The sequence below is a fragment of the Zingiber officinale genome, chromosome 3A (assembly GCF_018446385.1).
Source record: "Zingiber officinale cultivar Zhangliang chromosome 3A, Zo_v1.1, whole genome shotgun sequence".
Taxonomy (NCBI): domain Eukaryota; kingdom Viridiplantae; phylum Streptophyta; class Magnoliopsida; order Zingiberales; family Zingiberaceae; genus Zingiber; species Zingiber officinale.
The window spans coordinates 152,304,201-152,437,691 of record NC_055990.1 but is presented as its reverse complement, the minus strand read 5'-3'; the positions used below and the strand labels follow the sequence as shown (position 1 = coordinate 152,437,691).

The window sequence follows — 133,491 nt, the reverse complement described above, 5'->3', positions numbered from 1 at the left end:
CAAACACACTTAGTGCATGTTAAGCACAAGTGTCATGCATGCAACAAATACACTTACTGCATGTTAAGCATAAGCAGCGCGAATCCTCTGGACCCATCTTCCCTACCCCCCCCCCCCCCCCCCCCCCGACCACAAAATCTGTATAAAAGGTGGATCATGTGCAAAATGCGTGCACACAGAAACGCAGAGAAGGTGCGGAGCCCTAACCTCTCATGATCCAACACCTTCTCCGGACTCCCAGACCAAAACCCACCGCGATCCACCGATGATGAAAAACCACTTCTCTACGAACTCGTCTTCCCTCTTGCACTCCTCTTGTGACCTCCTTGAGCAAAACCCACCGTGATCCGTCGTCGATAACCTAGTTCTCTAACTCCTTCAAGGCCCCACCCTGCCCTTGACCCTCGACGACCCAAGCTCTGTTGGCGTTAGGGCTAATTTTTAGGTACTATTTCACCCTAATCTCATCCTTTGCCCTAATTTCATCGAGCCCAAGAAAGTCATGGTGTATTGCCCCTTTCATATATTAGTCTGATGCTGGAAAAGCATTGATGCACTGTGCTCTAATCCACTATGGCAAGCATTTGGCTCACTTTCCATCCTATGTTTTCAATATGCTATGTATGTCCCGGATTGTAGGATCTTGCATGCTTATTGTATGGCAGTGTTCTCACATGCCCTATGTTGTCGCTCAGGCGATCTTCAAACTTGGTTATATCAGTGTGGTTTGAGCCATGTGTGCTCAATTTTAGATTGTCATCATTAAATTTGATTGATCAATTTGTATGAACCCAAATGCAAGCAAACAAGGACGAACATTGTCCATGCTCACATTCTTAAACAAGATAATTTTCTTTTGCCTGGGGTTACTTCTAGCTAATAGATAATCATATTACTTCTGGAAGAGTGTAATGGTGTGGCACATGATGGTCAAAGATCTAGATGATAATCTAATTGTAATTACTTCTCACATTACGTATATTGTACATTCAAGATATATTATGCACTTTTTACCAGGTTAGTGATTGATGACTGGTGTCGGTCATTTTGTATATCACGTGGCACATCAAATTAATAAAAATTAGGAACTCAACTAAACTAAATAAAACACGTGTAGTAAGGAGTCCCAAGTCGTATTTTTCCAAGGTTAACTAGTGAGTATGTGAATGTTCTAGAATTGATTCAAATTTAATTCTTACCTTAACAAGATCAATGAAACTTCTCCATTTGATTCACATTACAAATTAAATTCATCCATTAGAACAAATTGAAAATGGCACAAAGAAATGTGACTCTCATCCAAGCATTTTCCACTTCATTTTATCAAACTAGCTTCAATCAGGTTCGGATTTTAAAGCATCCATTAAATCAAATAATTCAATTTCATCACCTTCAATTCTCAAACTCAATAACAAGTAACATCCAAAATCTTAAACACACTTATAGAAATCAAACTAGCTTCCCATTCATGATCTAATCTGTTTCAGCAATCAAATTTAAACACCTAACAAATTAATGTTGAACAAAGGGTAACAATCAAATCCCCAAATTATTGCAAACCAATAGGTGGCTGTAACAAAGATTGGATTGCAGAAATTCATCCGAATCAGAACTGCAAGTGAGGAAATAGAAACGGGATTATAGAATTCAAACAAAAAACAAAAGTGCAGAGGAAATTCAAAAATCGAGTTGCATAAGAAAAATGAAACAAAAGGAAAATTGTATGGTAAGGAATCAGATATGATGATCTGAGCATAGACATAGTAAAGTCAGTAACACACAAAAAAAAAAACAAACAAAACCCTAGTATTCCACAATCCAGATCCCGAACTCAAACTCCTCCAATCTGCTGTAAAACAGTGTGCCATCGGAAACCTCCCCTCAAACACCCAACTACAAACAACCAAGCTTCCAACTATCACCAGAGAATGTTCACAGCTCTTGGAAACCTCCCCTCAAGCTCACACCTGTCTGATAATCTCACCAGCCGAAAAACAGAGCTCAGGTTCTGTGAATTGCATACCAAATCGAACAGCCAATTTGACACAGCCTTGCTGCGGAATGAAGAGCGGAAAAGGTTCAGAAGCTCCAAGAAACCTCCCTCGAAGCTCTGGTGGATGTGGAGATCGTTGATCGGAAACCTCCCCGATCAGGAATATGGCGGTGGAACAGAATCCAAGTCGTGTACAAGAAACCTTCCTTGATCGCTCTCTGATCACCGGAAGATGAACGCCGGAGGCTTGAGATTGTTGTCGTTGAAGAAGAAGAAGAATCGGATCTGGAATCAGGAATGGGACCTCGGCGTCGCGGAGAAGAAGAGAAGAAGACATTGTAGTCGCGAAAACGCTGAGCCCAGCTTCACTGTAGCTTCACGCGGCTATTTAAATCCTCCCAAATCTGATCGGACGACTGAGATTTCTCGGAGCTTGATCAACGGTGGAAAATAGCCTAAAATCCGATCCAACAGTACTGATCTTCATCTACAGTCTAGATCTACTCCCCATTAGGTCGGATGGACCAAATGCTTGACGGATGGCTCAGATCTCTCCAATCTTCAATGGACGATCCAAATCGATCTAAAGCTTAATCGCCTCGTTTAGCCCTAGATTTGAGCCCAAATGTGGCCTGATCTGATCAGGTCCATGACCCTTTTGATGCCTATAAAATAATAATAAAATATTAGCATCAAATACCATGATAATTGGCTAACTTACAATTTGGTCCAAAATCAAATGTAATTTGTAAAATGTAAAGTAATCATGAGTTTAAGCTATGAATAGACCAATAAAAACATGCATTATAAGTTAAAATAATATAGCAAAATCATGGTTATCAATGACCCATTAGCAAAAAAATAGCAGCAATAAATTTGTGTGGTATTAAATTTATGTTTCAAGTTTCGTTATAAGATGTTGAGTGTGGCATTCTTTGACGGAATTAAGGCATTTTATACATGTTGGGGGTCAATGTTAGCTTTTTTTTGTTGAAATTTACATGCTTTAATCAAATTTATGTCTTTTTCACAAATTGGTGTTGTTCAGGTAAAAGGAAAGAAAAAACATAGCAGTCAGCTCTTCATCAGCATCATCTTTCACTCGACGAAGCATGAATGACGAGCAATGTGAAGCTCCACACATATTATGTTATCGTGGGTTACAAGCTATTCTCTAGACATTGTGGACAGAATCCAATCTAAGAAGGTGATTTTTTTCATGTCCAAATTTTAGAGTAAGTTTTCATTATACCAATACGGTGCTATGAGTTTCTTAATTATTGAGTTTTGATTAAGTTGATTTGAAATTCAGGAAAAGGGATGTGACTTCTTCTTATGATATGATCCAGAATCATCAGATAGAAGTAAGACAATTATTAATGAGTTAAAGAGAAATAATAAAAAATTAAAGTTGCATATTAGTGAATTGAAGAAATGTACTAGGTACGAGGGTGCAGTTGAATATAGTGATATTTTGGATGATGGGAACAATAATCATGTAACTATGCAGTTTAGTGATCAAATATGTTTATGTTAGAGTGTATACTAAAAGCCTAGCTTTTGTAAACATTTATTTTTGAAATAATAGAATCACATTGGTCAAAAGTCTATATTTATTTGTTGAATATAGTTGTTCAATTAATTTATAAAGTAGATAACATGGTGTGTGGTGTCACACACAGAAGATCATGTTATCAGCTCTTTATAAATTATAAACAGTTGCTCACGACTAAGATGGAAAGGAGCAAACCATTAGTATAGTCGTAGTGTAATTAGGTATTAGTTTATCTTGACTAATAAATTATACTAGTACACTCTAAGTGTATTGAGTAGGACCATTTTAGGTAAGTTCTTTTTATACTGACTTAATAAAAAATCTAAACCTTAGTTATTATGGAAGTGTATACTCTTAATCCTAATATAATAACAAGCATATATATTTAGTATCTATTTCTTTAACTTATCAAATGGTGAGATTTAGCTTGATAAATCAATAGGCTTGATAAGTTGGGAAATGATATTACTTATAATGTGTTGTTGATTATAGAAAGAAACTGTGTCCTAGTTGTCTAGGTTGAGAATGCCCCCAAGAGGAGCTCATAAGGATTGCCATGTTAAACCCTGCAGGTGGACTTAGTCCGACATGACAATAAGGTTGAGTGGTACTACTCTTGGACTTAGATATTAATTAAGTGAGTTGTCAGTAACTTACTTAATTAGTGGACATTCGTTATCTTAAACACAAGGAGATTAACACACTCACGATAAGAAGGAGTCCATAAATATAATTTGGGATTGGTGCGGTAGTGCAACAATAACTCTCTAGTGGAATGAGTTATTGTTGATGAACTTGAGTTGTGTGTTCGGGGCGAACACGGAATACACAAGCTCATCAGAAGGCTAAAACCAATTTCTCCTATAGGTCCCTATCGTAGCCTCATTAGTGTCTTATAAACCACTCATTAAAAGCCTTCTTGGTGTCCAAGAAAGGAGGTTGGCCCATTGCTTGGTGACCAAGCAATGTGTTGGTTGCTACTCGGAAAACATAATGGTTCCACTGTACAAAAATTTTGTCCAAAAGTCTGAACCTTTTCCTAGCTACCATGTGTTCTTTTAAATTAAACTTGGATCGCTTGTGGAATTTAACACGTTTGATCCTAAGTTTAATTTATTTGTTCTTTTAGGTTTAGACTTGGATCTCCTGCGGAACTTAACACGTTCGATCCAAATCACCTAGGTTATTAATTCCATTAAATATTAATTTCTAAAATTGGCTTCCAGGACTGCATGGCGAGGCACATGGCCTTCTTGGATATGGGAACAACCACCACCGCCTAGACAAAGCCTTTTAAGGAAAGCTAATATTTAATTTCCTTAAATAACTTTAGGTCAACCAAAAGGAACAATCAAATCACAAGGAAAAGAAAAATAAAAGAACACAACATCGAAAACTAATTCGAAATACTAGAATCGCATGCCTCTTGTATTTGGTATTTTTACATGGAGATAAAACTAACATGATGCGGAAAACTATATTAGTTATACCTTACTCAGTAGATAATGACCTCTTGATCTTCTACCGTATTCCTTTTCTAATCCCGGACGTTGTGTAGGCAACGATCTTCCGAGACGAGAACCACCAAGGCACCTTCTTCTTCTTTGCAAGGTTCGTGTTGGTTGCTACTCGGAAAACCTAGAGGTTCCACTGTACAAAAATTTTGTACAAAGGTCTGAACCTTTTCCTAGCTACCATGTGTTCTTTTAAATTAAATTTTGGATCGCCTGCGGAACTTAACACGTTTGATCCAAAACTTAATCTATTTGTTCTTTTAGGTTTTGACTTGGATCTCCTGCGGAACTTAACACGTTCGACCCAAATCACCTTAAGTTATTAATTCCATTAAATATTAATTTCCATAATTGGTTCCCAGTACTGACGTGGCGAGGCACATGACCTTCTTGGATATGGGAGCAACCACCACTGACTAGACAAAACCTTTTATGGAAAGCTAATATTTAATTTCCTAAAATAACTTTAGGTTAACCGAAAAGAACAATCAAATCACAAGGGAAAAAAAAACAAAAGAACACTATATCGAAAACAAATTCGAAACTCTAGAATCGTATGCCTCTTGTATTTAGTATTATTTCCAAAAATAACTAGTATGATGCGGAAACAAAAATTACTAGTTATACCTTTTAGAAAGACCTCTTGATCTTCTACCGTATTCCTCTTCTAACCTCGGACGTTGTGTGGGCAACGATCTTCCGAGATGAGAACCACCAAGCACCTTCTTCTTCCTTACAAGTTTCGGCCATCAAAACTTCTCCTAGGATGAAGAGGTTCGGCCACCACCACCATGCTCCAAGGGATGCTAGAAAAGAGGCTTATTTTCTCTCCTTCTTAGATCCGGCCACCAAAGCTATCTCCACCATGAGAAGGTTTCGGCCACACAAAGGAGAGGAGAGGAAAGAAAGGGCCGGCCACACCCAAGGAGAAAAGAGAGGAAAAATAGAATAGAGTCGTTAGCATTGAAGCCTCCTCTACCCCCTCTTTTATAATCCTTGATATTGGCAAATAAGGAAAATTTAATAAAAACTTCCTTAATTCTTTTGCCATTGAAAAGGAAAATTTACTTAATTAAAATAATTTTCTCTTTTTAAATTATAATGGCCGGCCACTCTTCTCCCCAAAACAAGGAGAGTTTTAATTAAAACAAAAATTAAAACTTCCTAATTTGTTTCTAGAAATTTATAAAAATTTCTCCAATAATTTTAATCCTTCATGATTGGTTAATAAAAAGAAATTTTATAAATTAAAATCTTTCTTTTAAACATGTGGATAATTTCCAAAAAGGAAAGTTATCTCTAAAAATTAAAATCCCCTTTCAATCTACAAATAAGGAAAGATATTAAATCTTTTCTTAATCTTTTGTAGAAACTAATAAAAGAGAATTTTTAATTTTTAAACTTTCTTTTAAATCATGAATATAATTAAAAGGAAAGTTTTTACCAAAATTAAAATCAACCTTTTAATCTACAAATAAGGAAAGAGATTTTAACTCTTCTCTTAATCTTTTGTAGAATCTTATAAAAGGAAGGATTTAAATTTTTAAACTCTCTTTTAAATTATATTATCCACATAAGAAAAATTTTAAAATTAAAATTCCTTTTTATTTTAATAGGGGCGGCCACATGAATTCACCCATGAACATACCCATGGCCGGCCCTAGCTTGGTCTCCAAGCTAGCTTGGCCGGCCCCTATAGGATGGGTAAGAAGGTGGGTATAGGTGGGTATAGTACTCTATAATTAATAGGCTACGATAGGGACCGAGAGGAGGAATTGGTTTTGGTCTCCCGATGAAATTAAGCATCCCGTGTTCGCCCCGAACACACAACTTAATTTCATCAATAATAATTCATTCCACTAAAGAACTATTATTGAACTACCGCACCAATCCCAAATTACATTTTGGGCTCCTTCTTATTATGAATGTGTTAGTCTCCCTGTGTTTAAGATAACAAATGTCCACTAATTAAGTAAGTTACTGACAACTCACTTAATTAATATCTAGCTCCAAGAGTAGTACCACTCAACTTTATCGTCATGTCGGACTAAGTCCACCTGCAGGGTTTAACATGACAATCCTTATGAGCTCCTCTTGGGGACATTCTCAACCTAGATCACTAGGACACAGTTTCCTTCTATAATCAACAACACACACTATAAGTGATATCATTTCCCAACTTATCGGGCTTATTGATTCATTGAACTAAATCTCACCCATTGATAAATTAAAGAAATAAATATCAAATATATGTGCTTGTTATTATATTAGGATTAAGAGCACACACTTCCATAATAACTGAGGTCTTTGTTCCTTCATAAAGTCAGTATAAAAGGAACGACCTCAAATGGTCCTACTCAATACACTCTAAGTGTACTAGTGTAATTATATAGTTAAGATAAACTAATACCTAATTACACTACGACCTTCCAATGGTTTGTTTCTTTCCATCTTGGTCGTGAGCTACTGTTTATAATTTATAAGGAACCGATAACATGATCTTCTGTGTGTGACACCACACACCATGTTATCTACAATATAAATTAATTGAACAACTACATTTATCATAAATGTAGACATTTGACCAATGTGGTTCTTATTTCTAGATAAATGTTTATACCAAAAGCTAGGCTTTTAGTATACATCCTAATAGTTCGGCCACCACATGACTCCAAGAAAGGATGAGGTTCGACCACCACCACCAAGCTCCAAGGGATGCAAGAGCGAAGCCTCCTTTCTCTCCTTTTCTCCAAGCTAGATCCGGCCACCACAAGGACTCCAAGAGAACAAGATGGTTCAGCCACAAGAAGGAGAAGAGAGAAGAGGAAGAGGCCGACCACCAAGGAAGAGAGGGGAGGAAAAGAATAATAGAGTCGTTCACAATAAAGCCTCCTCTACCCCCTCTTTTATAATCCTTGATCTTGGCAAATAAGGAAATTTAAATAAAAAACTTCCTTAATTCTTTTGCCATGAAAAGGAAAAATTTATTTAATTAAAAATAATTTTTCTTTTCATTACAACATGGCCGACCACTAATTTCCCCAAATCAAGGAGAGTTTTAATTAAACAAGAATTAAAACTTCCTAATTTGTTTCCAGAAATTTATAAAAATTTCTCCAATAATTTTTATCCCTTCATGATTGGTTTATAAAAAGGAAATTTAATAAATTAAAATCTTTCTTTTAAACATGTGGATAAAAAGAAAGTTATCTCTAAAAATTAAAATCTCTTTTAATCTACAAATAAGGAAAGATATCAAATCTTTTCTTAATCTTTTGTAGAAACTTATAAAAGAGAATATTTAATTTTTAAACTCTCTTTTAAATCATGAACATGGTTAAAAAGGAAAGTTTTCTTAAAATTTAAAATCCACCTTTTAATCAACAAATAAGGAAAGATTTCAAATTTTAAACTCTCTTTTAAACATGTAGATGATTTACAAATAAGGAAAGTTTTTACCAAAAATTAAAACCATCCTTTTAATCTACAAATAAGGAAAGAGATTAATCTCTTCTCTTAATCTTTTATAGAAATCTATAAAAGGAAATTTTTAATTTTTAAACTCTCTTTTTAAAACTTTGATATCCACATAAGAAATAATTTTAATAAAAATCCTTTTTAATATTCTAGTGGCCGGCCACCTAAGCTTGGGACCCAAGCTTTGGCCGGCCACTAACTTGGCTCATCCACTTGGCCTTGGCCGGCCCTAGCTTGGGTTCCAAGCTAGCTTGGCCGGCCCCATTGGATAGGTAAGAAGGTGGGTATGTGGTGGGTATAAATCTCTATATACAAGAGGCTACGATAGGGACGGAGAGGAGGAATTGGTTTTGGTCTCCCGATAAAATTAAGCATCCCGTGTTCGCCCCGAACACACAACTTAATTTTATCAATAATAATTCATTCCACTAGAGAACTATTATTGAACTACTGCACCAATCCCAAATTACATTTTGGGCTCCTTCTTATTATGAGTGTGTTAGTCTCCCTGTGTTTAAGATAACAAATGTCCATTAATTAAGTAAGTTACTGACAACTCATAATTAATATCTAGCTCCAAGAGTAGTACCACTCAACTTCATCGTCATGTCGGACTAAGTCCACCTGCAGGGTTTAACATGACAATCCTTATGAGCTCCTCTTGGGGACATTCTCAACCTAGATTACTAGGACACAGTTTCCTTCTATAATCAACAACACACACTGTAAGGGATATCATTTCCTAACTTATCGGGCTTATTGATTTATCGAACTAAATCTCACCCATTGATAAATTAAAGAAATAAATATCAAATATATGTGCTTGTTATTATATTAGGAAAGAGTACACACTTCCATAATAACTGAGGTCTTTGTTAAAGTCAGTATAAAAGAAACGACCTCTAATGGTCCTACTCAATACACTCTAAGTGTACTAATGTAATTATATAGTTAAGATAAACTAATACTTAATTACACTACGACCTTCCAATGGTTTGTTCCTTTCCATCTTGGTTGTGAGCTACTGTTTATAATTTATAAGGTACTGATAACATGATCCTCTGTGTGTGACACCACACACCATGTTATCTACAATATAAATTAATTAAACAACTACATTTATCATAAATGTAGATATTTGACCAATGTGATTCTTATTTCTAGATAAATGTTTATACTAAAAGCTAGGCTTTTAGTATACATCCTAACACAATGGTCGACCACCATCTCCTTAAGAGGGCCGACCCTCTTGCTTGGTGACCAAGCAAGTAGGGGCTGACCATAATAAATTCAAATAGGAGGGGTGTTTTGAATTTTTAAAATTTCCTCTTTGTAGAAAACTATAAGTTTTAAAAGAGAGATTTTAATTTTAAAAGCTTTCCTTATTTGAATTAGGTCACATGGTTTAATAGAGAGTTTTAAAAGTTTTAAAACTTTCCTTTTTTAACCATCCTCATGGTTTTAGAAAAAGGAAGAGAAGTTTTAAATATTAAAATTTTCTATTCATGTTAAAAAATAAAATTTTTGAAGAGAAGTTTTAAATTTTAAAACATGGTTTTAATTTTTAAAACTTTCCTTTTTAACATCCACTTTAGGAAAGAGAGCTTGTAAAATTTTATAAGAGAATTTCTTCTTGTAAAATTTTATAAATTTTTTTTTTATTCCTTTCTATAAGTGGTCGGCCACCCTTGCTTGGTGCCCAAGCAAGGGGCCTGTCAAGATTAAATCAAGCCAATCATTGATTTGGTGATTGATTCAATCAAGAGGAAAGAAAAGGAAAAATAAAAGGGAAAAGGAAAAACTAGAGGAAGATTTTAATTTTTGTAAAAATTCTTCCCTTATTTGCCTTGGGCAAGTAATATAAAAGAAGGGGTGAGGAGGCCTTATGAGAAACAATTCTTATTGTCTTGCTTGGTGATCCTCTTGGTGTGGCTGACCCTCTCCCTTCTCTTTTTCCCTTTGCTCTCTTTTGCTATTTGTTGGTGGTGGCCGAATATTAGAAGAAGGAGAAGAAAGCTTTGGGTGGTGTTCATCTTGGAGGATCGTCACCCACACGACGTCCAAGGCGAGGTGAGGAATACGGCAGAAGATCTTGAGGTCATTAGCTTGCAAAGAAAATGTATTATTAGCAATTGTTTTCCACATCATGCTAGTTATTTTTCTTTGTATGAATTCCAAACACAAGAGACATTTGATCTAGTTTTTCGAATTAGTAATTCGTGTTTTTCTTTGTTTTTTGAATTTGTGAATCGATTGTTCTTTTTGGTTAAACCTAGAGTTATATAAGGAAATTAAATATTAGCTTTCCTTAAAAGGTTTTGTCTAGGCAGTGGTGGATGTTCCCATACCCAAGAAGGCCATGTGCCTCGCCATGCAGTCCTGGAAGTCAATTTTGAAAATTAATATTTAATTAAATTTATAACATAGGTGGATTTGGATCAATTGTGTTAAGTTCCGCTTGCGATCCAAGTCTAAACCATTAAGAACAGATAAGTTAAATTTGGAATCAATGATGTTAAGTTCCGTCTGCGATTCCTAATTTAACTTCTAAAGAACACAATAGGTTATTTAAGGAAAGGTTCGACAATTGTACAAAATTTTTGTACAATGGAACCGATACGATTTTTCTAGGACTAACCAATAATTGGTATCAGAGCTAGGGTTTGCCTCTGTGTATTTTGGTTTTCAAATTAATTATGCACTTGTCATACATAATTTAGGCAGGATAATAGTAGGATGTGCTAACTTTGTGGTTGCAGGCTCCAACTATTATAGCATTTAGATATTGTGTGTGATTGGACCATTGGACATGTCAAGGGCATTATTTTGTGTGCATAATTGTATGTATCAAATACAGCAAGAGCTGTATTATTTTTAGAATTTTATTTTTGTTCGATCTAGAATACATGTACATTCCTTTATGGAATATAGGATCGATATATGTAAAATTCTATATTTGTCGTGAATCGTATCTTTGCGAGGCATGGTGCTTTTGGAGGACCAGAGACGCAGCAGAATAAGAAGCAAGATAGATGCGACAACTCGACCCGATGGCGGTGGCTAAAGATGGCAGCAGCTAGGGTTGGAGCATACTGAAGACAGTGATGGAAAAGGACATAATAGTTGGAAAATTAATTTCCAATTTTATTGCTTTTATTTATTGTGATGTTTATGTGCATGTGATGTATGCTATCATTGGTTAAAATCCTCATTTTTAAATAACTAAGTGGGAGAGGGATTTTAATAAATTTCACGGTCTCTATTGCTGGTTTATAAGTGATGTAACAAGCTTGTGTGTTGGCTCTGAGTGCCTCCCTCCACAACGGATGGGTTTGTTGCGGATCACTAGATCAAACTTCCTTTATGAATGGTTATAGGAAATTATTTAGGAGCGTGTGGTCTTCTCCAACTGAAGGAGCACAATCCTATTTAATGGACTAAGTATCAAGTAATGGTATACACTTAGACGCATTCAATAGTATCCTCCCCAACGGAGTCACTGCTATTGTTTTGTGTGACCAAAGGAAAACCAACTATTAATTTTATTTGTCATAAAGTTAGGATGACAAGATAATAAAATTAATGAGTTACACCCTTCTCTTACAAATGTTGAATTTGTATACGTCCACACTAATGTGGCATGCAATATTCATGGTGCTTTGAGGTGTTGCTAAATTTAAATAGTATTGTTTGAGAAATCAATATTATTCTAAATTTAGAGTCCTGACCAAAATTTATTTTGTGATTCTTAGGATAACTTTCAACCCACTGGCCATTATTCTAAAAGAGAATAGACTTACTGGTCCAAACTATATAGATTAGAAAAGAAACCTGGATATTGTCTTAACTTCTGAAAGCTATAAGTTTGTACTGTCAGAGGTATGCCCAGATACACCTAATGGTGACTCTACCCCAGAGGAGATTGAGTATCATAAGAAATGGGTAAAAGCAGATGAGATGGCGCGGTGTTACATTTTGGCTTCAATGTCAAATGTATTGTAACATCAGCATCAAGATTTACCAATTGCTTATGATATAATGAACAATCTCAAAGAACTCTTTGGGCACCAGAGTCGGACTGCTAGGCAAGAGGCAATGAGAAAGTTAATGACAACCACCATGTTTGAGGGGACACCCGTAAGGGATCATATCCTCAAAATGATGGCTTATTTGAATGAAATACAAGTCCTTGGAGGAGAAATCGATGGGGAAACCCAAGTCGATATAATTCTCCAAACGCTACCCAGAAGTTTTGAGCAGTTCTGCCTGAACTATAATATGAACAAAAGAGAGTATATGTTGGCGGAACTTCTGACAGAAATACAGGCAGCAGAAGGAATATTTCTTCACAGTTCTCAGATTTACTATGTTGAAAATGGTTCTACTTCTAAGTCGAAAGGCAAGAAGAAAAAGAAACAGGTCTTTTCAGCAAAGAAGGTGAATAAACCTCAAGGTACAGGACAAAAAGCTAGAATGAAGAAGCCGAAGGGCAAGTGCTTCAAGGCTTGGTCATATTAACTTAAGTAGGATTCAAAGGCTTGTAGCTGATGGACTCTTGGGTTCATTAGAGTTAGAAAACTTTCCAACATGTGAATCATACTTGGAAAGTAAAATGACCAAGAGACCTTTTAAGGCCAAGGGGTATAGAGTCAAAGATACGTTAGAACTGGTTCATTCTGATTTGTGTGGTCCTATGTCTATCCAGGCAAGAGGTGGTTATGAATACTTCATCTCCTTTATAGACGATTATTCAAGATATGAATACATTTACTTGATGCGACGCAAGTCTGAATGCTTTGATAAGTTCAAAGAATATAAGGTTGATGTAGAGAAACGTCTTGGTAAAAGTATCAAGACACTACGGTCTGACCGTGGTGGCGAATACCTCTTTGGAGAGTTTAGGAACTACTTATCAGAAGTCGGGATTCAATCCCAATTGTCTGCACCTGGTACACCCCAACAGAATGGTATGACAGAACAAAGAAATAGGACTCTTATGAAAATGATTAGATCGATGATGAGTTATTCAGAATTACCAAATTTGTTTTGGGGATATGCTCTGGAAACAGCAGTGTATATTCTAAATATAGTACCTTCTAAAACAGTTCCTTTTACTCCCATGGAATTATGGAATGGGTGTAAGCCTAGTTTAAATCATATCCGGATATGGGGTAGTCCAGCGCATGTGCCGAAGGGAGATATTGACAAGTTGGAATCACGTACAGATGTTTGTCTGTTTGTGGGATATCCTAAGAGAACGAAAGGTGGTTTGTTTTATAATCCTAAAAATCAGAAGATCATTGTTAGCACCAATGGTCGATTTTTAGAAGAAGATTATGTAATGAACCATAAGCTCATGAGTGAAATAGTTCTAGAAGAAATAAGAGAGGACACATATACTTTAGTACTAACAGTACAAGATGAAGTACCACAAGAAACTACAACACGTGTCACATATGATACACAACCAGAGACAGTGCCTCGTTGTAGTGGGAGGGTTGTAAGGTAACCTGAGAGATTCATGTTTTTGGGAGAGTCTTCGGACTTGATCCCGGGTAAACATGAACCAGATCCCCGAACATATGACGAAGTACTCCAAGATATAGATGCAGTATTTTGGCAAATGACAATAAATTCTGAAATAGAGTCTATGTATTCTAATAAGGTCTGGGAGCTTGTAGAACCACCAGATGGTGTAAAAGCCGTTGGATGCAAATGGATCTACAAAAGGAAAAGAGGGACAGACGGGAAGGTAGAAACCTTCAAAGCAAGGCTTGTTGCGAAAGGGTATACTCAGAAAGAGAGAATCGATTATGAGGAGACTTTTTTGCCGGTAGCTATGCTTAAGTCTATCCGGATACTCTTATCCATTGCCGCTCATATGGAGTATGAGATTTGGCAAATGGATGTCAAGATAGCTTTCCTTAACGGAAGTCTTGAAGAAAACATCCATATGAAGCAACCAGAGGGATTTATTAAAAAAGGTAAAGAGCATCTAGTATGCAAGCTGAATCGGTCCATTTATGGACTGAAGCAAGCTTCAAGATCTTAGAACATCTGGTTTAATGAAGTAATCCAGTCATATGGATTTATTCTGTGTCCAGATGAGTCTTGTGTATACAAGAAGTGTAACAAAAACGTGGTGGTATTTCTTGTACTATACGTAGATGATATTTTTAATTGGCAACAATGTCAAAGTATTATCGGACGTAAGGGTATGGTTGTCCAAACAATTTGATATGAAGGACGTAGGAGATTGTGCACACATTCTTGGGATCAAAGTTATAAGGGATCGCAAGAAAAGAATGTTGTACCTATCTCAAGCTTTATATATAGATACAATCCTTGCTCGTTTTAGCATGCAGAACTCCAAGAAAGGTTTCTTACCTTTTAGGCATGGAGTAGCCTTATCTAAAGAGATGTCTCCGAAGACATCAAATGAGATAGAGGATATGAAGACAGTTCTTTATGCTTCGGCTGTAGGAAGCCTTATGTATGCAATGCTGTGTACGAGACCTGATATCTGTTTTACCGTGGGCATGGTTAGCAGATATCAGAGTAACCCTGGACAAGGATATTGGACTACTATAAAGCATATATTGAAGTACCTGAGAAGGACTAGAGATTATATGCTAGTTTACCATGCAGACGATTTGCTCCCTGTGGGTTACACGGATTCGAATTTCCAATCAGATAGGGACAATAGTAAGTCTACATCAGGCTATGTGTTTACTTTAGGAGGTGGAGCCATTGCATGGAGGAGTGTTAAGCAGAAATGCGTTTCAGACTCAACCATGGAAGCTGAGTATGTAGCAGCCTCTGAGGCAGCCAAAGAAGCTGTATAGCTCAGGAACTTCCTATTGGACTTAGATGTGATTCCTGGTTTGCCCAAAATCATCACAATTTATTGTGATAATAGCGGTGTAGTTGCAAACTCAAAGGAACCACGAGCCCATAAGGCGAGTAAACATATAGAGCGCAAGTACCACCTGATACGAGACATCGTCAAGCGAGGAGAAGTTGTCGTCGCCAAGATTGCATCAGCAGATAACCTGGCAGATCCTTTCACTAAGGCCCTTCCGGTGAAAGCTTTTAGATCAGCATGTGGAGGGGATGAGAATCAGATGTATGGCAGTAGATATGACAGCTTAGTCTTTTAGTATAAGTGGGAGATTGTTAGAGTGTATACTAAAAGCCTAGCTTTTGTAAACATTTATTTTTAAAATAATAGAATCACATTGGTCAAAAATCTATATTTATTTGTTGAATATAGTTGTTCAATTAATTTATAAAATAGATAACATGATGTGTGATGTCACACACAGAAGATCATGTTATCAGCTCTTTATAAATTATAAACAGTTGCTCACGACTAAGATGGAAAAGAACAAACCATTGGTATAGTCGTAATGTAATTAGGTATTAGTTTATCTTGACTAATAAATTACACTAGTGCACTCTAAGTGTATTGAGTAGGACCATTTTAGGTAAGTTTTTTTATACTGACTTAATAAAAAAACTAGACCTTAGTTATTATGGAAGTGTGTACTCTTAATCCTAATATAATAATAAGCATATATATTTAGTATCTATTTCTTTAACTTATCAAAGGGTGAAATTTAGCTTGATAAATCAATAGGCCCTATAAGTTGGGAAATGATATTACTTATAGTGTGTGTTGTTGAATATAAAAGGAAACTGTGTCCTAGTTGTCTAGGTTGAGAATGCCCCCAAGAGGAGCTCATAAGGATTGCTATGTTAAACCCTGCAGGTGGACTTAGTCTGACATGATAATGAGGTTGAGTGGTACTACTCTTGGACTTAGATATTAATTAAGTGAGTTGTCAGTAACTTACTTAATTAGTGGACATTCGTTATCTTAAACACAGAGAGATTAACACACTCATGATAAGAAAGAGCTCATAAATGTAATTTGGAATTGGTGCGATAGTGCAACAATAACTCTCTAGTGGAATGAGTTATTGTCGATGAACTTGAGTTGTGTGTTCGAGGCGAACACTGGATACTCAAGCTCATCGGAAGGCCAAAACCAATTTCTCCTCTAGATCCCTATCGTAGCCTCATTAGTGCCTTATAAACCACTCATTAAAAGCCCTTCTTGGTGTCCAAGAAAGGAGGTTGGCCATTGCTTGGTGACCAAGCAATGGCCGGCCACCATCTCCTTAAGAGGGCTGGCCCTCTTGCTTGGTGACCAAGCAAGTAGGGGTCGGCCATAATAAATTCAAATAGGAGGGGTGTTTTGAATTTTTAAAATTTTGTCTTTGTAGAAAACTGTAAGTTTTAAAAGAGAGATTTTAATTTTAAAAACTTTCCTTATTTGAATTAGGCCACATGGTTTAATAGAGAGTTTTAAAAGTTTTAAAACTTTCCTTTTTTTAACCATCCTCATGGTTTTACAAAAAAGGAAGAGAAGTTTTAAAAATTAAAATTTTCTATTCATGTTAAAAAAGAAAATTTTTGAAGAGAAGTTTTAAATTTTAAAACATGGTTTTAATTTTTAAAACTTTCCTTTTTAACATCCACTTTAGGAAAGAGAGCTTGTAAAATTTTATAAGAGGATTTCTTCTTGTAAAATTTTATAAATTTTTTTTTATTCCTTTCTATAAGTGGCCAGCCACCCTTGCTTAGTGCCCAAGCAAGGGGCCGGTCAAGATTAAATCAAGCCAATCATTGATTTGGTGATTGATTCAATCAAGAGGAAAGAAAAGGAAAAATAAAAGGGAAAAGGAAAAACTAGAGGAAGATTTTAATTTTTATAAAAATTCTTCCCTTATTTGCCTTGGGCAAGTAATATAAAAGAAGGGGTGAGGAGGCCTTATGAGAAACAATTCTTATTGTCTTGCTTGGTGATCCTCTTGGTGTGGCCATCCCTCTCCCTTCTCCTTTTCCCTTTGCTCTCTTTTACTATTTGTTGGTGGTTGCCGAATATTAGAAGAAGGAGAAGAAAGCTTTGGGTGGTGTTCAGCTTGGAGGATCGTCACCCACACGACGTCCAAGGCGAGGCGAGGAATATGGCAGAAGATCTTGAGGTCATTAGCTTGCAAAGAAAAGGTATAATTAGCAATTATTTTCCACATCATGCTAGTTATTTTTCTTTGTATGAATTCCAAACACAAGAGGCATTAGATCTAGTTTTTCGAATTAGTAATTCGTGTTTGTGTTTTTCTTTGTTTTTTAAATTTGTGATTCGATTGTTCTTTTTGGTTAAACCTAGAGTTATATAAGGAAATTAAATATTAGCTTTCCTTAAAAGACTTTGTCTAGGCGGTGGTGGATGCTCCCATACCCAAGAAGGTCATGTGCCTTGCCATGCAGTCCTGAAAGCTGATTTTGGAAATTAATATTTAATTAAATTTATAACGTAGGTGGATTTGGATCAATAGTGTTAAGTTCCGCTTGTGATCCAAGTCTAAACCATTAAGAACAGATAAGTTAAATTTGGAATCAATGATGTTAAGTTCCGTCTGCGATTCCTAATTTAACTTCTAAAGAACACAATAGATTATTTAAGGAAAGGTTCGACACTTGTACAAAATTTTTGTACAGTGGAACCGGTACGATTTTCCTAGGACTAACCAACAGTTCATTGAATAGAAAATTTAGAGTTGTTATAGTTGTAGTTGTATGTACTTGGATTGTGATGATGGAGATGTGGTTGATGTAACTTGTTTTGTGATGTAACTTGACATTTTGATGAAGCCCTAAGTGATGTAACTTGTTTTGTTATGCAAGGTGAACTGGTTTTATTCTTCTGAAACATTTTCATTCGTTGAGATGTTTGGAATTTACATAAAATTGTTATCTGGGAATCTTGTGAAACCTTCATGAATTCATATTCGATATGTGTCTGCTTGTGTTTGCAATTCGAAACTATGAGCTTCTAATTTATGCTCGCTTGTGAAATATTTTGGATTTGAGATGATAATCTTTATTATAATTTAATTACCAGTCAAGGATAAATTTATGAAATTAATAATCATTCCATTAGAAATATGAAAAAGTAAACTAATATTGCATTTCAATTGTCCTCTAAATTAAGAAGAGATGTAGCAACATTATGCTCGGAGTGAGTTCAGAGACTAACAACATTTTTCTCTTTTCCAATTTGATGGTCTTTTTCTTACAGTTCTATGGGGACGAGAAAATTTCGAGGATTATAGTTGGAAATGATGATCTCATTTGGAGGGGAATGTTTGAGATCTCATTTGAAGCAAGCAACTTATGTGGATTACTTTATTCGCAACTTCTGCGGATGGTAATCAACTAAATAAAATATTTCTGACATTAATAATAATATGATATTTTCTTTCACTTCATTTGCTAAAAAATCACACAGCATAGTAAAACATAATAAACAATCAAAGACATGTTCCTTTTATTTTGTTCCATGTTCCATTCAACTCTCATGGATTCTTGTTAATTCCTAAAAACCAAATGCAACCTCAAGGTTTTCATATTGTAGTTAAACAAAAGATTGAGGTACACATATGAAGCCATAATATTGAAAAATAATGAATGAAAAAAAAACAAACAAAAGGTTAACCAAACTCTAAGAAAAAGGTTATTATTATCTACACTACAATATATTCATTGTTGATACAAAACACTGAAAAATATTATTCATTGGTAGTAATTCCCCAGTAGCCCATTGTATCGCTCCAACAAACTCAAAATATTCACAATAAAACCACATCAGGACTCCACAACAACATGCAAATGAAATTCAACTTAGAAGCACTTCCTATGGACAATGGAGGGGTCGGATTCTTCATGTTCAGCTTTAGAAATCCACATATATAATTATCAAAGAAAACCATTATAATTACAGATAAAAATATCTTGGATAGACTAGTAAAGATTAATCTTAAATCTTCTAGATATGCATGAGAGTTAAAGCCATGAAACATAGCAGCTTCATTACTTATTTTGGGGTCCTTTGTAGCATTACTCCAGGTAATATGTCAGAAAATAACCAAGATAAGATGGTCGATGCACCTATAACATAACAGTAAAGTATTATCAAATATATACTCAATTGTAAACTATTAAAAAATAAAGCATTATGACTAATTGGGAATTGCACAATGTTTTAATTAGAAAACTTTACAGGTACCGCCTATATTGTTCTCTTTTAATTAGTTATCTTTTTAACTGATTCTAACTAAGTTTATTTAGGTACTGCCTAACAGGTACTGCCTAACATGTACTTCCATATTGTTGTTAGATTCCCACCTAATTCTGACCAAGTGCTAATGAGATTGATTTGCATATGTTTAAATGATTAGGTTTTGGAAGAGCTCCCATTTGAAGTTGAAACTGCCAAGAGCATTACAGATCGTAATCAAACTGACCTTCCTAAGGCACATGGAATTCCTTCACCTTTTTATGCAACTAATATGGATCTAGGTTCATAGCATACAACTCCCCCAAATACAAGATTTTGAAAACTCAACTTCTCTAGTGTTAAGTATTACCTGCCCATTCATAGCAAGTACAGTGCTTCGGTGGACTGCCGCAGAAAGAAAGTGTTTTTCAGCCCAGAAGGTGAACTATCCTTTGAGTTCACGGGAGTGTCAAAGAGGAAGACCCAGAAATTCCTCTCTTCCCTCACAGCTCAGCAAATGTTAGCTAAAGGGTGTGCTGGTTTTCTTGCACACATTGTGAATACAGAAGAACAAAAAGGACCCAAGCAGGAAGATGTTCGGGTAGTCTGTGAGTATCCAGAGGTATTTCCAGAAGAGCTACCTGGACTACCTCCCAACAGAGAAGTGGAGTTTGAAATTGAGTTGGTTCCTGGTACCGATCCAATTTCAAAAGCTCTGTATCGGATGTCTCCAGCAGAGCTGAAAGAGCTACAAGAACAACTTCAGGAGCTGCTCGACAAATATTTCATTCGCCCTAGTCATTCACCATGGGGAGCTCTAGTGTTGTTCGTCAAGAAGAAAGATAGATCTATGCGGATGTGCATAGATTATAGAACGCTGAACAAAGTGACAATCAAGAACAAGTACCCTCTTCCCAGAATAGATGATCTATTTGATCAGTTAAAGGGGGCAACAGTGTTCTCTAAGATAGACCTACGCTCGGGGTACCATCAGTTGAAAGTGAAAGAAAGTGATATACCCAGAACAGGTTTCAGGACCAGATACGGACACTACGAGTTTGTAGTCATGCCTTTTGGAGTGACTAATGCACCTGCGGTCTTCATGGACTTAATGAACAGAGTGTTCAGAGAATACCTTGACAAGTTCGTCATTGTGTTCATCGATGACATTCTGATCTATTCAAGAACCCCAGAGGAGCATGACACGCACTTGAGAATAGTACTGCAGACCCTTTAGCAAAAGCAGCTTTATGGTAAATTCTCGAAGTGCGAGTTCTGGTTAGAGCAGGTGGCATTTCTAGGTCACATCATTTCTAAAGAAGGTATCCAAGTGGATCCTGCCAAAATAGAAGCGGTCAACAACTGGTGTAGACCCAAGATGTAACACCTCAAATTTCCTCAATTAGAGTCCTAAAAGTAATTTAAAAATATTTAAAAATGCTATAGAAATATTCTAGGGATTTTTAGAAATTTTTAGAGTATTTTTATGTAATTTTTGGAGGTCGTTTGGTATTTTTACTAAACGAAGGAAGTTTTGACAAAAAAAATATCCAAGCCGAGGTTCGAACCAGCGACCTTTGGCTCGGTCAAAACCCAACTAACCAGGTGTGCTGGTGGTCGGTACTAGTAAAATAAGAAGTGAAATTTATTTAAGCAATGATTAAAATAGAAAATAAATGGGAAAAAGGGTTCGGCTGAGGATTCGAACCAGCGGCTTTGACCCGGTCAAAACACAGCTAACCAACTGTTCCGCAAGTGTTTTGTGAACAAGTATGGAACGATTTATATATAAGTTATAATTGAAACCCTAGTTATAAGAAAAGAGAACTTAAGTTTTCTTTTTCCCCGAACCTTTCTCTCATTTTCTCCTCTTCCCTTCTGCGACGGCGCCGATTCTTCCGAGCGAAGAAAACGAAGCCCTAACTTCGTTTCCGGCGGCCGGCGAGGGCGTTCTCCAAAGGTTCCTTCACCGTCGTGATTCTTGCGTCGAGGAGAAGCCGGGAGCACGAAGAGGAGGCCAAGATCTCAGCCAACCGAAACTTTAGAGCTCTTCTCCTTCGGTTTGAATCCAAGAATCATAGTAAGTCGCTTCCTCACCTGCAGTAGGGTAGCTCCGAATTCTTGTAAAGTTCCAGGTTCGATATGATGGATTGTTGCTGGATTCGATGATGTTTGATCCCTCTCATTGCTCTTGAAGTTTTGGGCAGATTGTTGGTGGATTTAGCCTTGATTGATGATGCTTTGGCTTTCTATTGTTTCTGAAATTTCTGGACAAATAATTGTTTGGCAGTTTAAACTTTGGACGGTGAAATTTTGCTTCTTCTTGTTGCTTCTGAAAGTCTGAGCAGAGTTTTGTAGATTAGGCTACGATTGATGATGCTATTACTTTCTTTATTGTGTCCAGAGATCTCTGGCCATGCTGTTGATGTTTAAGTTCAGATCAGAGATGTTTTTCTTCCTTTTTCCTACTGTTTTCCGACAAAGTTTGATTGATTTGGTGAATGGGGGATTCGATTCAAGTCGTTTGGTGTTTTCTTGTGCTGGAATTTCAGAGTACAGATTCGAAGTCTAGTCATGGTGGCTTTGAGGTTGTGTGATCGATTTTAAAGACAGTAGTTGCTTTCGGATTATGTATTTGTCTTCGTGTGATGACTGCAGAGGAATTTATACATGGAGTTGAAGGGGAAATGAGTTCGTCTAATTTGCTTGTGATTCTAGTGTTGGTTGAGATATTTTAGGACAGAATTGAAGCATTTTAAAATGGTTTCTCATTGTTCTTTCTTTTCCGGTGTTGGTTGTGAAATTCTAGATAGATTTGTAGTGGAGTTTGATTTCATTCCATGAACATGATTAGCTTTAAGTTTAGTATTTTAACCTTGGATTTCCATGAGTTTCGAACAGGAACAGCTTAACACTTTGGTTTGAATAGCTTTATGTAGCATGAAGTATAATTATATTTTGGTTTTTCTCCTTACCGTAGCATTGAGTATGAAGAATAGATGCCTTGGTTTTGGTTTCCAGTAGCATGCTGTGGTTTGTCTTTTGGCTTCCGGATTTTGTGGTAAAGAATTGTGATTTGTTAGGGATCTCTTTTAGAATAGCCCCAAGATTTTGTTGTTACCTTTGCAATTCTTTGAAGCATGGTTAAAAGATTATGATTACCTTATAAAAGCTTAGCTGTGAATAAGTTTTGTATAGGTATTGTTTTAGTTTTCCAGTAAGCTTAAATTGGTTGTATAGCCTTGCAAATCTTGGTTCGTGGTTTGAGATAGCATGGAAATCTAGAAGTGTTCGGATTGTAGTTTGAGCCATTGTTTGAGTAGTGTAGTTTCAATTCCAGAATTTGCTTATGTTAAATCTGAGCATGAGGTTTAGATAATTTGCTTATGTTAAATCAGAGCATGAGGTTTAGATAATTTGCTTACGTTAAATCTGAGTATGAGGTTTAGATAATTTGCTTATGTTGAATATGAGCTTGAGGTTTAGATATGCTACTTCCATTCAAGTATATGGATTTGAGGTTCTTTATTCTAGCATGAGGTTTAGATATGTTTTCTTGTTACACTCATTCTAGGATACAGATTTGAATTTCTCTATTCTAACATGAGGTTTAGATATGTTTCCTTGCTACCATTTATTCCAGCAAGCTTCACATAAGTTTAGAGTCAGTTAGTTTGGTTCTCTTAATTCGAAGCATGCAGTATAGGTTTTAATTCCAACAAGTTTTAGATTTAGTTTAAGCTTGTATGGTATGCAGATTTATATAAGTATTGCTTGTAGATTTTGATAAGTATTGCATGCAGAACTCCAAACTTAGAACAGATTTTTATTAAGCTTAATATGCAGAATTTTATTAGCATAGTAGGCAGATTCTTGGTTTAAGCATTTCAAAGTTAGAATTTGTTTAAACATTTCAGTTTTTAAAGAAGCATTCTTTTATTAGAAGTATTAACAAGTATAAGAAGGATAAAGAGAAGAAAGAAAAATGCCAAGGCTTTAAGTAGATCCCAAAGTCAAGACTTTAGGGATTTTGGCACACAAGGTGCTAAAGAAAATGTCGAGGTGTTATATATTAGAAGTATTAAAAGATAACAAGTATTTTACTTTTATCAGTGGCACTGTGATGGACTCTCAGTTATCCTTGGGTTGGGCTCCCATAGTTGTCCCTAGGTTTAGATAACCTAGTAGTAACGACACGGCCGACGGTTGACGACCCGAGGGTCGCTAAATGGGCCGCCAAATGGGTCGGGTCGTTACAATAGTAAACCCTACTAGATTCGGGACCAGCTATCTCGGGTCTAGTTAGGGATGCGCGCATAGCAAGTACAGTTGCCGGGCCTAAGAAGAAAGTTGATTATTATTTTGAAGTATTATAAGTATAAGTTTTTGAACAAGTAAAATAAGTTTTCACATAAGTATAAAAGTATTAAACGATAAGTTTTAAACAAGTGAGATAAAAGAATAAGTTTAGAACAAATGAATTAAGTTTCACTTTGTTTTAAAATCAGCAAGTTGAGTTTTCTTTTAGGCTAGCATATTATTTAGATTAGCTTACTGTTCCTTGCTATTAGAAGAGCATGAGTAGCTTTACATGTTTAGCATTTCAGTATGTTTGTTTCTTTTACTAGTAGATGAGCATGAGTAGTTTTCCTTTTGAGCATTCAGTTTTAGTTTTCAGTATATTCACAAGCATATCGAGTTTTTGTGAGTTAGATAGCGCTTACTAAGCATTTTGCTTATAGATTGCATTTCCTCTTACTGCAGATAAAGGAAGGCGACAAGGTGGCGCAGATGGTGTGTGATGCCAGGACTATGGAAGAGACTTGGGATATTATTTAGTTTCCGCATTTTAGTTATTGTAAACATTTGAGACTGTACTTTACACTCCGTGTCATTCGAGTTTATTCTTGTTCTAGGTTGCATGTAGGATGAGTTCAGGTTAGTGAGTAGATATTTGTGTGTTTGATACTTATTTAACTGCGTGGGTGTTTGATAAATATTCCAGCCGCCTGTGGCTGATGTATACTATGTTTGTATCTCGGTTTATGGTCACCGGTATAGGGGAGATTTTGTCGAAATTTTTCGGTAGAAACTTTTCGTAGTTTCGATCATACCGGTTAAGTAGAGTTAGTAGTTAAATAACGGTCACCTTAGAGAGTAGTATAGTATAGTAAGAAAGGTGGTCGTTACACAAGAGCACCAGGGAAATCAGAAGCTTCCTTGGTTTAGCTGGTTATTACAGGAAAATCGTGAAGGACTTTTCCAGGATAGCCTCTCCACTAACAACCCTCACTAGGAAGAATAAGAACTTTGAATGGTCAGACAAATGTGAGCAAAGTTTCCAAGCATTGAAGAAAAGACTGACTAGTGCTCCCATTCTGACTGTTCCAGAGAGTGACAAAAGTTTTGACATATACAATGATGCTCCAAGATGGGCCTCGGAGTTGTTCTCATGCAAGAAGGGAAGGTTATAGCTTATGCTTCCAGACAACTCAAAGATTATGAGAAGAACTACCCACTCATGATCTTGAGCTGGCAGCTGTGGTTTTTGCACTAAAACTCTGGCGACATTATTTGTATGGAGTTCAGTGCAGAATCTTCACCGACCATCAGAGCTTGAAGTATTTCTTTACCCAGAAGGATTTAAATATGAGACAGCGCATGTGGCTAGAGTTGGTTAAAGATTATGACTGTGAAATCCTCTACCACCCAGGTAAAGCTAACAAAGTGGCGGATGCACTAAGTCGAAAGTCTAGTGCAACTCTGATGTCCTTGTCATCATTAGCACTGCCACTGCAGAAGGAATTGTCAGATTTTGGAGTCGAAATTGTTTATGGGCAACTCTCTGCATTGACCTTAGAGTCAACCTTGCTTGAGGATATACAGAGAAGCAAAATGAAGATCCAGATATCCAGAAGATCAAGCAAGGGATACAAAAAGAAGAAAATTCAGAATTTCAAGTATCAGTCAGTGAAATCCTCTATCAGGGGAGTCGCCTTTGTGTCCCCAATGATGAGGAATTGAGAAAGAAGATTCTGGAAGAAGCTCATAGCACACCATACTCCATGCATCCTGGTTTCACCAAGATGTATCAAGATTTGAAGTAGAGATTCTGGTAGTCTGGACTCAAGAGAGATGTTGCAAAATATGTCAGTACCTGCCTGACATGCCAGAGAGTCAAAGCAGAACACCAGAGACCAGGAGGAGTTCTACAGCCTCTTCCAATACCAGAGTGGAAGTGGGAAGAAATATCCATGGACTTTATAATAGGCCTTCCAAGAACCACTAATGGATATGATGCGATATGGGTGATAGTGGGCAGATTGACCAAGTCTGTCCACTTTCTAGCCATCAAGGTGTTGCACTCTATAGAGCAGTTGGCATAGCTATATGTTAAGGAATTGATCAGACTTCATGGAGTTCTGAAGTCGATTGTTTCTGATAGGGATGGGCGCTTCACCTCTCATTTTTTGGAGTGTGTTAAGAATGCATTAAGCACCAAACTTAAGTTCAGTACAGCCTTCCATCCCCAGACTAATGGACAGACAGGACGAGTAAATCAGATTTTAGAAGACATGCTCAGGGCTTGTGTATTAGATTTTAAGGGCAGTCGGTGCAAGTATCTGTATTTAGTTGAATTCGCCTACAACAACAGCTACCAGGCCACTATCAAGATGGCACCTTATGAGGCATTGTATGGCCGGAAGTGCAGATCACCCATATGTTGGCTGGAGACTGGAGAAAGAAAAGAGATGGAATCAGAACTAGGCAGGCAGACTAAAATGATAGATGAAACCACTCAGGTTATCCAGAAGATCAGACAGAGAATTGAGACTGCCCAGAGCAGACAGAAAAGTTATGCTGACACATGTCGTAGGCCACTTGAATTCCAAGTGGGGGATTCAGTCTTTCTCAAAGTTGCACCTATGAAGGGGGTGATGAAATTTGGCAAAAAGGGCAAGTTAAGTCCCCGCTACATAGGACCCTATCCGATCACAGAGAGGATTGGGAAAGTAGCTTACAAGCTGGACTTACCACAGGATATGTCAGCAATACACAATGTATTTCATGTCTCCATGCTAAAGAAGTATCTCCATGACTCTAATCAGGTGATTCAGCCTCAGTCAGTGCAGATCCAGGAGGGTCTTAGCTATGAGAGTAGATGTACACAGATAGTGGACAGAGAAGTTAAGAAACTAAGGAATAAAGAAGTACCACTAGTGAAGGTCATCTGGCAGAACTAGAAGCACGAGGAAATTACTTGGGAGCGTGAGGACAGCATGAGATAGAAATATCCAGAATTATTTTAAGTTCGAGGACGAACTTTTTATAAGGTATGGAGAATTGTAACAACCCAAATTTCCTCATTACAAGTTTTAATAGTGCTTAAAAATATTTAGAAATGCTCTAGAAATATTCTAGAGATTTTTAGGAATTTTTAGAGTATTTTTATGTAATTTTCGGAGTTCGTTTGGTATTTTTACCAAAAGAAAGAAGTTTTAAAAAATAAAGAGGTTCGGCCGAGGTTCGAACCCATGACCTCCGACCCGATCCGAGACTTAAGCGTAGCGTGATGACCAAGAACCTAGCAAGGTCGTGCTGATTAAGGAAAGAGCGGAAATAATTTAAGTAGTAGTTGATACCGGAAATATTTAGGTATTAAAGGGAGATAAGAGAGGAACCTAGGTATTTTTCCCGTGCCCTAAATCTTTGCCTCTCTTCTCTCTCGCGTGCGATGGCAGCTCGGGCGAAAACGCAAGGAGGGAACTAGGGTTCGTCTCCGGCGGCCGGCGAGGGGCTAATTCCGGGAGTTCTTCACAAATACGAGCCCCTCTCGTCAAGGAGAAGCCGTAGGCACCAGGTAGAGGCCGAGATTTCAAGTTTTCTGAAACCCTAGCAGCCCTTTCGTTCGGTTGTAAGTCCAAGAACACTGTAAGTGCTTCTCACCTGCAGTAGGAGTAGTTTCGGACCTTTGTTCTTCTTGAATTCGAAGCATGTTGTAAGATTGTTGATTTTGATGTTGTTACCGTGAGTTTCATAAAAGAAACGAAAGGGGAATTGTGTTAGGTTTGACATGTGGTTATCTATTGTTATTAGTTTCCTTAAATATGCGGTTTTGGATTCACGGTATGTGGTTTTCGGTCCCTTTTGGTTTTCTTGCCGTGGTACTGAACAGGAAGAATAGATGAGATTTCGGTTTGTTTTAGAAGCCTGCTGTCATGAAACTGATTTCAGATTATTTAGATTTGGAATTGAACAAATTGTTTAGTTGGGAATAACTATGTGTAGCATTTTGATTTTCCTTTGCTTCCTTGCCATGACACTGCAGGTAGCTTCAACAAGTTCACATAGGTTTTAAGCTTCAGCAGGTTTTAGTTTGGTTGTGCTATGTTTTTGACATGAACAACCTTAGGTTTGGGAGTAACCAGTAGACCTTTTTGGTTAGCATAGTGTGCAGAATTTTGATTAGCATAGTATGCAGAATTTTGTTAGTATAGTATGCAGAATTTTGATTAGCATAGTATGCAGAATTTTGATTAGCATAGTATGCAGATTTTTGTTAAGTTAGTATGCAGATTTTTGTTGAGCTTGTATGCAAATTTTTATTAAGCTTTGTATGCATATTTTTTTGTTAAAGCTCTGTATGCAAATTTTTGTTTAAGCATTTCAATGTTAGAATTTGTTTAAACGTTTCAGTTTTTAAAGAAGCATTCTTTTATTAGAAGTATTAACAAGTATAAGTATTTTACTTGAGAAGGCTAGTACCCGACTTCCGAGGTTGTCGTTAAACAAATCCAGGTGACCGTTTCCGTGGTCTCGGCCCTGGTAAGACCAAGGTCTTTACCCTCGTATGACCGGTGGTTCGCTACCTCAGTTTCTATTAGGGAGCGCGCAATGGTACTAAGCCTGGGCCAAAGAGATTAGTATTTTGAAGTATAAAAGTATAAATTTTAAACAAGTGAAATAAGTTTCACATAAGTTTAAAATTCAACAAGTTTAGTTTCTTTTATGCTAGCATGTTGTTTAGAACCTTCTTACTGTTATTTGCTATTAGATGAGCAGCTGTACATGTTTAGCATTTCAGTATATTCACATGCATATTCGAGTTTTGTGAGTTAGATAGCACTTACTAAGCAATTTTGCTTATAGTTGCATTTCCTCTTAGTGCAGATAAAGGAAAGGAAAAGCTATAGCGAAGGAAGGCGACAAGGAGGTGCGGATGGATGTGTGATATTTGGACTATGGAAGCCTTGGGACTTAGTTTAAAAATTTATTAAGATTTTGTATTCAGAATGTTGAAACTATTCTTTCATGTTGTTAGATTTGCTCATTGGATATTTTATGTTTAGAACTCTTTCTTTTAATTGCTATGCACATTGGTTTATTACCTGAGTTGTATCATTGTTGCATGCTTGTGTGGATTTATATAAATAGTTTCTAGCACGTTCGGATTTATGTATAGTTTTAGTTGTGAACGTATGCTTGAGTAGTATGTTTTCCGCTGTTACATATTGTGTGCTTTGAGTTCTGAGAGTTTCAAGTAATTTTAATTTCATGTGAGCAACTCTAGTTAAGTATAGTTAGTAGTCCAGTAGCGTCCCACCCTTACAGACTAGTAGGGAGGAGGGTGGGGTCGTTACAAGTTGGTATCAGAACAGTTCCCATTCTCCAGCATCACACACACATCAGCATCAACCTTGCCGTCTTCAAGTAAGAATGTATTTATACTTTCTGTAAATGTTTTCCTTTATTATTTATGTGCAGTATAGAGAAATGTTTAGAAGTACTGCTCACTTGTAGTAAGAGGTGTTTTCCGTTGATTTCTCGTCGTAGAAATATTGTAAGTGCAGATTTCTTTTGTCTTCTATGCATGATTGTGTGTTACCTAGTTAGTTTCACTTATAGATGCATATGGAAAAAAAAAAATACCCTATCAGTATTTTGAGTTTAAGAAAAGTATAAGAAAGATAAAGAAAAGAAAGAAAAATGCCAAGGCCTTAAGTAGATCCCAAAGTCAAGACTTTAGGGATTTTGGCACACAAGACATTTTTTAAAATGACAAGGCATTTAAAGAAGAAGTAATTAAGATATTTTACTTTGAAAGGCCAGAAATAGCATTTAATGTGAGTAGTGAAACTCACCGGCCACAGACTGGTGAAGAGCTGGTCAGCAGAGCATTAGTCGCTGAACATTATCTGAACAGCATCAAGGCACAACAAATGCAATTCAAGCCAGTCAAGATAGAGGACAAGACAGCAGGGAGTCAGAAGCCCCAGGCAAGCAAGCAGCACTGGAAGGGGCCGAAGGGCAAAGATAACAAAAGGAAACGATGGAATACAGGAGGCAGCCAAAAGGGAGGTCTAGTAGACAAGCAGGCCAAGTTCCCTCCCTGCCCTAAATGTGGGAGACTACATCCAGGAGCCTGTATTGTGGGTATGATTGGATGTTATTCGTGTGGTCAAGAAGGACACCTGGCTAAGGCATGTCCTAACAAGCTCAAAGCGCCTCAGCAACAGGCAGCGCAATACGGGAACAAGCCTCAGTTACATTACATGCCTGCAACTCTGGATGGACCTCAGCTCAGTCAAGGAAGGATGGAAGCCCCACCAGTTCCAGCCAGTGCCAGAGTATTCTCCCTCACTAAAGAGGAAGCTGCTAGTGCTTCCACGGTCGTAACAGAGAGCATGAACTCCAAGTTCTTGACAACCCTACCTTCTGGGGAAGTCATGGAGTCCAACCAGTGGCTTCGGGCTGTACCAGTTAGAATTTTAGACCGAGAGCTATATGTTGATCTAGTAGTCCTTGCGATGCAAGATTTCGATGTCATTCTGGGTATGAATTTCCTCAGCAAGTACAGTGCTTCGGTGGACTGCCGCAGAAGGAAAGTGATTTTCAGCCCAGAAGGTGAACTATCCTTTGAGTTCACGGGAGTGCCAAAGAGGAAGACCCATAAATTCCTCTCTTCCCTCACAGCTCAACAAATGTTAGCTAAAGGGTGTGCTGGTTTTCTTGCACACATTGTGAATACAGAATAACAAAAAGGACCCAAGCAGGAAGATGTTCGGGTAGTCTGTGAGTATCCAGAGGTATTTCCAGAAGAGCTACCTGGACTACCTCCCAATAGAGAAGTGGAGTTTGAAATTGAGTTGGTTCCTGATATCGGTCCAATTTCAAAAGCTCCGTATCGGATTGTTAGAATATATACTAAAAGCCTAGCTTTTGGTATAAACATTTATCTAGAAATAAGAATCACATTGGTCAAATGTCTACATTTATGATAAATGTAGTTGTTCAATTAATTTATATTATAAATAACATAGTATGTGGTGTCGCATGCAGAAGATGATGTTATCAATACCTTATAAATTATAAACAGTAGCTCACGACCAAAATGGAAAGGAACAAACCATTGGAAGGTCGTAGTGTAATTAGGAATTAGTTTATCTTAACTATATAATTACACTAGTACACTTAGAGTGTATTGAGTAGGACCATTAGAGGTAGTTTCTTTTATACTGACTTTATAAAGAAACAAATACCTCAGTTATTATGGAAGTGTGTGCTCTTAATCCTAATATAATAACAAGCACATGTATTTGATATTTATTTCTTTAATTTATCAAAGGGTGAGATTTAGTTCGATGAATCAATAAGCCCGATAAGTTGGGAAATAATATCACTTATAGTGTGTGTTGTTGATTATAGAAGGAAGCTGTGTCCTAGAGATACTTGGTTGATAATGTCCCCAAGAGGAGCTCATAAGGATTGTCATATTAAACCCTGCAGGTGGACTTAGTCTGACATGATGATAAGGTTGAGTGGTACTACTCTTGGACTAAGACATTAATTAAATGAGTTGTCAGTAACTCACTTAATTAGTGGACATTCGATATCTTAAACACAGGGAGACTAACACACTCATAATAAGAAGGAGCCTAAAAAATGTAATTTGGGATTGGTGCGGTAGTTCAATAATAGTTCTCTAGTGGAATGAATTATTATTGATAAAATTAAGTTGTGTGTTCGGGGCGAACACGAGATGCTTAATTTTATCGGGAGACCAAAACCAATTCCTCCTCTCGGTCCCTATCGTAACCTCTTATTTATAGAGTACTATACCCATCTATACCCACCTTCATACCCATGATAAGGGGGTCGACCAAGCTAGCTTGTGGTTCAAGCTAGGGTCGTCCAAGCCTTGATTCATGGGTGGCCGGCCCTAGCTTGAACCCAAGCTTAGGTGGCCGACCCCCATTAAATTAAAAAGAATTTTAATTTTTAATTTTTATTATGTAGAAGATATAATTTATTAAAGAGAATTAAAATTAAAATATCTCTCTTAAAAGGATCTACAAAAGATTAAAGAAAGAGATTAGATCTCTTTCCTTATTTGTAGATTGGAAAGATATTTTATTTTTTCTCTTTGAAAATTATTCACATGTTGAAAAATTAAAATTATAGAAATTTCTTTTTATCAACCATGAAGGGATTTTAAAGGGAAATTTTATTTTTAAAATTTCCAAAGACAAATAAGGAAGTTTTAATTGTTGATTAAAAATTATCTTATTTGCTCTACATGAGGTGGCCGGCCACATACAATTAATTAGGAAATTTTATTTAATTTTTCTTAATTAATTGTTGTCAAGAAAAGTTAAGGAAATTTTATTATAAATAAATTTCCTTATTTGCCAAAGGCAAGGAATATAAAAGAAGGGGTTGGGGTGCCTTCATGGGTTACAACTTCTATTATTTTCTCCCTCTTTTCCTTGGTGTTGTGGCCGGCCATCCTCCCTCCCTCTGTTCCTCTTTGTGGTGGCCGAAACCTATCTCTTGCTTGGAGCTCTTGTGGTGGCCGGATACTACTTGGAGAAGAAGAAGAAGAAGAAGGAGAGAAAGCTTGCATCCCTTGGAACTTGGTTGGTGTTATTCTTCATCCTTGGTGAAGCTTTTGTTTTGGTCGAACCTAGCAAGGAGGAGAAGAAGGTGCTTAGGTGGTTTCTCATCTTGGAAGATCGTTGCCCACACAACGTCCGAGGTTAGAAGAGGAATACGGTAGAAGATCAAGAGGTCTTTCTAAAAGGTATAACTAGTAATTTTTCTTTCCGCATCATACTAGTTATTTTTGGAAATAATACCAAATACAAGAGGCTTACGATTCTAGTATTTTGAATTTATTTTCGATGTAGTGTTCTTATGTTTTCTTCTTTTCCTTGTGATTTGATTGTTCCTTTCGGTTAACCTAAAGTTATTTTAGGAAATTAAATATTAGCTTTCCTTAAAAGCTTTTGTCTAGTCGGTGGTGGTTGTTCCCATATCCAAGAAGGCCATGTGCCTTGCCACGTCAGTACTGGGAACCAATTATGGAAATTAATATTTAATGGAATTAATAATTTAGGTGATTTGGATCGAACGTGTTAAGTTCCGCAGGAGATCCAAGTCTAAACCTAAAAGAACAAATAGATTAAGTTTTGGATCAAACGTATTAAGTTCCGCAGGCGATCCAAAATTTAATTTAAAAGAATACATGATAGCTAGGAAAAGGTTCAGACCTTTGTACAAAATTTTTGTACAGTGGAACCTCTAGGTTTTCCGAGTAGCAACCAACAATTAGTATCAGAGCTAGGGTTTTGCCTCTGTGTATTTGGTATTAGTTTAATTATGCACATGACATACATAATTTAGGCAGGTTAATAGTAGGATGTGCTAACTTTGTGGATGCAGGATCCAACTATTATGGCTTATAGTTTATTATGTGTGTGATTGGACCCTTGGACATGTCAAGGGCATTTTATTGTGTGTGCATGATTGTATTATAAAATACAGCAGGAGCTGTATTTAGTTTTATTAGGATTTTATTTTTTGATCTAGTTACATGTACATTCCTTTTATGGAATATAGGATCGATGAATGTAAATTTTATTTTATGTTCGATCTAGTTTACATGTACATTCCTTCGAGGAATATAGGATCAAAAAATGTAAAATTCTATTTATGTCGCGAATCGAATCTTGCAAGGCGTGGAACCTTTTGAGGATCAGAGGCGCAGCGGAACAAGGAGCAAGATGGATGCAACAACTAGACCCGGTGGCGGTGGCCAAAAATGGCAGCAGCTAGGGTTGGCGACACACGGAGGACATCAATAGATAAAAGCCATAATAGTTGAAAATTAGTTTTTTCTATTTATTGCTTTTTATGTTGTGTTATGTGTGCTTGTTAGTATGCATGCTAAGTAGGCTAGCATAGTCAAAATTCCTCACTTTAAATAACTAAGTAGGAGAGAGATTTATTTTTAAATAAATTCCACGGTCTCCATTACTGGTTTATAAGTGATGCAACAAGCTTGCGCGTTGGCTCTGAGTACCTTCCTCCATATCGGATGAGCTTGTTTGCAGATCACTAGCTTAAACTTCCATTTTGGATGACTATAGGAAATTAATTAAGAGCGTGTGATCTTCCCCATCGGAAGGGGCACAATCTTATTAATGGACTTAGTGTCAAGTAATGGTATACACTTAGGCACGACTAATAGTATCCTCCCCATCGGAGTCACTGCTATTGTTTGTGTGACCGAAGAAAACCAACTATCAATTTGTCAAATAAATAGGTTGACAAGATAATAAAATTAAAACCCCTCTTACAAATATTTGATTTTGTATACGTCCACACTATCGTGGCATACAAAATTCACGGTGTTTGAGGTAATTTTATTTTGTCATAAAGATTTATTGACAAGATAATTAATGGGTAAAACCCTCCTCTTACAAATGTTTAAATTTTGTATACGCCCACACTATCGTGGCATGCAAAATTCACGGTGTTTGAGGTGTTGATGAATTTAAATAATATTGTTTGAGGAATCAATGTTATTTTAAATTCAAAAAGATTTGACCAAATATTTGATCAAAGACAGATCAACTATTAATTTTATTCGTCATAAAGTAAAGTTGACGAGATAATAAAATTAATGGATAAAATCTCCTCTTTAATTTTGTATACGTCCACACTATCGTGACATACAAAATTCATGGGGATTTTAAGGAGTTGATCTTGACCAAATGTTTTTGTGATTCTTAGGATTTAAAATGTTTGTCAATCCCTAGTTGTTATACTATAGAAAAGACTTAGTAGTCCAAATTGTAATGATTGGAAATAGGACTTAGACATTAAGGTAGACTGTCTTCTTAGAACTAAGAACAATATATGTGTATTTAATTCATTAGTTGAAACATGTTTAGTGGTGTTATCTACCAGAACCTGGAGTGTAGATACAGATGCCATTAATCATGTTCGCAATTAATTGTAGGGTTCCAGGAAACCCGACAACTAAATGAAAATAAAAACACCGTCCACATGGGTACTGCTATAAAAATGGCAGCTGCTGCAGTGGGAGATGTTTATCCTTTGATAAGAATAAAATATGGATTTTAAGTAATTGTCTTTACGTACCAAGTTTAGAAAGAACTAGTTTTCAGTTTCTAAACTATTCAAAGAACTTGATATTCTACCTCTTTTAATAACAAAGTTGTTATTAAGAAAAAGAGGGAAGTTATCTGTTCTGGTACGTTGGTTGGCAATTTATAAATCCAATAACTCCCACGATGCAACAAATGGAAATTAGTAACACATCTTCTAACTTTAAGAGAAAGCAACCTTCAGAAATGAACCAATTATATCTTTGACATCTAAGGCTAGGTTATATTAACTTGAGTAGGATTCATTGGTAGCTGATGAACTTTTGGGTTCATTGGTAGTGGAAATCTTTCCAACCTGCGAGTCTTACTTGGAAGGAAAAATAACCAAGAAGCTTTTAAGAGGGTATGGAGCCAAAGATATGTTGGAATTGGTTCATTCTGATTTGTGTGATCCTATGACTATCCAGACAAGAGGTAGTATTGAATATTTCATCTATTTTATAGACAACTATTCAAGATACAAATACATTTACTTGATGTGCCGCAAGACTAAGTGTTTTTTATTAGTTCAAAAGGTACAAGGCTGATGCGGAGAAAAGACAAAGTAAAAGTATCAAGTCACTACGGTGAGATCGTAGTGGCAAGTACCTTTTTAGGAGAATTTAGGAGTCACTTATCAGAAGTAGGGATTCAATCCCAACTAACTGCACCTGGTACACCTCAACAGAATGGTGTAGAAAAAGGAAGGTATAGGACTCTTATAGAAATAAGTAGATTGATGATGAGTTATTTGGAAAATTACCAAATTCATTTTAAGGATATACTCTGGAAACGGAAGTGAACATAGTACCTTCCAAAGTCAGAACTCTCTACTCATATAGAATTGCTGAATAAGCGTAAGCCTATTTTGAAGCATATTCAGATTCGGGTAGTCCAGCACATATGCTGAAGAGAGATAATGATAAGTTGGACAGGAATTCACTTGTTTGTGGGTTATCCTAGAGAAATGAAAGTAGGATTATAGTCTTAAAAATCAGAAGGTCATTGTTAGCATCAATGACCGATTTTTAGAAAATGACTATGTAATAAATCACGTGCCCATAAGTAAATTTGTTCTTAAGGAAATAATAAAGGACATGTCTAACCTAGTACCAACTGTACAAGATGAAATATCACAAGAAACTGCAACACGTATCACAAATGATACACAATTGCAGAAAGTGTCTCGTCGTAGTGGGAGTGTTGTTAGGCAACCTAAAAAGATTCATATTTTGGGAGAGTTTTTGGACTCGATCCTTGGAGGACATGAACCTGATCTCCGGACATATGACGAAGCACTCCAAGATAAAGATGCAGCATCTTGGCAAAGAGTAATAAATAACAGAATTAGAATTTATGTATTCTAATAAAATCTGGAAGCTTGTAGAACCACCAAATGGTGTAAAAGCCTTTGGGTATAAAAAGGTCTATAATAGGAAAAGAGGGATAGACAGGAAGGTAAAAACTTTCAAAGCAAGGCTTGATAAAAAAGGAAACTTTTTCATTGGTAGTCATGCTTAAGTCTATCTGAATTCTTTTATCTATTTGGCAAGTGGATGTCAAAACAGCATTCCTTAATGGAAGTCTTGAAGAAAGCATCCATATAAAGCAACCAGAAGGGTTCATTGCAAAGGGCTAAGAGCATCTTGTGTGCAAACTCAATCAGTCTATGGACTGAGACAAAGCTTCAAAGGTCTTGGAACATCCGGTTTATCAAAGTTATCCAGACCTATGGATTTATTTAGTAACCGGATAAGTCTTGTGTATACAAAAGGTGTGATGGAAACGTGGTGGTATTTCTTGTACTATACGTAGATTACATTTTTGATAGTTGGAAACAATATCAAGGTGTTATCGGAAGTAAGGGTATGGTTGTCCAAGCAATTCGTTATAAAGGACTTAGGAAAATAAGCACATATTCTTGGGAACAAGGTTCGCAAGAAAAGAATGTTGTGCTTATCTCAAGCTTTATATAACAAGCTCGTTTTAGCATGCAAAACTCCAAGAAAGGTTTTCTACCTTTTAAGCATGGAGTGTCTTTATCTAAATAGATGTCTCCGATGACATCAAAGGAGATTGAGGACATGTAGGCAGTTCTTTATGCTTCGAAAGTTAGAGAGCTTAATGTATGCTATACACGAGATCAGAAATCTGTTTTGCCAAGGGCATAGTTAACAGATATCAAAGTAACCCTAGACAAGGACATTGGACTGCAGTAAAGCATATATTAAAGTACCTTAGAGGCACTAGAGATTATATGCTAGCTTACAAGGCAGTTAATTTGGTCCCTGTGGATTGCACGAATTTTGACTTCCAATCAGATAGGGACAATAATAAGTCAACCTCGGGGTTTTGTGTTTACTTTAGGAGGAAAAGTCATAACTATGGAAGAGTGATAAGCATAGGTGTTTTTCTGGACTCCACCATAGAAGCTGAGTATATAGCAAGCCTCTGAGGTAGCCATAAAAGTTAAATGACTCAATAACCTCAAGATGGACTTAGATATGATTTCTGGTTTGTCCAAAGATTATTACAATTCATTGTAATAATAGTGGTGCAGTAGCAAACTCGAAGAAACCATAAGTCTATAAGGCAAGTAAACGCAATAGAGTGCAAGTACCACCCAATACGAGAAATTATATAAACGAGAAGAAGTTGTTGCTGCCTAGATTGCATCTAGTGATAACCTAGAAGATCCTTTCACTAAAGCCCTTAAAGCAAGAGCTTTTGATGGGCATGTTGAAGGTTTGGGAATCAGATGTATGGTAGCAGTTATGGCAGCTTAGTCTTTTAGTATAAGTGGGAGATTGTTAGGATATATACTAAAAGCCTAGCTTTTGGTATAAACATTCATCTAGAAATAAGAATCACATTGGTCAAATATCTACATTTATGATAAATGTAGTTGTTCAATTAATTTATATTGTAGATAACATAGTATGTGGTGTCACATGCAGAAGATGATGTTATCAGTACCTTATAAATTATAAACAGTAGATCATGACCAAAATGGAAAGGAACAAACCATTGGAAGGTCGTAGTGTAATTAGGAATTAGTTTATCTTAACTATATAATTACACTAGTACACTTAAAGTGTATTGAGTAGGACCATTAGAGGTAGTTTCTTTTATACTGACTTTATAAAGAAACTAATCCTGTCCGAAAGCTGAATCAACGGACGCTGGGCACGTGGCGCTCTCCAAGCTGCTGTCGTGGATCTCCGGTTGATTGCAAGGGGCTCCGGCGAACCTGCACAGAAGTCGGGCCGGGAAGGGGTTCCCGGCGACGACCCTCCGACGCTCAAGTCAGGCAAAGCTCGACAACAAATAAGTGGCTCCAAATGTCGTAGAATGCGTACCTCTGGCGAAGTATAAGGCTCCTTATATAGGGCTGTGAAGGAGCTCATGCACACTTACAGAGGCCAATACGTGTCCTTAGCCCATGCCTTGGTATGTTCTTGTCAGAAAGCTTACCTGACACCATACTGCTACAGTCCAAACACGTCTTCGATGGGACAGTGGAACCCCTTGTCGTAAGATTTGGAGTATGGCCTGGTCATAGAGCATGGCCGCTGTCAGAAGATGTTCCTTGTCCTTTTCTCTGCTTACTCCATGCCGGGCGTCCGGCCGGCCAGCACTCGCCTTACGTCCGGCCGGTCATATATAGTGGTCTACTTGGGAGATTCTCGGTAATGTGCTCTGTGGAGACTGTCCGCAGTATGCTACCTTATGTCTTCGGCTGAGCGTGACATTCGCTCGGCCCTACGATCCTGTTCAATGAGCGCCGGAACCCCGACTCCCGCCGGGGCGCCTTTTACCGTTAGACACCGGTCGGCCGTCCGGGCGGTCGGCCCAACCTTCCCCGGTCGGTCCACGTATTCAACCTTTTCCTGATCGTCCGCTCGGTCCATCCTTGTCCGATCGACCACCTGGCCCTCTGACTTCCACGTGGCGTTGACTCCCCGAACGGGGGTCCCCTGTTCTTACCGCCGGATCACTTGCCTCCCCTTCAAGTCTAGTCGAAGGAGGCGCTTAGTCCGACTGATTGGACGATTGTTTATCCGAACGGCGTCCTTCAGCTAACATCCGCTCGGAATCAAAGGGGGTAGCCAAAACGCCAGTCAACGACCACATTCCTTAGCATCTCTTCGTAGTTCTCGCCAAATCTCTATCATTAAGGCCGAGCACGCGCCCATTAAATGTGTTCCAGTGGCTGGCTGCCACGTGGCGATGCTGCCGTCATCGTACGGCGGCGGCGTGGTGCTCTGATGGGATCGAGGCGATTCGAAATGAACGGCGCGATGCGCGCTCCGATTCTCGCGACCTGGATTCAACGGTGGAGGCCGCTCGGGCTCTACCCTATAAAAGCTCCGTTTTCTTCCATCGTCGCACCCTCACTCTTGCGTGCCTTCCAGTTTCTCGCGTTCCAGCTTTCCGGCGATCTCGCTCCTTTGGTTTCGGCGATCCCCGTTGCTCCCTTTTTCTATCCTCCTCTTCGTTGTAAGGTTCTATTTCTTTCCTTCTCTGTTTCCGGTGTTTTCTTTGCATTTCTTTCCCAAGTTTTCGCTCTCGGGGTACTGTTTCGTTGCCGTCCTCTTTTATCATCTTTTTTGTTTTCGTCCGCTCGGACAATGGCCCAATCTTCTCAATCCCAAGACCAAACCCTCGGCCCATGGTATACTACCATGGAGTCGCACTTCGATCGGCGCGACACCGACCTTCTAATTAATACTTTTGAGATCCCTTCCAACCTTGAAATCATCATACCGACAGACTCCGCTCGGCCACACAAACCGCCGCGAGGAGCGTTTTGTATTTTCCGCGACCAGTTCACAGTCGATCTGCGACTCCCCATTCATCCCTTCTTTGTAGAAGTTTGCAACTTTTTCGGCATTCCGCTCGAAAGCCTAGTCCCCAATACTTTCCGCCTTTTATGCGGTGTAGTCGTCCTCTTTAAAATCCATAACATTCCTCTCCGGTCGGAGGTCTTCTATTACTTCTATTACCCCAAGCAATCCGAGCCGGGCACCTAGGTTCCAAGCTCGGCCCGGCTTGGTCTTCTTCAATAAACTGCCTTCCTCCAATAAGCATTGGAAGGAATTCTACTTCTACATTCGCCTTCCCGAACAGCCTACTTTCCGAACCCAGTGGCAGGTCGGCCTTCCTCTCTCCCCAAAGCTTAAAAGGTTCAAGACCCGGCCGGAATATCTCCACGCCGCCAACATGCTTGCCGGGCTGCGTTTTGATATCAACAAATTTCTCCTAGAAGATATTATGTACATATTCGGGCAGAGTCCGATCAGAACACCTCTTCCGAGCGGCTTCGGTAAGATTTTCACTTTGTACATTTGCCTTGCTTGCTAATTGATTTTGTCCTTTTTCGCTTTGCAGCGAATATTATCATGGAGTCGGTGATGGCTGGCATTCTCAAGAAGAAAGCGGCGGCGCTCGAGGCCGCGGCGGCCCGAGAAATGGAGACGCTCGGCATCCAGCCGGTCGGCTCTAATGAAGAAGAGAGCGGGACACATGCTGGGGAGTCGGCCGCTCAGGCTTCTCTCCCAGAGCCAGCGGCTGGAGCAACTATCAGCCAAGAGCCTTCCGCTCGAGATGAAGGCTCCGCTCCGGAAGAAGAGCGGCCTCTCCAAAAAAGGCGCCGAGTGGAGACTCCCCTCCGATCAGCGACCTCTACGGTTCAACCGTCCACTCGGGCCACTGCAAGCGCTCGCGGCAAGGCTCCAGAGGTCGAGGCTATTTCGTCTGACCGTACCCCCTCTCAATTGGACGCGCCGGTGGACCCCATTGAGGCCGTTCCCGTCAGCATCCTTCCACCTGCTCCCCAACGAGTCCAGCGTTCAACCATCTTATCCCAATTCTCGGCACCGGCCTCTGATCCTTCTCCGACATCTGCTCAGTCAACCCCCGGTCGGCGTCGAACCATCTGGGTCTCCCTACATCTCTTGATTTAGGAATTACTGCCCGAGGCCGATCGACCCTCCGCGCCCGAGCATATGATCACCATGAAGGGGCCCTTAGCTGAAATGTGGGCCGACGCTCGGGCGCGTGTGGCGCTGATTTCGCTCCGCAACTTGGCCGATAGCCACATGCAACAGGGCACCGGGGTAGGTGTATTTTCTCCAACTTCTTCGTACATTATTTCCGATCGGCTTATAACAAGTTTTCTTTTGTCAGAGATGGGTGGAGGAGATTGCCATTTCCAATCGGCTTGCGATGGTGGACGAGGAGCTTAAAAGGCTACGGAGCCCGGGCGGCGCTCCTCCGCAAGGCCCTTCGTATGCCGAGCTTCAGAAGGAGCTTAAAAAGACTCAGGATTTGCTAGCGGCCGAGCAGAAGAGGACGGCCGATCAGGCCCATGCCTTGGCCGAGTCCGAGCAGCAAGTCAAGTCGCTCGACACAAAAATAACCCTGGCCACCACTCCAAAAAACACGGCGATCTCCGATCTGGAGAAAAAGAATGTCGAGGCTTGAGGATTAGAGCAGAAAGTTGAGTTGATGGAGCAGCTCGATAAAGAGAAGGCGGGTCGCTCGGCCGACGCAATCAAGCATAAGGACGAGCTGAAAACTCTGCAAGAATCCCTCGCTGCCTCCCAAGCGGTCTTCACAGAATATCAGGAGGCCGAGCCGAGCCGGGTCGCCACCCTGAGATAGAATTACATCTGCTCGCCTGAATTTTCGAAGAAGGTTTGCGAGCGGATGTATACTGCGTTTGACCTTGCCATGACCACCACGGTAACCTATCTGAAGTCCAAGGGGCACCTTCCCGAGTCCGCCATCATCCCGGCCGCAGATCAAGTGGCTCTTCTCGACAACATCCCAAAGGACCTCTATGATTACCTAGAGTAGAAGTTTCACATGTAATTTGGCCGCTCGGCCACAGACACTCCTTTTTTGTAATTTGGCCACTCGACCAGTCTTTTTAATATGCTATCCTTTCGTTTGTTTTGTCCTTTTGCTACTTAATATGTGTGTTGTCCGCTCGTCTCTTATCACACCTCTCGTGCTCGAAAGGTATTTTTACGAAGTATTTTGCGTACCATTTCCGCTCGGACTAATATATTCTGATTCGACAAGAGATTATTCACTTGGATATTGATGAAGTACCTTTGGGTACTGGGCCGAGCAAAACGCATAGTTGGTCAAACAATATTAACAGCGAGTATAAGTCCTTTTGATCGCCTTCTTCTGCTTGGAGGGTTTATAGACGCCGGTTCGTCTCTCAATTTTTAACGTTGGAGCTCGACGGTCTTCCGCTCGGAGGATTTATAGACGCCGGCTCGTCTCTCGATTTTTAACGTCGGAGCTCGACGGTCTTCCGCTCGGATGGTTTATAGTCGTCGGCTCGACTCTTGATTTTTAACGTCGGAGCTCGACGATCTTCCGCTCGGAGGGTTTATAGTCGCCGGCTTGACTCTCGATTTTTAACGTCGGCGCTCGACGGTCTTCCGCTCGGAGGGTTTATAGTCGCCGGCTTGACTCTCGATTTTTAACGTTGGCGCTCGACAGTCTTCCGCTCGGAGGGTTTATAGTCGCCGGCTCGACTCTCGATTTTTAACGTCGGCGCTCGACGGTCTTCCGCTCGGAGGGTTTATAGTCGCCGGTTCGACTCTCGATTTTTAACGTCGGAGCTCGACGGTCTTCCGCTCGGAGGGTTTATAGTCGCCGGCTCGACTCTCGATTTTTAACGTCGGTGCTCGACTGTCTTCCGCTCGGAGGGTTTATAGTCGCCGGCTCGACTCTCGATTTTTAACGTCGGCGCTCGACGGTCTTCCGCTCGGAGAGTTTATAGTCGCCGGCTCGACTCTCGATTTTTAACGTCGGAGCTCGACGGTCTTCCACTCAGAGGGTTTATAGTCGCCGACTCGACTCTCGATTTTTAACATCGGCGCTCGACGGTCTCCTGCTCGGAGGGTTTATAGTCGTCGGCTCAACTCTCGATTTTTAACGTCGGAGCTCGACGATCTTCCGCTCGGAGGGTTTATAGTCGCCGGCTCGACTCTCAATTTTTAACGTCGGCGCTCGACGGTCTTCCGCTCAGAGGGTTTATAGTCACCGGCTCGACTCTCGATTTTTAACGTCGGAGCTCGACGGTCTTCCGCTCGGAGGGTTTATAGTCACCGGCTCGACTCTCGATTTTTAACATCGGCGCTCGACGGTCTTCCGCTCGGATGATTGCATTTTGTTTGGCGCTGAAGTCCCTCTTTCTCTGCTTCACCGGCCGAGCGTCCGATCGTACGTGGAGCTCATGCTGCGCTATACTTGGTGAAATTCCGGGCAGGTCATGCGTCGACCAGACGAAGACATCACGGTTTCTCTGGAGGCATTTGATCACTTCCTCTTTCTGGTTGGCCTCCAGATCGGCCGCAATGAACGTTGTGGCCTCCGATCGGGTCGGGTGAATCTGCACTTCCTCTTTTTCTTCATAAACCAAAGAGGGAGATTTTTCAGTTATAGCGTTCACCTCGATCCGTGGCGTCTTCCGAGCGAAATTGGCTTCTGCTCGGACCATCTCGACGTAACATCGCCGAGCCGCTAGTTGATCTCCTCGTACTTCTCCCACTTTGTCTTCAACCGGGAACTTGATTTTCTGGTGGAAGGTGGAGACGGCCGCTCGGAATTCGCTGAGCGCCAGTCGCCTCAAGATAACGTTGTATGCTGAGGGAGAGTCCACCACAACGAAATTTGCAGTCCGCGTCCTTCTGAGCGGCTCCTCTCCCAGCGATATGGCCAGCCGGATCTGTCCGACCGGCTGAACTTCATTGCCCGTTGTCATGGGCAGCAGCTCGGCTCGATCAATTTGTAGTTGATCGAAGGTCTTTTTGAATATGATATTGACAGAGCTTCCTGTGTCAATAAAAACGCGGTGAATAGTGTAATTGGCTATTACCGTTTTGATGAGAAGAGCGTCGTCGTGTGGCACTTCGACTCCTTCCAAGTCCTTGGGCCCGAAACTGATTTCGGGTCCGCTCGCCCGTTCCTGGCTGCAGCCGACCGCATGGATCTGGAGTTGCCGGACGCTCGCCTTCCTCGCTCGATTAGAGTCTCCTCCGGTCGGCCCGTCAGCTATAATGCTGATTTCACCTTGGGAAGTATTGTTTCTATTTTCTTCTTCCCGAGCGGACGGTCGGGGCCGCTCCCTAGACATCCGGGGATTCTCACGCCTCGGAGTGTGATGTCGCTCGGGAGTCTGTTGCTGTTGCCTGTCGGCTATCGTCCGATCGGCTTATAGTGTGTGTTGTTGATATGGAAGTGTGTGCTCTTAATCCTAATATAATAACAAACACATGTATTTGATATTTATTTCTTTAATTTATCAAAGGGTGAGATTTAGTTCGATGAATCAATAAGCCCGATAAGTTGGGAAATGATATCACTTATAGTGTGTGTTGTTGATTATAGAAGGAAACTGTGTCCTAGAGATACTAGGTTGATAATGTCCCCAAGAGGAGCTCATAAGGATTGTCATGTTAAACCCTGCAGGTGGACTTAGTCCGACATGATGATAAGGTTGAGTGGTACTACTCTTGGACTAAGACATTAATTAAATGAGTTGTCAGTAACTCACTTAATTAGTGGACATTCGATATCTTAAACACAGGGAGACTAACACACTCATAATAAGAAGGAGCCCAAAAAATGTAATTTGGGATTGGTGCGGTAGTTCAATAATAGTTCTCTAGTGGAATGAATTATTATTGATAAAATTAAGTTGTGTGTTCGGGGCGAACACGAGATGCTTAATTTTATCGGGAGACCAAAACCAATTCCTCCTCTCGGTCCCTATCGTAGCCTCTTATTTATAGAGTACTATACCCACCTATACCCACCTTCATACCCATGATAAGGGGGTCGGCCAAGCTAGCTTGTGGTTCAAGCTAGTGTCGGCCAAGCCTTGATTCATGGGTGGCCGGCCCTAGCTTGAACCCAAGCTTAGGTGGCCGGCCCCCATTAAATTAAAAAGAATTTTAATTTTAAATTTTTATTATGTGGAAGATATAATTTATTAAAGAGAATTAAAATTAAAATATCTCTCTTAAAAGGATCTACAAAAGATTAAAGAAAGAGATTAGATCTCTTTTCTTATTTGTAGATTGGAAAAATATTTTATGTTTTCTCTTTGAAAATTATTCACATGTTGAAAAATTAAAATTATAGAAATTTCTTTTTATCAACCATGAAGGGATTTTAAAGGGAAATTTTATTTTTAAAATTTCCAAAGACAAATAAGGAAGTTTTAATTGTTGATTAAAAATTATCTTATTTGCTCTACATGAGGTGGCTAGCCACATACAATTAATTAGGAAATTTTATTTAATTTTTCTTAATTAATTGTTGTCAAGAAAAGTTAAGGAAATTTTATTATAAATAAATTTCCTTATTTGCCAAAGCCAAGGAATATAAAAGAAGGGGTTGGGGTGCCTTCATGGGTTACAACTTCTATTATTTTCTCCCTCTTTTCCTTGATGTTGTGGCCGGCCATCCTCCCTCCCTCTGTTCCTCTTTGTGGTGGCCGAAACCTATCTCTTGCTTGGAGCTCTTGTGGTGGTCGGATACTACTTGGAGAAGAAGAAGAAGAAGAAGGATAGAAAGCTTGTATCCCTTGGAGCTTGGTTGGTGTTATTCTTCATCCTTGGTGAAGCTTTTGTTTTGGCCGAACCTAGCAAGGAGGAGAAGAAGGTGCTTAGGTGGTTTCTCATCTTGGAAGATCGTTGCCCACACAACGTCCGAGGTTAGAAGAGGAATACGGTAGAAGATCAAGAGGTCTTTCTAAAAGGTATAACTAGTAATTTTTCTTTCCGCATCATACTAGTTATTTTTGGAAATAATACCAAATACAAGAGGCTTAAGATTCTAGTATTTCGAATTTATTTTCGATGTAGTGTTCTTATGTTTTCTTCTTTTCCTTGTGATTTGATTGTTCCTTTCGGTTAACCTAAAGTTATTTTAGGAAATTAAATATTAGCTTTCCTTAAAAGGTTTTGTCTAGTCGGTGGTGGTTGTTCCCATATCCAAGAAGGTCATGTGCCTCGCCACGTCAGTACTGGGAACCAATTATGGAAATTAATATTTAATGGAATTAATAACTTAGGTGATTTGGATCGAACGTGTTAAGTTCCGCAGGAGATCCAAGTCTAAACCTAAAAGAACAAATAGATTAAGTTTTGGATCAAACGTGTTATGTTCCGCAGGCGATCCAAAATTTAATTTAAAAGAACACATGGTAGCTAGGAAAAGGTTCAGACCTTTGTACAAAATTTTTGTACAGTGGAACCTCTAGGTTTTCCGAGTAGCAACCAACACGGATGTCTCCAGCAGAGCTGAAAAAGCTACAAGAACATCTTCAGGAGCTGCTTGACAAAGGTTTCATTCGCCCTAGTCATTCACTATTGGGAGCTCCAGTGTTGTTTGTCAAGAAGAAAGATGGATCTATGCGGATGTGCATAGATTATAGAACGCTGAACAAAGTGACAATTAAGAACAAGTACCCTCTTCCCAAAATAGATAATCTATTTGATCAGTTAAAGGGGGCAACGGTGTTCTCTAAGATAGACCTGCGCTCGGGGTACCATCAGTTGAAAGTGAAAGAAAGTGATATACCCAGAACAGCTTTCAGGACCATATACGGACACTACGAGTTTGTAGTCATGCCTTTTGGAGTGACTAATGCACCTGCGGTCTTCATAGACTTAATGAACAAAGTGTTCTTAGAATACCTTGACAAGTTTGTCTTCGTGTTCATCGACGACATTCTGATCTATTCAAGAAACCCAGAGGAGCATGACACGTATTTGAGAATAGTACTGTAGACCCTTCAGCAAAAGCAGCTTTATGCTAAATTCTCGAAGTGCGAGTTCTGGTTAGAGCAGGTGGCGTTTCTAGGTCACATCATTTCTAAAGAAGGTATCCAAGTTGATCCTGCCAAAATAGAAGCGGTCAACAACTGGTGTAGACCCAAGAGCACCAGAGAAATCAGAAGCTTTCTTGGTTTAGCTGGGTATTACAGGAAATTCGTGGAAAACTTTTCTAGGATAGCCTCTCCACTAACAGCCCTCACTAGGAAGAACAAGAACTTTGAATGGTCAGATAAATGTGAGCAAAGTTTCCAAGCATTGAAGAAAAGACTGACTAGTGCTCCCATTCTGACTGTTCCAGAGAGTGACAAGAGTTTTGACATATACAATGATGCTCCAAGATAGGCCTCGGAGTTGTTCTCATGTAAGAAGGGAAGGTTATAGCTTATGCTTCCAGACAACTCAAAGACTATGAGAAGAACTACCCACTCATGATCTTGAGCTGGCAGCTGTGGTTTTTGCACTAAAACTCTGGCGACATTATTTGTATGGAGTTCAGTGCAGAATCTTCACCGACCATCAGAGCTTGAAGTATTTCTTTACCCAGAAGGATTTAAATATGAGACAGCGCAGGTGGCTAGAGTTGGTTAAAGATTATGACTGTGAAATCCTCTACCACCCAGGTAAAGCTAACAAAGTGGCGGATGCACTAAGTCGAAAGTCCAGTGCAACTCTGATGTCCTTGTCATCATTAGCACTGCCACTGCAGAAGGAATTGTCAGATTTTGGAGTCGAAATTGTTTATGGGCAACTCTCTGCATTGACCTTAGAGTCAACCTTGCTTGAGGATATACAGAGAAAGCAAAATGTGTTAGGACCGATGGTCGCGGCTAGAGAGGGGGGGTGTGAATAGCCGCCCCAAATCGTTCGTTTCTTTCTACAAATCAAGGTTAGCGCAGCGGAAATAAACAATAGAAACGACAACGGAGAATAGCAAACCTCAAACTCGTCGATGTAACGAGGTTCGGAGATAAACTCCTACTCCTCGGCGTGTCCGTAAGGTGGACGAGCCCTATCAATCCGTCGGTGGATGAGTCCCCGGAGAACCGGCTAATAAATACTCCTTGTGGGTGGAGAAACCTCGCCACAATCTCTTTGCAACAGCAATAAGGAGTACAACAGTAGAGAAAGCAAACAAGAACAATCGAAATGTAAAACCCTTTGCTTGCCTTCTCGTTGCCGACTGGAATCCTGATGAAGCAGCAACTTCTCGGATCCAAGCTCAGCTAGAAAACCAGCAGGAAGCTCACCCGAAGCTTCGGCAGAGAGAGCTCAGCAGAACTCAGCAGGAAGAAGAAGAAGGGAGAGTTACTGTATAGGCCCTCGAACTCCTTTTATAACCTGCGAAGAAGACACAGAAGAAACTAGCCGTTGCTATGCAACGGCTAGGATGTGGACCGATCAGGCTTCATCCTGATCGGTCCACAAGGGTCCTGATCAGTCACAAGACCGATCAGGCCCTTCCTTGATCGGTCATGGACCGATCAGGTCCTTCCCTGATCGGTCCCATGACCGATCAGGCCCTTTCCCTCCTTCTGATCGTCTCCTTCTGATCGATCACTGATCGGTCTACTGACCGATCAGATAAGCAACAGAATACTTCTGTTTGGTTACTGATCGGTCACCAGACCGATCAGATAACCCAGCGTATCACTGGATCGGTCACCAGACCGATCTAGGTTTAGAGCTCCCAGCCCTAAACCTTACTTGGTCCTGAGAACGAGCTACCGAGCCCTCTCTGACTTCGTCAAGTCCAGAGAACGAGCTACCGAGTCCTCTCCGACTTCGCATGCCAAGCTTCCATACTTGGACTTTTCCCATGCCAGGTCTCCATACTTGGGCTTTTCACGTGCCAAGCTCCCTACTTGGACTTTTCCGTTGCCTGGCTTCACTCACCAGGACTTTCACTTTCACCTAGCTTCACTCACTAGGATTTTCACCTGGCTTCTCTTACCAGGATTTCCCGACTGCCTAGCTTCACTCACCAGGACTTTCCGAACTGCCTGGCTTCACTCACCAGGACTTTCCGAACTGCCTAACATCCCAGTTAGGACTTCCCAGTCAAGTATCCGGTCAACCTTGACCTACTTGACTCTTCTTCATCCAACCTGATCAGACCCTAATCAGTATCTCTTCGCATGGACAACTGCACCTGCATTGTCCATGTCTACATGTCTTTCTGTATTGTCAAACATCGAAACCATGACCAAGGTTTACGCTTGGTCAACTAGGTCAACCTTGACCTACTGGAAATTGCACCAACAAAATGAAGATCCAGATATCCAGAAGATCAAGCAAGGGATACAAAAAGAAGAAAATTCAGAATTTCAAGTATCAGTCAATGGAATCCTCTATCAGGGGAGTCGCCTTTGTGTCCCCAATGATGAGGAATTGAGAAAGAAGATTCTGGAAGAAGCTCATAGCACACCATACTCCATGCATCCTGGTTCCACCAAGATGTATCAAGATTTGAAGCAGATATTCTGGTAGTCTGGACTCAAGAGAGATGTTGCAAAATATGTCAGTACCTGCCTGACATGCCAGAGAGTCAAAGCAGAACACCAGAGACCAGGAGGAGTTCTACAGCCTCTTCCAATACCAGAGTGGAAGTGGGAAGAAATATCCATGGACTTTATAACAGGCCTTCCAAGAACCACTAATGGATATGATGTGATATGAGTGATAATGGACAGATTGACCAAGTCTGCCCACTTTCTAGCCATCAAGGTGTCCCACTCTATAGAGCAGTTGGCACAACTATATGTTAAGGAATTGATCAGACTTCATGGAGTTCCGAAGTCGATTGTTTTTGATAGGGATGGGCGCTTCACCTCTCATTTTTGGGAGTGTGTTCAGAATGCACTAGGCACCAAACTCAAGTTCAGCATAGCCTTCCATCCCCAGACTGATGGACAGACAGGACGAGTAAATCAGATTTTAGAAGACATGCTCAGGGCTTGTGTATTAGATTTTAAGGGCAGTCGGTGCAAGTATCTGTATTTAGCTGAATTCGCCTACAACAATAGCTACCAGGCCACTATCAAGATGACACCTTATGAGGCATTGTATGGCCGGAAGTGCAGATCACCCATATGTTGGCTAGAGACTGGAGAAAGAAAAGAGATGGAATCAGAACTAGGTAGGCAGACTAAAATGATAGATGAAACCACTCAGGTTATCCAGAAGATCAGACAGAGAATTGAGACTGCCTCAAGCAGACAGAAAAGTTATGCTGACACGCGTTGTAGGCCACTTGAATTCCAAGTGGGGGATTCAGTCTTTCTCAAAGTTGCACCTATGAAGGGGGTGATGAGATTTGGCAAAAAGAGCAAGTTAAGTCCCCGCTACGTAGGACCCTATCCGATCACAGAGAAGATTGGGAAAGTAGCTTACAAGCTGGACTTACCACAGGATATGTCAGCAATACACAATGTATTTCATGTCTCCATGCTAAAGAAGTGTCTCCATGACTCTAATAAGGTGATTCAGCCTCAGTCAGTGCAGATCCAGGAGGGTCTTAGCTATGAGAGTAGATCTACACAGATAGTGGACAGAGAAGTTAAGAAACTAAGGAACAAAGAAGTACCACTAGTGAAGGTCATCTGGCAGAACTAGAAGCACGAGGAAATTACTTGGGAGCGTGAGGACAGCATGAGACAGAAATATCCAGAATTATTTTAAGTTTGAGGACGAACTTTTTATAAGGTATGAGGAATTGTAACAACCCAAATTTCCTCATTACAAGTCTTAATAGTGCTTAAAAATATTTAGAAATGCTCTAAAAATATTCTGGAGATTTTTAAGAATTTTTAGAGTATTTTTATGTAATTTTTGGAGTTCGTTTGGTATTTTTACTAAAAGAAAGAAGTTTTAAAAAAATAAAGAGGTTCGGCCGAGGTTCGAACTCGTGACCTCCGACCCGATCCGAGACTTAAGCGTAGCGTGATGACCAAGAACCCAGCAAGGCCGTGCTGATTAAGGAAAGAGCGTAAATAATTTAAGTAGTAGTTGATACCGGAAATATTTAGGTATTAAAGGGAGATAAGAGAGGAAACTAGGTATTTTTCCCGTGCCCTAAATCTTTGCCTCTCTTCTCTCTCGCGTGCGACGGCAGCTCGGGCGAAACGCAAGGAGGGAACTAGGGTTCGTCTCCGGCGGCCGGCGAGGGGCTAATTCCGGGAGTTATTCACAAATACAAGGCCCTCTCGTCGAGGAGAAGTCGTAGGCACGAGGTAGAGGCCGAGATTTCAAGTTTTTCGAAACCCTAGCAGCCCTTTCGTTCGGTTGTAAGTCCAAGAACACTGTAAGTGCTTCTCACCTGCAGTAGGAGTAGTTTCGGACCTTTGTTCTTCTTGAATTCGAAACATGTTGTAAGATTATTGATTTTGATGTTGTTGCCGTGAGTTTCATAAAAGAAACGAAAGGGGAATTGTGTTAGGTTTGACATGTGGTTATCTATTGTTATTAGTTTCCTTAAATATGCGGTTTTGGTTTCACAGTATGTGGTTTTCGGTCCCTTTTGGTTTTCTTGCCGTGGTACTGAACAGGAAGAATAGATGAGATTTTAGTTTGTTTTAGAAGCCTGCTGCCATGAAACTGATTTCAAATTATTTAGATTTGGAATTGAACAAATTGTTTAGTTTGGAATGGCTATGTGTAGCATTTTGAGTTTCCTTTGCTTCCTTGTCGTGACACTACAAGCAGCTTCAACAAGTTCACATAGGTTTTAAGCTTCAGCAGGTTTTAGTTTGGTTGTGCTATGTTTTTGACATGAACAGCCTTAGGTTTGGGAGTAATCAGTAGACCTTTTTGGTTAGCATAGTGTGCAGAATTTTGATTAGCATAGTATGCAGAATTTTGTTAGTATAGTATGCAGAATTTTGATTAGCATAGTATGCAGAATTTTGTTAGCATAGTATAGAATTTTGATTAGCATAGTATGAAAATTTTTGTTAAGTTAGTATGCAGATTTTTGTTGAGCTTGTATGCAAATTTTTGTTAAGCTTTGTATGTAGATTTTTTTGTTAAAGCTCTGTATGTAGATTTTTGTTTAAGTATTTTAATGTTAGAATTCGTTTAAACATTTCAATTTTTAAAGATGTATTATTTTATTAGAAGTATTAACAAGTATAAGTATTTTACTTGAGAAGGCTAGTACCCGACTTTCGAGGTTGTCATTAAATAAATCCAGGTGACCGTTTCCGAGGTCTCAGCCCTGGTAAGACCAAGGTCTTTACCCTTGTAGGACCGATGGTTCACTACCTCAGTTTCTATTAGGGAGCGCGCAATGGTACTAAGCCTGGGCCCAAGAGATTAGTATTTTGAAGTATAAAAGTATAAATTTTAAACAAGTGAAATAAGTTTCACATAAGTTTAAAATTTAGCAAGTTTAGTTTCTTTTATGCTAGCATGTTGTTTAGAACCTTCTTACTGTTATTTGCTATTAGATGAACAGCTGTACATGTTTAGCATTTCAGTATATTCACATGCATATTCGAGTTTTGTGAGTTAGATAGCGCTTACTAAGCAATTTTGCTTATAGTTGCATTTCCTCTTACTGCAGATAAAGGAAAGGAAAAGCTATAGAGAAGGAAGGCGACAAGGAGGTGCAGATGAATGTGTGATGTTTGGACTATGGAAGCCTTGGGACTTAGTTTAAAAATTTATTAAGATTTTGTATTTAGAATGTTGAAACTATTCTTTCATGTTGTTAAATTTGCTCATTGGATATTTTATGTTTAGAACTCTTTCTTTTAATTGCTATGCACATTGGTTTATTACCTGAGTTGTATCATTGTTGCATGCTTGTGTAGATTTATATAAATAGTTTCTAGCACGTTCGGATTTATGTATAGTTTTAGTTGTGAACGTATGCTTGAGTAGTATGTTTTTCGCTGTTACATATTGTATGCTTTGAGTTCTGAGAGTTTCAAGTAATCTTAATTTCATGTGAGCAACTCTAGTTAAGTATAATTAGTAGTCCAGTAGCGTCCCACCCTCACAGACTAGTAGGGAGGAGGGTGGGGTTGTTACATCTGGCAGATAAGTGAAGGTAAATCACTGGAGGGGAGTGACTGTGAGGATGCGTTCCTGGGAAGGGAACATTAGGCATCAATCCAACTTAGACCCATTTCGGATATCTAAGTCGAGATCGTGACTAGATTCCGGTCTCAAGGAGACGGAATCTAGCTAATACTCTGCTTGTTAAACTTTAAACTGTGTTAACACATTGTTTTGCAGGATAATATTATTTGTATTTTGCCTCGGACTAACTCTTTCTTGCAGAAGAAGGATTTTCTAGAGAAGAGAAGTCCGGGCGCTCGGAAGGGATCCGGGCGCCCGAAGGTGAATTTCTATTTGCAACGTCATTTCGCCACATGGAGCGCCCTGGTTGGCTCGGCTACGTCATATTCAGGGTGCCTTGAAGGTTCCAGGCACCCCGAACCTCCTATATAAGGAGGGTAAAGGCTGAAGCTCAACACAACAACGAAAGATCTACTCCTTTGTGCTCCTGCGACGCTGCAAAAAACTCTCCGACAAAAAGTGCTATTCCTATTTCTATTTCTCTTTATTTATTGTTAGCTTTTTTTTCACTAATTAATTCCTGTACTTAGTTTCTAATAATCTTTTGAGTTATTAGTGATTATCCATCGAAAGCACTCTTGTGTGCGGACATTGGAGTAGGAGTCGCCAAAGGCTCCAAACCAAGTAAAACTACTTGTGTCATTATTTTTGCATTTCTTATTCCGCTGCTTACTCGAGATTTTTTTTAATCGATATTCCCCCCTCCCCATCAAATTCATGATCCAACAGCACCAACATTATATGTTCCAAATATTCAAAAGAATCTAGTATCTGGATCACTTCTTTGCAAGCATGGATTCCGAATTGTGTTTGAATAAGACAATGTTGTACTGTCCAAACATAGAATGTTTATAGGAAGAGACTATATAAATGATGGGATCTTTAAGCTCAATGTAATGGTAATGCAGCCTAAGATAAATAAAGTTGAAAGTTCTTCTATGTATATGCTTGAGCCTTCCAATTAGTGGCATGGTAGACTAGGACATGCGAACTACAATATCTTACGTAGATTTAGTAACATGCACAACTTACTTACTTTTCACCTTGACTCAAAATACAAGTGTGAGACGTATGCTGAAACAAAAATGACAAGGTCATCATTTTAACACGTTGAAAGAAGTATTAAACCACTCAGCCTAATTCACACCGACGAGTGCAACCTTAAAGAGACACCGACACATGATGGGAATAAGTACTTCATTACTTTTGTAGATGATTACACAAAATTTGGTTATGTGTATCTTTTCCAACGTATGGATGAAGCTATAGAGAAATTTATTCTCTATAAAAGTGAGATTGAAAACCAACTTTATAGCACAATTAAGGTGGTTCAGAGTGACTGAGGCGATGAATATGTGTCACCGTTCACTAAGTTATGTGTTGAACACATATTAGACACGAAATAATAGTTCTCTATTCTCCTCAGTAAAATGGTGTTGTTGAGTGAAAGAATCATACTCTGAAAGAAATGATGAATATTTTTCTATTAAGTTCTAGACTGCCAGAGTAAATGTGGGGAGAAGTTGTGCTCATGGCTAATTACCTTTAAATAAGGCACCCTGAAAGAAAATAGAAAAGAGCCCTTATGAGTTGTGGACGAGAAGACAACCTTCCTACAAACACATGAATATAGGGGTGTATTGCCAAAGTGTTGGTTCATGATCTAAAGAGGATTAAGATAGAGTCAAAAACTGTTGATTGCATATTTCTTGGATATGCACATAACATCAGTGCTTATAGGTTGCTTGTGAGCTCTCAGGGCGTAGCGCAGATGGTGGACACATGACATCTCTGGCATAATGGCCAAGAGTCGATTCTCAGGAACTAATGACCCGGGGTTTACCTCACCATGCGCCTATGGCCTATGTACCTATATTTACCTCTCTCCATATCCATGGGGTTGGCACTAGGAGGTCACTAAGGTAGCGGATCTACCTTTTTTTATAAGTTGCTTGTGTTTGAATCGTAAATTTCGGAGATACACAAGAGCTCAATTATTGAATCAAGAAATGCCTCATTCTTTGAACATTTATTTCCGTATAAGACCCAAGAGGAAGCTCCCAAAAATTCTCAAAACTATTTTAGAAATATTCTATGATTTTTCTAGAATTTTTAGATATTTTTTCGGAATTTTTAGAGTAGCGGAAGTAGCAAAAATAAATATAAGCGTAAAACGGCCTTCGCGGGAATTGAACCCATGACCTCTAGCCGAATCGAGACTTAATTGAATCCGGCTAGCCAGGAGCCCCAGCAGGGGTGTGCTGAAAGAAGAGGGAATCAAAAATATTTATATTAGAGTTGGGCCGAAATACCCACTTAATATAAATAGAAAACTTGAGTGGGTTTGGTTTATTTTCTTTGGTTCGGGAATTCTCCACCGAGACCTCACCTTACACGCCGCCCCCTCTCCTTCTCCTTCTTCCTCTCGGCGCCAACCCTAGGGTTCTCTCCCTAGGGCCCTAAGAGCATCTTCCGGCAGCGGCTCCGACACAAGGACACTCTCCTCAGCGAGAGGAACGTGTTGGCGCAAGAAGACTATCGAAAGGATCGTCTTCTCCGGAAACCTAACGACTAGAACTGTAAGGAAACTAGCATACGAGGTAAGAAACCCCTCACCTGCAGTATAAGTAGCTTCCGTGTGGATTTTATGTTTAGTTTAGCAGTATATAGACTTTTGACACAAGGGATGTGAATTAGCGCACACCAAGTGTTCGATTAAATTGTTTATCGCAGTAAAATGCAACTTAGGCATTTTAGTAGCTTAGATAAATGCAATAGAAGCGTTTTTACAGATTATTTAGCCTTGCTTCAACTTTTACAGGACTAGATGTCCAATGGGTGGGCTCCCATAGTCGCCTCTAGGTTCAGATAACCTAGAAAAAGCAAGGCAAGCAATAATTAGTTATATTCAGTATTTTACTTTTCAGTGGCACTGTACAGGATTTGATATCCATTGGGCTGGGCTCCCATAGTCGGTCCCTAGGTTTAGATAACCTAGTAAACCCTACCAAATTCGGGACTTGCAAACCCGGGTCTAGTCAGGGACACGCGCATAGCACGTACAGTTGCCGGGCCCAAACAGCAGCATGTTTATGTATTTTCATCTATTATGTATGTAGTTTTAAACTCTCACAAAACAGTTAGGTGAGATCAGTATAGTTTAAGCATTTGCTAGAATTAGCTCAGTTTATGCTTCAGTTCAGCTCATTTTTATGGTTATGTATGATAACATTATGCTCAGCTTTTGGTTACATATGCTATAGATGATAGTATGCCATGTTTAGCTCTTGATTTCCATGTACTGTTTGATAGCATGCCATGTTTTAGTTTAATCGGTACCTATTTCAAATAGCATGTTTTAAAAGCATAAATGCATTGTATGCATGTTTTTGTGAGGTAGATGGTTTCTTACTAAGCGAAAGCTTATAGATACTTTCCTTTCCTTATACTGCAGATAAAGGTAAAGGGAAGATGGACTAGAGGAAGCTGGTGGTCAATGCATAGATGGTGTGTGTGGCAGGAACCTGGAATGAAGATCCTTAAGGAGTTTAGCAAATTAAGAACTTAGTTTCTTTTCTTAAGACACTTTTATACATTTCTGGTGATTAAATGCTATGAATTAATAAACCTTGCACTATGTCATGTTAGAATGCTAGTTAGTAGATATTAGAATGTTTTCCATGCATTGTATAATTGTTGGGTGAGATTTTGGCACGAACTAGTGCTGAAATCAGAGTTTCAGTGCGAAATCAGAAACTCCGATCGATCCATGGATCGATCGGGGGTCCTCAATCGATCCCTGGATCGATTGAGGGCCGATTCCGCGAACAGAAGGCTTCTGGATCGATCAGCCGATTGATCCAGTCACATGCTGTCGCGAACAGAAGGCCTCTGGATCGATCGGTCGATCGATCCAAGCTATTCCTCGCGAATAAAAGGGTTTTTGATCGATCATTAGATCGATTGACTTATGTTGGATTGATCAGCCGATCGATCCAAATAAAGTCCCGTGCACAGAAGCACGCTGGATCGATCACTGGATCGATCGGTGAGCCTGGATCGATCAGCCGATCGATCCAGATTATCGCCCGAGCACAGTAGCAGTCTGGATCGATCCATGGATCGATCCAAAAGAGAGCAATCGATCCAGTTCAGTCTGGATCGATTGGGAAGTTCAGTTTCGACTAAGAAACTTAGCAGATCAGCTTCTAGTCCATAGGGGATGTGGGATACACCTTGTATCCTTTAGATTACACCTTTCAGCACATGTAGAGCCAAGAATAGTTAACAGTTAGCAACTAAAATTTAAATTAGATCAGTTTTCCGCACAGTTAGCACAGCATAACTGTAGCGATTGGCCTTACAGCTTAGTTAGTAGAAGGCGGGTCGTTACAGAAGCTAGATCCTCAAAACGAACATACGAAACACAAAGGAAAGAAGAAGCTGATGAACCTATTGAGGTTGACCTCAGACAAAGCAAAAGAACTCAAGTGAAAAAATTATTCAGAATGGATTTTATCATTTTTATGTTGGAGAGTGATCTCCAAGGCTATTCAAAAGCAGTATGTTGTTCTGAAATATCTCAATGGAAAGAGACAATTGCATCTGAAATTGACTCTATCTTTTAAACCACACATGGGAACTTATGGCTCTTCATCAAGGAAATAAATCACTTGGTTGCAAGTGGATTTTCAAGAAGAAAAGGAAATCAGATGACATAATTGATAAGTTTAAAGCTAGATTGATAATTAAAAGTTATCGACAACAAAAAGATCTTAATTACTTTGATACATATTCTCTGGTATCAAGAATAACTTCCATCAGAGTATTGTTGGTTATTGTCACTCTATGAAATTTGGAGATACATTAAATGAATGTAAAGACTGCATTTCTAAATGAAGATTTAAAAGAGGAAATCAATATGGAGCAACCTGAAGGTTTTTCTATGCCAGGGCAGAAACATAAGGTTTGTAGATTAGTTAAATCATTATGCATCTTGAAACAAGCTTCAAAGTAATGACATGAAAAGTTTGATTATGCCATGAAGGAAAGTCGATTTTAAATCAATGAATGTGATAAATGTGTCTATATGAAAATTAAGGAAATGACTATGTCATATTATGTATGTAGATGACATCCATATCATTGGGAGTAATGATAAGATAATCAAATTCACTAAAGTTATGTTGAACTCAAGATTTGATATGAAAGACATGAGTCTAGCTGATGTAATTCTATGAATTCAAATTCTTAGAACACCAAAAGGACTTGTTCTCAATCAATCTCATGGACAAGATTCTTGAGAAATTCAACAAGAGTGATACTGCATTGGCATGGACTCTGATAGATATGAGTCAACATCTATCAAAAAAATCAAGATGAGAGTACTCCAAGGTGATTAGAAGTTTGATGTATTTAATGAGTTGTACACGACCAGACTTAGTCTACGCAATAAGCAAGTTGAGTAGATACACAAGTAATCTCGGTGTTGAGCACTGGAAAGGGATAACAAGAGTTCTTACGTACTTGTTGTATACTCGTGATTATAGACTGCACTACATGAGATATCCTGCTGTAATTGAAGGATACATCGACGCAAATTAGATATCGGATATGAAAGATTCTAAGTCAGCAAGTGGATATGTAGTCACTTTGGGAAGTGCAACCATTTCATGAAAATCTTTTTAAGCAAATCATAATAACTAGATCCATAATGGAATCTAAGTTTATAACTCTTAACAAATGTGGTGAAGAGGCTGAATGGTTACGATAATTCTCAGAAGATGGTCTTGGATGGTTGAAATCTATGCTGACAATTTGTATACATTGTGATAGTCAATCTATAATTGTCTGGGCACAAAGCCATCTGTAATGGTAAGTCACGACATATAGTCATATACATTGTAAACACAATACCATTAGACAACTACTCTCAACGGGAGTTATCACTATTGACTATACACAGTCAAAGGATAACCTACTGGATCCGCTAACTAAAGGGTTAAATAGAGAGTTAGTTGTTTGCTTATCACGAGGAATGAGCTTGATGTAAGTGTTGATGTTGACTATAGGTGCAAAGGAAACTCATATTGAATGGAGATCCTAAGAACTAATTTCAATGGGACAACCTAACTGCACTGAAAGACGCTCATTGTTGGGGAACGACCCAATGAATCAGTGAGCAGATGAAGGGTAAGCATTCTTGCTTTTAATGATGGCAATGGAGTATTGTGAAATACTCTCGAGAGATCACCTATGTAAGAAAGAAGTGAGACCGCTTCGAAGAGAATTAGAGACATAATTCTTAGTGCTTTTCACATAATTAGACGTATTCATGGCCAAGAGCGAATACACTCATGAGACCTGAGCTATATCAGGGAGAGTCCTGGGTAATATCTGTCCATGCTTACATAAACAAAAAAATAGTTCAAAGACATCGTGTCCACTACTTAGCCAGTGAGCAAACAGATGTTCACAAGGGAATGTTCAAAAGGTAACATCTACCTATCCTATACACGACTCAACTGTTAAAGGTTATCACATACCTTGTTTCCATTCATAGGGGAATTGTTGAAAAAATGTGAATGGAAACACGACTTGTGGGTATTAGTCCCACATAGGTTAAGTGGCATTATGACTATTCAATAATATATTGGGGGTGTAAATCTAGAACTCGGATTACACCAACCAAAGGATTCTTGTATGAATACTACTGCATAAAATGGACCGTGGTCAGGGCACAGTGTGCCCACATATATCAGTTAGAATTTGTCATGAGTCTCTTTTGTATGTTTTTACTCAGCCTATGTGACTCAATAAAAATATGACGCTTGACGCACCACATGTTGTTCTATGCTTCTTACCACATGAACGAGCCACATTTTGTTGTTCATGACACATGCTTAGTGCATGCAAAAAACACGAGCATGACAAATTGCTCAACATTTCTTTATAAGAAGGAGCCAGTTGCATAAGCAGAGAGAACTTGTTAAACGAGTTGTGAAAACAAGTGAGATAGTGAGCAGAATTGTGTGAAAAATTCTTATAAAAAAGGGAAAATAAAAGAGATATTTATAATGTTGAGGTATATGCTCAGTTTGTTATATCAATCTGTCTCGTTGCAAATTTTTCGAATAGTGACTAGTATATAAGTAAGATATTTATTTCGATTTTATCGAGATTCAAATCTCATGCTTCATGATGATAATACTTTATGCGCTAATCATTTGAACGTCCCAAGATCATTAATAAATTATACAAAATTTTAATAAATAACATGCAAGTGTATTAAATTCATTAATAAATTAGATTTTTATAAAACATGATATAATTTATTACTGTTAAAAGTATTATATTAACAACACCTATCTCTCAAAATCAATTTTAATGCTTATAAACTTTTAATATATAATGATATCATTTTAATAGTTTTATAGTTAAACAATCTTTTAAATTACTGTCTTTTAAATATATGAACATTCACTAATAATTACAGAAAAAGTATCATTAACCAGAATAGGCGATCGAGCATATTTGAATCTGATTAGTGGTGTTCTGATATCTAGTGAAACTTGATTGTTTAAGTTTTGTTTGTACAAAAATATTTAGAAATCTCTAAATATGATGCTTAAGTTAATTAACTTTATTGTTGGATGCATTATTATTATTAGTAAACATGATGCATAGTGATCCTCCGATCCTGTCTGTCCTGATCCGTTCCTAGACTAGAGGCAAGAGATCAGATATTTTGGTCCACAAAAAAGTGGATCAGGTGATAGACCACTCTTAATTAAGGTTGGATCATGATCGCGATTCTGACGCAATTGATTGTGATACCTTTCTGGGTTCATCGTCCCCTCTAGGTTATAGTTTGGGTTAGAGCGGATGGTCAGAGGCCACCCGAAAGCCATCGGAGGTGGGCAAGTGGCTAGGCTACTAGGCGTCGAGCGAGGGGGGTGGCCTTCGAGCGGCTCCGACCGCCCGCTCTGACCCAAACTATAACCTAGAGGGGACGGTGAACCCAGTAAAATATCGCAATCAATTGTGGCCAAATCGCGATAAAGATCCAGCCACAATTAAGGATGATCTATCCCCTGCTTCACTTTTTTGTAGATTCGAAGATCTGCTCCCAGGGGATGTGATAGGTAGATTTAATGACCCTCACTTGTTTAAAAAGTGAGGGTTCATTGAATTTCACCTATCATTGCAATGGACTAAGCCCTGGTATACTAAATGCGGATCAGAGGATCCCTACTCTGTGATAGGCGGGATTGAGGATCCCTACTTCGTGACAGGTGGGATCCTCTGGTCTCGTCTGCCCTGGTCCACTCTTGGACCAGGGGCAGTGATAGGTGGATTTAATGACCTTCACCTATTCAGCAAGTGGGGATCCATTAAATTTCACCTATCACTACAGTGGACCAAGGCTCTGGTCCTCTAAAGGATCCCTACTCCATGGTAGGTGGGATCCTCTAGTTCCATCTGCTCTGGTCTGCTCCTGGACCAGGAGTAATGATAGGTGGATTTAATGACCCTCACTTGTTTGGCAAGTGGGGGTCCATTGAATTTCACTTATCACTGTAGTGGAGCAGGACCCTGGTCCGCTAAATGTGGACCAGAGGATCCCTACTTTGTGGTGGGCGGGATCATTTAGTCTCGTATACCCTGGTCCGCTCTTGGATCAGGGGCAGTGATAGGTGGATTTAATGGCCCCCACCTATTTAGTAGGTAGAGGTCCATTGAATTTCATCTATGACTACAATGGATCAGGGTCCTGATATACTAAATGTGGACTAGAGGATCCCTGCTCAAAGCGAGATTGAGAAAGGAAAGAAATCCACGAAAGGAAAAAATCCCGTACAGGGAGAGAAGAGACCAGATTTTTCTCAGGAAGGAAGAGGAAACGAAAGTGACATCGAAGAAGGAAGGAAAGGAAAAAATCGGTCGTGCAGGGCCGTCGCTGCTCACCAAGGTCGACTAGACCGTCGCTTGTGCTGCCTCCGAGAGTCGACTTCCCCTCTTCGCCCACCACTCATGGCAGGACTTCGTGCTGTCCGTTAGCCGCCTCCGCTCCATTGTCATCCTCGTGAAGATTGGCGCCCCCGTCAGCCAGACTGTCAACACACTCTCCTCTAGTTCGGATCAAGATTCTAGTTCACTATAGTGATAGGTGAAATTCAACGAACCCCACCTATCACTGCCCTGCCACGCCTTCGAGTAAACAGAAAACAACGTAACGTCACGGGCTGTGCAGATAAACCCCGTTATAATTTATCTCGGGCTCAATTGGGCCGACCGGCCCAGGCCGGTCAATCAGTTTTCCACCTTTAGCGTCATCGGGATTTATCACGTTGCGAAAAACCCTTTCGGCAAAAAAATGCTGAGATCTCTCCTCCGCCCTGCCGCCGCCACCGCTGCGGTGGGGAACAGAGCTTCCATCCTCCTCCCCGATCTTCTATCCGCCTCGGCTTCTTCCCGTTCCTACTCCGCCAAAAAAAAGACCACCGACAAGGGCAAAGCCCGCGTCAAGAACCCCCGCGCCGAATCAACCGATGACACTGATGCCCGTGCTGAAGACGCCTCTCATATATCTGATGGAATCGACGACGAGTATGAGCTTCCAAAAGATCCCCTCCCGCCTTCCTACGACCCCGCGCTGGACGTTGGCCCCGGCGGCCGCCCTCTCTTCACTATGACCAACTCATTTGCTTCGCTCGGAAGAAAAGAAGCATGCACCTATGTAGATTTCAGGTGCTGATGCACATTTTCTTTTCTTTTGAGATGGAAATGATATCTTTTTTTTGTCCTTATGATCCTTGGTATTGTGTTTGCTCTGGATGTTTTAATAGCCTGGAGGAATGGAAAGCTATGTTGCCCGAGGGTTTGCCAAAAGGAATGACAAAGGAGTTTGAGGACACAAGGCGATGCGCTGTTATGGTCAGGCAGAGTTTCCTGGACCTGCGTGATAATTTCAGGCGCATTGTAGATCCTACACTTCGCTCAGGCACTAAAAGTATGCCATAATTTTCCGTATTTTCTACTTTTTATAAGTTACTAGGATTTTTTACAATGATAATTAAGTCGTAATAGCAAACATTTCTTTCTAGATAATAGAATGGTTTTGATTGGTAGGCTTCACCTGATAGAAACCTGCGGATGGTACAAGGGGTAAGATTAAATTTGGTGATAATGTGGAGTCCATGAAAAAAGCCCAATTCAACAACTAGTCCTGGCCTATAAAAATTAAGCATTTAACAATATCTGTTTCCCAATCTTGAGAAGGATGTTTTGTGCTAACTTTGAGATATGATGCTAGATTATTTAAATACAATGTTCTTTCTTATTTATGTGTATGAAAATGAGTTTATGCTTTATCTTCTGTGAATAGAATGTAGTTTACATTTGTGTTGGTATTTTCTAATTTCATCTTGATGCAAGTTATCCTAGCATTTGGTTAAAAGTATTCAATAGGTTTAATGAAGGCATTGAAGTGTATCTAAGAAGGAACATATAGAACACACTATTTAATAAAGTGATTGCATTGACAAGATTTACTAAATATGTTTATCCAGTTTGATTTTATGATCTAGGGTTCTAGGATTTTTGTGTGATTTCTTTGCATCTTGAAGTTGGTTGGAGGTTGTTTCAAGATGGATCCTTCCTATTTCCCTTTTTTTTTAATTTCTTCTCATTTCTGGTGGAAGCGAGATTAATTAAGTGAAATATGAGAGCAAGTGATTACAAATTACAATGTTTGTCTTTGCTAATGGCATCTCTTACCTATAGCACAGTAATAGGAGAGAAGAAAAGGAAGATTACTAGCAACAATGAGCACTAGGAAGTAGGAACGGGTGTTATTAAGGGAAGAAACAGTAATCATATTTGATTAATCCTGAAAATTCTAATTTTAGTTTGGCTTGATTTCTGTCCTCTGAACATTTCATAAAAGTATGGCTCGAATCTCACATCTTATTTTGAATTGTAATATAAATGCTGCAACATGATTTGGTATCTGCAATCTGAACTTAAATTGATGAACTTGTGTCAAAGTTCTTCAATTTTGGATTAATGAGATAATGTTCCATGCTTGTCAGAGATCTACATTTGGTTGGTCGGCCTCTTAACTTCTCATGTTTGATGCTCCAAGTGACTTTTTAACGATATCATAACACACAGAACTTGATTGATCTTTTCTGTATCTTTCTATTGATTTTGCTTTATTTTTTATTTAACTTTGCTAGGGTTCGGCGAGAGCAAAGATAAGTCAATGTATGCTCAATCTCATTCCAAAATGCTCAGAATTTCCTATTTACTTCGTTAACCTTCCCTATCTGCATTCTCTTGTTGCCCCAAAATAATTACCTTTTTTGTATTTGGTGTCAGTTTTGTAATCTTCATATGATTACTTGTATATTTGTTTTGTGCATTCACAATTTCTCCTTTTTATTGGTCATGCATTAGCTAATGTATTTAATTCTTACAACAGATTCAACTCTTAGACAAAGTACTGAATGAATACTGATAATCAAAAATGTTCTTGTTGAAGTTTTATGAAACACATATAGGTGATGTGCCAATTACTTAGAATTGTATTTGTATGCAGATGAAGATCTGCCTCCTATTTGAACTATTTTGCTCATGAGAAATTTAGACAAATAGATGCTACAAACTTAATTAACACACAAGCTATTATTTTTTAATTAAGTCTTAGACAATTGGCAATCATGATTTAGTATGCATTGCAGTAGCACAAATAGACTATCGCGGGAGGTGATAAAATGTTAATAGAGTAGTCAAGTGTAAAAGCGCATCAAAATAACATAGTTTAGTACCACGTGGTCATATATGGTATGTGAGCACATATCATGCTATTAAAGGAATTAGAAAACTACTTTTCTTCCTCTTTTGGATCAAGAGATCATCTTTGGAAGTGCTTTACTATATTTGTTTTAAAAGAAAATCTTGCTGGTATGCAACACTCTTGAATTTGCTCTAAGAATTTTTTTTGACAGGACCTCTCTTCAGTTATATTTTTGCCACTTGAGCTTTTAACTTTCGCTACCCTAACGTGGTCCTTTTGAGCCCAAAATGTCTTGTTCATGTTAGGCATGTAGGTGTAAATAAATATCACTTTTTCCTTGGTTGGTGTGCTATTTTTCTTAAGGGTTGTCTACACATTGAAAAGAATGATGTTTATATGGACCATCCTTATTTTTCTCCCTATACCATCAGATTGCAAAAAACAGATTGTCCTGGATGGTCCTGTTAGCTGTGGGAAAAGTGTGGCACTTGCCTTGCTTGTCCATTGGGCTCGTAGTGAAGGATGGCTGGTATTTTATGTTCCAAAAGGTAGGGATTGGACCCATGGAGGCTTCTATTACAAAAATTTGCACAAGGAATTATGGGATACACCTGTTCAGGCAGAAAAAAACCTTCAGGTGCTCAATATTTCCTTTTAAATCTAGAGATCTTCTATAGACTTAATTTTAATTCAATGCTCTTATCTTCAATGATATGTGCATGATGTGTTTTTCATGTATGAGATTCTCTATTGTTCTAGGAATTGTTGAAAAGCATACCATTATCATTATCAGATTTGTTTTTTGCTAGTAACTTAAAGTTTTTACCCATTCACAAGAATGTTGTATGCTTGATATTACCTTAATTATTTACTGTATTTTTGATATTATTCTTATAGTGGCCTTTTAATAGTTTTTTAAGCAAGGAGTTCTTTCAATTGGTAAATGCTAACTTGATTCCTACTTAAGACTTTTTGAATCTCTCTGATGAAGAAAAACCATTTCATATATTTTGTTTTTCATCTTTCATCATTTAGAAGCATCACAAGTAAACATCTCCTTGCTAAACGATCAACTTGGAAAATTATCTTCCATGAAGTTTTTGATTAGGTTGAGCATGCTCCTTTCAGGATTCCTTAGTTCCACATCTTGGAGAATCACTGGACGCTTCTACCATCTCTCTTGTTTTCATAATTTTTTTATGTGATAATCCTTTGATTCCAACACCAGAAGGCATGGCTGGGATGCTTACTGCTGCAATCCCTTATTGTGTAGTCCAGAAAAATTTGCCGCCCAAGAGCCTATCAATTTATTAAGGCTTATTAGTTGATTATGCTGATGCCAACATCTGTTTTTATCATCATTTTCAATTATATATTGCTAATGCTTAATCTTTAATTGTGTACTGTGATTGTTTTCATTATGCTATTCTTTACATTTTTAGTTTCCTTCTTTTCCTTGATTTGTTTGTTATTTATTTATTTTGTGTGTCATTGCAAAGGATTTTGATTGAATATTTAACCTTACATATAATTGCTGAAATTTTATAAATAAAACATATATCTTCAGTCTTTGCAACATGCTTATGCTGGAGTCAGATCATCAATAGGTTCTCAACAAAACCAAGTACTTTTTGTTAGTTGTCAATCTTGAATTTTGATACTGCCATATATAACATAGTAAATGCTAGAAGATTTAGTTGTGGATTTCTTTGATAATATTCTTTCAGATACGTTATCCACAATTATGGGTTAGCTCTCTAATAGCTTCTTTCTCAGTTCATTCTAATCAAATTTGAAAGTACATGGTAGGTATTTGTTTTGCACCTAAGAGGGACTTTTCAACTTTGATACATTTTTAAAGATATTTTTGTTTACACATCACTTTCCTATGGATGTCATTCCTCAGGATTTCCTCAAGTTCAATGAGGGTCGCTTAAAGCAATTACCCTGTCAAATTTTTGACCCCATTCTTTTAGGAGAAGGTACTGGTGTTGGCTTAATGAAAGGAGTTGATTCCATGGCGATGCCTGAAGGCTCTACACTATATGATCTTATTCAAACTGGTATTGCTTACTCACACGCTGCAGTGGGAGTATTGGTTCGGTTAAGAGAAGAATTATCACTAGTGAAAGATGTGCCTGTACTCTTTGCTATTGACCAGGTATCATAAGATTGAGTACCCTGAGAGTGTTTGCTTGATATTGGCCAATATCTGTATACTTGATCATTCTTTTTTTTTTTTTTTCTTTTCTTTTCAGTACAATAACTGGTTCACGTTTAGTGAATATCATGAACTTCTGTCATGGAAGTCTTCTCGGCAGGTTCATGCTAGGGAGCTTACAACAGTAAGCGTCAACTATTTTCTTATTACATTTACTACAAACCATCAAAAGCATCACTTGTCAGTGTAGCAAATAGATTTTTCAACATGAAACATTGATATTCTTACAGGTGAATGCTTACAGATCTATGATGCATGATAACATGATGATAGGAGCCTTCTCTCATTCGACTTCTGTCGGGAAGTTACGCCAAGAACTTCCGGATGTACCCCTAGGTGCCCGCGTCATGTTGCCTCGTTACACTTTGGATGAGGCTGCTACTGTGTGCCATTATTATCTAAGGTAGCTGAAAAAACATTTACTTTCTTCTCAAGCAATTGTCTGGAGGAAAATTATGTTGTTTACTAACACTGAAAGGTCATGCCGCTATTTGTTTTAGAAAATCATCTCTTTTGTCGACTGAACGTCACTTATTTTATGCCCTTTTCTTTTCAAATGCTTGTTTAATATCAATAGAAGTGTAGTATTTCTTGTGATGGAGTGGCCATTTCTCAAGCCTTAAGTTTTGTTTATAGAATTTATATGAAAGTTGGGCCTTTTTCGTTTGTTATGGACTATGATCTTCCTTAGTTGATCCGATGTTCCAGTTAGTTTAAACTGACAAATTTTGTTTGATAATTGTATTAGTATGTTGGTATTATTTTATGGATTTAGGATACGATGATCGTTCCAGATGTTAGCAGAATCAGAGTCATTTGTATTAGTAGTGAACTTGTGGGAATAAAATTTTTCCAAACTGTTTGGATTGTTTTTAATTGAACAAATTCTAGCGTGGAATTTGACAATCTTTTGCACATTGCACCTCACTTACCCCAGGCAAAGACTTATACGACGCGAGAGTTTTTCAGATGAAAAGTGGAAAAAGGTTTACTATGTGGCCAATGGAAATGGATCAGAGATGAGATGGTTGGTTCCTTTCATCTGAAATAGGAAATGACAGGTATCAATAAGAACCTTCATCTTGTAAACATTCTATTGCATCATACTGTAGTTAGTTGCTACTGGTTTACATGTTTTGTAATTTTATTATAGCTATTCATAATATGGTTTTATTATTTGACCAGGTACTCTTACTACTCCAAGTTGAAGCTTCCGAGTATTTGAATTTGTTTCCTCTCATCTCAGAGACTTTCTTCATTCTTTCCCCTTATTGCTGCATCTCTGCAACTCGCTGTTCGCCATCAAACCAAAATATAGCTTCCACCAGCTCAACTTCACCACCGGAGTCAGACATAGCATGACAAAACGGACTTCATGTTTTTTTTCAGCCTTGTTGGCTTAATTATGCAACGATTTGATTGAAGATCATTATGCAACTTGTTATACCCCAAACCTAATAACGAAAAGCGGATCTCTCTTTGTTGATCGGGAAGTGCCTCTACTGACATCCTTTCATCGATGCAAAATTTGTAGCAGCAGATCTGGAGTATGTATGCCAATGTTTTTCTTTGGCTTTGTTTCGTGTTCATTGTATCTTTGAAGCTGTCATTATTTAAATCCAGACCATGAATGAACCCACCATTAGTTTTTACTATAAATGATACTGCTTTATTCCGATTGAAAAGTCAAAATATGAGCAGGGAACAAAGTTTTAGACATTATTTGGAAGAATACACACATTACGATTTACTTCATGGTAATTTATGAATCAAATATACACTCCAAACAACCTTTTTTATACCTTCAACCTCGTGGGTGGATTAGGGTGATAAAAAAAAAAACAGAAAACCATGAATGAAAGAAAAAAAAAAGTGTTTCTTTTTGGTAATAAAAAAATCATTGCAAAAACTTGAGACCTCAGTCTTTAATCAGAGAAATTCTCGACCGGAACATCTGATCGAGGACGACGACGACGGCCATCGCGAGGCACGCGTCAGCCGCCGGTTGCACCACCAGGCAGTACACGTCGTCGCCGAATCCCACCCCTCTGGCGGCTTCCTTCCGCCGTACCTCCGCCACCGCTCGCCGTCGCTCGTCATAGACCGTGCAGCTCCGCCGGTAGTACGACCCCTCCACCTCGTACCCGGCAGCGGCGCCGCAGCCGCCTCGCCGCCTGCAGTCCGCCACGCGAGCGAGGGCGGCCTTGGCACGGAGGCGGCTCGCGTACTTCTTCTTGACGGAGTACAAGGGGTCGACGGCGTCCTCGCCGTTGTATACCTTCCAATTCTCACCGAGACTCAGTTTCTGCGATCATTCAACTAGTTTAGTCCAATCAAATGCTTCATATAAAAACTGATTTAATGACTGGTCACACACCTTTCGCCGGATGGTGAGCAGAGGCTTCCCGGCGGCGTCCATGAGCACGATCTCGCCGGCACGGCCGGAGCCGTAGTTATCGACTCGAAAGACCAAATTGCCCTCCTCGTCGAAGACCGTGAAGCCCCTGCAACCGAAGAGTAGAGACTTCCTCCACACCGTCAACACCCTACTCTTATCTTTCCGGCCGCCAGCGTCGACCTCGATGCTGTCGACGCAATTTTCTTCAGTGTTGGGGTGAACCTTCGCCATGATCCGCCGGACTTGGATTTCTCCGGTTGACTGAAACTCGAAGAGAAATCAAGAAGAAGCACTTGTTCAACTTGCGATTGTTGCAAGAGAGCTCGAAGATATATATGCATGATTGATGGACCAAAACGCCATAATATTGATCTTTAAAATCTGTGTAAATTAATAAACAATTTATAATCATTATTATTTTTATTTATTTATTTTAATTGACATCGTGTGTATTTGACTAATTGGGATGATCAATCTAGTCCTATAAAAAAAATTTATTAGTTACCAGAATAAATCAGAAAGCATGTGGATAGTCCATCAGTCCAACATTCTTAGACTAATCATTCATTAAAAAAAATTCATCTATTAATTTATTGAAATTGAAAATAAATCTTTAAATGTCAAGGATACCTATAATCATTATAATCATTATTAATTTGTCCCCTCGGATGGGTCTAATGGCTAGCGCATGAGGTGTTATCACAATTAGGTCTGGGGTTCAAATCTCAATAAAGCCGAAGTAAATACCTCTCTTATGTTAGTAGTCTCTTATGTAAAGCCGAGGTTAGTAGTCGCTAGTCGTCCGTGATTTACCTCCTCCTCCTCCGTGTTAATCCTGGGACGAATTAGTGGGGACACTGAGGACGAACGTATTCATCTTTTGCCATAATTATCATTGTAAAAAGATAAAATTTATCATCCTGGCAGCACCTTCTCTCACGATTGTCTTATACTATTGTGAAGACCTAAATTAGGTATTGAAGAGGCCTCTCTGGGACGATATTTTTTATCGACTTCACTAACATTCAGCCCTTGCTATATCTTATAAATTTATCGTATGATTAACGAGGGCTGCTTATAATCATTATTGATGCGACAGAGGGAATAATACAGACATTTTCCTACCAATTTGCAACACAAATGCACAGGTAGTTAGGCTGAGGAGCCCATCCACACAAATTGGCAATAAGCACAGTCAACTCAAATGGAGGCTTTTTATTCTTGGATCCCATCATTTGATTTGATGATTGCTCAACAGTCAGTTATAGAAAAAAAAAAACATGTTTCTCATGTTTTAAATAATCCACCTGCCTGAGATATTATCTATTAGGGTCTAGTCAGCTCTCAGCATAAAACATTTTCTTTTCAATAATTTTCTACATTTAATTAGCTCGCAAATCTTGCTCCTATTTCTTTTATTTATTTATTTTGTACCGTATCATCTTCCTTCACATTTCCATGCGATCATAGTTCAGTGCACCTTCCCTCCTTCAATGTAGCAGCAGCACCATTATCTTGACTGGTACTAGATTTTGGAAACCATATTTGTTTTGTTTAAGCTTGTTACTCATTGATCATGATGTTGTATCATGTCCAAAGAGAAATCCACATTTTGAGCATTTATTGGGTTTCCTGTCATATATCAATAGGAAACAGAAAAAAAAAAATATGAATAGGGGTTTTGACACAAAATAATGTGAAAGCTTCTTTTAGTCTTTGGTTCTAAACAAATTTGAAGGCAATTAATCTTAGCCACTAAATAACTCCAAAATCTTCCAAGTTATAATGAGTATTTAAGGCCATTCATATTATCATTGTGTGAAAACCCCTTTTATATTAAGAAAGGTAATACCGAGTCTGCATCCAATGACACTCTAAGGTATTATAATAAATGCAACTGCTACAGATTGTCATTATTTTGACATTTGAAAGAATATACAATCCAACAGAATATGCTATTTAAAATAGCACATAGAAGGGCATCTTTTGGCCATAAATTTAAGGTCTGTTGTCTTCAGCTCATTTGCCAGTACAACATAATCAGATTGTCAGTAGAACAGAAGAGGGTATTTGCAATGGAGGGAGAATCAAAAAACATTTCCATATCAAGCAATATGCAAACATGATCCAAGTTACTGCTAACATGCAAGTTAAGGTAAAGACAACCTTAAAATAGAACTAAACTGCATGTTTATACCTGTCATATGTTAGCCACAGAACTAATGGAAACTAGCCTACCCTCCAGTCTTCTTAAAAATAGCCATGTCAGACACTTAGATTCATGTGTTGAAGAATCGTAATTGAGACCGGGTAACATCTGTGCTGTCAGGCAAGCTCAAGTTACCACATGGCAGACATACATTACATTGAGCATGATACAATTGGTCATCATATATTCATATTCCTTAGATCTCAACAAGACATTCATCTACTACATCATCTATGACATTTCATCGAACCATTCTCGTAATGAGATATAGTCTGTTGATTACCCTCTCCCATTAGTTCTGATACTTGGAAACCTATCCCTTCCATATCTGTGTTGGATATTGACAATTGAACACCAATGCTCGAGTGGTCACTCAATATTTCTATTGGTTATGTGTATGTTTTTTTTTTGAAATAGTCCATTCAAACATTAGGATCAACACCCACGTCAAAACTCATATCAAGTAGCATAGCCCATTGGAACCGGAGCTCTACTCCAAATTGTTCTTATCCCAATGTTTCCCACCTAGCTGCTAGATTACTTGAATCTTTTGCCTAAATTGGACCTTATAATATTGATTCCATGTAGTGCAAGACAGCATCTGATTCCTTGAGATATCTTTACTTCTCGATTGAACTGGTAACCGGAAACTTCAAATCCAAAATCATAGTGGAAAGGGATTTGAAGTTTGATTTGGATGGTGAACATGATGCTGGCTGAGCAAAGATGGGAAGAGATGACCAGTGGGATTTGGAACATCCCCGACAAAGGAAGGGAAGGGATTGGGGATTCCTAAGGCCTAATTACATAAGGCAAATAGTACTCTCAACATGCCCAGTCCAGCATTTATTCATTTTTCTTAGTTAAACTAGTTTGTAATATGATTCAATTCAGATGAACGAAAGTCAATTATAACTTTGATGATGCTATTATAGTATTTATAAAAATATCAGTTGGGTTTATTGACTAGGCAAGGAAAGCAAACAACTGTATTTTATTTTTGCCCATGGCGACATTGTTTCTATATTTCTAATGAAGAGCTTTATGGTTGCCAATCCCAAGTCAATACTGCATATTTTTTATGAAACAAGCAGGATGCTTGGTATCTTATATCTCAAATAAACTTTTCTGCTTGAAATCAAGAATATCAGCAGTGCCAATAAAAGTAATCTCCTATGCTAGGCACTATTATGCATGAACTCTAACACTAAATAAAAGGTAAGAGTTCAACATGCTGCTTTATTATACCTTTTGAAGTTTCTTCAATATAGAAGCTTCATAGTCTTGAAATTCAGCACCAATGATATTCTCATGCATAGGGTTCGTAGGTTCAGAAAATTTTGCAGAAAAAGGACTTGGTATATCAGGAGCCAGAGTTTGAACAGGAAGAACAAATAGAGGATTTGAGAGACAGCCACACAGTGTGTAGCAGCCACCTGTCATAATACATCAATAGTTAGTATATCATCTAACACTATGTAGAAACAATTAAGAGTCTAGGAGAGAACGAAATGGTTTTCATTTGTAACTTTTATATAACATTGCTAAATTCTTACTAATCTGCCAATATACACATAAGACAACGAAACAAAGAAAATAAAGCAGAACTAAGGCCAGATCACTTGTGCTGCAAGCCTCAATCAACCATTTACTAGTTACATATTTTTGCAAATACACTTGAGTAAATTCCAGACTTTAACTACAAGAGAACCTCTGTACATTGCCCCTCTCCCTTGATGTTTTGTATAGTAGATTCACAATATTTTTGTTTCCTTCTATTCTTTTACTCGTAGTTTTATCTCCATCTTCCTGTCATTGTTGAATGGAACTACACATAGAAGTGCAGTCTTTTAATGAATTAACCATTTAAAAGAGTAGTCCACTGTCATTGATATATGTTGTATAGGATATCAAGTACATCCCTAACTACATAACAGGCATGTACAAACAAACTCTTCATATGAATAACTTCTACCAGTAGAGTAATAGCATTTCATGATAATCCTTTCTAGACTCACTGCAACATCTTTGGAAGACATGACAACAATGGCAGAATGTTTCTTTTTCGATGCCTTAGATCACAACATCCTCTACACCACCAAACATCTCAAACAGCTGTTGCAACTTCACAGCAATATAGTCTCCCAAATTATTCTTCTAAGAGACCTTCAACATCCTTTCCTTATCCTTTGCAATTCCTCCATTATCTTCACTCTTTTTTTGCTCAGATGCCTAACAAATTACAGGGACAGTCATATTTGGGATAGGCATAAGAATATTTAAAGATCATCCTTTTGCACTTACAAATACAGTATGAAGTAAATATTCAAATCATTAGAACAATTCTCATATGTCAAAGCAAATTGGAATGAGAACCCCCAAAGACCTTACCTTGCGTTATCCAACTGCATTCAACAAAAGCATTGACTACTCATATATCTATTATAACAGAGACTCGGCTCAAATCTAGAAGTGTAAAATAATAGTATAATAGTAATATTATGAAGCAATTCCTAGAACTAAACTCTGACAAATAAATTTCTCCATCAAAACACAATAAAAATGTCAAAAAAACAACTAGACAACAGGATGGAAAGTAGCTTATATGGAATGCAAGCAAATGCTCGAAAATCCTAAATAAAAAGTTAAAAGCAATGGAAAATAATACACAGGACTGGCTTTAGGAATAGGCCTTTAAGGCCTATGCCTAGGGCCCAATTTTTATTGGGACCCATTATTTTTAATATATTAAATATATTTTTATGTTTTTTTTTATAAAGATAATGGAAAATAATAAGGCCCGCATGATAAAAGATTTGCATGATATTATTCTCTAAAAATTAGGGTCATTATTTTTAATATATTAAATATATTTTTATGTATATTTTTCTAAGAGAATGGAAAAGAATAGGGTTTACATGATTAAAGATTTGCATGATCTCATTCTCTTCAAATTTTGCAAAAGAACTCATTATGGTTCCAACAAATAGAATCATAAAGGAGCTCTTTTTTTTAACAAATTAAATTTATTTTTAATTATGCATGTTATTTAATAAGATCTTTTAATTTATTCCTCTTCAATATCTCTCAATTCTAGTCTTCTCTTGTTATGTTTCTCTTTTACTGGTGACACTTTCTCCTTTAATCAATACAAATATGAATTAGAAATTTTTATCTTATCTATACAATGCAACATAGAAATGCTAGTTTTCTTTTGAGTTCCCCCTCTTCCCCTTTTCCAACTCCTCTCTGTGCTTCTCTTGCTCGTTGAGATTGGAAAAAGAAACCACACCTAACGCTATCACGCTAATCTGGTTGATGCTATTATGCTCTTTGCTTGATTAAATTCAAATACTGATGTATTCATCCATATTGTATCCGATCAAAATAAAGGATTTTAATATTTTTGAGCAATAACGAGTTAGATACCTCTACCATTTCACTTCCTTGATAGACAAAGTTTAACTTTTATTTAGATGTATTTATAGTCATAAGTTGTTCGATTTCCCCTTTGTCTCCACTCTATCACAAACAACTGTTCCCCTTTATCTCCACTCTATCACATACAACTGTTATCGTTTAGGTAATGAAAAATATGGTTTATTTTTTTCTTTTAATTTGTGTCTAAAAATAGGGGTGAGCATTTGGTTAATTTAGTATTAATTTTGTACAAATTATTTTTATTGTTTTTTAAACAAATTTGATTAATTTGGTGTTAACCAAAATAATCAATTTTTAATTTGATTCGGTTAATTCGGTTGTAGTAAAACTTTAATTCGATTCGGCTAGCCAATATTAAATCGATTTCCGATTAATTCGGTTAATTTATAGACCGAATCAACTGAATGCTCACCCCTACCTAAAAAAACTCTCATTTAGTTCTTAATAAATGATAATGACTAGTTTGGTTTTGTTGTGATTTTTATTTTTTAAGGATTGTATTGAGTTTTGTCATTTTGTACATGTGCTTTTTATTTATTCGATCTTTTATTTAAGTAATTAGACATATTTCTATCTTTTTTATATTTTTAAACAATTTTAAATACACTTATTTTTGGCTAATTGAATTATACACTTATTATCTACTTAAGATATATTATTATATCTAATAATAATACAATGTTTACGTAAAGCATACATTTCTCTGAATTAGGTTATCAAAACTTAAATATAAAAATTTAATTAACAATTTTACATTTCAAAAATGAGAAAAAATAAATTTTGTAAAAAAACTTATATTTTAAAATTAATTTTTAAATTTATTAAAAAAAATTTAAACCACCATTTCGACTTGAATGAAAAAGAATAATTGTTTTTAAAATAATGTCAAAAGCCTAATTTATTATTATTATTATTATTTTTTCACCTGAGGCCTACTTGAGCCGGCCCTGAACCCTGATAATACATTACCTTGGAAGTCAGATCAAAAGCAAAAGTAGGTTTCTTTGCCTTCCTTACTGGAACTCGGCGTGTTCCTCCTGCAGACGGACCGCCACGTCCTTCTCCCGACGTTCGAACTTGCTTGGTAGAATCTGCTTCGTCTTCTACCTCCACTGCTCGCTCCCGTTCCTCAAGATTAGTTGCGAACTTTCTCCGCTTGGCATCGAGAGCGACGTCTCAAAGGACTCGCTCGTGGCAACGGCGAAGGCAGGCATCAAACATGCAACGGGCAGCCTCATCCTTGAGCACATCGAAGGCCGGAATTTACCCATGCCACATGCGAACCAAACTCAACTATACACTATAAAGACTAGCAGAATGACTCTATTTAAGGAATTTAATTATTTTAAATTCATTTAATTGTTTTGACAAAACTATTAAGTTTAGATGATTTTTTTTTAATTCAAACAAAAAAAAAACAAATGCACAAAATGACTTCAACCATCCTAAAAATACAACAGATAATATGAAATTTAATATTAAAACTACTAAAAAATCTTTTCAAACTTGTTAATAAAAATAATTCCACAATAGGACCATAAGTACCAAATAAACATAGATTTGTCGAGTCATATGGGAAAAAAACGTAAACCCTCATCATTATCAACTATCATCTTCATATAAATATGGATTCGAGCCCCGATCTCACTCACGAGTTCGCATTCGTAGTTTTATTTCTTGGGCGGTGTGAATGAAAACCCCAAGAACCCAAGATCAATCTTACAAAACTAAACGCCGTCGTAAAGCAAAAGCTCTGTAGTAATGACTTCTTACGTACACTAGAACAAAACTAATTCTTGGTGTTGATCAAGCTCCTAATGACGTAATGAAGGATTCCACCATGCTCATAGTATGCCAGTTCCACCTGCATCAAACGCACCTTAAGTACTATAACAAAACAGTAGGGCGTAAAATACATTGGTGCAACAGTTACTGATATACCTCAGTGTCGAAGCGAACAGTGCATGCGAAAGACTTGCCATCGTCAGTAGTTACAGTGACATCTTGGCCAGGTTTAATGTCGCTTACATTGCTTGGGAGGTGCATAGTGTAACGTTCGTGGCCTGTCAAACCAAGGGTCTCTGCGTCCTCCCCAGGCTTGAAACACAAGGGCACGATTCCCATGCCAACAAGGTTGCTACGGTGAATTCTCTCAAAGCTCTTCGCTATTACTGCTTTAACGCCCTGCAATGGTGCCAATGGTTAGACGATATTTGCAATCAGGAACGATCGTCACACTACGACAAGTTGCTCAATTTGATAGTAACAAGAGGGAAATACATACTTGAAGCATGGGGCCTTTTGCAGCCCAATCACGAGAACTTCCGCTACCATATTCCTCACCCGCCAATACTATAGTATCATTGCCTTCACTTTTGTATCTCTGCAGACAAAGTGCAAGAGTGTGTCAATCAAATGGAACCAAATGCTAAAGAATATGAACAAAACCAAGGACCATAAATGCAGGTTTATGCAGTATCTAGTAAACTATTTATGGCTAGAAATCCCAACTGGCTTACCATGGCAGCATCAAAAACAGAAAGTTTCTCTCCTGTCGGAATGTGAATAGTTTTGGGACCGACTTCTCCTTTCAATAGTTTGTTAACAAGACGAATATTTGCAAATGTTCCCCTCGTCATCACCTCATCATTGCCACGCCGACTCCCATACGAATTAAAGTCTTTTGGATCAACACCATGCTCCATCAAGTACTTGGCAGCAGGACTATCCTTGGGAATGGCTCCAGCAGGTGAAATGTGATCTGTTGTGATACTGTCACCAAAGTTTAGCAAGCAGTAGGCATCTTTCACAGGGTGTGGCCCAGGAGGAGACATCCTCATATTTTTGAAGTAAGGAGGTTCATGAATGTATGTTGATGTATGATCCCAGGTGTACTCTGTACTTGAAGGAACAGAAAGCTGATTCCACATGGGATTGCCTTTGGTTATTGCCTCATAGGTACTCTTAAACATGTTTGGCAACACGCTGGATTGTACAACCTTAAGAAACAAAAGATAGAAAAGTGAGATTTAACCAAGCCTTATGGATGAAGTTCTTTGTAGGAAAAAAGGGAGCAGGGTTAAATATACCTCTGCTATCTCTTCAGTACTAGGCCAAATATCTTTGAAGTAGACCTTGTTTCCGTCCTTTGAGGTCCCTATAGGTTCTTTTTCAAAGTCAATATCAACCTGCAAAATGATTGTCGTTAGGCAAACAAATGGGAAGTGTTAAAATCCTCTCCCTAACAGTGCTTTTTCTGACTTTCTTTTTCCATTTTTTGAGGTATCTTTCTATCTCTATGTACGCTCCTGCTCTCACTCTTAATACATCTCTTCCTCTTCGCCGTGAAGCTACCCACCAAGCATGTCATTTGCTAGAGAGCATCAATCCCCTTCTCTCCTCCCTGCTACTCCTCTCTCCCTCAGTCTCTGTCCCTCTTGTCTCTCTGTTTCCCTCGTGTGCACCACATCCACTTGGGATGAGTCGCAAAGCAAGGAGAGCAATCAATCTATTCATGACTTGAGAAGCTCGAATGCTAACAACTAATTCGTCTTGCATGTCACTTGGTGGGCAGTATAAAAATTCACTTGCGCCGCAATCCACACAGCTCGACGCTTTAATCCATGATACAAACAGATCATCTTAATGTTGGTTTCTCTCTCCCCTCTTGAAATACCATTGTTATAATTTCTTTTCTAATTATCTATTATTTCAGGTCATTAAAGAAGATTGGTTTTCATTTTTTCTCCGCCAATATCTTTCTTTTCCAAAAGTCGGTGTCACACTTTCATTGTGTTTCTTCCCTCTGTTAGAATAAAATGATCCAAAATCACAATTTCTCTTAGCATGTTTCCTCTCAAAATGCATGTCGGAACCCTAGTTTTCACTTTTGGTTGCAAGATTTTTATCTATTTATGTTGTTGCAAAGCTTTGCAAACTTCAGAATCTTGTGATACCTTCAGAATGAGAGGCATCAAATAAGCACATCGTTCTGAAAGTAAAATAAACTCATTTTTTGAGGATCAGATCAGTTCATCAACATCAATCTAAAAATTAATGTCCTCAATGAATCGTTGCTACTTAGAAATCTTGATCATGTATTTTTTTTTTATTTACAGAATTATTTTTGATATAACAAGATAAAAGAACAATTTTTATAATTGAACAATGTTTTCTATTTGTGTGTGTGACTACTTTATTATTTCTTACTATGTTCAGCAAATGCTAAATAATAGAAATCACAGAAGAAGCTCAACTTTGTTTTCTACTTTCCCATAAATGAAACATAAACTAGCATAGCATATGTACCGTGCCAGCAAGAGCGTAAGCTACGACAAGTGGAGGCGATGCTAGATAATTGGCTCTGGTCAAAGGATGCACACGCCCCTCAAAGTTTCTATTTCCAGACAATACAGCAGCTGCAACTACGTCTGGAAGTGCAAACCAATTTCAGAATTCATTTCAATAGAGAAAAAGTAGTAGAATATAGGAATTATAGGAATGAGAAATATAACCATTCTCTGCTATTGCAGCAGAAACAGACGCATCAAGGTCCCCAGAATTCCCAATGCAAGTGGTGCACCCATACCCAACTATGTTGAAACCAAGTTGGTTTAAATACTTTTGAAGACCACTGAAACAAACATTCCAGTGTAAAAATTTTAAAAATCAGACGTTAGAAGTTAAAATTCCAAATGATATTGCTGCTAATATCATTGAAGCTACCTTTTCTCCAAGTATTTGGTTACAACTCCAGAGCCAGGAGCAAGGCTCGTCTTAATCCATGGTTTGACCTGATAAATAATGAAAGAAAATCAAAATTCAGTAAACCATTGGCATCAATTATAAAATACGTCCTGAACTTCATCATGGAAAATCAAATTTATCCAACTCAATAATGAACAATTTTACCACAGAAACTAATGTGTGGATAAAATGCATTCAGATAAATGCAAATATAAAAATAGGATATAAAAATAGGAGAAAGGATATAAACTTGTTACCTCTGTGAGCACAAGGATATAAAAAATAGGAGAAAGTATAAGACTGTGAGAAGCAAAAGACGATAGAAAAAAAACAAGTCAATTGAGAAAACAATGATTATAAATTCTAGTTAAATCAGATGCAATATTCAATCAGTAGTTGGGAACATGTCTTCAATTATTTGATTAAAGACATAAATTGGAAATACAAGTACATCAATTGAAATCTAAATTCTAGAAAATATCAATCCAGGTTACCATAAATTTATGTTAATTGCAAATTTTCAAGGATGGTGGCTGCCAATGCTTGAGAAGATCCATGTGATCAGGTTGAGGATGATGGATTTATAATGCCACGTTCTTTGTTCAATTGTAGCAAAAGGTGGAATCCGTCACCCAGCGGCCCCACACGGTCAGTCACAAGACCATCTGTGAGGAGGTAAATCGAAAAACTATAGTTGGCCACTATAGGGGAGTGTTGTTCGTTCAGCTTTGCCAAGAATTGACCTCTGCCCATTGTAGCAAGTTTTGCCAGCCAACTCAACTTTGCCTCGGGGGTGCCATGTTCTTTGTTCAACAATATAAGGAAGGTATGACTGGTAGATAAAAATGAATAATAAAGCATATACAAGGAAAGATACTTTTAAAGCATTCTCTTTTACAAGTCAAAAAGGAAAACAAGAAGTCAGCATGCTGTTGAGAAGATGTTAAAGATTATTAATGTGTCAGGATATCCAAAAGTAGTCATATTTTCAAAGCAATAATATTTATTTAAATATCTTATTTTTGTACTTTGCAAACATTCATTTATGAGAAAAACAATGATCAAAATTTGAGAGAGAAAAATAGGAAATATGCATTATTAGGAAGCATCAAAATGGAATGTAGTAGCCAACCTCCAGGCCTAGCTCACAAGCCTTCTTTGCAACCAAAGCCGCACCTAGCATTACACTTGGATTTGATGTGTTTGTGCAACTGGTAATTGCAGCAATGACAACATCACCATGCTTTATCTGGGCAGGGCTACCATGGAAAGAGAATTCTGCAATTTTATTTTGAGATTCTTTTGGCACACCAAAACCCTACAAAAACACACGGTACACCAGTATAGAAAAAGCACATTGCACCCAAAATGTATTTTCTATATATAAATGCACTTTGTTGCCAAAAGTAGTCTGTTCTCTGCTGGATTGTAAAGTCCAGAATGATAATGGAATGATTAAGTATAATGTTCATAGCCTTCTATCTAATGTTGCTTCAAAAAGGGTATATAGAAGTGCTTGCAGCTGTAATACTGATGACTAACAAGCAAATAAGAGGTATTATGTAGATCAATGATATTCATAAAAATTAGCAATATCTTGAGTACCTTGAATCCAACTTTGTTATCCAAACAAGACTGCCAATCCACTTTCATTTCTTTCAAAGGAACTCGATCATGAGGCCTGCACAATAGTATGTTCAGTAACACTACAGCTAGAACTTCAATTTGTGTCCAGGGTCTCTAACCTTTTAGGTCCTGATACACATGGTTCAACATGTTCAAGATTCAACTCCAAATAAGATGAATACACTCTATCAATTTGAGGCTGGAAATGAGTTACGTGTCAGAACAACTATCAACAAAACTATAATTAAGTAAATACTGAGTCAGGAGCAAGTTACCTGGCTATAGTCAACAAACATCTTATTAGCCCGTAAGTAGGACTCTATCATGGCAACCTAAAATTTGAAATAATATTATTGAACATAGAAGCATTTTGAAAAGTCCTCAGAACAAAAACAGGAAAGTAACAGGAAATTACAGTTGCATCGCACCGCCCAGTCAATTTCAGATATTGCAGCGTGACATGATCAACTGGGAAGAAACCCATAGTTGCTCCATACTCAGGGGACATATTTGCAATTGTGGCTCGATCCGCCAAAGAAAGTTCGCTCATGCCTTCTCCTGCATTAAGAAAATAAGAATTTTCAGCAATAGGAAAGGAGGATAAATGATATAACCCATAAGTCAACTTACCATAAAACTCAACAAACTTCCCAACAACACCATGCTTCCTTAGCATTTGGGTCACAGTCAAAACCAAGTCTGTAGCCGTCACACCATTCCTCAATTTCCCAGTGAGCTTGAAACCGACAACTCTAGGAAGCACCATACTCATTGGCTGCAAAGATTATTACATTATGATTTTTTTTGCATATTATGCATGTATAACAAAGTCATCATGAAAAGTATTTTTTGATGCTGAAATTTAGTCTTTGGTTGGAATGATACAGATTTAGTACTATATTGTATTGTGCTAGTACAATTTTAGTGCTTATTTAATTGAATTATTAATGTTAGAATGATTAACTTTCCTTAAAATAAGTTGTAAGTTTTAATCAATTATTTTATTGTAATCAATTATTTACATAATAATTATAATATACTTAGGTTATAATTATTTGCCGCTAATTATAATTAATTATTTGCTTTTAGTTTACTAATAATTATAATTATGATTATTAATTACAAGTAAATATTTACTATAAGATATAAGTAAATAATTATACTTTTAATTACTATTTAATAGTAAATTATCCTATACTTAATTACTATTTACTATATTTTTCCTAATAGTAATTAATAGAATTATTTTAGAATTTATAACAAAAAAATTAAGCTATATATCTATCTATCTATCTATATATATATATATATATAATAACACTAATATGTATGTGTTATATTCTTAAACAGTTTGTTGCAGGTAAAAACAAAAACAAAAAATACTCATTCATAGAAAAAGGTTCAAATCATCTATCCAAAATTAAAACAAGGAAATGGAGATTCTTGTGAACCAAGAAATTTCCAAATCAACAAAAAAAAAAATGCAAGCAGATGATAATCTAGATATTTTCACATCGCCAATCAGCTAAATTTACCTGACCAAGCATTACAGCTTCTGCTTCTATTCCACCAACACCCCAGCCAGCAACACCTAGTCCATCTATCATTGTTGTGTGAGAATCAGTGCCAACAACACTGTCCGGGTAAAGAATTCCTCCAGTATTGAAGACAACTCGACCTAGATACTCTAAGTTCACCTGCAGAAGAAATTTTCAAAACCAAAAACTAAAAAAGAAAGTAGAGAGAGAGATCCGAATAAGGACAACTAAGGAACATATTTCAAATGCCAAGTTAGAATCACTATTTCATGGTGGAACAATGCCAGCATTACCTGATGCACAATGCCAGACCCTGGTGGAACAACAAGCATGTTTTGGAATGCATGGGAACCCCACTTAAGAAAACCAAACCTTTCCTTATTGCGTTGGAATTCAAATTCCATGTTTGCCCGCACTGCATTCTCTGATCGTGCCACATCGACTTGCACAGAATGGTCAATAACAAGATCCACTGGAACCTATGTGATAGATTGCAAGTATACTAAGTATTTTGTAGATCAAGTAAAAAAATTCTAAAAGAGAGAATAAATTGCTATCTGCTAGTAGTAGCATGTTTCATTCATCTACATCTTTTCTTCTTTCATATAATTTCATACCCCAACAGGAGAATGCTAGCGATCCAAAACTCAGACAAACAAAAGAATTTTCTCACCAATTATTCATCCTACCAATTCAATGGATAGAAAGACAGAAAATGGGTATGATTGTATCGGTCTATAAGTAGCTAGGAAGATGCACCATATGCCTGCATCATCATTTACAGAATAAGTTTTCAAACCAAAAGAATAAAGGTTTACCAGGAGACAGAGTCCCTGTTTTGATTCTTTTTAGGAGTAGGTGAACTTCACCCAAAAAAATTAAAAAATATCACAATAAAAATAAATGTACTGCAAACTTCTCAAATAAAACCATGCTATATTACGGATAAGATTTAGTAGTCCTAAACTACAATACCACCTTCTCTTGCCTATATGCAATGTTTTCATTAACTCGAACATCGATCTTTAATAAAGAAAAAAAAAACACAGTTCATAATTCAAGTGGTTTCCGGTGTCAATATAACTCAACCAGTCCACAAAAGAAAAACATAAATGTTGCAATTAATGAAAATATATTACATATTTTAGCTTTTTGAGAAAAGAACAACAACCGCTGAATGCTCAAAAACAAAAATGAAGAACCACTGCTTTTTAAGTCATTTTGGAAATGAAAAAAAAAAAATCAACTGCATTCATGACACAAAATACACAAAAAGAAAAATAGTTGATCAGACAAGTGAGGAATAGTGCAAGTAACATTTTAAAGGACTTACTAACGGGTTGATTTTATTTGGATCACTTCCCAGTTGTTTCATAGCATCTCTCATGCAAGCAAGGTCAACCACAGCAGGAACTCCAGTAAAATCCTGTAGTAGGCAAATTGAAGATCCAGGAGGTTATAACTTGGAGTCTTGGACACAGAAAAACATGTTAACGAAATTATATTACTTTGAATAATGCCACAAACCACATTAAAAATGAGAAAAAAATTCTAAACTGAAACGCTTGCAGTAATTTTTCCCTATCTCAATGATTACCTACATGGTAAAGGAAGATATTTACTCCTGACCCCTGAATATGAAGAATACGAAGCAAGATTGCAAAAGGTATCCCTACTGTCTATGCAACTTTAGATTACGTATTACCGATGATACTTGAAAAGTTGTAACAGTAAAATACTGAACCAGGAAATTTGAGAGCTTGTGGACATGAACAAAGATTTTTTTTTTTTTTAATCATGTCAAATATCTCTTGCAAAGTGTATTATGGCCCCTCTCATAAAGAATCTCTTGCGTAGTGGTCAAAGGTGTTACATAAACTTAACTTAATATGAACTCAAAAACAAAGGCATTGGGTAGCCTAGAAAGTCCAAGAAATACAACTAGAGTTCATTTATGAGATTTAGGTACTTTGAATTTGGTAGTTTTGGGCCAAAAGTAGTATGAGAATTTAAATAGACTTAAATTAGAAAATGAAACCATAGAACGGCATCAGATGACTCAAGGAACACAAAAAAAGGTTTATATTTAAAACTTGGGTAGAAATTAAAGCATGGACTTAACTTGATCAAAATTGAAAAACCAAAAACAAAATGGTATAGAACACAATAGAGGGCATCATTTGTAAAATTTAGACATTTTGGTTACCATGTAGCATTTTTGGACAAAACCACTATTAGACCTAAATTGGAAAGGATAGGGTATAGAATGAAACTTTAGAGGGTGCAAGGAACACATTTGAAACTCGGACAATTTAGGTGCATGTAACATTTTTGATTGAAAATGCAAAATAAACCTAGTCAAAATTGGAAGAAAAAAACATAAATAACTACAGAGGGTCTAGGAGAACAGAACAGGGTTGCATAGCCTTATAAGACTCAAACAAAACAACTAATACTGTATGATGAATCCAGAGGGTTTAGGAAACACAAATGAGGTTAATTTGGGCAATATTAGGTCAGCATCACAGTTTTCTCAATCATCCTAAGCTCGTCTAAATTGAAAATAAAGTCACAAAATAGTCTAGAAGTTCAGGGAACGAATCAGGGTTTGTTTGTGAGATTTGGGAAATTTAAATTCATGTAGCAGCTTTGGCAGACACTCTACTGCTATATAAATCTAAGTTGGTTAAAATTAGAAAACAAAATCATAGGACAACTTTATAGGTCCAGAAAACACAACAAAGTTTGGAAATTTTGATATGTAGTAATTTTAATCAAAACTATTATGAATCTAAAAATCTCAAAATAATAATAATAATAATAGCAAAGTGGCTGACAGCCAGAAGGCCCAAACCTATTAAGTGCATATAGCATTTTTATCCAAAAGTGCTAGCTTAGATGGTCTTCTATGGCTCTAGCACTGTAATAACTGCACGGACTTCAAATAACATAGCCATAAAAGCATAAAGTCTAAAACTCCTCACGGTGTTCCTTTTAATTTTTGCTCAAGTAATAGATAGCTTCAGACACAAAGACCACAAATCTATAGGGAAAAAAACTATGGGGTCACAATAGTTTCCAAAACTAAGCAGGGAGACGAGAACATACCTGGAGGAGAACACGAGAAGGTTTGAAGGGGATCTCAACTTGTTTGTGCGATGTGTTCTCCCAGTCCAAGATCTTTTCTACGTCCTTTGCAGTTACCTGGAACTCGTCGCAATTCCGAATCGCGGATTCCAAAAGAATCCTTATTGAGTACGGAAGCCGATCTAAACCACCACGACAGCTTATCCAAATTAATACAATAACATTAACTCCAGAAGAATGAGAGTTCCACCGGAAGCCTTACCGATCCTGGCATCAGAGAGCGCCGGCAAGCTGTAGTACTTCCCAAACTCCCCACCTCCCGGATTCGGCAACGTCGCCAAGATGCTGTCGTACGAATTCCTCATCGCTACAAAACCCAGTTGGAACAAATAACTCCAAATCCAATTGGGAAAATGAGCAAAGGGCAAAGAAGCAAACGCGTAGGAGAAAGAATACCCATGGTGGCGAACCGGCTCTCAAATCGATCGGAGACTGCAGCAGAAGAGCGGACAAGCGCTCGGTGGCTGATCGTCGACCGCGGGTCGGCGAGGTGGCGCGCAGGCGGCGGGGAGGAAGCATGGCGCGAGGGCCGCGGAGGGGGAGACGATGCGGAGAGCGAGGGTAAGCAACGAGCTGACATAGAAAGCGAGTAGGAGGAGATGCGCGGCGAAGAGCGTGCGAGGAGAACCCCCGCCATTGGTGGACTTTTCGCGAAGGCGATGGAAGACGGTGAACGGGCGAGTGCTACAACGACCAGGGCGGTGGGTTTTATAGTGCGAGATTAAGAATCGTTCAATATGACAATCGGGCAGGATCCTCTAGTCCAAAATTCTATCAGTCTTAGACCCGCATCTATTGCATAAATGAGTTATATTCTGAGCATAGATCTCCTAGACTACTATTTTATGGTCTAGAGAATATATCATTCGTATTTATAATTGAATCATGACCGTGATCCAGCTATAAATAGTTGTGATCCTTTCTTGGGTTCATCATCCTCATCAGGTTATAGTTTTTGTTCGAAGCGGACGACCGGAGGTCGTCCGAAGACCTCTGGTGGTGGATAAGTGGCTAAATTACTGGGCGTCGAGCGAGGATGTCCTCCGGGCGACCTTTGACCATCTGCTCCGAATAAAAACTATAACCTGGTGGGGATGATGAACCCAGGAAGGAATCACAACTATATACGACCGGATCGTAACTGTAATCCGACCATAAATACAAGTGGCACATCCCTTGGACCATAAAAAATGATCCAAGAGATACTGCCTCTTATATTCTACTATTAAATAGATAGGGTTCAGTTGATTCTATCAATATATTTAAGATAATATTTTCCTATTTGAGTTTACTTCCTCGTCGCCATCAACAAATAATTCAAATGATAATGATCCTCATTGTATGCTTCCCGTTAGTAACATTTATAAATATTGCCCACTAATGACAACTCAATATCCCCTTTCATTAATTCTAGTGGTCTCTTCGAAATCTATTCAACCAACTTATTTTACACAAACGAACAATGATCTAAATTGGTGTAATGCAATGACTATATAATTTGATACACTTCTTCGTAATGAAACGTGGAGCCTAGTTTCGCGTACTCCCTCCATGAATGTAGTGGGCTCTAAGCATCGAGCTGATGGTTCTCTTGAACAACACAAAGTTCGGCTTGTAATCAAAGGATTTAGTCAACAACCAGGTATTGACTTCAATAATACTTTTAACCTGGTCATCAAAATTACATCTGTCATACTATTGTTATCGATAGTTGTTTTCAAATTGACATGTATGACAATTAGATATTTCAAATGCATTTCTCCATGGTCATCTTGAGGAAACTGTATTTATGGAGCAACCATCTTAGTTCATTCATCCACAATTTCCATCTCATGTATGTCAACTCAAGAAATCCTTATATGATTTTCGAGAAGATTCTATTGCATGGTTTTATCGACTATCTAATTGGTTACAAACTCAAGAATTTTCTGGATCAAAGATTGACTCGTCTATTTTCCACAAATATAATGATGGATCTATGATATTTTTTCTTATTTATATGGATGACATCCTAATAACCGACAATGATCACAAGGGTATTACATCTTTATTAAGTTTTCTAAATTAATAATTTTCTACTCAGGATTAGGGTATTACTCGTTTTTTCATTGACGTTCTATTAATGGATATTCAATATTTCTTGGATGGAACCTTATCTCATAAAATTTGAAAAAGCAATCTATAGTATCTCGGTGAAACACCGAGACAAAATATAAAGCTATAATGAATACAACGTCTAAAATTATTTAACTTCAATCACTTCTCTGAAAACTTCTTGCATCAAATATTATACTAAAAATTTGATATGATAATATTAAAACAACACATCTCACAGTAAATCTAATCTTTGATACTCATAAAAAAAATATATAAATTAATTTTTATTTTATTTAAGAACATATGACAACTCAATAATTATCAATTTATTATATTTATATAAAAAAATAAATTACTGATGTCTTTATCAACTCATTATTCAAACAACATTTCAACCAGCTGATTAGCAAACTCAGCGTTGATTTTAACACGAGGAACGCCGAGATGAGACGGAGTCGCTGTCTTGCCAGGGTCAACTTACCGCAGTCGCTCTCGGCTCAAATGGGGAGGGTTTGTGCTAGGCTGTCGCCGGTAAAATCACCAGTAGAAAATCTAGCTTTTTAATTTACTTCAGGCAATGCTAATATTTCTCAAATACTCCGCAAAGTAAAAAAAAAAAAAAAAAAAAAAAATTAAGGAGCCCCTAATTATTAAAGAATACCTTTTAAAAAAAACTCCCGTTATATTTTAACAACTAATTAATCATTATTATAGTATTATAATAATTAATTAACTTACTACTATCCGTTTTCAATTAAGTAAAATTATAGCAGTCAATTTAATTGGCTGATAAACCTTGTAGAAGTCAAATAAATGATTACTATAAATATAATGTAGCAGTCAAATAAGGGGCTGCTAGAATTATTTGACATAAAACTATCCAATAATTATAGTTGCGGATCATTGTTGGCTAGGAAAATTAAATAAGAAAGAGGAGTCGGTGTAAAAATTGGGTTTCGATTCTTCCTTTTAATATTCTTGGAGAGAAAGCCAAACAGAAACCGAATGTTATGGCAACCTTGCAATGACTTTCCCACGTTGCCGTCTTTCTAAATTTGGAAATATCAAAAATAGAAGGGAAAAGGTCACCTTTTTACAAATCGCTTTTTTATTTTAATTTATTATTTAAATGGTGTCGCATCCGGTTTTTCCAATTATAAATTCATCCTTCTAAATTCATGTAAATACTTAGCATTCTACTGGCCAATCAAAATAATACTAATAAATCAGCCACCAAATTAATCTAATACGCGCAGTTAATAAATTCGTATAACAGTTTTAAAATCACTGTATTAGTCATAAATTTTAAAAAGTATACAATTAAAATGATAATTTGTTTTTAAATAAAAAAATAAGAATAGTTTTTATTTCTATAAACAATGCGCCATTCAATTCGATTTCAATGACTTTGTATTCAATGATTCAGTTCACTTTAATTTATCCATCTATTTTTTTTAATAAAATATAAATTTAATATATATATTTGCAATTGATCCGGTTATAAGAACAGGGGACCCCGTCCGATGGAGTCAGCGCCACGTGGAAGTCAAAGTGGCAGGTGGCCGGCCGGAGAGGGGTGGGTTCGGCCGGTCGGCCGGGCGGCCGGTGTCCAGTTGATGGTTAAAGGCGCCCTGTCGAAAGTCAGGATTCCGGCGCTCAGCGGACAAGATCGCAGAGCCGAGCGGACTGCACGCTCGACCAAAGCCATAAAGTAGCATACTGCTAATAGTCTCCACAAAGCACGTGATTGAGAATCTCCCTAAGTAAATCACCGTATACGTCCGACCGGATATCACGGGAGCTGGCCGGCCGGACGCCTTCTAAGGAGTAAGGGCAAAAGGGTAAAAGGACAAGTGATATCTTTTTCTGACAGCGTGTATGTTCCACATGTATGTCATATTCCAAATCTTATGACGGGTTTCCGTTGTCCCATCGAGGACATGCTTGGACTATAGCAGTATGGGTCAGGTAAGCTCACTGACAAGCCCTTACTGGGGTATGAGCCACGGACACGTGTACACCTCGGTATGTGTACACTCGTTTCTCCGCTGCCCTATATAAAGACCCTCATCTTTCGTCGGAGGTACGCGTTCTAATATTTTAGGAGCCACTTTTTTCACTGCTAGCTTGCCTGACTTGAGCGTCGGAGGGGCATCGCCGGGAACCCCTTCCCGGCCCGACTTCTGTACAGATTCGCCGGAGGTTCGTGCCACCAGTCGAAGACCCATGTCGGCAACCGAATAGCGCCACATGTCCAACATCTATTGATTCAGCGTTCGGACAAGATCAGCAATAAAAATCAATATCTACGGACCTTATCTCATACCGTGGGTATAATTTGTTGAATCTCTTAGGTGTATGAAAAAATAATGGATTAAGATCCACTTGCATGTCTAAAAATATTCAATAGTTTTACATTTTAAGCCTTATAGTTCATTATTGTCAACATTTTGGATTTCTATTAATTATGATACAAATATATGTATATTTTTTAATTAAATAAATATATTAGTAAAAATTTTAAATTAAACTCTTATCAAATGTTGCATTGTCTCTTGGTGGTGATCTGGTTAGGGATAATAATGAGTTGGATTCGAATTGGATTTCTATATCTTCTGTCTATCTACTTATCGAGTATCGGATATATGATGATATACCTATACTTATTAAAGGATTGGATTCCTTTTATACTTATAATTTTTATATTCAACTACTATCATTTAATAAAAATATATTAAAATTAACATTATATATATAGAGAGAGAATTGTTATACTACGGGCTATTTCCTACAGATTGCTACGGACCTTACCATGTCATTTTCTTTTTAATTTTTTAAATGTAATTTTTTCTCTTTTCCTTTTTTCTCGCTGAAGCAATTTGTTCTCACCTAAACTCACCGCACAGCTTCGCCCACCAGCCACTCGCTCGGCCGCCCACCGCTTGCCAACCGTCAGCGGCCTTCGACTGCCTGGACGCATCCCAATGCTATAGCATGGGGGAAGGTGAAACCTTAGGGGGATCACGATATGGATTCCAGTCGCGATCACTTATGGATTCCGACGAGTTAGGCACGGTGGGCGGGCGGCAAGGCTGGCATGGTGGGCAGGCAGTCGACGGGGTGGCATGCGGCGACGCTGTCATGGTGGGGGATCGCGACATGGATTCCAACCGCAATCCAGCTAGATCACGTCGGATTGCAGTCGCGATCCGGCTTAATCGCGACCGAAATCCGATCACTGTCAGACCCTGCCCGGTTCACGGACAGATTGCAATCGGAATCCGGTCGAAATCTGGCGCGATCCGACCACCACTCTAGCGACCACGATCGCGGCCGGATTTCAACCGGATTGTCGCTAGGATTCTGGATGCAATCTGGCTGGCGATTGGGCGACAATGGGTGGGTGGCTGGAAGCGAGGCTGTCACGGTCTTTGATATGATATATTAGGTATTGATAACAAAGAGATACCGTTAGTGAAAGTGTTGTGACAAAGTCAACAATATGAAGAAGCGATATGAGAACACGAGGATGATATGAGACACAAGTATCCACACTTGTTCTAAGTTCGAGGACCAATTTTTTTATAAGATATGGGTATTGTAACACATGTAAAAAAATTTTCTCTAAAAGAGTAAAAAGAAATAGAAGAAGAAAAAAATAAAAAAAATAAAAATATCAAATCCTCCCATTATAAAGATTAAAGAGATATTATAAAATAAACAATATAAAAATAATAAATATAGAATACTAATTACTATATATTTATTTATTTGATTAAAATAGCTCCAAATTAGTTGTTTTTTTTTTAAATTAACTTTTGCCTAACTTGGTGGCAATGATGGCAAAAGATTACTACACCACCATCAACGCCCCTATCAATCTATTCCAAAATGAAGACGGAAAAAATAAATGACGGTGGCTAATAGCCTTACAATTTTAAGCCTGCCCAACTTATACTGCGAGATAGGAGTTAAGTCAGTAACCAGATTTTGCCGTTGTGAAGATCAGGCAAAGTGAGTCAGCTATAACTAATAAAAGAAAATTCTGGTCGTGTTCCAACTCGGCAGTTATTGCTTTCGTAGACCATTCATCACACGAGACTTGTGAGCTCGCCTAGAGAAGTCCGTTTTGAGAGGTACGCGAATTCCGTGTTCAAAAATCAAAAATCAAAAATCAAAAATCAAAACCCACGGCACGACCTCTTCAAACCACCACGAGCCTCTGCTGCTACTGCACCACGCTACGCTAAGCCAACGGCCACGGAAGGGGGTTACCCTTTTGCATTAATTGCTTCTTCTTCTTCCTTCAGCATCCGCCTTCCCTCTGTCCCCCTTCTCTTTCTATATTATCATCACTTTGGCTTCCTCCATCAGCTGATCGAAAACAATGGACGGATTTGCCCGCACTGCTTCCTTCAGATCCTCCACTTCGTTCCCGTCTTCGGCGGCCATGAGAGGCAGGGAGAGAGGCGGCCGCCGATGCACTGTGTCTTTCGTGGTAAAAAGAGTCGCTTGTGCCGTTTTCACCTGTGTTTTTGCAATAGGTTGGGCTTTTCCTTCTTTTTTTTTTTTACCCCTTTCGTTTTGTTCTTCATTTTTGTCTCCATTCCTTCAACTATCTGTCTCTTTTTATTTATTTATTTCTTGTTTGTTAGTTGAATCGCTTAATCATAGCCTGCTAAGGTATCCCGTCTGTATGCGATTATTATCGATTTTAGTTACATTCGACTATGCTTCATGTGATTTCCGTAGCAGGGAGAGGAACAAATGGGAGAGAATCGGAACCGTATTACTCGGCGCGTCTGCCTCTTTCTAAAGCTGTCATATCTTATGTCGGGGTTGCTGCAAGTTTACTTTTTATTGCAATTTATTTGGTGATCTATTGAATAAGTCATTTAATGGCCGTTCCTTTTACTCACTTGTTTTTTGTAATTTTTTTATTTACATATCCAACTTAGGCCTAATACTGGAGGTGACCCGGCGACCCACCTAAATGGTATATCTATAATGTTAGACTTGACTAATGGTTTCCACCGAAATTTGATTAACGATCTCCTGAAGCAACCTAGACAGATCAATTTCTTACAAGTATCTGCACTTTATTGAATCCGAGCAACTATATGGGTTGGCACAAGTTTATAAGAAAAAATATGATCGATTGTCAAACCTACTAAAGAACAGGATATTATTCGAATTGTAAATTTTCATGTGATATCTCTTAGTTTGAGAAAAGAAATGGTAGTTAACAAAAGGGATGGGTGCTGCATGTCATTGATATGCTGCTCTTTAACTAGCTTTTTCATTAGAGGACTTAAACATCTCATAATCAATCTATCTTTACAGAAGAAAAATGTTCTATGGGTTATTCTTTCTCTAACTTCTATTTCTTTTTATTTTGGAATTTTTCTTTATTTAGGGTTCATTTATTGAGTTTGATGTTTTTATTTTCCTTATGTGCAGTTGGTTCATTAGTAGGGGCAATCACTGGTGCTCTTATTGGCCTAGCTACTGAGAGCGGATTACTACGTGGGGCTGGAATTGGAGCTATTTCAGGGGCAGTCTTCTCCATTGAAGCTGTTGAATCATCTCTATATTTATGGAGATCCAGAGAGTCAGGAATTTGGAGTGTTTTATATGTGGTAAGTCAGACTAATCAAATAGCTTTGATCAAGAAAACTTCACTATAATTTGCTTGGGTGATGAAAATCATTGCAGTCTAGAAAAAGGATTTGTTGCACGGCATTATATTTCTCATTTTCGATGGCTTATTAAAACCGAAAGTAAATGGCTAAAAAATGGCGAAGTAGTCAAATTAATTGAGGGCTTAAACACTATGTACCGTCAATATCCAGGTATTATGAGTATAAACAGTTTGGCAGCTTATAGTATGTTTGCAAAGATAGGGCTCAAGCAATATAAACTTGCTACAAGTCATTGATGTACATATTAATTGAGGACTTACCAGTTAGTAATATTTCTGAAATCCAATAAAACTTTACACAAGTTTTGGTTGCATAACATGGCGGAATATGTTATCCTATATCATGGCTGAGTCATTATCTTTTATGGTTTAATCAATATGAATTTGCAGTTAAATGATCTTGCCATATGTATATATTGAGGAGTTAAAACAGTACCATTACTCTAAAATTTTAACTATTAGATTATTCAAAACAACAAGCATTTGTATTTTGTTTTTTCTGAAAAGTTTTCGAACTTCATTCTCTTGCAGTTCGACATAATATGTAGCCTATTTAGTGGAAGAATTGTTCGGGAAAAGGTTGGCCCAGCAATGCAGAATGCTGTACAAAGCCAGGTACTTGCTCTTTTTGAGTTGTAAATAAGCAAGCAATTGCAAGGAAGATGCCCATGCTACACTCTACTAATCTAATTTAAAAACTTTACTCAAGCGCAGATCAGTGCTATTGACTTGCCTTCTGTAGAGCCCTCTGATTTATTCGCAACAGATAGCATGACAGGAGGGTTATCCATGGATTCTGTGACAAGGCTCCCAAAGATCAAAATTACTGCAGCCAATATTGAAGCTGCAGGTGACAAATTCTGCTGTTCAGTATGCCTGCAGGTAGATTTCCTTGTTCATATATACAATCTAGATGTGCTTTAGTTATTCTTTAAAGTTGCTTTCATAAAATTGCAATCAAACTATTAAAAAGCAAATGCATCTGATAAGGTACATGAACTACATTTGTCAAAGTCTATGAATCGCTACCATTATTAAGTGTTCTTTGCTTACAACTTTTTTAAAAATAACTAACGTAAATGTTAACTTTCAGGAGTAATGAATCAACAATTCCGCTTGCACAATTTGTTATAGCTTTGTGGAAAACAACATGACATCTGAGCATGTCCAATGTTTTGACCAACGATTTTGTGATTGTGGTTTCAGGACTTCGAAACTGATGAAACAGTGAGGTGTCTGCCTCATTGCCAACATTTGTTCCATTTGCCATGCATCGATAGCTGGCTCATCAGGCATGGCTCTTGTCCACTTTGTAGAAGAGAAATCTAGATTTTCTCTCTCTGTAAATTCCAGAATCCAGAGAGTAAGTTGGGCTCTATCTTTTAGCAATGTGCTTGCTTATATATTTTCTTTCACATCCTACTTGTTTACCTTTTGCTGGCACACATCTTTCATGTATCTTGACACTGTAGCTGTAGAGTGCTTAATATTAGATGCTTTAGTTTGTAGTCTAATTAGCAAAATCCCTTTTTTTTCTTACATATGAAAATATTACAAAATATGATGGGATCAGATTGTGAGGCAATTCATGTTTTTTTGTGTTCAACTTTGATGATTGATACATAAAGTGAATAAGACAGGATGAGATTGTTGAAGCACTTAGTTCAACGATCCATAAGATTTTCTGCGATATAGTAGTTTTCTGTTACAATGATATATAATTTTGTCATCGCTTTATTTTACTAAATATGAATATTTTTAGTCATTTAAAATAGATGAAATTTATAATAAACTTCAGATTTCATTTTTAAATTTTGTACAGTCAAGTGAAAAATAAAAAGTCGAGTTTAAATCATGATTTCTAAGTACATCTGTTTATCTAATAATTTAATTTTAGTAATAGATTAGTTACTTATTAAATACTTTTGAATAAAATTTAATTAATCTAAATTGCCCAAAATAATTTGATGATATGTAAACATTGTTTTGTTAAATAATAAAATAAAATGTAATAAAATTAGAGTAATAAACGGACGGCGCGAGAGCTGCACAAGAGGAGAGAGACCCTCGCTCTCTCGTAGGTCGTAGCTCTCCCTCGGGGCTCCGTAGCCCGTAGGCTGAAGTGACTTTTTGTTTTTGTCCCCTTCCGGGCCTCGGCTCCCGGCTGCTCCCGTAGCCCGACGGTTGCGGTGATTGTTTTTTTGTACCATCGTCGGAGTCTTGTTGGCGAAGAAAACCACCTATTATATTCCTTTACCTTCTCTACATCCCATCGCCGGCCAAGTTCCCGCATTCGTCACGCTATCCCTAACCCCTCCTCTGTCTCATGGCCGCCGCCGCCGCTGCTGATCCTTCTTCCCCCTCCCTCTCCCCGCGTGCCTCATTGGCCGCCCGCCACCCTTGGCCTCTGGTCAACGGGGCGGAGCCCGAGGGTCCTGCCGCCGATGCCCTGCCTTCGCCTTCCTCCCCATCGCCAGCCGTCGCGATCGCCGACCTGGAGATCTCAGATCGATCTCCTCAGGAGGTGCATGCAGAAGACGGGTTTACGGACGCCGCACAAGGTACGAAGCAGGCTTGGAAGCGGCCGGACAACGTGTCGGCGAAAGCGGGCGGAGCGGTGATGGGGGGAGCCGCGTCCTGGCCCGCTCTCTCCGAGACCGCCAAACCCTCCCCCAAATCGTCTTCGTCCGATACGCTGAAATCGCTTGCTGAGGCGCCTCTCTCTGCGCCCGCGGTGAGATTTTCCTGGTTTTGGTCAAAATTCCATAGGTTTTGTAATGACATCGATCTAAGCAACTGCACGTGCTGTTCCGGTAATTTATTTATGATTCTTTATCCTGCTTAGGGTACTACGATTTCTACTTCTTCGCCAAAACCAAACTCTAATCCATATCTGTCCCGGAATCATACGACTCCTGCCCGTCAGAAAACAATGAAACGTGGCGGGGGCAGCAATATTAGCAGCAGCGGCGCATCTGGTGATGGTGGGATGACGCTGCCTTCGCCATCACCGACTTTATCACCTATGGCAAATTCGGAGAAGCATGCACCTTCAGAAATCCCATTCTCACCTCGAGACCAGATTACCAGGAAGAACACGAATTGGGACCGTGGAAATACCCTAGGAAGGTCGGTATTACATGCCAATGATGGTAGCGACCTTAAAAGCTATGGTGGCTACCGGAGGTGGAACAATGGTGGGGGTGCTGGTTCTCACAACAACTATAATAATCACCGTGATGTTGAGCGCGGAGTCTATGATGGATATCGTCGGAATGCAGGTGGCACAGATGCCCGCATGCAGCCACGGAATGCCAGGCTCCTCAGGCCGCCTACTTCACCAGTGGCGCCTCCTTTCCTCGGTCCTCCTCCTCAGGTGGGGCCTTTTGGCAATCAGATTGTTTTTCCTGGTACGTTATCCCATCTTGATCTTTGATCTGGTATTCTCCTAGCTAGTTTAGGTATCGTTTACCTGTCATGGCGGTTTAATCTGCCTTTCAGATGTACCTTCTCCTGTCTTTTATATCGCTACTCAGCCACCTCCTGGAGGTGTGCCCTTTGTACCTCATCCAGCAGTGCTTCCTCAGATGTTTATTCCAACTATTGATCCGCAGCGTTCTAATTTATTGAAGCAGATAGATTATTATTTCAGGTGAACATCCCTTTTGCTATTTGATATGGTTATTATTGACATAATTTAAGGCGTGTTTGAGTTCAGCAATTGCTTTTCCATCCTTCAGTGCAGAAAACTTGTGCAGAGACGTTTATCTGAGACAGAACATGGATGAACAAGGATGGGTCCCAGTGTCTCTGATTGCTGGTTTTAATAGAGTAACTTATAACCGTTTTCTGTTTTTTGTTTTCCTGCAATTACTTCATGTTCATACCATGTATCCTTTGGTTCTCTAGTTGTGTTGCCTTTGTAGTGTGTAGTGCAACATGAACTGTCATTGGCATGTTTAGCATAATGTTATTCTAAACATTCCTTCTCAATTATCAAAGAGCAGGTAAGTACTTTTCTGCATAATTGTCATAAGCTTCCTATTTAATAGGTTGCAGTGATATTTCCTTAGTTATGAACTACTCTCGGTGCATTTTTGTTTGTGATTTTGAAGCAAGTGTGCAAGGTTCTTCGGTTGTATTTTTTTTTTTTCTCATTTTTTATTAAGATCAACCAATATGTATAAAATAAATAATTTGGTACATCTATTGTGTGTGTGTGTGTGTGTGTTTTAAGGAGCAAGTATATAAATATAACAACTACAAATTGTGAATAAACTATTTGGGGGTTTGCATATCCAATTTTTTGTAAAAAAATTAATTACTATTAATATCCAAATCTATTAATTTTAGTTTTATTAACTATTTAACAGGCATTAAGATCCTATCAATTCAACTTGTAAAATTATAATTTATATTTGTATTTTATCTCTTCTCCTTCCCTTCTTCACACCTTTCAAAATCTCAAGGTATAATGCTTATCTCTCCACATTTAGAAGTTAGAACAATATTATCTTCATTCTTACACAATGATACTAAAATCATTTTTGAAATTCCGTGTTGTGTTGAGACAAGATCAAAATTTATTGTTTTGGTAGATTACTGAAATGCAATACTAGTTGGCAGAGCTATTCTCTCCCATGTTACCTGTCCCAAGGAGTATAAAACACATCAAAGCATATCAAGATAAATTTAACTAATGACACCTCAACCATTTTTTTAATCTAGATATTGTTATATTCTTGTTATTTCTCTAAAATTTTAATCCTATTGACTATTCGATTACTATAAAGTGTGAAATTCATTTGAATTTATGTTAGCATGCTGCAGTGCATACTGAAAATTACCAAGTATTAATACAGTATCGTATAATAAAATCTTATTTCAGTTGATTATCTATTTGTTGTAGTCCACTTCTTAGAAATAGAAAAGCTAAGTGGATGGAATTGAAGGAAGAAAACTCCTCTAAATACATCTTGGCATGCTTTTCCATTATTTTTTTTTGACCTTTTCTCCAACTTATTTTCTTCTATAATATATTTACTCTTCTATACCTCTGTCTGAAAGTATTCTCTTTTGCAAATGGATAACATAGTCATATGATCATGGTCTAATTTCTACTTGATCTCTTTATTCATCATTTGCATATTGAGGTACTTAGCTGATGAAGGCAATGTCCATTACTTATCAGTGATGATCTAATTTTATTACCAACAAAATTAAAATTCTTATTCACAGGGCAATGTTTTTGGTGTTATTTTGCTCCGGGACCTAACATAACTCTTGATTTTGCCATTTCAGATTTGAGAGAGACTCAATGTAGCATGTTATGAAAAAGTCTATGGATAATGCATATATATATGGGGTTTTTACCTTGCGCACCCACCGTGTGCGACCACAGGTGTGTGCCCCTCACAGCGGGGTGCCTAGAAGTGATCTAGGTGCCCGGACCCGTGAAAGGTGCCCACCGTGGTCGCACATGGTGGGCATGCAGGATATCAAACCCCTATATATATAGATCTATGTTTATGGCATTTGTTTTTGTAATGTTTCATACTGATTTTTTTAACAAGGTTGGTGAATATGCAAAACCATTGGTCTTTCCTCTTGTTGTTAGCTAGAGTAATCTCTATAATTGAATAGTTAGATTATTGTTATATGATAGGGTTCATATGTTCCAACTTTTTTTTATTATTTATCTGTTTATTAATTTATATATATATAAATATATATATATATATATATATATATATATATATATATATATATATATATATATATATATATATTTTTTTTTCAGTGAACTTATGTGCCTAATGGTAACCTTAAGCATGTTATGCAAAAATAGTCAGTATTTCATCTTTGTTACAGCAGGATGAATTAATTCTGAGAAAACATTGGGTGTCATACTCATTAGGTCAATATATCTTGATACTTCCCAGGAGACTTTTTTAAAGAAACATTTTTCTTTCTTTCTTATGGACAAGATAAGCATTGCCTAATATGTTATATCTATCAGGATCGGGAGTGTTCTTCCGCATACTAGGAGGTAACCCATCTAGTGACAAAATAATAATAATAATAATAATAATAATAATAAAAATAAATAACATGAGATAGGCAAATATTGCATATGCATTTTCTTAAAAAATTGAGCAAATTTACGGAGTGCGGAGAAAATAATCTCATACAAGAAGTGAAAGTGCTAAACAAAGAACACCTTTCAACAATAGATAAATCAACCTTGGAATTCTCATGATTCCAAGGTCAGGGAGGAGGTTCACTAAATGATAAGCATAGATTCCTTACCTCTTCTATTAGAAATTCAAAGGATGACTTCTATTGTCCCAAATCATTAATTTCTTCTTCAGAATTCAAAAGCCTAATGCTTTCCCTCTTTTATTTTTTGTCTTCTTTTTTTTCCTTTATTTTTCTCTCCATTTTTTTTATTTTCTAAACAGCAGCAACCAGCAACAATTTTTAATTAACAACAACCAGCAACTATTGCCATAAGAGGAATAACTTTTTTCTCTTCTATTTCTAAATGAAGAGGGGGTTGTTTGGTTGCTAGCTGGCATATATCACAAGAAAACCGATGAGAGAACCATTTGCTATAGTAACAGTAGTAGGATGAGATATTTCATCAAAAAAAAATTAGTAGGATGAGATATTGTTAAAGGTATTATCAAATATGGTCTGGCACCCTTTGAGTTTAGAATCCATATTTTGGTTTTGGATATTTGCATGATACAAGCATTAAAATTATCTTCATCAACTAAGGAGGCCATGGACTAAATTGGCGAATTACTAGTAGTACGCTGATGAAGAAAGCACAGGCATTCATCAGCTGGTATATTGATTGTAGATCTAGCACTGGAGGGCTTATTATTGAGAAGACCCTCGTGAGGAATTTTCTTGAGCCGTGACATTCTGCTAGGTTGTGTGATACTGTTGTGATAGGAGAGAGGAATACTCATTTGGTTAAAGGAAATATAATACTCAATGTTCCGGCAACAGGTGCATTTGCTCTTTGAGATCCTCACATGCTCACTCCAGCTACCAGAGTCAAGGACAACTCAATTGATGATGGAATATCAGATGCATTGCCAAAGAAATAAATGCAAAAGAAGACTCTGGGATCCTCAGGGAAGAAACAGCTGTGAACAATACAATTTCGTAATGATGTAGTGCTCATGGAAAGGATGGATAAGATTCAAGTAGTCACAGATTGATAATGATGATAATATTCAGAATATCAGATGTTTAAGTATTTCTGAAATGATATTTACGAGCTTTAAGACTAATATGTTATAATCTATTTGCATTTGCGATTGGAGACTATGAATAGGCCATTTGCTTGCAAGGTCTGCATATGCTATTTGCGGCCTATTGTCCCTTAAAACTCTGAAACTACATTTGCTTCTACTTTCTACCCCTAGATACAAGTACTGTGATATAAAACTTCAGGGATTCGTTACCAATTTATGGTCTCATATGATATTTTCTTTTTACTAATATTTTCATTTATTCTGCCAACGGTAGTGTTTTTCATGCCATTAACAAAACTTTACCTTTCTGTCTTTTCCAGGTCAAGCAATTAACAAACAGTATAGAATTTATATTAGAAACATTGCAGCTATCAGCGGTCCTTGAAGTACAGGTACCTTCATGTCTTGTCTCTTTGTTTGTGGAACGTTTTCTATATCATTTATATCTATCACTTTTTGCTAGACATTTTATTTTTCATTTTGATTCTTATTGCAGGGTGATAAGATAAGGAAGCATCATGATTGGATGAATTGGGTCTTGCCGCCAACGGACAAACAGTCAGCTAATGTTTCTAGTCAATTGCCAACATCTCCAAACTTCAATAATCTGGCGGCTTGTCATGGAATAGGATATACTTACCAGAACAGCATGAGATTACCAAATCCTAGTGAGCTTCTTAGCAGATCAGCATCTGGGAATTTGAGTAACCAGATAGAAGTGCCAGTAAATCACAATTGGGATGCAAATGGTCAAGTCATGATTGCAGATTCTGATAAGATCAAACCTGGACGAAGTTTACTCAGGAGCGACACATTTTGAAGTTGGCTCACTCTCGAGGTTTAAGCATAGGTAAACATTTGCCATGCCAGAACTGGGAGGCTTTTCTGAGATTGAAGAATAAAAAACAATAAAAACTTGGAAAAAAATCTATGAAAGGAGAAATTCGAACAACAAAAGGGAAACAGAAATAAAAGCTACTATTGTGAGGAGGTTTCATTTATGGACGGATGCCATTACTTCTGCCTAACTCTCTTTGATTATTAGTATCTGCTACTTGGTTATTTTTGGATCAAACCATTTTTTTTCCTACTTGAGAGTCGTGCTACTCTAATTTTGAGTTCCTCGTTTCAGATGGTCGAAACACCCCGTAGGACATGACATTATTTTCGGTTCCCGTTGCCTAAGGAATTTTGCTGCATTAATTTTTGGCTAAGAATTTGAAGCTATTTTGCTAGGGTTTCCTGTGATGGATGCGATTCAATAGATGCCGACTTTATCAAAATCTTAAATGAATTGATCTGAGCCTATGCACTCATCAGGTTTTCTGTGAATCATTTTCAATTATAACCTAGGACTTGTTTATAGTTTGTAAGACGAGGAGCAGGTAGGATAGGAAGCCACAAGACAACTCAGTAACTTTGAGAGCTCGGGCAAGTTATGAACTCAATGGCTCTAGGATCTCGAGAACAGCTTGAGAGGATTCCATTCAAATAAGGAAAAATAATGATTAATCAGGTTGGGTAATATCGAGTCTGAATGATTGGAATGTTGTAGTTGGGTTCGAATCGTGGATATTTGGGAGATAACTTAGATGCCCTATCACATCACATCCGGACTCCATTCAAATAGGAGAGCTTTGATTCGATAATTCGAAAGCTCAAATGACTCGATCAAAACTATTTTCAGAGATCGGGCTTTTAGATTTAGAACATATATTACAACGTAAAAAAAAGTCGCATATGCATAGTTTGTGGAACCCGAAAACCCATACTATCATTTAACAAATTTTACTTATTAAATTTATTTATTAATTTATCTCATTATCTATGATTATATTTATATATATTGTATTCAAATATATTAAAATATTACTTTAAATTTAAATTATTTACAGTGTATTAAAGTAAAGAATTATTATACGTTGCAAAAATCAGAAAGCGATCATTAATCAGAAAGGGGCAAATGTGATATTTTGAACAATTCTTGGACGTATAAAAATAAAGCGAATCCAGAGACTTTGAAAATCGCAACAGACGCTATCCCATCCCAAGGTCTCGGTTTCCTCTCCGGTTTGGTTTCATCGTCGATCGAAACCCCTGCGGCGATCTGCAGCGCATCCAATGGCGTTGGACGGCCAGAAGAAGGTAACCCTGTTGAGCTCGGACGGAGAGGGGTTCGAGGCCGATGAGGCGGCGGCTGTGCAGTCGCAGACCATACGCCACATGATCGAGGACGGCTGCGCCCATAGCAGCATTCCTCTCCCCAATGTCACCTCTCAGATACTCGCCAAGGTGATCGAGTACTGCAACAGGCGCGTCGACGCTTACGGCAGTAACGGCCAAGATGGCGCCGCCGAGGGCGTGGAGGACGAAGGGTTCAAGGCCTGGGAAGCGGAGTTCGTGAAGGTCGACCAGCCTACCCTCTTCGACCTCATCCTGGTTCGTTTCTCTCCCTTCTCACGTTCTTGAGACCACAGTTTGTAATTGATTGGTAACCCCCATTGGATATTCTTTTATTCCTCTTGATCTTGGATAAATTTCGGTTTCTTTCTCTGCGTGAACTAGTTCTTGTTGAAACAAATCCTGAATCTCTACCGAAATGTTGTTGAGTTCTTATTGATTGGGCAGCAGAACTCGGCGGTGTGTTTGCACACAAGTCGAGGCAGCACGCCTGGGCCTACAATTCTATTACAAGGTTTCGAACTAAATATTAGTGTCCAATGAATCTTTCGCCTTTCGCCTCGTTTTTTTGCCATTGACGCCACAACCTTTTAGGACAGTCACATCGATTATAGAAGATCAAAGAGATTTTTCTTGTATTTCTCAATTTGGTGTCGAGGAAGAGGTTTAGCCACGTTTATCTAGGTATCTCTGTTGTTATCATAGAAATTTTATTTCTCTATGTAGATGTAAGCATAAATTGAAAGGTATGTATTTTAGTAGATTATTTTCATTTGTACATAAGGTATTTGGTGTATTGATATTCTCATCTTATAAGAAGATTTTGTTAAGTGGTTTTACAATGAGCTCAGTGCGTCAAATGTTACTCTATGTTGAGTTTTTTAAGGTGATAAATTATAGAACCTATCTCTATGTTGAGTTTGTGGGGTTATTTTATTTAGAAAGAAACAAAACATGAAATAAAAGCGAGGAAGATTGAAAGATGGAGGCAATAGGTAGCATTAGAATATCTCTTGCCAATAATGTCAATATAGTACCTCAAGTGGTTATAACATATTGCATCATATAGAGGTTGGAGTATTTTCAGTAACAAAAATCATCTCATTTGGATGCCATATAGGTTTTTCTAGTTTCTTGTGGATGAGTTAATTTGAAAGAAGATATCAGATAATATGAACTTGTATCACTTGTGAGCTCTGAGCAAGGTTTTTTTTTTCCGTCTTCTTCAAATGTCTCTATATTTTGCTTAGATGGAGACTGGAAGAGTTTGTAAGGTGAAGGATCTTTGCATTCGAAGAGCTTGATGTGATGTTTTTCTTTTGTTCGTCTCATCGATGTTGAGATGGGAATCTTGGGAGGATGAAAACCTTGACTGTGTGAGCACCTAATAGGGCTAATGCTTAGATGTGATTGTGAATGTAGGACCAGGCCGAATCACATTATATCACTCGTGTTCCTTTGTTGTGTTTTTTGTGCCCATTTTATTGTGTCCAAGGAGGAAGCAGGTTGTATTTACTTGCAAACAAGATTTCAATATATTGTTTCTAACAGGGGAAATTTTGTTATGGGTTTGGGATGATGTGCTATTGTTGTACCAGCGTCAATAAATGCATGATAGTTTGATACGACACATTAGAGCATCTTATTGAGAGAAATCTTATGGTGGTTACCTGGTAGTGTTGTTGTCTTCAATCTCCATTTGCATGGGATGGATTACTAGATTAGAATTATGAATTAGTTGTGCAGGATGATTGCAGCAAAACGAACAAGCAATAAGGGAGATTAGGACAATACTAGAGGTTCATTAGTAGTATAGTGTAAGAGAATTAAAGATGCAAAATATTATTCCAATTTTACAAATAATCCATGTACCATTTGTTTTTTGTTTTGCAATATTCCTATATATAATGTTCTTGGGTGTTGAATTAATGTCAAAATTGTTACTTATTTTAGAAAATTCAGCAGTTTCATCTTGAATTTCCAGTGAATTCACTTGATAGAGAAGTTTTTTTAGTGGGGTAGAAAGATGCAAATTCAAATTAGGAATTTCAGATTAGAAAGTCTCAAATTTTATGGGTTTTAAAATAAGTGGAATTTTATTTTAATTAGTCATCGTAAATTGGGATCTTGTTTATTCACTGCTAAGTTTGAATAAGTTAGTTTAGTAATCAGTTAGTTATCATTAACTTGAAGGAAAATTGGTCATGGTTGAGGCCTTTAAAGGGGATCTTATTCCCTCTTGATCTTGTCTTTCAACTTAATAAAATCTTGTTTTGCTTTTTGTTCATCTCGGTGCAATGCCAGGGAGTCACCCAATGATTTGAATGATCCTTGCCATCCTTATTTTTATGGTCAATTGCAACTATTCATTATGGATGATTATCCCACCTAAATTAAAAAATTGACTATTTGAAATGAATATTGAAGTTACGCTCGAATTGGGCTATTTGAAAATATATATTTACCTAGGCATCTAGTTGATTGTTAGGGACTGTAGTTAATTGAATAATCTCAGGATTATGACTGTCTAGGGAGGCATCAACTATGTCAAACCAAGAAGTCCATGTTTTTAGCTTGTGTTTGTCTGTTCTCTCTCTCACCTCTGTCTCATTTTTATCTCTATACCCACCCAAGACCCTCTCTTTCTTTTTTTTCCGTTGGATTTTTTTACGACTTTTTATGCTTTGTGCTGCCCGGCCACTTAACTTTGAATTCCACCTCTGATGATTCCTTTTTATGATTTCAGGCAGCAAACTATCTGGACATCAAACCGTTGCTAGATCTGACTTGCCAAAGTGTTGCAGATATGATTAAGGGCAAAACTCCAGAAGAAATTCGCAGGTCTTTCAATATAAAGAATGACTTTACACCTGAAGAAGAAGAAGAGATCCGCAGAGAGAACCAGTGGGCCTTTGAGTGATGTAAAGCCACTATAAAATCTGTCACTATTTCCCACTTAGTTCGACTTGATGTTTGCAACTCGAGAAACATCAATTTGTGGTTGGAGATGAATAGTTGCAATTAGTGGACGTCAATCTGTGGCAGCCACTTAGTTCTATGACTGGACAGTAATTGCAATTTGTGACCTTCTTCCTGTTTGTGGTTGGAGATGAATATGTGAAACTAGTAGGCAATGCTTTTATCGGTAAATGATAGAAGAAAGCAGCATATCTGATAATCGAGGATGCAAGAAAATATAGAAAGCTGCTAGGACATTTTTCTCATTTTTTTATTCGTAGGAGGAGGTGGCAGATAAGCTCAACGTCAAGAATACAAGGTATCCATTTATTCTTTTCCTTCTTATTTCGTTCAACATATTCTCTTTTTTTTAAAAAAAAAAACAGGAAAAAGAAAAAAGAGAGGTCATTGGTTATGTATAATGATAAAAACAATTTGAAAAGATCATTAGAAGTCATTTTTCTTTCAAGGTGCCGATGATTCGCCTGAAACCACAAATTGAAGAAAGAAATAAAGAAAACCATGTGGCCGTGGATTCTGATGTCGCGAGGGTGGTCGGTGCTCCACCAGCCAAAGCACTTTCCTGATGTCATCATCAATCATTTTCCCCAAAAATGACTTCGTTTTTTTTCTTCTAATTAAACAAAGTAAAGAAGTGCAAATAAATATTAGATATATATGTCCAGATAGTTCATAAAAGAATTACAAATTAAAATTAACTAGCTTGTGATTAAGCCAAGGCAAGTGGGATTATTTACAATTAATTGGAAAAAATAAAATATTGGCCAATATTTATTTGTGGCAAGTAGTTATAATAAATAAACGCACCACACACGCGTATAATATTAAAGCCGAAGCGGGTTTCCGTCGCTTTCCGCGTGGCCCGCGAGAACAACCCCGAGGAGGCAGATGGCCGTCCGATGGCGGCATCCCCTGCCATCGTACGGACCACATACAAAGGTCGGTCGCCGCCCCGCACTAGCTCACACGTTATTATTATCATCTTTGTGTTTGTCTCGGGATTCCAAGTAGACGCGATCGCGTCGTCACCTAAACAACAAGATATCGATCATCGTCTATGGTGAGAGCGTCGAACGTCGATCCTCCTGCTGCTTGCTCCTCCTGTATAAATGAAGCAGCTAGCCATGGAACGTGCAGATGATCGTATGTAAATTGGTCTGGTAGGTTAATTTTCATTGAATTTGTTTATTGAAATGGAGAGCGTTATGGTAGATCAAGCCCGAAGAAGAGTCGTCGTTGATTCTTCGGGGGGAGGAGGAGGAGGAGGAGGAGGAGGAGGGTTTGCAATGAGGTCCAGACACATGTCTCTCAACTCATCATCCTTGAATCAACTCCTTCCTAATCACCAATATTTTGGACCTATATCGCATTATAATTTGCAGCAGCAGCAGCAGATGAGTTATTGGGCTTCTCTTCCTCCTGCTTCTCTCCAGTTTCCCCCTCTTCTTCCTCTTCCTACCAAGGCAACGAGATCGACGGAGAAGCAAGCGAAGCCCGTGAATCAGAGGAAGGGAAGCGGCAGCTCTCAGGGGCGGGTAGAGAGGAAAGTGAAGGAGGAGGAGGAGGAGTGCATTTACTCGCTTTCGCCGCCGCCCAGCGACCTTCCGCTGCCCAGTTTTGTTCTGACCATGCAGAAAAATAAAGGAGTTGCCGTGGAAGCTGCTGCGGGTGATGCACGATGAATATTGCAAATTAACGATGGTTGTTTTCTTTCTTTCTTTTTTATTTATTTTTTTTTATCGACGGTAGGGAGGAGAACTACGTTGATGTGTAAATGGAGATGTTTTTTTTTTTTTCTTTCTTATTCGGCTTTGCATGTCCGAATTAATTTGTTCAAGGGGATGGATAAGTGCAAAGGACGAAGAATAAGCTACGGAAGAAAGAGAGGGGTAGGAGTTTTGGGATATATCCCTTTCTTTTATATAATTTTTATATATGTGAGTGAAATGTGTGTCACGGTAGATCATGAGGCTAATGCCCACGTGTATCCTTTTAAAAATTTTAAATAAAGTTTTAAATTTTATCCAATTCATCATATATTCTAAAATTTCTATTAAACTTAATTAATGTTTAGTTTTTTTATAGCAATTTTCTATTAAATAAAAAGGGGTTACGATGTCCAATTATGGAATTAGACACCTTATAGATTATCTCACCTTCCGAGTAGTGTTTCATTGACTTTCGACGGGAATTCAAGACTACCACATGGACCATCTAGAAAAACTGATGAATTTGTCCTCGGCTGCATGGTAAGGGGTGGCATAAACCGCTCAAGTAATAAGAATTTAAATTTTATGCAGGACACTTTACAATTTTAAAAACTTTGACATTATATTTTTGAATTGTCCGACACTAACCGATTTATCCTGATCAGACCGATTATTTCAAGATTAATCGAATCAGTTATATATATATATATATATATATATATATAGAGAGAGAGAGAGAGAGAGAGAGAGAGAGAGAAAGAGAACTGAGGAACTCCCGGCTTGCTGAACCATACCGTCAAGCCAAGTCATTTCACAATCAAGGAATTATGAATTTTATATTGAATTCCGTTGCTGGTAAATTTTTTATTTCTTTTTCTAATTGTCAAACAATGAAAGCATTATGGATCTCGCATTATATTTCTAAAGTTGTAGCGCACGATAGAACCATCTTCTGATGATCCCGTCGATGTAAGATTATACGTTTTATACTTCACAACAAACACCATGACAACGGACCAACCAAGAATTCAGTCACTGATCAATTGCCATTAAGTTGAGCAAGACTGGAAGAAACTTGCTGCTGAAGCTCTAGATTTGTCGTAGTACTGGATGATAAGCAGATTCATAGTCTAGAGAAAGATACATCCAGCAGATCCTTTTCGTGAAATTCTCACCCGTTTCTGACTAATAAAACATATTTTTGGAGCAAATCCTAGGCTCTAAACTTTCATCAATAAACTACTTGCTCCAAATGTAAAATGTCGTACAGATCGACAGATACAAGTCAGTCATCCGCTGTCAATTTTGATTGGATAATTTACCAAAGATTACAGATCGCCAATTTGTAAGATTTAAAATGGAAGAGAAGTGGTAAATCCATTTCATTCTAGCACTCAGCATTTTAGCCTTCAAACAAAACACGATACAATAGTCGGAAACCTGCGTACAAAAACAGGAGGGAACTGAACAATTTGGTATTACGCAGAGCTAGCTGACAAATTTAAAAGATGTGCTCAAAATAATAAAGTTGCCTTAAGCCCTTGAGAAGCCAAATTTAAACGTTTAATTTAACTATGAATCTATCATAATAATTGGCAAGCATGAGAAAAAGTTGATGCTATAGTGAAATTTGCTGAAATAAATTCTGAAAATAATGTACAATTAGAGGAAAACGCACATGAGATTCCACATCTAGCATGCAAACAGGTAAATATCAAACATTGTTCTTTGCAGTCCAAGGGAATTTCTAAAATAATTAAACGTGAAAATGAAATTAACAAAACTACACCTCAGGTATGGTACAGTTCGGGCGGCCTTCCTCATGTTTTGCATGTCCTATTTTCTACGCTTGTACCTGCAAGAAGAAAAAGAGTTCAGAGAAAAGCCTTGTTAATATGATTTAAGCTAAATACAAATCTACAAAGAAGTAAAAGAAAAGCTCAAAGAAATATCAACAGAAAAAGTATTAGTATGATTTAAGTTAAATAGAAGTCTACAGAGATGCCTTTTTCTTCAGAAAAATAAGGAAATATGGGAAGCTGGCACTGATAATCATAAAAGTAGATTTAAGGCACTCTATCCACAAACTAGCCCCTTAAACTTCTCAAGCATAATCATTCACTTGAGAGTAAAACAGTCTCCAGTTTTCTACACTACATTCGGCTTACTAAATTGACTTCCTGACCTTGAAAAGATCTGCAAACACAGTTTAGGTTCATTGATTTTGCTGCAAATGCATGCCAACAATAAAAATATCTCCATTAACGTTCAAATAACTACAACCTTGTCATTTGTCAACCATGTTCAAGCATTTTTTGTTTTTCTGCTCAAAGAAACAAGTGTGGAGCTAAGGAACAAACCCCAATTAAAGATACAAGAAAAAACCAATAAACGTAGGCAACTATTGAATTGAAGTCAAAAATAAATAAAATATGCAAACATCAAGAATACCTTGATTTGCTCTTGAAGGAACCATTTGATTTTCTCCGCACTGAAACATTCTTATTTTTGTTAGTGATCTGCGCTTGCTTTTTGTCACTCATATCATTTTGGAATAGCTCAATCATTTCTTCCTTCCTCGAACTGTTCTTTTGAGCAAGTTGGTTGTTCTTTGCACTCTTCGGTAACTTCTTCCCAGCATCTTGCATCTTCTTCATGGCCTTCATTGATTTTGCCCGCCGATAGCCAACATCAACAAGTGACTGACCAGTCTTCTTTTTCTTCTGACCTTCAGCCTCCTGCATTCAATTAAAAATTTTGATTACTTGCACATAATCTCAACTGCTATCCAGCATAAGAGGGCTTGAAGCATTTGAATTGGGCCATTCAACGGAGGCTACAGGTACACAGCATAAATCAACAGAAAGTAATTTCATATGAAAACGCAATGAAAGAAAATATAAATATAAATGAAAAATTGTCAAATGGTTCTCAAGATAAACTTAACACACTAGACACAAAATCTAGATAAAACTCAAACCTGATCTTCATCATTATCTTCTTCATTCTCCAACATCTCTCGGGCTGCTTCTAATCTACGGCGTTTCTTCCGTGGCAAATTTTTCTGTCAAATATCAACCCAAAGGTTATTTTCATTACCACAAATACACACAAAACTTACCAGTGTGGCATCAAATTCAGATTAAAGTAATACCTCACGCTCTCTCCTCCTCTTCTCTTTCAGTTTCAGCTCTTCGGCTTCCTGTGCACTCATTACTGGGTTACGGCCATTTTGAACATTGTCCAAGGACACCTGATAGTGAAAGGTACAATGAATGGAAAATCATTGCATTAGATAGAATATCCATAACACTGAAAATAAGAGTAGCAAAAGAAAATTGTGGTAAATGGAGAAGTCCTCCATAATAGAGTTTCAACTACTGGAAATAGGAACATAAGAGCATCCACAAATCAATGCTTAATGGATACAAAAGCTAAATCTTAATCATGCTAAGATTTGAATTAGGATAACTTCTTCCTGGAAAATGCAATTGTGTGCGCCGACCCTTTAGCTGCCCAAAGAGATTGTAATCAGCCAGAGCATACAACTACCTGAGTTTGGTTATATGGACCTTATTCCACCATTGTATTGGGTTATTAATAGCATGGTCACATAGATCCCTTTAGCTTCATGTTTGGTTGGCGCTATTTATAATAAAATATAATGGAATAGTTTATTCATATATTCAATCTTAGTTATTCCTCCCATCAACCTAAGTAATAATTATTTCAACCTATCAGATGTGTTATTTTTCCTTTAAAAAAAGTTTAGCAGAATTTGTACTATACAGAGATTGTTTCTTGTGATTTACCTATAAAATTCCTGTAAACCAAACAAAGAAGAATGTAACCTTAGTTCTTATCTATTAAGGCAAAATGAAATAAGCACATTGTTCTAATATCTTATATGCTAGAAGCAAAACAAACCATGTGCATTATGTGCATATCATGATAAACATACTTTAGTGGCCTTTGCCAAAGCCTTCTTCTCCTTTTCAGTGACAAACCAAGTTTTTTGGGGGCGTGAAAAGATTTCTTCCTTGTGCATTATCATATTTTCAGCCTACAATACAAAGATCTTGTGAGGAGGAATTAAGGATAGTCTTGTATCAGTCAAATTTTACATTTCATCCACGCACACATCAAATTGCTCAAAAACTACAAATGTTAAACTTAAAAAAAAACTGCAGCATACTTTTGTAGCTTCCATTTCAGCTTTCCTGAATGCCCTCTCTTCTCTGAAGAAATACAAATTAAGAAATGATTACTGATACAGTCAAATTGTTATTGTGTAAATATGATAACATTATACCGCTCTTCTTCAAAAACAGAAGCAATTTGATCCTCCATTTCTTCTATTAGCTTTGTCCATTCAGCTACAGGTTTTTCTGCAACAATGCGATTCTTCAATTGTGAACCAGCTTTCTTTGCCTGTCAAAAACAACCAAATTATCAAACCACTTAAAATTAAATCTCAGCAACTACACAACAAAAGAATAGACTGTCAATTTGTAAGTAAATAAATAGATAAAGGTATCACTGAAAGCAATTAACTTGAGATTCAATTTCTAGCATACATACAAACAAAACGACAAATAGAAAAGCATATGCCAAAGTGTAGAACATGGCCTGGATGAATATACACAGATGCAAATGAAGTATTTTTCACAATTTAGATCCTAATTAACTAAGTTGCATGTGCAACCATATTATGGCTAGGGAGACCAAAATACATGTACTACCCAAACCGAATTCTAGTGTCTAAAAGATTAAGATCAAGTGAATCCTATATAAACAGCATAAGTTTGGATCCTCAACCAACTCAATAACTTTCATGTACTTGTGCTTTTTCTATTTTCTACCATATACTAGATCTTGAGACTATTAATCAGTGAATCATTTCAAAGGTGAAAACAAACATACAATGGCCTTTAATAGAGATCTATCATCATCGGTGAGAAATGTAACAGCATATCCTTCACGCCCAGCTCGAGCAGTACGACCAACACGATGAAGATAACTGTGAAGTGAAATAAAACAGATCATTAGATAATGGCAAAGTGATATATAACATTACATAGAAATATAGAATAACTGTAGATCAGTGAAATGGAAATACATCAATTTGTGTCTGCAGAAAATTCAAAAAACAAGTTGTAACTGTACTAAGCAAGCACTAATACAATGCTAAGTCAATACAGAGCCTAAGTCAATCATGTCATCTGCAGCAAGCAATGCCAAGGATACCAACATAACCCTTATAATGAAATCAAGAACATGAAATTTCACAAACAGAACAAAATTTCTGGAAAACGATAATACAGAATATAGAAGATTTAAAAAAAAACAGTAAAAAGACAATGTATGTCATTTACATTGAAGAAAATTATTGTAAGTCATTCAGTTTGTTTGTTGATGTCTATTATGATTTGAGTTCTGTAAAAAGCATATCAGCCTACTTCAAAGAAGCTAGGTAACAACTAAATTCTAAACGACAAAAGATTCTTATGTTAGAGTGATTTGAGTTCTGTGGAAACATAGCAACCTTCTTCAAAGAAGCAATGCAACAACTAATAAATCTTGAAACCAAGATGCTCAGGTTAGAGAGATTTCTAGCAACATGTGGAACAATACGCGGGAAATGTCAGATGCATAATTCAGTTGTATCTGATAACAGGATATCGCCAATAACTTTAATTAATGCAAGACATCCTAAACAACAGTAATGCTTACAAATATAGGCAGGGGAATACAAACTGCTATGCAAAAGTAAAATTAAGAAGAAGAGCCAATTCACAACTTTCAAAGTGATTAAGATGTTGGCATCTTTTCCTAAAGATCACATGTTTAATTTTGTATCCAAGTGCAGATTGAACAAACTTCCACCATACCTTTTATAATCACGTGGGCAGGCAAAATTAATCACTGTCAGAACACCGACGATATCAAGACCCTGTTCAAGAAAAATGAAAATGTAATGTCCAACTTAAAGGTACTAATTTGAGAAGTTCCAAGAGAAAACAGCAATACAAAGAAATGATGGCCTTTAGGCATTGCAGAATCAATTTAATAACTTGAAAACAGTTGGCTAACATAACACCAAAACAACAGTGTGTAAACAACATGGTGAAGCACGAATCTGAAACAAGCATGGTACATATACAACTGCAAAGGTACTAGTCAGCTGTCACTGGAGTAACATCACGAACTATGCCACATTTATACTTACACGAGCAGCAACATCAGTTGCAATTAGAAAATCCACTTCTGCTTTCTGAATTGTTCCAAAGCCTGCTAATTGCCAATGTAAGAAAAAGAAAAATAGAAATGCAATAAGGGAGCATATTGAATCAGCAAAAAAACAAATTCTTAATGAATATAATTGATTTTACATTGCTGAGCCGCTTTGTCAAATTAATAAAAGGTTTAATGAACCCTTAACACTAACTTCTAATAGGCAACCTTGAATAATCATGTGAAACAATAATGAGTAAGAATCTCAGAAGGACCACCTTTGCTTCAAAATGTAGAAATGGATTGTACAAGCACAAAACAAAGAATATATTACAAATCTCTGAAGATTACTCACATCCAGCCGTTGTGCTTGAGTAAGATTACCATGGAGCTCTGCGGCTTTCATGCCAGCTAGACCAAATACAATTCTCAATCTGTGTGCAGCTTGCTTTGTCCCACTGTAAACAATTAAATTGATTATCCATGAGAGATATGCCAACTTACACTAACAGTTGATGAAGTCAAAAAAATAAAACATCTGCTCAAGAAAATCTATCTGAAGAAATCTAATAGCTATCAATTAAACTTTTGACATACAAATCTCAAGTGATTACAAAGATTTGGCATAAAAGAGATATAAGCAAACAAAGGCTTTAAATCAATGACAGACAAAAAAAATCAAAATTCAAACTCAGAGTTAGGAATTATTTAAACATCCATAATTAATCTTCATATGCTACATAACCTTCCGACAAAAAAAACTAAGGCATTGCGTGGGCTTAATTTTCTTACTCAGAATAAAAGAGTGAAACAAAACCTGAAAATTATCACTTTCTGTGTGAATGATTTCGAACAAAGAGCAAGAAGAACTGCTTCCTGGTTTGCTTCAAGTGACCGACGTATTCTAACAACCCTGCATTATATAAATACAAATGTTTGGTAATTAGGCATTTTATTCATGATGAGCATCTGAATTTTGCTACAAGGAAATGTTTGCTATAGAACTGAAAAGCTAAATATAAGTGCTTAAACATTTTCATAGAAATGCAAGAACTCAATTAAAATCAATGAAGAATATTGGAGTTGTAAAAAACATCGTGTTGATCACCAACAGAATCCCATCAAGTAAAAGCAAGTATAATTGTAAAATTAAAATGGTTAAACAATAAGGGGAAAAACAGATTTTTTGCTTATAAAACAGACTTAACCAAAAAACTGCATAAACCAGTTCTTCCTAACAACTCAAAGTTTTAGAGCAAGTGGTCAGAGTAGATGGAAAATATTATATTACAGTCATACTAGATATTACAGTATACATATAAGTGTTAGTGCGCACAAAACCCAATAACTAATGCAACATGTTGAACTAAACCTAGACATAATTCTTTGCAGTGACCACAAGTTAAAGCATAGATATTGATCTCCAGCAGGTTAGAGAACTTATGAAAAGTGATTAAGAGGCTTAATGAGGATTATAGCAATTAAAACTTGATGCTCTAAGAAGATAGAGTTGGCATCTGGACTTAAAAAGATACAAATTGATCTCATTTTCCAACGAGTAAAATGGTCTTTCCTTAATTTTCCATAAACTGAAAAATATCTAAGATTTTAAATTTTATGAAAATGAATTGACAACTTGCGAAAGGCCATAGAGAAAAAAGACAGACTCAAATAAACTGGTGTGCCAGCAACTAAAGCTGTACCACTACAGCTTTAAGTGTTGGAATGAACTAGTTCCTTATTGATAATATGATACTGATAATTGGCAAAACTGGTGTTTTCCTTTTTTTAAAAAAAAAAAAGGTTTTGTGAAGATAACCTTTAAAGTAAGGCATCATAGCTTCTGAAGTAATAGCCAAAATTGGTTTTATTGTTTTAGTTTTTACTACCAGGTGGCATTAAAACATCAGTTAAATAATGGGCTTATGCTAGAACATATTAAAATTTTCTAGATTGCTTAATCAGCATCCGCTGGCCTACAGAAAAATCTTCATTTGGATGTTTTGTTTCCTTGGCTTTGCAAAGTGAACACACAAGCAAAGATGAAAGTTGCAGAAATAAAGATATTAAGGTGGATGTGGATTGACAAATAAAAAATAAGAACGTTAGAGAGAAAGACAAAGTTGTGCCCATTGAAGGAAAACTCCAAAAAAAACACATTTAAGATGATATAGACACTTAGGTAACCAATAAATGCCCTAATTAAGCGATGTGAGACCATAACAAAAATGCACATTAATTGAGGAAGAGGGAGACCAAAGAAAACTTGATTAACAATGATAAATCAATAAAAAAATCATTTAAATATAAATGAGGATGTAATAAGGGAACGAGCCCAATGGCATAGGGGGATTTATAGTCAACCCCACTTAGTGAGATAAAGGCTTGGCTGTTGTTGTTGGAGTTGCAAAATTGATTTCAAGATACTTTATCAAAATCTTGTAATTTCTTGGTTTCCTTAATTTAATGTAATAGGGCATAGGACAGTCATGAGGGCCTCCTCTCTCTGGATTGTTTCTTCTCTTTTTTTCCGCTTATCCTCGCCTCGTCTTTTCCCTCTTTCTGTCCATTAGTTGGTAAAGTGCCTTCTTGATGTGCTTGGTTTCTTGTTCGATACTTTGAAGTTTAAAGAAGCACAAGAGGCTTAATTGCTTACTAATCCTATGGATTTTACCCATTTCATTTAGCTTCCATAAAGTACACAGACAAAATAGAACATTGACGCACACGGGTTCAATTGTTCATCTTAGAAAACATTGAATTATAAGGCTGGAATGCTAGTCTTCTTTGTTCTTAGGAAACAAATGCTCTAAGCATTGCATCTGTGAATTGACATAATCAATATAATCTCATTTTATTCTTTGGTCCAAATCACCTACGTTGATTTGTCATAAGTGTACGTGGCTTAACTTAACACCTACAACTTTAAGTGTTGATAGAAACTAAGATCAAATTACTTTCGGATGCATGCTTCAGATGAATTGAAAACATGTTTCAAAGATATTTCAGAAAACAAAAAACTGTTTACTCCTCTGTTAATGTAGCTGGTTTTCTGTATGATGGATCAGCCTCCAGGCGTACAGGTTTATTTAATGAAAGATTAACAAGCTGATCTACTTCCTCAGTCATAGTTGCAGAGAAGAGCATTGTTTGCCTCCGTTTGGGACACATTCGTATCTGCAACATGAAACCAATGTATCAAGCAAATGAGTCACTGGGGAATGTACTAATTCTGGTGTAAAATACCAGTACCATGTGGAAATTACAACTAATAGTGGTCCAGCACTAACTAAAAACAAATTTGGGGCGTTTAAAAAAAACAATTCGAGGATATGAAATATTATTGTGTTTTATTTTACATTTATTATTCCTGGAAAAAGAGAGAGAGAGAGTACCTACACAGATTATAAACCTATTAAGGTCCTAAAAACATCCTCACTGTATTGACTAAGTTGCACTGTCATTTAAGTTTACTAAAGCGAGAAACTTCTCAAATAACACCAAAATTACAAGTTTTTCCATGGAGTGGTACAGTTTTAAACCGTATTGTTCCAACACTTTAGGAGTGCCAAAATTGACTCAAATGAATTTACTTCCATAACCCCTACATACTATATTTCATTTCAAATATAAGCCAATAGAAGTTATAAAGTAAACTGAAATAACATTTTGGAGCAACAAGTGACATAAAATAAGAAGCACCTCAACCAATTATATACCTACAACACTCAAAAAAGTGTCATGCATTGGATGAGAGCATTAGCTCTCCTAGAATCTTAGTAAAATCATCCCAACAATTTTCTACCCAAGATTAAATCATGCTATGAAGGCACCTAGTACTGAAATTCGTTGCTCCACATATCCATAAATATATCTCAGTTAATACTAAAAGTCAGACTTTGATGGCACAATTGGAATATGAATACATCTCAGTTATTTTGATGTCTCTCTTTGTCATTGTAGGCATCCTACTTGATTCTTTCCCTCTTCCCTTACACTCTCTTTTTTATAGTGTTTCATCTCCGCTCCAGAGAGAGAATTGAAGGATGAATCATGGGAAAAGAATATTCATGTTTCAACCGGTACTAAAAGATACCAACTGAGATATGCACTGTATCATTGATACCACCAGATTTGTTGGCACAAGTAGTCCAGTGATATTTACTCGTGTTGACACAATATCATTATCGGCCAGTGGCTGGAACAATATGTTTCTGTCATGTTGATCGATATAAATAGACACTTGAAACCAAGATTCTTACTGACAGAAAAATTCCTCCTCTCTCTAGCCAATTTAGTAGTACTGGAATTGTCTCCAGAAAATTGTACGCAGCCAGAGACCAAAAGTACAAGATAAATAATGGAGTCACATTCAGTCCAATTTGGCATATGGGTATCATATTTATAGGAAAGGTTACGAAACCAGAGTAAAAGATTGTTTATAATTTTGATGGTGCTTAGTTCAACTAGAGATATTGTCCTTAAGGCATGAAAATAACTTGATGGCATGAAGAAGACCGACAACCAAAATAGTTTAAACTTGACAGTGTTAATGTTTGTTTGCTTAGTCAAAAATATTTGAAACTGTGGCTACAATACATCCATACTAGGCAACAATGAAAATACCAGTTCATGCATTTCAGCACTAAAGCCTAATTCCAAAAGACGGTCTGCCTCATCCAGAATTAGAACAGCGAGATCTTCAAGCCCAACTGAAAGTGAATTCCGCAGGTGATCTATTATTCGTCCTGGAGTGGCTACCACAATGTCAGGCATTGATCTTAAGGCTGCCTCTTGTACCTGAAAAAGGAACCATTATGTACATTAAGAATAGATAAAATATCATCAACACATGATATTAGAAAACTCTACCATAAGCAGAACACAAGATAAGATAATGATCAAAACATAGATTAATTGATCATTCAGATAGATACCAACAAAAATTGGTTGCTCAATAGTGGGATATATACTACAATAGGGCACACAGGTCAGTAAAAAATGACTGCCATCAAACTTCCAGCTTCATATATAATACATACTCATTTGACCTTATAGTCAGAAATTGATTGAAATGTTGAAGAAAGACAGGTGTATGAAGGAATCACATAGGTTAGCTGTGAAAAAAATAAGAGAAAACATGCTTTAGGTATTGTTCATTGGTTTTTTTGCTTTGGAATTCTGACAACAATCTCAGTGTGCTTTCTTGAATCAAAATGAATAATCATCCAAAGGAATACAGAGGTAACAGCTGTGATAATGGAACTCCTATGGATGGTGTAAAATAAATGTCTAAAAAGGGTATGAAAGTTATTCTCAGAAATTTTTCATTTAATTTTGTATGGTTAAGTGACCAAACATACATTGCTACTGGCCCACCCTAACAGTTTGTTTGTTTTGGTGGATGAATAAAAGGAAGAGGGAAGAGGTTGAAGAAGGAAATTAAAAAAAAATGGATGATGTAAAAAGGGCTATAAAGAGTTTGGATAACAAATTATCAGCTAATTGCACATATATTCTTGGATATTCGCTCTTTTTCTTGGGTAGGAAGCCAGTATAAAGGCAAGCAAAAAAGGCTACAATAAGTTTGAATGAGAAAGATCAGAAAGAAAAAACTCAATGCTTTGATTTCAATAACCATCATACTAAATGTACACCAATTCATGAGTTGGCATAGACAAAAGATAATAAAGTCATATTCCTGTGTATTGTGTCCATAGAAAGTGGCAAAGATCTAGCATTTGTATTTATAAGATGATCATAATTGATTTATGAAAAGTAGCCACAGAGCAAGAACAATTATAATAGACTAACATTAGACAACAAAATGTTTGAAGTTTAATTCATGACTATTATATATAGAAAATTGGATATTACAACAAACCTTTGTTGAAAGCCCACCAACAACAAGGCAACATCTGATATCTGTAAATTGAGCAAGTTTCTCGATCATACTATGGACCCTGCATTATGTTGAGCTGATAGTTATACTTGATGCTTTATAACCATTAACTAAGAATATTCATAGGAAAGGTCAAATTTTGATTTCCAAAGATAAAAATCACGTCCACTGGCAAAGGCAAGAGAAATTGATGGAAAATAAAGTAGCTAAATACAAAAAATGATTCACACGGGTACTAAAAAAACCTACAATTATCTGTGTTACTTCTTTCAGAATACCTAAGACCACCATTCAAGTATTCATGGTGCAGGATCAGGGCCTAAAAGGCACAAAACCATAAATAAAGTTCAAACAGCAAATGGATACATCTTCCTAGCAAATTTGAAGTTATCCAGCTAATTATGTTGTTTCTTACATGAATCCACTCTCATCTATCTAAGGCTATGCCACAGTAGGAACAAATTACAAAGGCCAGCATCTCCATATTGGAATAGAAGAAAAGATTGCATCAATTGTGGTAAGCAGCGCACACAATCAAAGCATGCGTAATATAGCAAACATGCTCTCATGCATCCTCCATGCCCATAATAGATACTTCCAAGCTCTAATAGAGATGACATGACATGATCATCACGTTCTATTTAAAAATGCTTCCTGGCTCTAGTACTAGGATTTTCCATCCATCACCTCTGTATCCATATTAGACGCTGACACATGGATACCAATAGTCTGTGTGGATAAAACATCATTGATCAAGTGTACAAATTATAAAAAGGTCATGTTAGATACTTGGATCCACATCCATGTTGGATACTCACACCCAAGGCCAAATGAATAACTTTGAAATAAAAATAATAAAACATCAACATATCTACTATGGTAGAAAAGAAAAATCAAAATTTCCCACCCACTTTCTTTGATATTCAAACTAAAGGATGATAACAAACATAAAAGAAAAACGGTGTACTTCATGATCCTGACATGCACAGATCTTTAGCATATTTTTCTGTGACATAGCTCATGTTTGTATTAGTAAAGTTCTAGAGCAGTATACAGTAAACGCAATACAGCTTATTGCAGTTGTTGTTGTCTTTTTTTTGATATAGCATGATTATAATTTTTTGTCCAGTGATCTGTTTAGCATGTTAAAGTGAATGTTATAACTCTAAATCATAAATGAATGAACTTTCAAGCAAAAAGGCCTAAGAATAAAAGAAATGAAAAGAAGTTAGTGAAATGAATAGGTTGCAGACAGATATGGAAAATGAAAACAATAACCTACTGTGCAGCCAATTCCCTTGTCGGAGTTAAAATTAGCACTCTGATTGCATGGATACGCTTCGGGCGAAAAAGTAGACGTTCCAATACAGGCAGGGAGAAAGCAGCAGTCTAAAACACAATGAACATAGGTTTGGAGAAACAGCAGCAAATGTAAGTGGGCAACTAGAAAGAAATCAGTGGCAGATACCTTTCCAGAACCAGTAATGGCACTTCCACATATATCGCGGCCAGTTAGTGCTAATGGTATGCATGCAGCCTACACATACAGAGGGTCGTATCAGATACAGGCTAAATATTTTTGGGAAAAAATAAATAGTTGTTCTTAGTCTACTAGAATCAAAAACAACAAATATAAAGACTAAAAAAGAGAAGCAACAAATCGGACAATTGAAGACGGGTCTATTGTATGCAGTCTTACCCTCCTTTACAAAAGGTTGTTTCCGAGACTTGAACCTGTGACCTCAAGCTCACGGGCAACAACTTTACAACAACTTTACAGTTGCACCAAGGCTTCCTTCAAATGACTAAATTTATGCATAAAGAAAATTTATCTAAACCAAACTAATCCATCTCTCTGTGGATCTTTCAGTTTCCATAAAAGATCTGGTCTATCGAACATCATCATCATCAAGCCATGTTTCTCCCAACTATTTGGGATCAGAATTTTGTGTGTGTTTTTCTAGATAACCTCTATTAAGTGCTCACAGGTGCCCATTTTGATGAAGGTTGATTTTGATCCCAAAACTGGGCAGCAACTTCTAAGGCTTTTAGCACTTGGCTAACTGGCACCTTCATCTAGGGTCAGCACTTGAAACTCCTAGAACCCCCTAAAAAGTATGAGCGCCTAAACTAAATAACAAATAGGTCAACAAAGCAAGTAGGCAAACTGTTGTTCAACAAGAGTAGCCGTTTTGGTCTAGATAGTTAACTTTGTGCAAACTCAGGATTAATAATTTAACAAGGTTTGATCAAACTCTAAGTTCAGTGCTGCCTGTGGAAGAACTAATAGTTAGAATATATAGGTCTAGTCATGAGATGAATGTACATATATGAGAAATCCTTTTCTAATAGAATAATGTAATATCATCCTTTAAACTTGGAATGGAGCTGGAACACCAGCACCCCCAAGTTAAAACTAGGGAATTTCAGGTTCAAGAGATTACCACAGTGGCAACCTCCTTGCCTCCAAAATTCTTTTTGGCACTTATGTCCAACTCCATGTTGGAAACAACTCTTTGTGAGATCACCATTATGAGAAATCATTTTCTAATAGAATATTATAACTATCTTTAGCACCATGAGATTGATGCAGCAGCAACCTCCTTGTACCCCAAACCTCCTCTCCATATCTCAGTATCAAGATCCTCCCCATTAAATTCCTTTAGACACTTCTCCCCAACTCCGTGTCAGAAGCAACTCTTTGTGAGATCACCCGTTGTTCTGACTTCAAAAGGTGCCGATGCTGTTCTTATCAAAGAACAGCTATGCTATCCCCATTCCAAGTTCTCACTTGCATCAATACTGATGTCGACAAATTCATCCAGACCTCCCAGACATTGCAGTTCCCTCTTCGAACTGCCAAGTCAACTGTGTGTTGGAATCATCCTCACTTCATCTACAATGGTATCGTTAAGATCAAAGCTCCTGTCCTACACCCAATACAAGTTTGTAGCTCATCCAATTCTGCAAAATTGTATGTCATGCTCTTACATGTATGAGGCCAATATGTCCACTGCCTTGACGTCACACTACCTTTGACCACATTTCTAAACTTCTTAGATACATATCCATATCCAACATCTCCACATGCATTATCAGTAGAGATCAAGCTGTATTTATCCTTCAGCCTCACTATAGCACTCCAACACCATCAACCCTCCACAATCTTACTCTCAACCACAGTCATCGCCTTGCAGCACACTCATTGTTGATGCTCCCACCAACATGTCCACTTGCCAAGTTGCACTACTCACTCTTCCACCATAGAACAGTGCACAAGTGCAATCAAACCCCTCCTTCTCTTGGTCATTGTTGCCTTCCTCTAGAAGGAAGCTCTCATTGTGATATTATAAAGTCAAATCTTCAACATATTCCCAACAATTTGTTTTTTCTCTTGCATTTGAACAGAAATCTATTGTAGTATGAAATTTGTTTCAGCATTTAGAACCTCTTCATGTGCAACAAACAGTGGAGTTGCTGAATTAGTGAATTAAACATGTAGTATTTTTATGGTCATCTATATTATGTAAATAATAGCACCAATCTCTCATCAGATAGAACAAGACAAAGTTGCAAAACTCAATTAAACTAACCAAAAATAATTAACTTTTTCATCAGTAATGAGTTTCAAAGAACAGCATTCATGTGACATATTAGATCTACTGAATAAGCATGAGATTTTGTTTAACTCATTTATTCTTTTTGAGGTTTTAATAAAAGCATCAACTAACTCCAAATTGATCAACATCATTAAAAGCAAAAACTTATGAAGGGACAAAACCTGGATAGGAGTTGGCTTCTGATACCCCAAGGCTTCACATGCTCTTACCAAAGGACGAGACAAGTTCAACTCAAGGAAAGAATTTGCATGAAACGATGCTCCTTCATGTGATGCAAAAAAAGAAGGCCTTCCACCTGAGCTTCCATTGATCTTGTGATGTTTATGGTCCTGAAAATTTAAGGAGCGACTGTAAGAAAAGCTCAAAGATACATGATCTAAAATAATGCTCTCAGAAGAGCATACTTAAGGAACATACTTTAAAGCATAGCTGAAAATGAAACAAAAAATTATAAAGAAAGGAAAAAAAAATGAAGTGAGATAAGGACTAGAAGTTGTATGGCACTATATATATCATTAGCCTTACTGAGTAGAACAGTCTATTCTCTGTTTAACTTCATGTTACCTATCTTCACTAGTTAGCAATATTAATGAAGAATGAATTACAATATGTCATCTATTTATCCTCTTGTCAAGACAAACAATTCCACTGAAATTACAAGGAAAATAGGAAAAGTTATTGAAATAGCTAGCATACTGGATTTTTTTTAATTTAATGGTTAAGTGATTATAACTATTTTTATCAAAAATAAATTCTCCCTAAAGGTAACTTTTGGCATTACTAGATCAAGGATTAGAAAGCTTAGAAATATCAAAACAATGTTACAATTAATGATTTGATACTGTTCCAGAACCAGACAAGTAATTTTTGTGCCAACACCACAAATCAAGATGTGATTCAGAGAACAAATCATAAACTGCAACTGGATAAGGCAGTTTTTCAAAGAAAGGTTGAGGTTCAAAAGTTCATTTAATAAGAACTACCATCTAGTATTGCAGCAGCATTGTTGCATAAAACCCAAATGAGCTCAGACTGAAAAACGGTGAGCTTAGGTTAAAATCAAAAGATCAAATAGATCTAACCCCATATTATCCCATTAGTAAATAGGCCCGTTTTAAAATTCAATAAGGAGAACTGGAGAGCGTCGATAGTATAAGTGTCAATGGCTACTTGTTCTAAGGAGTAGTTAAAACTTACAACAACACAACAACTTAAGATGAGCACCATCTAAAATTGAGCTTTGGTTTATCAAATATATCTCAATCTTAGGCGGAACCAACTCAAACCTCAAAGCAATTACTGCAAGTATATGCAAAGTTTTTACGTCATCAAACCAAAATGCTTGCTAGCCCCTAGGAATTTGATTTTTTGGATATCCAAAAACAAGTACAACCAAAGGGAAGGGTTGGAGAAAACTGGTAAAACTCAAGAGACTGCATTCCTGTCTAATTTTCCATACCTTAGCTGGAGAAGAACAAACATCCCTTTCTTGGAGTGTAGGAAAACAAATATTAACTATCATATTTCTCCAGGATGTTCCAGACTTAACTATTGAATTACTCAAACAAAGGATTATCATCACCTCTGTATTCATACATCAAAAGTACAAACCAGTTATTGGTGATGGATGAGTCTGTTGGGAAAAACAATTAAAAATAAAAAATACATTGGGATTATTGTACAAGATTCAATAGCACGACCTGACAAATATATACGATCAGTACAGACATCAGAACCAATAAGCATAATTTCTAGTGAAAAAGGATGTATGAATCCAGCAGTTGTTTGAGTTCCATCGCCTATGCAATAGAACTTCATATCGATCACTCGGGCCCAACATAGAAGTAAGAAAAAAAAAGTGCAACATAATGTATATTTTCAAATGTTTCCCTATTAGCTGGAATACTGAGCACTTCAAGCGTGACATTAAACACATGAAAAATAAACATCTTGATCTCACGAACAACTGCGCCAAGAAAAAAAAAACAAGTAGAAAGTCATTGATATACAAAAACAGGAGAGATAAATATCATCTTACATCTTTGCCTAGTTCATCGCCTGAGAAAACCTCGTCGCTTGGCTCCTCTTCCTCATCGTCCCCGACGTCTGGATGCGAGACGACGCGCTCCTCGAGGGCTTTAGTGATCTTAGCATCAACCGAGGTGGTATTGCGACGAGCGTGCTCCTCAGCTACGGACTCCGAGTAGGAGGCGAAATCCCATGGGGACTGGGAAGGCCTGTCCTCGACTTCCGCCTCCTCGTCCGAACTAGCCGCGTCGAAGTGGAACTCCGGATCCATGGTCGGTCAGACGAAAACCCTAAAACCACCGCCGGCGCCGCCGAGGGAGCAACGAGGGGCTGCAATGCTCTTACTGCGCAATTTTCGTTGCCTATTTACTATTCGAATATATATATATATATATATATATATATATATATATATATATATATATATATATATATATAAAACTTTTTATTCAGTAAATTTTAAAACAAATAAAAATAAACTTCATTGATGCTCCTCGAGGGAGCAACGAGCGTACCTTTTTGATGGGATTGTTCATTTTACAAATGGTTAATAATCATATGTGATTTATCTTTTTTTTTATTAGTCTTAAAAATAAATTAGTAAAAATATTGGATGAACGAATCATTTTTCATCATATTAAAAAATGACCCCCGATTATAGTGCAATGTTAAGAGCCCTCAATTATCTCCCAAATACTTGGGGTTCAGTTCCTAGCTATGACATATTTACATGGACTTTTCTTTAAAATGGAACTTGCAACTAAGGGATGTTGGACTTCTAATTTGCCCATCGATCGTAAATATTTCCTGATTTAACCTAGTAGCCGATGAAAAATTTTTGTAAGGTCGGGCCGGCTGATTAATCATTTTTTAAATGACTACCTTGTCTCCTAAGGACAGTGCGGTGGTTAAAACATAGGGTGTTATCACATTAGATATTGGGGGTCAAAACTAGTCGCATCCGAGTATGTCTTCCTCCGTGTCTTGGCTACTACACTAAGGGCATGTTTGGTTCAAGGTTATCTTTGATAACCTTGGTTATCCATCCAAGGTTATCCACCAAAACCTTGTTTGGTTTTGGTAATTGATGATTCCTAAGTTATGCTACATGCCTGACACATCAGCAAGTTGGGCATATAGTCCGGAAACAGAAAACCCCATAAAACTGGGGTTTTCTTTGATTCCCTGGTTAACCAAAAAATTAAGACAATATTACCCTTCGTTATTTACCCTTTGAGACATAAATAACCTTATAGATTTACAAAATTTCAATCAACCCCTCCAATATAATCCAACCCTCTCGAGCGAACACGTGAAACCCAACCCGCCACTCCTCCTCTCGCGAACACGAGACGGAAACCCTACCTTTCGCCGCTCCTCCTCTCGCGAACAGCACAAAAACCCTAGCCTTTCGCCGCTTCTCCTCTCGCGTACACGCACGACCTTTTCCCTCTCGCGACGACCTAGCGCTTGTTCTCTGCGACATCCTCCCTCTCGCGCACACGAAGCTCAGGCCTTCTAGCGGCGTACTCATTTTCGTCGACGATCCACACTCGGCTTCTTGGAAAAGGTATGATCTTAGAACTGATCTTAGCGTTTCTCTGCACCGGTTGTCCGCAACATCCTCCCTCTCGCGCACACGAAGCTCAGGGCATCTAGCGGGGTTTTTTAGCGATTGTTGCATCATGATTTGGTCGATTTGAACTGATTTTATACACTGCATAAAACTGGGTCTTGGTTAGTTGTCCATGCCTCATGTCCTTGTCCTCCCCTGCAGAGGAAGCGAAACACACTCCATTTGTTCCTCTTCTGCCTTCCACTGCCGATAAGGTTAGGGTTCTGAGTTTACTTCGACCATCGTTTTGTACTGTGTACTGACAATTGTCGTTTGGATGATGTTTTTTTTTGGTGTTATGTGTTTCCTCGTATTGATAAGAAGTGTGTTCTGGATGCGTAGTGTTAGTCTACTGACAAGAGTTTTATAACCTTTGATTGAAGAGTGATTCAGGAAATGAGTTCTGAGGATATAGGTTTATTAGTTGGAGGGTTCTGAGGATATAGGTTTATTTGCGTCTTTTGAACTTTTAAAATGTATACTTGTTAGGCTTCTGCTTAATGAAAAAGATAGTGTTAGATTGACACTAACAGAAGGCATGTACTCATCCTATTGCATATGGGCTCAAACCTGAACAATGACAAACACATATCACTAAGATAAAACTAAGCTTTTGAGTGTATGTTGTCCTCTTGTTATATATTTTTTCTAAACCTTAATTCCAATGAATTACTTTTCATGAATACTCAGTTTCCTATGTGCATTATAAATATATTTTTCATCAAGGAATAATTTAGCTGAGAACAAAAAGTGACTTGCAAGCCAGTTTCGTTTGCATGAATGATAACAACTTGCAATTATACTTGATTAGTTGCTGTTTAGTACTTGTTTTGTGTTGTTTAGTTCTTGTTTAGTTTTTGTTTGGTTCTTGCAACTTGTAAGTTGAACCTACAAATTCTCTTTCAACTATTTAGTTTTTGTTGTAACTTGCTGTTTACAATTTGAAATTTTCTACCATGCTAATTTATTATTTGGTTCATTGCCCTATTTACATGATAGGTTGATATGACTCAGTTAGCAGTACGACAGAAGATGAAAATGATTTCTGTACTTATTATGCATATGAAGATGATGGAAAGCAAGTTATTTATGCTCTTATCGTTGGCAATGGTCTTAGCTATTAAGAGGAGGAGTGCTAGATTGAGGAGGAGCATATCATATGCTTATCATGCATTGTCTAGATATAATATTAGGTCTATAAACATAAATGAGATGGCTTTTCATAGTGATCGACAATGTATTGATAACTGTAGGATGGATAGTGTTGGTGCAATTTCCACTAGGTCAAGGTTGACCTAGTTGACCAAGCGTAAACCTTGGTCATGGTTTCGATGTTTGACAATACAGAAAGACATGTAGACATAGACAATGCAGGTGCAGTTGTCCATGCGGAGAGATACTGATCAGGGTCTGATCAGGTTGGATGAAGAAGAGTCAAGTAGGTCAAGGTTGACCGGATACTTGACTAGGAAGTCCTAACTGGAATGTTAGGCAGTTCGGGAAATCCTGGTGAGTAAAGCCAGGTGAAAATCCTAGTGAGTGAAGCTAGGTGAAAGTGAAAGTCCTGGTGAGTGAAGCCAGGCAGTTGGAGAAAGTCCTGGTGAGTGAAGCCAGGCAGATGGGAAACCCTGGTGAGTGAAGTCAGGTAAAAGACCTAGTGAGTGAAGCTAGGCAGTGTGAAAAACCTAGTGAGTGAAGCTAGGCAGTTTGGAAGTCCTGGTGAGTGAAGCCAGGCAAGGGAAATCCAAATGGGTCAAGGTTGACCAAACATCTGGTGAAAAGTCCAAGCAGGGAGCTTGGCATGGGAAAAGTCCAAGTATGGAGACTTGGCACGGAGAAGACCAAAATGGAGACTTGGCACGGAAAGTCGGAGAGGGCTTGGTAGCTCGTTCTCCGGACTGTGGTCAGAGAGGGCTCGGTAGCTCGGTAGCTCGTTCTCTGGACCGGACGAAGTCGGAGAGGACTCGGTAGCTCGTTCTCCGGACTGTGGTCAGAGAGGGCTCGGTAGCTCGTTCTCTAGACCGGACGAAGTCGGAGAGGGCTCGGTAGCTCGTTCTTCGGACTATGGTCAGAGAGGGCTCGGTAGCTCGCTCTCTGGACCGGACGAAGTCATAGAGGACTCGGTAGCTCGTTCTCAGGACCAAGTAAGGTTTAGGGCTGGAAGCTCTAAACCTGGATCGATCTGGTGACCGATCCAGTGATACGCTGGGTTATCTGATCGGTCTGGTGACCGATCAGTAACCAAACAGAAGTATTCTGTTGCTTATCTGATCAGTCAGCAGACCGATCAGTGATCGATCAGTAGACGATCAGAAGGAGATCACCTTCGGGAGGGAAAGGACCTAATCGGTCTCCATGACCGATCAGGGAAGGGCCTGATTGGTATTGTGACCGATCAGGACCCTTGTGGACCGATCAGGATGAAGCCTGATCGGTCCACATCCTAGCCGTTGCGTAGCAACGGTTAGTTTCTTCTGTGTCTTCTTCGCAGGCTATAAAAGGAGTTCGAGGGCCTGTACAGTAATACTTCCTTCTTCTTCTTCCTACTGAGTTCTGCTGAGCTCTCGCTGCCGAAGCTTCGGGTGAGCTTCCTGCTGGTTTTCTAGCTGAGCTTGGATCCGAGAAGTTGCTGCTTCATCAGGATTCCAGTCGGCAACGAGAAGGCAAGCAAAGGGTTTTACATTTCGATTGTTCTGGTTTGCTTTCTCTACTGTTGTACTCCTTATTGCTGTTGCAAAGAGATTGTGGCGAGGTTTCTCCACCCACAAGGATTATTTATTAGCCGGTTCTCCGGAGACTCATCCACCGACGGATTGATAGGGCTCGTCCACCTTACGGACACGCCGAGGAGTAGGAGTTTATCTCCGAACCTCGTTACATCATCGTGTTAGGTTTGATTTTCTTCTCCTTCCTAGTTTCGTTTCTTGTTTTTATTTCCGCTGCGCTAACCCTAGTTTGTAGAAAGAAACGAGAATTTGGGGCGGCTATTCACACCCCCCTCTCTAGCCGCGATCATCGGTCCTAACAAGTGGTATCAGAGCGAGGTCGCTCTTCGTTGGATCAACACCCGGGGGAGCACAAGCTAGAGATGGATCAACTCGGAGAAGACATCACCATTCCACCTTTCTATGACCGCGACGACTTCGCGTATTGGAAGGTAAGAATGAGGTATTTTCTTATGACTAACATTAAAAATTGGAGTTGTGTTCAATTAGGTTTCAAGCCTCCAATGGATAAGGAAGGAAAACCACTCGAGAAGAAGAAGTGGACAAGGGAACAAATCCACCATTCCACAATCAACGATGAGGTAATGAAAGTATTTGAATTCTCATTACCTAATGACATTCTATGTAAGATAGGTGGATACAACAATGCCAAGGAGTTGTGGAACAACTTGGCTAAGTTCCATGAGGGGAACTCCACTTCAAGCCATGAAGAGGAGTCAAGTGAGCCAAGGAGTTCGCATCATGGAGGGATGGATTTAGAAGTTGAGGGCTACTCAACATTTAAAGAAGAAGAGGAGGAGAGTTCCTCTTCAAGTTCGGAGCAAGGAGAAGAAGCTTCTACCTCCGGAAGGGATGAAAGAGAGAGCTTACATCCCACCTCAACCCTAGGTAACTCAAGCAATTTAAGTTCTAGTAAATTGCATATATTATGCTTTGAGTGTAGGGAACTTGGACATTACAAGAGTAAATGTCCAAAGAGGGTTAGGAAGACTCCACCGGCGCCAAAGATCAAGGAAGCCAGAGTCCCGATACGCAAGGGCAAGGAGCACGTGGTGTGCTTTCAATGCAAGCGAAGGGGACACTATAGGAGTCAATGTCCGAGGGGGAGGCAACCTCACAAGGACAAGAGACCGAGCACATCGATAGGGGGAGCTAAGGCAAACCCTAAGGTAACATTTAGGGCTCATTCTTGCAATCATAATAAGAAACATGCTAGTAGTTTTGTTGCTATTGTCAATAATGATAAGCATGTTAATTATAGGAACCAATACATGTGCTTAGGTGCCAAGCATGTTAGTCTAGGTAAGGACAACACTAGAAATACCAACCCTAGGATTAACTCATCTAAGGTTAAGGAGAACCTAGGTAGGAATCCCAAAACAACTAGACATATGCCTAGGAATACCTCAAGGAAAAATGATAAATTAAAGCTTGAGGTATTAGAGAAGGAAAATCAAGTCTTGAGGTCAAGACTTGATAATTTAGAAAAGGCTCTTAAGGATTTGACTCTAGGGTCTAGGGGTCAAAAACCCAAGTCCAAGGACAAGAAAGGTTTGGGTCACAAACCTAAGTCCCAAATGGTCAAGCCCACTTATCACAATGTTCCATTCGATTATGGAACAAAATCTAGGGCTAGAAAGACCATCACCAAGGTCACAAGGGGAGTCACCCCTAGAGTTGATCTTGATGAGTCCCAAATGACCAAGGCTTTAAAGCCTAGGAGGGTCATTAGAAGGGTTGCTAGGGAAGTCATCCCTAGTGAATACTTAGTGAACCCAATGAGCTCCAATAGGTATTGGGTTCCTAGGAGCGTGATTTCATCACGCTAGATTAGTTAGGGTGTGCCAACCTTATTTGAATAGGTAGTTAACTTAATCATGGCAAAAGGTGGCACTTTAGGAATTTTCAAAGTGTGATCAAGCCTTGAAAATGAAATGAAAAATTATTCCTAAGGTGATTAAAATGTGCCAATCAAATTTGAGGAGTTTTCTAGAGTTAATCTAGTTGGCACATAGTAATATAAAAATCCTTGGTATATGATTTTAGGTCTATTACACTTAGGAATATAGAACCTATGACAAAATGATCAAAATCATCAAAAATGGCAACTAAGGTTAGAATTAGGTATTTCCTATACCTTTACATGTTATTTGCCATATATTATTTGTCATATGCCATGACATGACATCATATTTAATTTAGTATTATTTGAAATGTCATGATAATGCTTAAGTTATTTATATGTCATGATCTAGTTAAGTTTCACACTTTATGTCATGACATCATGACATTGGCACATGTTTTCATTTATGATACTAGTTTATGCCATGTCATCATCTCTTGCATGTATAATCAATTAAATTAATTTAAGGACAAAAACACAACTTGATATGGAGATCAAATTGTTGTTTAGAAAATGCATGAGAACTTAGCCTAAGATAACCTAAACCCATATCTCACATCAAAATTGACTTGGATGTGTTTGATACACCCTAGATGTGTGTGAGATATTAGGATTGTGAGTTAGGATCAAGGTGCATAGTTCTTGTACCTAGATGAGCCTAATTCTAAATTGGGGGATCATAGGGAAAGCTTATGTACAGGTTATGTACATTTAGCCCTAAGATTGTGGTCCCAAATTAAAGGGTTTAAAATTATTTTAAAATTGATTTGAAAAACCTTGATGAAGCTTTTCTAGTGATAGCATTCATCATTGAACAAATTGATACAAAGATAAGTAACTTTGAGCTATTTCAAAGACTTGTGAACTCTGTATCAAGATTGAAAAATAGAAGATATTTTCATAGAAAACTATTTTTCCTTGATAGTATATGTTATGAGGAATGTATCCTCAAAATTTCATAATTTTTGGAATTTTCTATAATTTTCTAGAGGTTTCTGAATTTCGTGGAGAGAAATCAGAACTTATCAGACCTTTATCAGGTTTGTGGACCGATCAGAAGGGTTTCTGATCGGTCCAGGGGAGCCTGGATCGGTCACTGTGACCGATCCAGAGGGAGCCTGATCGGTCTGGTGACCGATCAGGGCGTGCCAACCTGCTGAATTTCGACTGTTTGTCTGATATTACAGCTATGGGAGTGGTGCTTTAGAGTTCTAAAGGTTTGAAACTCTCCAAGACATTGTTGGTGTAATGGTCAAGGGGGAGTTGACCTTTAGGGGGAGTCTTACCTATTAGTCAATGAGGAGTTGACTTTTAGGGGGAGTTTTTACTCGTCGA

At 37.9% G+C, this 133,491-nt stretch overlaps 7 protein-coding genes and 1 pseudogene across 10 annotated transcripts; 5 read left to right on the top strand and 3 right to left on the bottom strand.

Moving 5' to 3' along the window:
• The first annotated feature begins 62,416 nt into the window (after nt 1–62,416).
• On the top strand, nt 62,417–68,697 carry LOC122052851. Of its 2 annotated transcripts, XM_042614581.1 has the most exons (8): nt 62,417–62,817; nt 62,916–63,079; nt 65,299–65,504; nt 66,774–67,028; nt 67,126–67,212; nt 67,319–67,491; nt 68,026–68,149; nt 68,274–68,697. In XM_042614581.1, the coding sequence occupies exons 1-7, from the start codon at nt 62,444–62,446 to the stop codon at nt 68,132–68,134; spliced, it is 1,368 nt and encodes a 455-aa protein (XP_042470515.1). In that variant the 5' UTR covers nt 62,417–62,443; the 3' UTR covers nt 68,135–68,149; nt 68,274–68,697. The 2 variants fall into 2 exon arrangements, with proteins under 2 accessions (XP_042470515.1, XP_042470516.1); XM_042614582.1 differs by lacking the exons at nt 68,026–68,149; nt 68,274–68,697 and having other exon boundaries at nt 67,333–67,485.
• A 150-nt stretch (nt 68,698–68,847) lies between these two features.
• LOC122054137 (protein LURP-one-related 8-like) lies at nt 68,848–69,798 on the bottom strand. Its single transcript, XM_042615960.1, has 2 exons — nt 69,466–69,798; nt 68,848–69,393 (listed from the first exon to the last, which is right to left on the bottom strand). The coding sequence occupies exons 1-2, from the start codon at nt 69,715–69,717 to the stop codon at nt 69,007–69,009; spliced, it is 639 nt and encodes a 212-aa protein (XP_042471894.1). The 5' UTR covers nt 69,718–69,798; the 3' UTR covers nt 68,848–69,006.
• Nucleotides 69,799–76,597: 6,799 nt separating this feature from the next.
• Nucleotides 76,598–86,869, bottom strand: LOC122052850 (aconitate hydratase, cytoplasmic-like). Its single transcript, XM_042614580.1, has 20 exons — nt 86,590–86,869; nt 86,396–86,500; nt 86,155–86,315; nt 84,380–84,472; nt 83,340–83,525; nt 83,044–83,205; nt 82,139–82,283; nt 81,924–82,066; nt 81,784–81,840; nt 81,628–81,707; nt 81,488–81,563; nt 81,015–81,200; nt 79,862–79,929; nt 79,651–79,769; nt 79,445–79,566; nt 78,226–78,324; nt 77,656–78,135; nt 77,421–77,519; nt 77,078–77,320; nt 76,598–77,000 (listed from the first exon to the last, which is right to left on the bottom strand). The coding sequence occupies exons 1-20, from the start codon at nt 86,828–86,830 to the stop codon at nt 76,926–76,928; spliced, it is 2,940 nt and encodes a 979-aa protein (XP_042470514.1). The 5' UTR covers nt 86,831–86,869; the 3' UTR covers nt 76,598–76,925.
• Nucleotides 86,870–92,257: 5,388 nt separating this feature from the next.
• LOC122054136 (NEP1-interacting protein 1-like) lies at nt 92,258–95,505 on the top strand. Of its 3 annotated transcripts, XM_042615958.1 has the most exons (6): nt 92,258–92,426; nt 92,665–92,834; nt 93,751–93,929; nt 94,523–94,606; nt 94,706–94,873; nt 95,198–95,505. In XM_042615958.1, the coding sequence occupies exons 2-6, from the start codon at nt 92,678–92,680 to the stop codon at nt 95,318–95,320; spliced, it is 711 nt and encodes a 236-aa protein (XP_042471892.1). In that variant the 5' UTR covers nt 92,258–92,426; nt 92,665–92,677; the 3' UTR covers nt 95,321–95,505. The 3 variants fall into 3 exon arrangements, with proteins under 3 accessions (XP_042471892.1, XP_042471893.1, XP_042471890.1); XM_042615959.1 differs by lacking the exon at nt 92,258–92,426 and having other exon boundaries at nt 92,446–92,788; XM_042615956.1 differs by lacking the exon at nt 92,258–92,426 and having other exon boundaries at nt 92,470–92,834.
• Nucleotides 95,506–96,034: 529 nt separating this feature from the next.
• LOC122052849 (la-related protein 1B-like) lies at nt 96,035–102,349 on the top strand. Its single transcript, XM_042614579.1, has 6 exons — nt 96,035–96,725; nt 96,837–97,401; nt 97,493–97,643; nt 97,732–97,822; nt 101,580–101,651; nt 101,756–102,349. Exons 1-6 carry the CDS (start codon nt 96,318–96,320, stop codon nt 102,077–102,079), a joined length of 1,611 nt encoding a protein of 536 aa, XP_042470513.1. The 5' UTR covers nt 96,035–96,317; the 3' UTR covers nt 102,080–102,349.
• A 939-nt stretch (nt 102,350–103,288) lies between these two features.
• Nucleotides 103,289–106,538, top strand: LOC122054135 (SKP1-like protein 1A). The gene is made up of 2 exons (XM_042615955.1): nt 103,289–103,698; nt 106,187–106,538. The coding sequence occupies exons 1-2, from the start codon at nt 103,381–103,383 to the stop codon at nt 106,358–106,360; spliced, it is 492 nt and encodes a 163-aa protein (XP_042471889.1). The 5' UTR covers nt 103,289–103,380; the 3' UTR covers nt 106,361–106,538.
• Nucleotides 106,539–107,399: 861 nt separating this feature from the next.
• On the top strand, nt 107,400–108,447 carry LOC122052848. Its single transcript, XM_042614577.1, has 2 exons — nt 107,400–107,562; nt 107,632–108,447. The coding sequence occupies exons 1-2, from the start codon at nt 107,529–107,531 to the stop codon at nt 108,099–108,101; spliced, it is 504 nt and encodes a 167-aa protein (XP_042470511.1). The 5' UTR covers nt 107,400–107,528; the 3' UTR covers nt 108,102–108,447.
• Nucleotides 108,448–109,235: 788 nt separating this feature from the next.
• LOC122052847 lies at nt 109,236–126,287 on the bottom strand (annotated as a pseudogene).
• Nucleotides 126,288–133,491: the final 7,204 nt, after the last annotated feature.

Bases quoted from the DNA above. Each gene is read 5' to 3' on its own strand.
- LOC122052851 (XM_042614581.1), top strand. From the start codon at position 62,444: ATGCTGAGATCTCTCCTCCGCCCTGCCGCCGCCACCGCTGCGGTGGGG. The intron at 63,080-65,298 runs GTATGCCATAAT...CTATACCATCAG, and splicing joins ACTTCGCTCAGGCACTAAAA to ATTGCAAAAAACAGATTGTC. The intron at 67,213-67,318 runs GTAAGCGTCAAC...ATATTCTTACAG, and splicing joins ATGCTAGGGAGCTTACAACA to GTGAATGCTTACAGATCTAT.
- LOC122054137 (XM_042615960.1), bottom strand. From the start codon at position 69,717: ATGGCGAAGGTTCACCCCAACACTGAAGAAAATTGCGTCGACAGCATC. The intron at 69,394-69,465 runs GTGTGTGACCAG...GAATGATCGCAG, and splicing joins TGCTCACCATCCGGCGAAAG to AAACTGAGTCTCGGTGAGAA.
- LOC122052850 (XM_042614580.1), bottom strand. From the start codon at position 86,830: ATGGCGGGGGTTCTCCTCGCACGCTCTTCGCCGCGCATCTCCTCCTAC. The intron at 82,067-82,138 runs GTAAGTTGACTT...TTCTTAATGCAG, and splicing joins GAAGTTTGTTGAGTTTTATG to GAGAAGGCATGAGCGAACTT. The intron at 78,325-79,444 runs GTACATATGCTA...ATCATTTTGCAG, and splicing joins CTTACGCTCTTGCTGGCACG to GTTGATATTGACTTTGAAAA.
- LOC122054136 (XM_042615958.1), top strand. From the start codon at position 92,678: ATGGACGGATTTGCCCGCACTGCTTCCTTCAGATCCTCCACTTCGTTC. The intron at 94,607-94,705 runs GTACTTGCTCTT...ACTCAAGCGCAG, and splicing joins AGAATGCTGTACAAAGCCAG to ATCAGTGCTATTGACTTGCC. The intron at 94,874-95,197 runs GTAGATTTCCTT...TTGTGGTTTCAG, and splicing joins GCTGTTCAGTATGCCTGCAG to GACTTCGAAACTGATGAAAC.
- LOC122052849 (XM_042614579.1), top strand. From the start codon at position 96,318: ATGGCCGCCGCCGCCGCTGCTGATCCTTCTTCCCCCTCCCTCTCCCCG. The intron at 97,402-97,492 runs GTACGTTATCCC...TCTGCCTTTCAG, and splicing joins CAATCAGATTGTTTTTCCTG to ATGTACCTTCTCCTGTCTTT. The intron at 97,644-97,731 runs GTGAACATCCCT...TCCATCCTTCAG, and splicing joins CAGATAGATTATTATTTCAG to TGCAGAAAACTTGTGCAGAG.
- LOC122054135 (XM_042615955.1), top strand. From the start codon at position 103,381: ATGGCGTTGGACGGCCAGAAGAAGGTAACCCTGTTGAGCTCGGACGGA. The intron at 103,699-106,186 runs GTTCGTTTCTCT...TTATGATTTCAG, and splicing joins CCCTCTTCGACCTCATCCTG to GCAGCAAACTATCTGGACAT.
- LOC122052848 (XM_042614577.1), top strand. From the start codon at position 107,529: ATGAAGCAGCTAGCCATGGAACGTGCAGATGATC. The intron at 107,563-107,631 runs GTATGTAAATTG...GCGTTATGGTAG, and splicing joins CATGGAACGTGCAGATGATC to ATCAAGCCCGAAGAAGAGTC.